The following is a 101,819-nucleotide window of genomic DNA, read 5'->3' as shown; positions in this document are numbered from 1 at the left end:
ACTCTTTACCTGGCATTAAATGCCAAAAATGTAGTACTGAATTACTTGCAGCTCCTGCTCTGCTGCATCACATCACATCTCCATGCCTTTGTTTATAGTCTTCCCTCTGTCTGGAATGCTGTTTTCTCTTATTCTTCTCTCCTTTTTGTGCCTCTTTGAGTCCCATCCTAGATTTGGCTCAGCTGCCACCTCTTTGAGGAAGCTTGTCATGACTCAAATACACCCCAGTTCAAGGATCATTTAGTCCAATCTCTAGCCCAGTTCAGGAAGTCTATCTAAGCCATCCAGGCAGAAGATCATCAAAGGAAAAGCTCTTGCTCCACAAGGCAACTGGCTTTGGACTGTGTCCATGGTCACCTAAACCAATCAGAGCCACATCTTATTGTTTCTTGGAGGAGTGGATCATTTCCTGTGTCCCCAGCTTTTGTATGTGTGTTGGTGGGGGGTGGTTAAAATAGTGTCCACCTGAAGCTTTAAGAGGAGAATTAGAAGTTCAGAGCCTAACTGAGAATTTCTCTTGGCAGGTCCTATAGAGGTGATGTCTGATTTTGAATGGTCAGATCTTGTGGGGGAAGCAGGAAATGGAGCTGCGGGCAGGGCAAGAGGTGGAAATGAGGAAGGGCAGAGCTTGCCAACAAATCCTTGGTCTTTTCCTTCTAGTTGTATTTCTGGCTTTTCATGTCTGAACCCCCTACCCATGACCCACAAATGTTTCAAGAGACCTTCAGAATGCCTGTGGACCTCAAAAAGGGGAAGGCATGGTTGGAGGGAAGGTGGAGGCATGGTAAACCACTAGGTAAAAATCTAGGGTTAGAATTCACAGTGACTGCAATTACTAAGATTCCAAATGTTTCCTTAGTGCTTTTGGGTAAATCTCTGTTTCTCCAAGACTGAAAAGTTGCATCTCTACCTAAATACATAGATGGAAGATACCTGGTGGGGAAGAAAAGAGAGTAAATTAAGACTGACATAGAGACACTACACTTACTGAGATTGTAGGATGGGACACATGATAAACACAAGCTTACTTTATCCACATTCTAGGACAGGCCTATTATTTCCAATTTTCAAGAGGCACTGCCTGTTTCTGTATATCTTAGAGGGTTCAGTATGTTGAGTAAACACTGGGACATCATCAAGCAGTTTCAGCCAACAGTTTGTTTTGGGGAAGCACAAGAAGGAATTATAATACATATGAACAAATCACAAAAATAGATATAAATCAGTTTTGTTTACAGTGCAATATCGGAAATGAAAACACCAGTAAAAATTGTACTGGCTGTTAAGAATCATTAGATTATCTCACCAGCCGTTATTACTCTATACAAACAGCATACAATTACGATTTTTATCTGGCACATGAAAATAGAGTGATGAAAGGAAATTCCACTAGATTTTTAAATTTTTTTAAAGACTTCATTTTTCTAGAGAGGTCTTAGGTTTACTGAGAGGGAGGTACAGATATTCCCCATATATCCCCATGCCTACCTATGCAGATCCTCCCCCATTATCAACATCACTCAACAAATTGGTATACTTTTTTCCCAAAGATGAACCTACACTGATACATCATAACCATCCAAAGTTCATACTTTACCTTAGGATTCATTCATGGTGCTGTAGCATCCTTGAGTTTAGACAAATGGGTAATGACATATATCCATCACTGTAATATCATACAGAGTATTTTCACTGCCTTAGAGACATTAGATTTTTTAAATATATTTTAAAGCTACACTAATGAAAACAGTTGGTAAATTATTGAAATAGACTGATCAATGGAAAAACAGACAGTCCAGAAATGGACCCAAGTATAAACAAAATAAGTTTATGATAAAAGGAGTATTCCATATCAGTAGGAAAAATATTTAATAAATGGTGTTGGGGATCTTTGGTTAGGCTATTAGAAAAAAATAAATGTAGAACTGTATTTTTCTCTGCATATCACAAATAAATCCCAGGTGGACAAAAGACTTAAATAAAAAAATGAAATCATAAAAGTACTAGAATAAAACAAGGAATTCTGTATAATCTTGTCATGGAGAAGGCTTTTTCTAAGTTTGACATAAAATCCAGAAGTCAAAGAAAAGATGAATGAATATGATTACTTAGAAATGGAATCTTCTGAATAAAAAAACACAAAGGAGACAAACAACAATATGAGCAAAAAATAATTAACACATATGATATCGGTACTAATTCCCTTTTATTGCATGTGGAGCTTTTAGAAATCTATAAGAAAAAGAGAAACCACCCATGGAAGGACAAAGAACATGACCCGGTAGTTCATATGAAAAGGAACATAAATGCCCCTCTCCGCACACACAGGAAGAATACCCAACCTCAGTGCTAATTCGATAAGGGCAAATTAGTCAAGTTTACAAAGCTTTAATAGTTTGATAATAAAACATGTTGTCTCACAAGCGGGGTAAAAACACACACTGGTGGAACTATATATCTCACAACCCTTTTGGAGGAAAACTTGACAATATCTACCAAAATTCAAGTGTGTGTATACTTAATCTAGAGGTTTTTCTTTCAGGAATCCGTCCTACTGATAAATTCACACAAGAACAGAAAGATGTTCCATCAAAGTTATGGATTTCTGTATTGTTTAACTAATACAAATAAAAAGTGATCAAGAAGTAAATTCTGAAAGAAAGGGAAACAACACTGAAGGAAGGAGAGAGTTCCACAACAGAGATATGGAGTAACACCCTACATATTGTTAATTGAAAAAATGTACAACAGTGTGGGTAACATAATACCATTGGTATAGAAGTGCAAGGGAGATGCCTGTACTCCCACAGAGCATAGAAAATTTCTGGAAGGATATACAGTCATTGACTCTGGAGAGTGGGTCAGAGAGATGGGTAGAGGTTTTACATTTTTACCTTTCAATATTCTTTACTGTTTGAGTTTTACCTTGGGCACATATTGCTTTTGAAATAAAAAGCTACTTTTCTCTACTTTTACAAATGAAAAAGAGAAATTCTATCTGGTTGAGAAAAGTTACTGTAGAGAACATTGAGCTTTCTTTTCTTTTAAAACCTTCCTTAATTTATTTTCAAGTCCATTGAATAAATGGAGATTCTAAATTCAGTTTATCTATCATCCCTTCTATCTGCCCATCCATCAGTTCTTGGCAATGCTTGTTATAGGCAGGGCATGGGGAAATGAAGGGCACAGAGAATTTTAGTCTGTCCTCTACATATCCATTGTAGGTATCACTCACCTTGCTAAATGGACCATAGTTCAGCATAGTTGAAATAAGAGAGTGAATTCCATTTCTTACTGACATTGTAAAACTTACTGTCCTTTCCCAGAGATATTACAATACATTGAGTTAAAGTTCTGGGTGGTAGAAGGGTTAAGATCATTTCTGCTCCATATTGGACGGTGTCATGTCGTTGCAGTGCATACCTATAGAGACATCCCACCAGTTCCTTTGTCACTTGTTGCTTGTATGTGGCAGAAAGAACCTGGAAGGGAAGGAAATCAGGAGGCTTGGCCTGTGGTCCTGCTAGTATGACCACCATCTGACTGCAGGTGAGGGACTTAGTCAGAGTCTTCATTATGATATTCAGATATTCCACAAGAACTTAATATATGTCAGGCCCTTATACTATAAATTTCCATATATCTTACCATCATACAATATATATTACAGTGTGACAGCATAATAAAATATCAAAAATAACATAAAAGGTACTGAGGAGCTACCAACTGCCTCTGGAAGAGCCAATGTAATTGTCACTCAGGTGTAACTGTTACTGTCTTGCTTAAAACTCTCAGTGGCTCCCATATACCTTCAAATTAAGCCCCCACTAAACTTGACATTCAACCTGCTTCATCATCTCTCTCCTGTCTATTTCTTTGACCCTAGCTCTTGACACTACTCTTCAATTTCCTGAGATACCCAAACCAAATTATTTGCAGTTCCCCATTATTTCACACCAATTCACCTTTGCAAATGTTTTTTTTTTTTTTCCTGTTTGAAAAACTTGTACTTATCCTTTGAGGCCTGGCTCAGAATCAGCCCTTAGGGAAAGACATCTCCTAGATCCGCTATTTTATGTATGCTTTCATTATCACGCTTAACACACTATCCTGCAGTTATTTGCTTAGATACTTTGGGGAGTATGCAAATGATCCCCCATTAGTATGTGAGCTCCTTGAGGACAGAGAAGCTGTCTCAGTAATCTCTGTGCCCAGTGTACAGCACAATGCCTGGTGGGAATGCTGGATTAAAGCAATCAATCAATCATACTCCAGCTGAAGGATTTTTTGTAGCATGACATTACTTAATATAATGACACATCAGGTGAAACTTACATCTCACTTGGATTCCACTTTATCTCTACCTCAGTTCTGGTGCAGCAGGCACTACCCACAGCATTATGGGGAGGTTCTGGTAACAATTACTGGAATGTCAGTTGTACTGTTGGCGTGGTTTTGCATGGGGAAAGATTAACTTAAAAACATACCAAGTCACCAAGTAGATACCATTTTAGTCTTGACAGTCTAATTCTAAGCAGATGGCTGAGTTTTTCTTCCTGCACATAGCTAGCATCTCTCCAAACAAGCTTAGATAGCAACCTGCTTTCTTTGGCAAATTGATTAATGGGGACATTACTCATTGCCTGGTTGTATGACATGTTCAATAACATTGTCATTTTGTTTATGGGGTGTTGGGTAAAAATATCCAGGAATTTACTACCAGTAGAGTGACCACCTGTTCTTGGGAAACACTAAAGAAGGAAGTCTGGGGAGGCTTCTCCTTTGAAGAATGCTGAAGGGGATCTAATTCCATGACCAGCCTCCCCCGCCACAGACTGCCTCCCAAGCTTAGCAATAGCACCTGTGGAAAAAGAGACCAGCCATGCTGAGTACCCTAGCACTTGGGCTGGGCACCGAGCTGCCCTGCAGACACCTGGACACACTGCAGCAGTAGCTCTTCCCAAGCCTAAGGGGTGGCTGACCCAGGGAGGTGTTAGGCGCTGCATTGGTGGCTATGAGAGAAGTAGATCTTGATTTAGGAGTAAAAACAGGGAGAAAAGAAGTGTGAATGAGAGAAGGGATAGGAAATGGGGAGGAAGCACAGCTGTAAGAGTAGTAAGGGGCAAGAGTAGCTAGTACTACTTCAGATCCGTACCCCTCGGATCCTAGACAGCAGTGAGGAGGGGCAGGAGGATAGGAGTTACCATGAAAAGGAGGCACAATCTTTTCTTCTGAAGCTATGACTTCAGGCAGGAAGGGAGCCAACATGTATTTGGGCCTCACCTGCAGTGCTGCAACAGAGGCGATCAACTGAACAGAGGAGATCAACAAATTCCGTGCTGGGTGAGAAAGCAGGCTTTCTAAGGGAAACACACCAGAAAGTCTGAAGCTTCCCAAGATAGAACAAACTGGAGGAAAGCCTACAGGATTAGAGAAAGGATAATCCTTCCAGAACCTGCTGTCTGAAAACACAAAGCGACCAAAACAACAGAGCACCACTCAAGAACTGGGTGAAAAAAGGGAAAGGGCGAGGCGCAGGGGAGAGGTAAGCGAGTCCAGGCTGGTGACCAAGGAGCCAAGCACTGCAGCGAAGGATCAACACTTATTGCACAATCCCTAATGGCAGGTGCGTCAGCTGCACGGGGCCATCTTGAACTGTCAACAGTACAACTCAAGCTTATGTGAGGAAGGCAGCAGGACTTAAGACAAAATGAGTTTTCTATTCTTATTTAGAAAAAAGATTTAGAGCCCAGAGCTTAAATGTACGTCAGTCTCTGAATTTGCAATGACATGTATGCGCTCCTGCAAAAAGTGGAAGGAGGGTGTTGCTCCTTTTGTGTTTTGAATCTCATAATCATGAGGGCAATAAGAGTGTCAGGAGAGGTTGCAGGGCCAAACTCTTAAGACTTTTACTTTCCTGCACTGCATTAGAAAATGAGTCTTGTAACAGAATAGCTAGTTAAAGAAACTCTCAGTTCTGATAATACTATATATTGCTGGAGAAACAAGGTGGCTGTCTAAAGATCTAACCTAAAGAGGGAAAAAAATGAAAGGAACATGGGAACTTGATATTTGTGGGGAAAATATGTATAGAACCGATAAGTTGTTACAGATCACTGTGGTTTATGGTTTCATGCCCCAAAAGTTCTAGTAGAAGTCCCTGTAAAATGTTAGGCAGCACCATGTCCAGAACAGAAATGAAAATAGAATAGTTAATCCACCCAAATTAAAACACAAATAAGCAGAACTATGCTTTGTCCACACATTTCTACACACCTGGGAGATGTTACTGAGGCAGTTCTGGTGATTGCCCCTGGAAAGAGAGGTGACGGTGTCAGAAACTGCTCAAAAAAGGCCACTGCAAAACTTAACAGTGTCAGGCATGAGGACAGACTTTCTAAACCTGCCAGTTTCATCTTGGATAATGCTGAGAAATATCATTGTATGAATCTGTGAACACCATAAACAGTGAGGGCAGACAACATAGCCTCATTTACAAGATAAGGATCAAGGGGTGACCTTTGAAATTTAGAATACCTATTGTTAAAGGACTCTTTCACATAGCAAGCAGAAAAAAATCTTCAAATGATTTGGACTATTTATGAATGACAGAGACAGGAATGGCTATTCAGCAGAACTATGCTATCTAACTCTGAAGGTTAACATTAGCCAGAACAACCATGCCATTCTACCAAAGGACTGTTGTTAGAGACAGAAATGCCGTTAGCATGAGTGGTCAGATTCCATGTGGCAATAACTTTATTCCTACGAGATAATATTCATATAAACTTTTGGAAATTGTCAAGTGGTATTACTACAACTAGTATTATATACTACATATAATATTATGTATATTATATATATTGTGCCACTATACAGCACAAAATATTAGGTGCTATAATGTTCAGGTAACATTGTATTTACCAAAGATCAACATTAGACACCTTCAGGCTTTGATGTTTTTGGAAACAATTCTATGTCTAAACAAAGGGGTTTAAAGATATATTCTGGAATGGAAATATTCTTATGTAAATGAGGGAAGTCTGAAAGGCCAAAGGAATTGAAAATATGCTCAAAAAATTCTTAACCTAAAAATGTAAATGAGTCAGAAAATAAATGAAGATGTGATACCGAAGAGAAGAATCCGAAGATCCATGATATTAAAAAATAATGCCAGAAAGAAAGAATCGAAGATATTTACATCTAGCAACAGAAGACACCTAACTAGAGGCAGGAAATATTATTAACACTTAAATTCTCAAAAATATTGTTTGTGGCTTTTTAAAAAATACCTTCAGGGTAATATATAGGTCTGATAGGGTCCTATAGTAAATTTTAGGTTACATTTTTTTTCTTAGAAATCAAGAAGACTGAAGTAAAATTTGGAGGCATTAAGAATATTCCTAAAATAAGAAATGGCTCCCCTGCTGCTCTCCTGAAGTCTTCAGGAAAAACCGCTTTCTCCTGGATAACCCAGATTCTAGTTGTTCCTTAAAACTCAAGATCCAGGAGAGGAGTCTTGGGAGAGTTCCATTTAGCAAATGACCCTGAGTTTACCAAAACCTTATACTGGAAACAACAACCTTAAAAGTGAACTCTGATGGAAGGAAGCTGTTTTTTCTTTTAAAAAAGGTTTCTGAGTTGTATATGCAGGCTGAGTTTTTTTACTTACTCTATAACATGTGTCACGGTACGTTTAAACTTCAGGTCTGAGTCAATAGAATATGATGTGCCTGTCTTGTGTGTGTGTGTTGGGTAAACCCTCAGAAGAATTGTGAAAGAAGGTACCTGGTCACTTGTTAGTTCTTCATCTCTCTCCTATCTCCCCTGCCCTAACCCTCACAGATATCCAGTGGCCACTTGCTGCTCTTTAAATACCCCAAAACCCACCACAGTGACCAGATATATCCAGATCTCTTCCCCTCTTACAACACCTATTCTTCAAAACCATGTATTCTTTGCTCCCACACTTAAAGCCCATATTAAACTAATCTTTAGATAGCAAATCAGAGAAAAAAAAGACATTCATACTAAAGTGTAAATGACTAATAGTGATGCTTAGCAAGCCATCTCTTACAAAGGGTAGTTCAGTTTTAAACAGTTGCTTACTAGCCAATTAAATACATTTCCTATTATTTCATCAAAAAAAAGGGCACACTTTTTTCTTCCCTCCTGGGTGAGGTACATATAAAGCTTAGGAATAGCAGCAATATTTTAAGTAGAGATGGCAGTTAGGACATTATTAAGAAAAGCTGGTGCTGATTTTGAGAAACTCTCAGTATTTTGGTGAAGGGGACAAAGGAATGTTTGAACGTGGAAGGTTTTGGTTCCTTGAGCTTCATTTTCTCTTCCTTATTTTTATGCTGATTGGGTCTCTTTTCCCTTCTTTGTCAACAGACTGTTTCAGTCTTTCTTGGCATTATTTATTTATTTGTTTATTTTGCTCCTGCTGATAAGCTGGAGGCTGAATTATGTGCTCACTCCTTTAGGCTCTTGCCTCTGAACTTTCTATCAAAGGCAGAGAGTAAAACGTACTGTGCTATATGCAAATGTAGGCATATTTGTCCGTGTGGGCCAAAGAAGGGGAGGCATTTTGCAAAATGCCTTTAGAACAGAAACAAACTTTTGAGATGGAATATTTTATAGCCTCATGAAAATAAGCTAGACTTTTTGGAAACAAAAGTACAGAGGAATACTTATCTATAAAATAAATTGGAAAAAAAACACACAAAACAAAACATGACTAATACTTCAGCAGTGAGTTCACCTCAAGCATTTCATGAATTTCACATGACCCACCCACTTTTTCTCTGTACCTCTAAAGATTACCATATCAGCAGCAATAATACTCCATTGTTCGAGTGCCAAATTTACATATCAACGTAGCCATGGCATTCCTGAATATAGAATATTGTACTGTTCCCCTTGTTTGTGGTCTCTATAAGAAGGTTAATTTTTGTTCCTTTACCCTTCTCACTTAATTTCATGCCACCCCCTACCTCTCTTCAATCAGTGGTTTGTTTTTTTGTTTGAATAGTTTTCTTCCTTTCTCAGTCTCTGTGCCATAATTTGAAATATCCACAAACTCACTGTACAATCACGCTGCATTTGACAATCTTTATGACTAAGCCACAGATGATCAGTTCTTCAAAAAGATAAGCCAGGGACAGAAAAGTAATGACTGGTAAGTTCTGTGATGACTCTGGACATTTTCATCACCAAATGTATGGTGTGTGTTATGTGGGTCAGCAGTTACCATGGTAGATTTCATGGCCACCTTTCTTTCTTTCTTGTGTAGGCTTCGTTTTTAATTATTGCTATTTCTAGACTGGAGATGGGTCTAGCAAAAATTTTCATGCCAGAATTGAATCAAACAATTTTCATTTCCAATGAAAGTTTGGAAAGGGCTGGATAATTTTTAAATTCTTAGACTCCTATGTGTCATACTTAGGGGAAAGCCAGCTGGAGCCTACCAAGCTATTTTAATGAGCTTCCTTTCTCTCTGATGTTCCCAAGGGATGTGTGCCAAGCAGACCCATGTGGCCCAGGGAGTAACATGATCATCTTGGCTCTGTTTAGACACCTGTGCTCCTTTAGCCTAGCGGTAAGGGGAATAGGAGAGAGGGAGATGAGGGCATGGGAGGCATGCAGACCTAGTGGGAGTGGGTGTGTGCCGTACTGCTTAGAAATTCCCTACAAGAAACTCCATACCAGCAGCAGAGGCTTGATGCATCACAGGCCAATAGTGTCTCTATGTGGGGTGTAGAGAGTATATGAAATGTGTTTGTGTGTGTGTTTGCAGGGGGCAGGATGGGGAAGGTAGGGAAGAGAAAATTATGTGTCTTTTTAAAAGGAATTGCATGCCTTGGAGTTTCCTTTTGAGAAGGCAATATAGTCAGAAAAGATTGAAAGCCCTAGATATATCTTAAGTATGCTGAGGACCCTGAGAGCATATTCTTATAAAGTTCCTGCCCCTCCTCTAAAAAGAAAATATGTTTGTGTTCACTTTTCCTTTCTCAGCAATCAGTCTAATGCTTGGCTCTTCCTACCCATTCTGAGCAAGTTAGCACATAGATTAATAAATTTGATCTGTATTATTTTCCACCAGATGCCTTGCTTAGTAATTGTTCATAGTCTCCTGTATGTGAATGTCTCCTTCCTGGATTACGAAGTCCTTTAAGATTTATACTTAATAGAAGTCAACAGTCCTTTTTATTCTTCCTCACCTCCTTGTTACTAAGTCTGGGTACTTCTCAGCAAAAGCTTAGTCTATGACCACATAATACTTCTTCATAAGATTTTCTCCCCTTTGCAAAGTCTTATTTTATGATGCAATTAGTGTTTATTTTTCTAAATTAAATTTTAAAAATAAAGTATTTCCATGCTTTCTAGCATAAGTGTGCTTATAGTTATTTAAATTCCAATTTTGTGTAATATTTTAAATGTACAGAAATACAAAGAAAATAATACACTCCATCACCAGATTTAACCTATTTGCTTCACCTCTTTAAAAGTTAAATATACACATGCCTCTCAACACTCAAAAAGCAAACAACCAGATTAAAAAATGGGCGGAGGATATGAACAGATGCTTCTCCAAAGAAGAAACTCAGATGGCCAACAGACACATGAAAAGATGCTCCACGTTGCTAATTATCAGGGAAATGAAAATTAAAACCACAATGAGATAATCACCTCACACCAGTTAGGATGGCCAACATCTAAAAGACAAGGAACAACAAATGCTGGCAAGGATGTGGAGAAAGGGAAACCCTCCTACACTGCTGGGAATGTAAATTAGTTCAACTATTGTGGAAAGCAATATGGAGGTTCATCAAAAAACTGAAAATAGAAATACCATTTGACCCAGGAATTCCACTGCTAGGAATTTACCCAAAGAAAACAAGATCCCTGATTCAAAAAGACATATGCACCCCTGTTTATCGCATCATTATTTACAATAGCCAAGATATGGAAGCAACCTAAGTGTCCATCGGTAGATGAATGGATAAAGAAGAGGTGGTACATATACACATGGAATATTATTCAGCTATAAGAAGAAAACAAATCCTACCATTTGCAACAACATGGATGGAGCTAGAGGGTATTATGCTCCGTGAAATAAGCCAGGTGGAGATAGACAAATACCAAATGATTTCCCTCATTTGTGGAGTATAACAACAAACCAAAACTGAAGGAACAAAACAGCAGCAGACTCACAGACTCCAAGAAGGGACTAGTGGTTAGCAAAGGGAAGAGGTTGGGGAGGGTGGGTTGAGAGGGATGGAGAAGGGGACTAAGGGACATTATGATTAGCACACATAATATAGGTAGGTCATAGGGGAAGCAGTATAACACGAAGAAGACAAGTAATGACTCTACAGCATCTTATTACACTCATGGACAGTGACTGCAATGGGGTATGGGGGGACTTGATAATACGGGTGGATATTGTAACCACAATGTTGCTCATGTGAAACCTTCATAAGATTGTTTATCAATGATACCTTTAAAAAAAAAGGTTAAATATACAGTTAACAGCCCAAGACCCTTCCCATCCCATTCCCATTCCTCCCTAGAGAAAATTACTTCCCTGAATCTGGTGTACATACCTCCCTGAATGTTTTTAGATTTTCACTACATGTTTCAAAAGGTCTTAGTTCTGCTTCCTGAGAGGCTGGTGATTGGGCTGGTGATCAGCCAAGCATAGCCATCCGTGCAGACACGGCAGGTAAGTGCCATTTCAGAGGGCAGGGTGCACTTTTGTCAGCTGGGATGCAGGAAGAGAGAGTGGCAGGAGACTAACACAGGGGTAAGGCAGATCCACCCCAAACAAGGTGGCTTACCAGAAGCAAGGGCAAGGCTAGAGATGCAGAACTGAGGCCATGTAGGCACAGGACTAGGAAGCTAAAAGCAGCTTGTGGAGGTGTTGAAAAAAAGGGCTATTAGGCGAGGAAAAGGAAAAGACCCTGCAGAGCACAGACTTTTGCTTTCCTAATTGTCAAAGAGCATGTGGCTAGCTGTCTCCCAGACCGCAAGGGATGCAGCTGGGGGCTGTGCACTCCTAGCTGGGCCTAACTGCTGAAACCTTGGTATGCCAGACCTCTAAGCGACCCATGTGAATTCCACAGGGTTTATCTGAATGGAAGACGTAGGCTGAGGACACCAAAAAGAACAATAGTAACAAAATGTGTCCAGTTTGTTTTAGAGCCAATAGGAATTTAGGAAGCTGTGAAAAGTTGCAACTGTGCCTGGAACCAGGTTAAACTGTGCTTGGAGACCTGCCAAGAAAATTCCAGAAGACCTCAAGTCTCCTTTCCTCATTACCATACTAAAATCTCTTCCTCTGGGTAGAGTTTACCTGACACTTTTAGAACATACAATGTATGCAGTAGCATGATAGCATGTTCCCTGTGCATGCTACTCAGGAGAAAAGTCCTGCCCCAACTCTGTTAATTTCCTGTTAATTTCACCAACCCCTGCTAAATATGCATAAGCCCTTCTGAATATGTATAAACTTTCTGCATATATTCTGCACTGCCTCTGAGTTCACAGAGACAGATTTGAGTCCTGCCTTCTGTTTCCTTGCTGGTCACCCTCACCATAAAGCTTTCTCCTTTTGCAAAAGGTGGTGTCCAGTGTTTGGCTTATGGAGCATCAGGCAGTGGACCCTTGTCTGGTAACACTGGGTAGGCAGCATTTACTTGGAGGAACTGACCTGCTTTAGTTACATAGGTGAGAGAGAGATGACTCCACTTACCTATTATTACAATGCCTCAATATGGAGTTGTCAGATAAAATAGAAGACACCCAGTTAAATTTGATCTTCAGATAAACAACAAATACCTGTTTTAGTCACAGTGTCTCTCCAATGTTTGGAACATACTTACACTAAAAAGGTACTTACCTGACATTAAAATTTGAGTGTCCTGTATATGTATTGCTAAATCTGGGAACTATACCTTAACAGAATTTTGGAAGGGCTTAGCAAAGGGTTTTAGGAGCCTTTCAAGAGGAGGATAACATTAATGAACACACAATCTTTGTCAAGCTCTCAATGACCTAACACAAGCAAAAACAACAAGCTCACTGACTATTAAATCAGGAGGGCAGAAAGACACTCATATTTTAATGGCTCTTCTGAGATATAATTCACATGCCATAAAATTCATTCATATGAAAGGTAGGCTTCCTGATTTTTAGTATATTCAGAGAGTTGTACAGCCATCACCAAATCAATTTTAGAATATTTTCAACAGCTCAAAAAGAAACCCCGGTACTCATTAACAATCACTCTGCATTCCCAGCCTCCTCTCTCTCCCTGCTATTCCTCAACCCTAGTCCATTTTTATTTCTTTAAAGGTACTTATTGTGGACATTTCCTTATAAATGGAATCTACAATATGTGCCCTTTTGTGCCTGGAATCTACAATATGTGCCTGGCTTCTTTCACTTAGCATATTTTCAAGGCTCATCCACATTGTAGCTTGTATCAGTACTTCACTCCCCCCCCCTTTTTTTTTAGTATCATTAATATACAATTACATGAGCAACATTGTGGTTACTAGATTTCTCCCATTATCAAGACCCCACCACATACAGTCACTGTCCATCAGTGTAGTAAGATGCTAGAGAGTCACTACTTATCTTCTCTGTGCTATACTGCCTTCCCCGTGCCCCACCTACATTATGTGTGTTAATCATATGCCCCTTATTCCCCTTCTCCCTCCCTCCCTTCCCACCCACCCTCATACCAGTCACTTTCCCTTTGGCAACTGTTAGTCCATTCTTGGGTTCTGTGAGTCTGCTGCTATTTTGTTCCTTCAGTTTTTGCTTTGTTCTTATGCTCCACAGATGAGTGAAATTATTCAACACCTGTCCCCCCCACGGCCCAGCCCACCTCACTGAGCACAACACCCTCCAGCTCCAACCATGCTGCTGCAAATGGTAGGATTTGTTTTCTTCTTATGGCTGAATAATACTCCATTGTGTATATGTACCACATCTTCTTTATCCATTCATCTACTGATGGACACTTAGGTTGCTTCCATTTCTTGGCTGTTGTAAATAGTGAGGCGATAAACATAGGGGTGCATATGTCTTTTTGAGACTGTGAAACTGCATTCTTAGGGTAAATTCCTAGGAGTGGAATTCCTGGGTCAAATGAGTTTCTATTTTGAGTTTTTTGAGGAACCTCCATACTGCTTTCCACAATGGTTGAACTAGTTCACATTACCACCAGCATTGTAGGGGGATTCCTCTTTCTCTGCATCCTCACCAGCATTTGTTGTCCCTATTCTTTTCTATGTTGGCCATCCTAACTGGCGTGAGGTGATATCTCATTATGGTTTTAATTTGCATTTCCCCAAGTATTTCACTCCTTTTTATGGTTGAATAATATATATATATAACGACTGGCCTATCCATTCATCCATTGATGGACATTTGGGTTTTTCCCGCTTTTCAACTATATGAATAATTCTTCCAGGACAGAACATTCTCACATAAGTTTTCCTGCAGGCCTATGTTTCCATTTCCATTTCTGGTGGAATTGTTAGCCATATGGTGAACTATGTCTGATATTGTTACTGCACCATTTCACACTCTAATTTACTAAACTGAACACCTTGAAGGTTTCCTCCGTGTCTCTCAGGATTGCCTCGCCACGCCCCAGGTCTCTCTTCACCGGCCCAGGCCCCGGAACCCAGGGGCCACACCTGCAAACGCAGCGCATTGTGGGAAAGGCGGTGTGGCCTCCCGCCTGGCCCCACCTCCGCAGAGCTTACCGGCCTGAGGGGAAACAGACGCCCCACCGAGGCTATGTGGACATTGTAGTCTTCTCTCTAATCAGCCGCGCAGAGACTGTGGTAAGGAAAACTACAATTCCCAGAATGCCGCAGTGCTACGGCGGCTGGAGGGGCCATTCCACGCGCAGGACTCCCCCCGCCTCCGGTCGGGCCTCTCTCCTGGGCGTGGGTAAACACACCCAGAGCCTGTCATGGAGCGGGAGGCAGCGGCGGCGGCGGCGAAGGGCGGCGTTCTTGGCCGCCTCCAGGGTCCGCTCTGCCATTCCTGAACTGGTCCCTGGCCCCCGGCCCCTGTGACTGTGGCATCAGGGAAGCCAACTGTTAGGCAAGAGGAGGCAGCAGTCAGAACCATATCCCCTTCTTCCCCCGGGGCGGGGGCCTGGCCGGGTCAGGCCGGCTGAGCCGGGGCAGGGCAGCGGGCGGGAGCGCCCGGCCAGCCGGCCTGTCTGCGAGATGGATGACAGTAAGGTAAGTCCTGTGGTTTGCACGCGCAGTTGCCGCCGCCGCCGCTGTCTGCTTACCGCTGAGTCCGGCCGCTGAGCCTCCGCTCTGTAGTCCCTGCCAACACCCAAGAAACACCTGCCTTAGACATCCTTGCGCGTCCAGTTCTTACCCTATGGTACCAGCCAGCAGTTCAGGGAGCTGCGGGGCTGCGTTTTCCAGAAAGGGCCTTCTCCTCTGGAAAGTTTTCAGTCCCAGGGCAAGCCTGTCTGTCAGCTTTTCCAGGTGGTGCAGACCCCACTCCTTGACTTGCCTCCCGAGATAAGTGAAGAAACCACTATGCTTTTTCGTTTTGCTTCCCTTTGCCACCTCCTAGCCTTCCACCAGGTTTGAGACCTTAACTAGGGCATCCTGAGCCACCCGTATTCCCCTTGACTGTTCCCCTTTCTTCCCTCAGGTTCCCTTACTCAATGCCCCATTCATATAATCAGTTCACTCCCCCTCTGAGCTATTTTCCTGTGGTTGGTTGGAACACTCTCTCCTGTTGCTATTCATCCAGAGCCTGGAATCTAACCTCCTCTAGGAAGTCTTCTCCAAGAAAAGTAGTGAATTCCTTCTTGTTAATCTATGTTAATATTCCATCACCATCCCGCGTTCCCAATCCAAAGCGCTTATCCCTTTGTAAGAAAACAACGTTCATTATACTTTTTTCATGTAGTTTATCTATGTATAACGTTTCTGTTTTTATAGCTGTCCAAATTAGTGTTTTCTAGTTTTATTTCATGAAGATAGGGACAGTCAGCTTATTGATCATCAATTTATTATGTTTTAAAATTAAGGAAATTATGTTTCCTTAGGAAATTATTATGTTTAGGAAATTAAGTTGTTTTTTTTAAGGGATCAGACTTCTAGAATTTGCCAGGTTTTGAAGAAGACATCACTCCTTCCCTATGCTTTCCAGAAGTCTTACCTTTCACAGCCTCTGGCATTCTGCACATGGTAGCTGTTTAGTTGCCTGTTTACCCTCCACCTAACCAGTAACACTTAGCTGCTGTCAAGTTTTTTAGTCGTCCTTAGATTGAAAAAATTTACAGCTGCTCCAAGCTGCCTGTGTTACTCTTCATGATCCTTCAATACCCCATTCCTGTTGCTGCAGAACGGCCTGAGCAAAGTGATAGACAGATGGGAAAGTCCACCTCAGTACTCTGGGATTGGGACTCACCCCCAGAGGAACAGTTTGCCTGTGATAACAGCAAATGCCTCCTAATAGGAAGTTGCATTTCCAAGAAGAAAGGGGGGTGGGCTTCTGAAACTTTTTCAGAAAATCATTCTCTGTAAAGGTCTTTGCTAGCTTGATCTTTCAGTGTTAATTTTGAAATTCTGAATACGGTATCCATTATCTTTTCCAGAAAACATTGCTTTGGCTGTTTAAAGATGCTAAAATACTGCTCTTTAATGTCACTAATTTGAAGTTCTCACAATATATTGTACATCATTTTCAGTTGTTTTCTCTCACATGTTTGAAATACTCAGTAATTTTCTCGGTTTTCAATAATGAGTCCAAGAAAAATGCATAGGATTTTGAGTTACTTACCTATAAAATTACATAAAAGTTATTTATAAAACTGATAAACTGTAGTGGGGATGTAAAAACTTAGTGTTTTTGCCTAAATGAGTGACATTACATTTGGAGTGGGGAGAATCCATAACATTTCCTGTAGGATTCACAGGTCAGCAAATTTAATTCAGTTCTCCTTCTTTATGTATTCATTTTTTATATGAGTATTTGGAAGCCAGCAGTTTCTTAAATTTTTAATGATTATGGAAAAGAAAATCCAATTCAGATGTCTCTGGTTGGACAGTGCCTCTGTGAATACATTACTTTCATTCTGAATACATGTCACAGTTGTGGATGAGTAATCTTTAAACGCCACCTACAGCAAGACTGAACTGCTCTTTCAGCAGTCAGGCAGTGTGAAAAGTCAGTCCTGCCTTTCTCTGTGCTCTTGTCTGTCAGTTCTGCAAAATTGTCCTTCTACATACATCCTCACATAAAATACAGTTTTCCCTTACCGTGGTGTGGGTGATAGGTTCTGTTTTCCCTGTAATAGGGAAGGTGGGGGTTGAGGTTTGGAAGTATGGCAGCTGTGCCAGTGAGAGCATAAAGGATGACAAACTGGCAGACAGCAAGACCAGTGCAACAGGAAGAGCGTGACATGGGCAGGAGCAACAGTTCCAGAGAGGCAGTATTTGAGTTAGCAGGTTAGGAAACGTGGTGTGAGGACTCCCTTTATAAAAATTCCATATTCTGAGTTGTTTTTGTCAGCAGTGATGAATGAGTTTGCCAAGAGTCTCCACATTCTGCCATCTAGCTTCCTAGAGTAGGAGCAGGACAGCTTTTAATGGAGGTGCTGCTTTGCTTTCCAAGCATCAGGCAATGTGCCTAATACAGCATAGAGTACCAGGTAATAGTGATTGAACTGAACTAGAGCATAGTGGTGGGCTTTATTAATCTGTGTGTTCCACTAAGCCAACAGCCAGAGTATGCAGACCATAACAAGTAGGAAAAATAAAGTATGATATAGATTGAGCATCTAAAAGTGGGGGCATGGGAAAGTGCTCAGTAGCAGAGCTCAAATACCGACTGAGTAGATCTCTGTTAGGCTAGTTGAGAAGGAAAAAAATCCTAGCTAAGTTATTTCACCTTTCTGAGCTTCCATTTTATTTATTAAGTGGTCAATACCTTCTTCACAGGCTTTGTTGAGGATTGAGGTAATGCATTATTATAAAGCATCACGTTCAGAATCTAACACATAGCGGGCACTTAAAAAAAGCTTGTCATTATTATATTACCTAGCAGTGATTTCTTTGGCCCTCAGCACAGTGCAGGAAGCACCTGGGATGCTCATTTAGTAGTTGGTGAGTGTGCACTGTTGCATAACATTAGCAGCCCTGTTGACACCTGTACTACCCTTTGCTGCTAACTATGCCTCAAATGGGAAGGGGCTAGTGGGATGGGACATGAACCTAAGCTGTCAGACTGTGTGAAAAAGATATTCACCCCAGCCCACCTGGAGAGAATAAAATAAAGTGCTTGTTTGATGAAAGCCTCTTCTCTTTGACCTGCTGCATTCAGTTACAAAGAGAATTGAAATGTGTTTCTTTAGAGGCTTTGATCATAGACAGAAGGTTCTTATTTAAATTTGACATTTAGGTTTATTGAGTGAATGAATGAGTAAATTGAAATATCCTAGACCAGATGTGTTCCTGCCACAGACTGTAAGCTGGTAAAAGACTGCAATACTGTATTGCCCAGTCTGACAGTTTAGGGTATTACGTTACAGTTGAGGTTCTGATGAGAAAATGGGCCAGTCACTGGCCACAATGTGCTAATATGCCATTGTCCTCTACACTTCCTTTCCACCTGTACTATACATGATTTTCTGAAATCCTTACTGCTTACATATAAAGACAAGGTCTTCTGTTCCATTCAGTTCTTCTGAGTAGTGCTGGTTCTTGCAAAACTTTCTACATAGCAAAAAAAATCTGTTTGACATTTCCAGACCTGTCCTTCCACCCCTGAAGTCCCTCCTGTTGGCCCCTTTCCCATCCTTTGCTACAGTTGGAGCTACCCTCCTTGGGCAGTGACACAAAGTTCAGACATTTTTTGCTTTTTCTTCATCCTACTCCATCAGTGCTTTCCACGAGAACAAAACAAGAGCCAGCTCAACTACTAAACAAATCTCTGACAGTTGATATTAATGTTTCAGTGTGCTTTCCTTTCCTGTCTAGGTTATATGCACATTTTAACAGGGTACCTGTAAAGGTAGTTTAAGGAGTAATTTCATTAGTATAGAAACCAGTTGAACTAAGTTTAAATAACCTTTTCAAAATGTTTTGCTCTTTAAGGTTTTCAGAAAAGTTCGGTTTACTTATTCATTAATTCATCAGACATTCATTGGGTACTTAATGTCTACCAGACATTGTGCTAGATAGTAGAGATACAGAAATGAATAAGATTTTGTAATATTCTTGGAAGCTTACATTTCAATGGACTAGGGACACATACAGAAAAATAATGACAATACAGTGAGGGAGAAAAGAGGACAATAGAGGCAAGGTGCTATTGGGGCACTGCGAATGGATGGATGCCTCACTGGATATGTCAGACATGGGTTCACACAGTAGAAATCTATCTGTAAGAAGGAATAGGAGTGTCCCAGAAAATGGAAGTGGGGCCTACCCTGTACTAAAGCATATTGCACTGGAAAATAAGTATTTGGTACAAGCTAGAGTAGAAATTGGCAATTTTTCTGTAAAGGACCAGATAGTAAATATTTGCAGGCTATGTGACCTCTGTTGCAGTTACTCAACCCTGCCATTGCAGCACCAGTGCAACCAGAGGCGGAATGTAACAAATAAGTGTGGCTGTTTTCCAATAAAACTTCATTTACCAAATCAGGTAACTGACTAGCTTTGGCTTGCTAGCAGGGCTGTAGTTTGCTGACTGCTGAGCTAGAGCATAAGGCACAAGTAAAGGTGTGGGCAGAAATACCGATAGAGAAGAGGGGGCCAGATCATGATATGCCTAGCAAGTTAAATTAAGAAGCTTGGGTCAGTAATTTTCAAAATGTGGAATAAAGGAGACACCTGCTGAATCAGAATCTTTGGGAATGGGGACCAGGAATTTGAATTTTAATAGGCTCCCCAGTTGAGTGGCTCATATGCTTACTGAAGTTTGAAAACCAAGGCTGTAGACACTGGGGAGCCATTGAAGGATTGTAAAGCAACAGTGACACAAATGTTTGTGTTTTTGAAGAAAAAAATGCTAATTGCTATATGAAGAATGGATTAGGGTAAAGATGTAGGAACTTGGACAAGACTAGAGGCAAATGGTCCAGAAGACATGGATTTTGGCATATAATTAGAGTTCAAATCTCATTTCCACCGCTTTCAAGTGATTACAGTTTTGGACAGATTATTTATTGTCTTTAGAACTGAATTTCTTCACTTATAAATTGGGTGTATTGGTAAAATTTTATTGAATTATTGTGAGAATTAAATGTCATATATATAAGCCTATATCAAAAGAACTTAGTACATAATGGGTACTCAGTAAATGCTGATTCTTTCTGGCTCTTCACCAGCTTTGTTAGATTGCTCAGGAGAAAGACCTGAATTGCAGACCACGTTAGAGAATATATGACACTATAGGTTGTGGTTGATGCAGCATGCATACGATTCTTCAAAGATGAAGAACATGGGCAAGAGAGAGCAAAAGAGACAGCACCTTGGGAAACTAAAATGAACAGAAGAAGCTGAGGTATAAGACTCAGCAAAATAAACTGAAAGGAGAGACTAGTGATATGGGAGAACCAGAAAAAAGGACACTTAAATCTAAGGTAAGAGAGAACTTTAGAGAGGAGACTTAGTTTGCAATGTGAGATGCTACAAAAATGTCAACTAAAGTAAGTAATGAAGAACTATCAGTTGGATTTGGGAAATAAAGAGATTGTTTATAAATGTAGAAAGAGAAATATCCATAGGGCACAAGCCAAAATGTTGCTATTGAAGAAGAGGTGGTAGAAAAGAAGGAAAGAGTTAAGTATAGACCACTCAGTATACAGGAGTCAGTTTTGTAAGTTTCAGGTATTGCTAAAATATATGTAGCATTACATTTAGCTTTAAGCAGTAATAGCTGGGCAAGGTCAGGAGGCATAGGGATTGGCAGAGGAGAGGCTGGAGTTACCTCTTATTTCAGAGATGCCTACTTCTTCCTGCTTTGACTAGAAAAATTGACATTATCAGCAGGAAGATGTGTTTAGACTTTCTCTCTTTCTGAAAATCTGGTAATAAAAGAAGAGCAAAAGCCTAACCCACAGCTGTGAAGGAAGTTATGGGAGCCTTAACACCAAATGAAAATGCAGCCGCTTCTGTTTTCTTTAAAGTGGTAAAGAACAGTGGCTGGGCACATTCTTATCTATCTTGTTTTTCTTTAATCAGTTGTAGGTAACTTTTCATTTTATGTTTTTAAAAGTAAAGTGAAACAAGCCCTCTGGTTATTTTCCTTTTTAGCTGGGGCTGATGCCAACACTTCATGTAAATGCAGTAATTTTCTTAGACTTAACAACTTGAAACTTTGATGAGTTGCCTTAAGACTTAAAGCATTAGAAGGTAAATAAGTACAAAAAAAGTGGTAAAATAATAAAAGTTCTTAATTGGTTTTTCAGATTTTATATCCCTTATGAAGGAGCACTTTTTAAACACAGTTTATAAGTTGGTGGTGGTAGTGACATCATTTTAAATCAATTTCAGAATATTGCTACTTTTTTTGCTTTTATTCATTCAGTTGTCGCCTATTAATAATTGCCTCTTAAATGCCTGGCTCTGGGCTGGATACGATGGAGGATGCAGAAGAAGTAGAAAACACAGCTTCTAAGGAGCTCACACAACTTGGAAGAGATAGAACTTAAATCTGTGAGGCCACTAAAAAAACATTATGACATAGATTCAGTGTGATATCAACTGCAGAGATTTGGAAAAGAAAAATGTATGAGCAGAGGGTGATTGTCAGAAAGAGCTTCAGAGAAAGAGGGCTAGAGCTGATGCAAAGAACACATAGTATTTGTCATTTTGGTTGGTAGGGGGATGGAAACGGAACTGGAAACGGAACGTTCAGAGAAATGATGAGTATAGGTAGGGATGCTGGGGATGCGGGGAGGTCCCTAAGGGGACTGGCATGATATGATACAGAGGGTGTTTTTAGGGAATGATGAAAGAGAAGATTGACCTGGTGAGCAGGAGATTGGATGTATTGAGTTGAATGGGTGGCCTTTAAAAACACATATCCAAGTCCTAATCCCTGGATCCTGTGAATATTACCTTATATGGCAAAAAAAATGTGGTTAAGATAAGGATTTTCAGAGGAAGAGTTTATCCTGGATTATCCAGGTGGGTCCTAATCCAATAACAAGTGTCCTCATAAGAGTGAGGCAGAGGGAGATTTGACAGACAAATGTGGAGGCAGTGTGACCACAGAGGCAGAGATTGGGTGGACACAGCCAGGAATCAAGGAATGCTGACAGCCACCAGAAGCTGGAAGAGGCAAAGGATGGATCTCCCCTAGGACATCTAGGGAGAGTGCAGCCCTGCCAAACGTCTGGCCTCCAGCACAGAAGGAATGAATTTTGCCTGTTTTAAGCCACCAAGTTTGAGGTAATTGTTACAGCAGCCACAGGAAACTAATATACTGGATATGGTGACTGAGTAAGCACTTCTCAGCCAGATCTCTTCTCTTGGGCTGGAGAATGACATGGCCAAAAGGCTGTTAATGTTTATTCTTTCTATAAAGATCAGGTATTACTTTTTTACTATGAAGAAAAATACACTAAAGTTATTTTATTTTATTTTATTTTATTTGTAATAGTTTTTTAAATTAGTTTTACACAAATAAGTAAAAAACAATTTTAAGTAAGTGGTGGTCCAAGAGATGAGGAATTCAGCCTGACTCATGTCAGTTCAGTATTTATAACAGCAAATACAGAGGATTTGTTAAAGAAAGAAACATACTTAATATCCATAAAGTATCTATGATAGTGTCTGGCCTTAATAAATATTATCTATATGATAGACAGCAATAGTCTTATTTGTGTTGGTAAAAAAATGCCTCAGGAAGAAGATAAAAGAAAAGAAAAAAATCCAACACATTACACTTCTCAGCCTGATATTCTTCAATATCACGCCTCCTGCTTAAGGATTTTGATGTTGCTCCATCAGGCCACCTCCCATAGTTCAGATTCAGGCTCATGACAGTTGCATCATGACAAGATTTGGAATATTGTTATGCAGCTACAGTAGTCCTGTTGTTTCTTGTAGTTCCTGATCTTCTTATTCCAATGATGACATTTTGCTTCTGGAGCTTTTCATAATTCTAGTCTCAGGTAGCAGATGCCAGTCATATGTTGCTGGTTTTGTTTTGTTTTGCTTTATTTTTTTCCAAAACACCCCACTTGCTCTCCAGCCTCAGACTTCAAGAAGGCAATCTGAGTTACCTCCAAAGATTTTTAAGTGAATATATACTCAAAAAAAATCTTTCAAAGTTTTTTTCACAGTTGTTGTACCAGTTTACAATTCTACAATAAATGTAAGAGTTCCAGTTGATTTGCATTTTTATATGGACAATTTAAATTTTTTTTTTTGAGAGGGCATCTCATTTATCAATCAAATGGTTGTTAACAACAATAAAATTCTGTATAGGGGGGTCAATGCCGAATGCACAATCATTAATCCATCTCAAGCCTTATTCTCATCAGTCTCCAATCTTCTGAAGCATAACGAACAAGTTCTTACATGGTGAACGAATTCTTACATAGTGAGTAAGTTCTTACATGGTGAACAGTACAAAGGGCAGTCATCACAGAAACTTTCGGTTTTGATCACGCATTATGAACTATAAACAATCAGGTCAAATATGAATATTCGTTTGATTTTTATACTTGATTTATATGTGGATCCCACATTTCTCCCTTTATTATTATTATTATTTTTATTTTTAATAAAATGCTGAAGTGGTAGGTAGATGCAAGATAAAGTTAGAAAACATAGTTTAGTGTTGTAAGAGAGCAATTGTAGATGATCAGGTGTGTGCTTGTAGACTATGTGCTGGTCTGAGCTAGACAAGGGCAATAAAACATCCACGGATGCAGAAGATTTCTCTCAAAACAGGGGGGGGGTGAGGTTCTAAGCTTCACCACTGTTGTTCCCCGATTTCTCATTTCTCACCTGATGGCCCCCCTGCGACTGTGCCTGTCTTAGGTTGTTCCTCCCTTGAGGAATCTTACCCGTCTCTGACTAACCAGTCATCTTCCGGGGCCATACAGGGAAATGTAAAGTTGGTAAGTGAGAGAGAAGCCATATTGTTTGAAAAGGTTAGCTTTTTACTTCTTTGCATATTTATGCCCTGTGGCTTCTATGCCCAGCATTTGTCTTGAGGTGTCTTTACCGCCTGGAGGAATTATGATACTCGGTAAATTCGATATGAGGCACGAATTCTATTTAAGGGTTGTAATTAGGAAGGAAGAAGAAAAGCTATAGAGGTAACATATGGAAGAAAACATGGTAGGATTGATTATTTCTTTGACATATCTTCTTGTAGAGTACCTTAAGCATGTATAGGTTTTAAACTACTAACTAACTTGTGCACACATATTAACATAATAGGAATACGGTGACATAAACAAAGCAAATCTATAATTACCAGCCATCTCCAGTGAAGCCAAGAAAACCATTTAGGCACCCTAGGCATTTGTGAAAATTTGTCTATGATATGATGGATATTGTCCAACTGTACTTGAACAGTCTGAGAGAAATCAGACAAATTAAAGCAACCCATTTCTGGGATCTGTTCACATCCCATATGTTCTTTTAACCATAGATAGTCTATAGTCATAAGATTTTGGAGTGCTACAACTTGCACCCCTCCCAACTCCTGGTTGAGTTCCAACAGTACAGATCCAGTCAAATTCGTTGTCTCACTGTATGCACATGCCAGCCTAGACATTTCCCTCCTCATTCCAATGGCAAGTCCAGGAAACGGTGGGGTGGACGCAGCCACAGCCGCAGCATCACCCCTGTGGAGGCTTTTTGATGATCATCCCCCAGCACGAGTCCTCCAAAGTACACTAAAGTTATTTTAACAAGCTGAAAAGAAAGGTTAGTTGACAGCTCTTTGCAGGATGAATTAACTAGGGAAGTGGGAGTAGAAAAGCACAGGTGGTAGGGAGACCCATTGTGATCCAGTTGTAATTGTGAGTAGGGCCCTGACTAAAGTATGTAGTAGGAATAGAGAGAAAAAGGTAAATCAGAGATTATATAAAGGAAAAAATTGGTATGACAAATGGGTAGACATGGAGAGTCGCAATAGTAGAGTGAAATTGCGAGGAAGCATAAGGTGAAAAGGTTTGCTAACCTCACCAGCGCCCTGCATCAAGTGCCTAATGTCATAGTGAGTTGGATTAAATGAATAACTATATAGCATTAATATAGCAGTACATATAAAGTACCCGCCAGTTTTAGAGCCTTTTTAGGGAATTACAGTTGATCTTGCACAACTCAGGGGTTGAGGCTGCCCCCCTGCACAAAAATTATGTGTATAACTTTTGACTCCCCCCAAAACTTGACTACTAATAGCCTACTGTTGCCTGGAAAACTTATGGATGATATAAACAGTCGATTAACATAGATTTTATGTGTTAAATGTATTATATACCATATTGATGTAAATGGAGTCATATAGTATGTGGCCTGCTGTGTTTAGAGTAATGTTTTCAATGTTCATCCATATCAGTACTTCATTCCTTTCTGTGCCCCTCAGTAATGTCCCTTGTTACACATACAGCACACTTGTTAACCATTCACCAGTTGATGGACATTTGGGTTATTTTCCCTTTTCAGCTATCATGAATAATAGTGTTATGGACGTTTGTATACAAGTTCTTATGTAGACACATGTTTTCATTTCTTTTTAAGATATACTTAGGAGTAGAATTGCTGGGTCATATGGTAATTGTACGTTTAGTATTTTGGGGGAACTGCCAGACTGCTTTCCAAAGCAGCCACTATTTTATATTCCTACTCTGTGTGAGGGTTCCATATCTCCACATCTATACCAACATTTGTTACTAGCTTTCTTTTTTATTATATAGTCATCCTAGTGGATATAGAGTGGTATCTCATGGTTTTGAGCCACATTTTGCTAATGATGCTGAGCACTTTTTCATACGCATATTGGTTATTTATCTTCCTTAGAGAAATGTCTGTTCAAATACTTGTCTTCATTTTAATTAGATTTATTTGCCTTTTTATCATTAAATTGTAAGAGTTGTTTATATGTTCTGGATATAAGTCCCTTATGTGTATGGTTTATCAATATTTTCTCCCTATTCTGTGGGTTGTCCTTCACTTTGATAGTGTCCTTTGAAGCACAAAATTCTTTTGTGAAATCCAATTTATTTTTTCTTTTGTTGCTTATGTTTCTGGTGTCATACCTAAAATACCATTGCCTAATCCAAGGTCACAAAGATTTATTCCTGTTTCCCTCTAATAGTTTTATAGTTGTAGCTCTTAGATTTAGGCCTTTGTTCTATTCTGAGTTAATTTTTGTATATGGTATGTTGTAGGAGTCCAGCTTAATTCTTTTGCTGTGGGTAGCCAGTTGTCCCAGCACCATTTATTGAAAAGGCAACTCTTTCCTCATTTCTGTATTGTTTTGGCACGTTGTTGAAAATGAATTGACCATAACGTAAGGGTTTATTTCTGGATTCTCAATTCTTCTCATTGATCTGTATGTCTGTCCTTGTGCCAGTACCACACTATACCACACTATATTGATTACTATTGCTTTCTAATAAGTTTTGAAATCAGAAAGTGTGATCCCTCCACCTATGTTCTTTTTCAAGATTGTTTTGGCTATTCTGGGTCCCTTGTATTCCCATAGGAATTTGGGATTATCTTCTCAGTTTCTGCAAAAAGGCATCTGGGATTTTGATGGGATTGCATTGAATCTGTAGATCAATTTGGGGAGTATTGTCATCTTGAAAATATTAATTCTTCCAATCCATAACATGGAATGTCTATCTTTTCATTAGATCCTCTTTAATTTCTTACAATGATGTATTGTGGTTTTCAATGTATAAATCTTGCACTTTTGTTAAATTTATTCCTAAGTATTTTATTCTTTTTGATGCTATTCTAAATGGAATGTTTTCATAATTTCATTTGCAGAGAGCTTATTATATATAGAAACACAACTGATTTTTGTATATTGATCTTGTGTCTTGCAATCTTGGTCAACTCATTTATAAGCTCTAATCGTTTTTTTTGTGGATTCCTTAGGATTTTCTGTCTATAAGATAGTATCATCCTCAAATAGAAATAGTTTTACTTTTTCCTTCCCACTCTAAATGCCTTTTCATTCTTTTTCCTGCTAATTGCTGTGGCTAGAACCTCCAGTACAATGTTGAATAGAAGTGATGAGAGAAGACAAGATCCTTGTTTTTTTGTTGTATTTCCTGATCTTCCATTTTTCATCTTTAAGTATGATATTAACTGTAGGTTTTTCATAGATGCCCTTTATCAGGTTAAGGATGTTCCCTTCTATTCCTAGTTTGTCAAATAGTTTTTTTTGTCATGTAAGGGTGTTGGATTTTGTCAGGTGCTTTTCCCAAATGTATTGAGGATGAACATGTCATTTTTTGTCCTTTTTTCCTATTGATGTGGTATATTATAATAATTGATACTCAGTTGTTAAACCAACCTTTATTCCTGGGACAAACTGCATGTAGTCATGGTGTGTAATTCTCTTTTATGTTGTTAGGTTCTGTCTGCTGGTATTTTATTGAGGATTTTTGCATCTATATTCACAAGACACATTTTTCTATAGTCTTATATCTTTGGTTTTGGTATCAGCCTAATATTGCCTCATAGAAGAATTGGGAAAAGTTCTTTACTCTTCTGTTGTTTTGCAAGAGTTTGTAGAAAATCAGTGTTAAGTCTTTAACTATTTGGGAGAACTCACTGGTGAAGTTACCTGGACCTGGCTTTTCTTTGTGGGAAAATATTTAATTACTAATTCAATCTTTTTGTTATAGGCTCTTCAGATTTTCTATTTCTTCTCCAGTCAGTTTTGCTATTTTGTGTCTTTCTAGGAGTTTGTCCATTTCATCTAGATTTTGGCATACAATTTTTTCATAGTATTCCTGTGCAACAACTTTTATTTCTGTAAATTTCATAGAGATATCCTGAACTAAAATTAAAATTCAGTCTTGATTTTGGTATTTTGAATGCTTTTTCTTGGCCAGTCTAGCTAGTGGTTTGTGAATTTTGTTGAACTTTTTAAAGAACCAACTTTAGGTTTCATTGATTTTTCTCTGTTGTTTTTCTCCATTTTATTTATCTCTGCTCTGATATTATTTTCTTCCATCTGCTTGCTGTGGGTTTCATTGTTCTTTTTCTGATTTCTTAAGGAGAAAATTAGGTTATTATTTTAAAAGCCTTTTTCTTGTTTAGTGTAGGTGTTTACAGCTCCCTCTGAGCACCACTTTAGTGGCATCTCATAAAGTTTGGGTGTGTTTTCCTTTTAATTGATTTCAAAGTATTTTTCTAATTTTCTTTGTGATCTCTTCTTTGACCTATTGGTTACTTAGGAATGTCTTTTGTTTTTTATCTGTCATATTTATTAAGTACTTACTACTGTATACTAAGATAGGATTATGTGATGAAGTCCCTGCTGCTTACTTTCTAAAAATCATGACATCTAATTTTAGCTGCTCTCAAAGAAGAAAGTGTTAAAAACAAGTAGTTAACAGAAAAGAAGGACCTTCATTCTTATAAGCAGACTTTAACATTTAATAACATATAATAAAGATAGACCTGGTATTGCAGAGGCCCTACTGAAGTCTAATCTAATATCCTACTTCTGTGAAATAAGCTCTCTGTGGAAAGTAAGAAAAAATCCAGTGGCTAGCAGGTTTCTTTTCTTAGTGCTGGTGGGTAGGAAGACAGGTCTTCCGAGTGTTTCCCTTACAGCCTTCTATCCTCAGCTCACAAATGTGTTTTGGGCAGGAAATAGGGGTAAAATGGATAATGGATAAAGAGGTACACTGTTGTAAAAGAGAGCCAGTTAAGTTTTCATGTGGGTCTATGTCAGTGGAAATAAAATTAGAACAGAAAAAAAGGTAAATATTTGGGTTATTTTCATAGTTTTTTTGGAATTTGTGTTGGTCGTAGAAATCAGTACTTTTATTTAGCCACATTAATGTGCTTCCTCATAGAAGAAATAGAAGAGAGCAGTGACAACATAATTATCATTCAGTTTGTGAAAACTTAATGAAATATTGGTAAGAATGATTTTTGGCCCAGAGATATTTAAGGAATTTGCGAGGTTGATGTCAGTTTTAGTTTCTGGTTCCTTATTTCTAATTAACTTCCCCTATCTGTCCACTGATCTTTATGGCTTATGAAACATGTGAAGCTCAGTTGTTAAGGTAAGTAATATACTAACCTACATTTGTATAAATACCTCTTTCATTACAAAGTGCTCTTATACATCATTATCCTTAAGATTCACAGTAATCCTATGATGTACTTGATTCATTTGAAAACTGATACACTAGTCAGATTTTAGCTGGCACGAAAAGCTAAAATTTCACTCTACCACTGAGGAAAAATTAAACTAAAGAAGTGGTGGTTATGTGGTTTTAAATGTAACTTCACAAGAGATAACCTAAAATACAGGAACCCTGGATTTGTTTACTGTGCCTTTCTAGTAAAAAAAAAAAAGAATAGTTCCAATTTATATTGCTACCATGAAAACTAAACAAAGGTTTATAACTTCTGTTTGATTTTTATGACTGTGCTAGATTTGTTTCAAAAGTCAGTGAAGTCTGTGGAATACATTGTGTCCTCTTGCTGGCTTCTCAAAGGCAGCCACTCCTAAATTAATTAAAAACAAGAATATATGAGGTATTAGATTATAGTGTTATGTGATTGATGACTCATTTTACTAAAGAATAGATGGGATTACCATTTCACTTATAGGTGTGAATTTATGCTATAAATATATTGCTTTTTAAGAAGTATAGTAATAACAAATGTACTTTGTTTTAAATGTAGGGTGATTTCAAAATATTTTATTAAAATTGTATAATTGATGTGATAACAAGCATAATTTAAAATTTGACCCATAGTAATATTTGGTTCAACTAGTTATCCTCCAATTGCTAATAAAATATTTGACTCTGAAGAAAAGTTTCCTGAGGTATATATTATATAAAAAGATGATGAAAAGCTTTAAAAGACCAGTTTTGGGTAAGTTGTAATTAATTTGGGAGTAGTACTGAAGCAGCGAGCTTTTAAGATGGTGATGAAAAGGAAAGGTTTTTTTTCTCCTAGAGCCTTGGAGTATTCAGTCTCATTTCAGAGGCACCCTGTAAAATGCTAGATGCAATGGTTAGCCATCATGTTATGACAAAAGGTCTGGTAAATGTGGCTGATTTCACAAAGTTTGGTTTTGCTGACTTAACCATTATACTTAGTAATCATCTTATCTTATATGCTCCTGGGCATTGTTGGTATGTGACTAATAGTGATCTCAAACAAACTGAGTTTTTATATCCAAATGAATATTGATCCTTTGAGTTTTGTTACCTAGAAAGACTGCTATATTTATTCCAGTGATCTGTGAGTGTTTGAGTCTTGCATCCTCTCTTTTAGAATTGCTTTTAAAGTCTCAGAAATAATATTCTTTCAGAATGCTCAAGTCACATTTTTATTCTCTGAGGGTAATTTTCAGAAAGAATTAGACATCGTTCAGAACCTCATTCAGATAATCAAATTAGGAATTTAAATAATAACATATAAAGTAATGAGGCATACTGTGTTGTGGCTTGTAACAAACTAGCTCCAAAAGCCAAAACAAGTTTGTTCATTAAAATAAATGTACCCCCCTGCAAGGTGACTGCCTAAAAGAAAATGTATTTGATGTATAAGTTGAAGTTCATGTATTTAAGGGTGTATCATCTTTACCTAATAGTTATATCTGGTGTAAGAACTTGGGGTGGTTCCAAAGCTAAACAATGAAGAAGATTGAATTACTTTGATAGTCACCAAACAATTGTGCCTATGCAGGTAAAGGAATAACAGGGATATTCAGAGGATGTCTTATGACCCCAGGAGCAAGGCAATCTCCTGAGACCTTCTAGGGTTATAATTACAGGCTTCTAAAAGCAGGAGAGAATCATCCTGAAGATTTCAGGGACTTCCTGTGTGTTTCTTTGGGCTCAAATATTTGAAGAGAGAATTATTAGCCAATTGCTTAGGATACATATTTATGTATAGACACACACTGAATCCCCCCCCCTTTTTTTAGGGTATTCTTGATATACACTCTTATGAAGTTTTCACATGAAAAAACAATGTAGTTACTACATTCATCCATATTACTGTGTCCCCCCACCCATATTCCATTGCAGCCACTGCCCATCAGTATAGTAAGATGCCACAGATTCGCTGTTTGCCTTCTCTGTGCTACACTGTCTTCCCCATGATCCCCCGCACAATGTATGCCAATCATAATACCTCTCAATCCCCTTCTCCCTCCCTCTCCACCCGCCCTCTCCCACCCCTCCCTTTTGGTAACTGCTTGTCCCTTCTTGGAGTCTGTGAGTCTGCTGCTGTATTGTTCCTTCAGTTTTGCTTTGTTGTTATACTCCACAAATGAGGGAAATCATTTGGTACTGGTCTTTCTCTGCTGGGCTTATTTCATTGAGCAAAATATCCTCCAGCTCCGTCCATGTTGTTGCAAATGGTAGAATTTGTTTCTTTCTTATGGCTGAATAGTATTCCATTGTGTATATATACCACATCTACTTTATCCATTCATCTACTGATGGACACTTAGGTTGCTTCCTTATCTTGGCTATTGTAAATGGTGCTGCAATAAACATAGGGGTGCATATGTCACTTTGAAACTTGGATCCTGCATTCTTAGGGTAAATTCCTAAGAGTGGAATTCCTGGGTCAAATGGTATTTCTATTTTTAGTTTTTTTGTGGAACCTCCATATTGCTTTCCATAATGGTTGAACTAGCTTACACTCCCACCAGCAGTGTAGGAGGGTTCCCCTTTCTCACATCCTCACCAGCAATTGTTCTTAGTCTTTTCAATACTGGCCATCCTAACTGGTGTGAGGTGATACCTCATTGTGGTTTTTATTTGCATTTCCCTGATAATTAGTGACGTGGAGCATCTTTTCATGTGCCTGTTGACCATCTGAATTTCTTCTTTGGAGAATTGTTTGTTCATATCCTCTGCCCATTTTTTAACAGGGTTATTTGCTTTTTGGTTGCTGAAGCATGTGAGTTCTTTATATATATTGGATGTTAACCCCTTGTTGAATATGTCATTTACAAATATATTCTCCCATACTGTACGATGCCTTCTTGTTCTGTTGATGGTGTTCTTTGCCATACAGAAACTTTTTAGTTTGATGTATTCCCATGTGTTAATTTTTGCTTTTGTTTCTGTTGCTTGGGGAGATGTATTCAGGAAAAAGTTGCTCATGTTTATATTCAGGAGATTTTTGCCTGTTATCTTATAAGAGTTTTATGGTTTCATGACTTACATTCACATCTTTTGATCCATTTTGAGTTTACTTCTGTGTATGGGGATAGACAATAATACAATTTCATTCTCTTGCATGTAGCTGTCCAGTTTTGCCAACACCAGTTGTTGAAGAGGCTGTCATTTCCCCATTGTATGTCCATGGCTCCTTTATCATATATTAATTGACCATATATGCTTGGGTTTATGTCTGGACTCTCTATTCTGTTCCATTGGTCTATGGGTCTGTTTTTGTGCCAGTACCAAATTGTCTTGATTACTCACACGCAGAATTTTATATACATATTTTGTGTTTTTTCTAATTGTAAACATTTAAAAATATTTCATTTTTAAATTAAATAAAGGCAAAAAAGTTCAGATAAGGAAAAAAACCATTTATGTCACACCTATCAGAGAAATCCTCATTGACCTTTTGCTAACATTCTTTCTTCTCTGTGTTAATAATGTTGAGATCATACTGAACTTGCAATTCTGAATTTTTTTTTTACTTATTCTCAAGTCAATAAAAATTCTTTGTGAAAACAATATTTAGTGTCAGTCCTTTGGTTTTTTATTATCTATCTACATATGGGACATGAAGTTTACTGTTAAGCCAAAGTTTATTATTGAAGAAATAATAAAAGCTTAATATTATTTCATCTCTCACATTCATGGTATCAAAAGTATCAGAAGAAAAATTTATGAAACGAAGATTCATAAAGCATTTGATGGGCTTATGCTTTCTTAGTCCCCTAGGCTTCATTTATTTATTATTTGTAAGTGTTTTTCCTTGCTAGTATGTAGCCAGAGTAACTAAGAGAAAAAAAACATATTTCTTCTCTCTCCTGTTGAAGGTGGTTGGAGGCAAAGTAAAGAAGCCCGGCAAACGTGGTCGGAAGCCTGCGAAAATTGACTTGAAGGCAAAACTTGAGAGGAGCCGGCAGAGTGCAAGGGAATGCCGGGCCAGAAAAAAACTGAGATACCAGTATTTGGAAGAGTTGGTATCCAGTCGGGAAAGAGCCATATGTGCCCTCAGAGAGGAACTGGAAATGGTAAGAAAGTCTGTTGCATGACACAATCCACCTAAGCTTAGTAGTCAAGTATACATTCAAACACAAAGATACCTATTTTCACCTATTTTCATACACTGATGGTAGGAACAGAATGTACATGACTATTTCATTGAGGGATTGTTTGTGATAGAAAAAAATGGAAAATAACCCAAATGTACAACAGAGGATTGGTTAATTATATATTAGTTTTACTGATGTAGAAAGATGTTTACAGTATTATTGCTAAGTGGAAAAAGTAATATAATAGTATGTAACAACATACACAGCATGATACCATTTGTGTTTAAACATATTTATTTGGCATGTTTTATTCATTCAGACCCCCTTTGGGTAATGCCTATAGAAATGTAACAAAACAGGTGAAAGTATGGAAACCTCACTACTGTAGCTTAGGGGAAGACGTGGCAGGTTGGAGAAAAGGGAGAGAGTGCTACCATGGGCATTACAAAACTGAGACAACCTACCGCAGTTTTTTTAGAAGCTAAAAAGTAGGTTGGAGCACAGAGTCCAGACATACACTACTCAGTAGATTTTTTTTTGTGTAATTAATATACAGTCACATGAGCAACATTGTGGTTACTAGATTCCCCCCATTATCAAGTCCCCATCACATACCCCATTACAGTCACTGTCCATCAGCGTAGTAAGATGCTATAGAGTCACTACTTGTCTTCTCTGTGCTATACTGCCTGCCCTGTGCCCCTCTACATTATATGTGCTAATCATAATGCCCCTTAATCCCCTTATCCCTCCCTTCCCACCCATCCTCCTCAGTCCCTTTCCCTTTGGCAACTGTTAGTCCATTCTTGGGTTCTGTGAGTCTGCTGCTGCTTTGTTCCTTCATTTTTTGCTTTGTTCTTATGCTCCACAGATGAGTGAAATCATTGGTACTTGTCTTTCTCTGTCTGAGCATAATACCCTGTAGCTCCATCCATGTTGCTGCAAATGGTAGGATTTGTTTTCTTCTTATGGCTGTGTAATATTCCATTGTATATATGTACCACATCTTCTTTATTCATTCATCTACTGATGGACAGACACTTAGATTGCTTCCATTTCTTGGCTATTGTAAACAGTGCTGTGATAAACATAAGGGGTACATATGTCTTTTTGAAACTTGGATCCTGCATTCTTAGGGTAAATTCCTAGGAGATGAATTCCTGGGTCAAATGGTATTTCTATTTTTAGTTTTTTGAGGAACCTCTGTAGTGCTTTCCACAATGGTTAAACTAGCTTACCTTCCCACCAGCAGTGTAGGAGGATTCCCCTTTCTCCATATCCTAGCCAGCACTTGTTGTTCCTTGTCTTTTGGATGTTGGCCATACTAACAGGTGTGAGGTGATATCTCATTGTGGTTTTAATTTGCATTTCCCTGATAAGTAGCAATGTGGAGCATATTTTCATGTGCCTGTTGGCCATCTGAATTTCTTGTTTGGAGAAATGTCTGTTCATATCCTCTGCCCATTTTTTAATAGGGTTATTTGCTTTTTGGGTGTTAAGGCTTGTAAGTTCTTTATATATTTTGGATATTAACCGCTTGTTGAATATGTCATTTACAGATTTATTCTCCCATACTGTAAAATGCCTTTTTGTTCTGCTGATAGTGTCCTTTGCTGTACAGAAGCTTTTTAACGTGATGTAGTCCCATATGTTTATTTTTTATTTTGTTTCCCTTGCTCAAGGAGATGCATTCAGGAAAAAGTTGCTCATGTTTATATTCAAGAGATTTTTGCCTATGTTTTCTTCTAAGAATTTTATGGTCTCATGACTTACATTCATGTCTTTGATCCATTCTGAATTTACTTTTGTGTATGGGGTTAGACAATAATCCAGTTTCATTCTCTTGCATGTAGCTGTCCGGTTTTGCCACCACCAGTTGTTGCAGAGACTGTCATTTCCCCACTGTATATCCATGGCTCCTTTATTGTATATTAATTGACCATATATGCTTGGGTTTATATGTGGGCTCTCTATTCTGTGCTATTGGTCTATGGGTCTGTTCTTGTGCCATTACCAAATTGTCTTGATTACTGTGGCTTTGTAGTAGAACTCGAAGTCAGGGAGCATAATGCCCCCTGCTTTATTCTTCCTTCTCTGGATTGCTTTGGCTATTCAGGGTCTTTTGTGGCTCCATATGAATTTTAGAACTATTTGCTCTTGTTCATTGAAGAATGCTGTTGATATTTTGATAGGGATTGCATTGAATCTGTAGATTGCTTTAGGCAAGATGACCATTTTGACAATATTAGTTCTTCCTATCCATGAGCATGGGATGTGTTTCCATTTATTGGTATCTTTTTTAATTTCTCTCATGGTGTCTTGTAGTTTTCAGAAATAGGTCTTTCACTTCCTTGGTTAGGTTTATTCCTAGGTATTTTATTCTTTTTGATGCAATTGTGAATGGAATTGTTTTCCTGATTTCTCTTTCTGCTAGTTCATGGTTAGTGTATAGGAATGCAACAGATTTCTGTGTATTAATTTTGTATCCCTCAACTTTGCTGAATTCAGATATTAGATCTAGTAGTTTTGGAGTGAATTCTTTAGGGTTTTTTATGTACAATATCATGTCATCTGCAAACAGGGACAGTATAACTTCTTCTTTGCCAATCTGGATGCCTTTTACTTCTTTGTGTTATCTGATTGCTGTGGCTAGGACCTCCAGTACTATGTTGAATAAAAGTGGGGAGATTGGGCATCCTTGTCTTGTTCCCAATCTTAATGGAAAAGCTTTTAGCTTCTCACTGTTAAGTATGATGTTAGCTGTGGGTTTGTCATATATGGCCTATATTATGTTGATGTACCTGCCCTCTATACCCATTTTGTTGAGAGTTTTTGTCATGAATGGATGTAGAATTTTGTTAAATGCTTTTCGGCATCTATGTAGATGATCATGTGGTTTTTGTCCTTCTTATTATTGATGTGGTGGTTGATGTTGATGGATTTTCAAATGTTGTACCATCCTTGCATCCCTGGAATAAATCCTACTTGATCACAGTGTATGATCTTTTTGATGTATTTTTTTATTCAGTTTGCTAATATTTTGTTGAGTATTTTTGCATGTATGTTCATCAGTGATATTGGTCTGTAATTTCCTTTTTTTGTGGTGTCTTTGCCTGGTTTTGGTATTAGAATGATTCTGGCCTCATAGAATGAGTTCGGAAGTATTCCCTCCTCTTCTACTTCTTGAAAGACTTTAATGAGGATGCATATTAGGTCTTCACTAAATGTTTGATAAAATTCAGCAGTGAAACCATCTGGTCCAGGGATTTTGGTCTTAGGTAGTTTTTTGATTACCAGTTCAATTTTGTTGCTGGTAATTGGTCTGTTCAGATTTTCTGTTTCTTACTGGGTCAGCCTTGGAAGGTTGTATTTTTCTATAAAGTTGTCCATTTCTTATAGGTTATCCAGTTTGTTATCATATAATTTTTCTTAGTGTTCTCTCATAATTCTTTGTATTTCTGTGGTATCCATAATGATTTTTCCATTCTCATTTCTGATTCTATTTATGTGTGTAGACTCTCTTTTTTTTCTTGATAAGTCTGGCTAGGGGTTTATCTATTTTGTTTATTTTCTTGAAGAACCAGCTCCTGCTTTCATTGATTCCTTCTATTGTTTTATTCTTCTTGATATTATTTATTTCTGCTCTAATCTTAATTATATCCCTCCTTCTACTGACTTTGGGCCTCATTTGTTCTTCTTTTTCTAGTTTTGTTAATTGTGAGTTTAGACTGTTCATTTGGGATTGTTCTTCTTTCCTGAGGTATGCCTGTATTGTGGTATACTTTTCTCTTAGCATGGCCTTTGCTGTGTCCCACAGATTTTGCAGTGTTGAATTATTGTTGTCATTTGTCTTCATATATTGCTTGATCTCTTTTTATTTGGTCAGTGATCCATTAATTATTTAGGAGCATGTTATTAGGCCTCCATGTGTTTGTGGGCTTTTTTGTTTGTGTAATTTATTTCTAGTTTCTTACTTTGTGATCTGAGAACCTGGTTGGTACAATTTCAATCTTTCCAAATTTACTGAGGCTCTTTTTGTGGCCTAGTATATGATCTATTCTTGAAAATGTTTCATTTGCACTTGAGAAGAATGTGTATCCTGTTGCTTTTGGATGGAGTGTTCTGAAAAAGTCTGGTAGGTCCATCTGTTCTAATACATTGTTCAGTGGCTCTGTCTCCTTACTTATTTCTGTCTGGTTGATCTGTCCTTTGGAGTGAGTGGTGTGTTGAAGTCTCCTGAAATGAATGCATTGCATTGTTTCCCCCTTTAATTCTGGTAGTATTTGTTTCACATATGTAGGTGATCCTGTGTTGGGTGCATAGGTAATTATAATAGTTACATCCTCTTGTTGGACTGAACCTTTTATCAATGTAATGTCCTTCTTTGTCTCTTGTTACTTTCTTTGTTTTGAAGTCTGTTTTGTCTGATACCAGTACTGCAACTCCTGCTTTTTTTCTCCCTATTAGTTGCATGAAATATCTTTTTCCAAGGATATCCAGGGACTGGATTCCTTCAGTCTGTTTAAGTCTTTGGATTTGAAGTGAGTCTCTTGTAGGCAGCATATAGAGAGATCTTGTTTTTTTATCCATTCAGTGACTATATATCTTTTGATTCATACATTCAGACTATTTACATTTAGGGTGATTATCGATAGGTATGTGCTTATTGCCATTGCAGGCTTTAGATTCATGTTTACCAAAGGTTCAAGATTAATTCCCTTACTATCTAACAGTCTAATTTAACTCACTTAGTATGCTATTACAAACACAACCTGAAGGTTCTTTTTTTTCCTCTTTTTTCTTCCTCCTCCATTCTTTATAAACTAGATATCATATTCTGTACTCTTGTCCCTTGATTGACTTTGGGGGTAGTTGATTTGATTTTACATCTGCTTAGTAATTAATTGTTTTACTTTGCTGGGGTTTTATTTCCCTTGGTGACAGCTATTTAGCCTTAGGAATACTTTCATCTATAGCAGCCCCTTGAAAATGCTCTGTAGAGGTGGTTTGTGGAAGGGAGATTCCCTCAGTTTTTGCTTATCTGAAAATTGTTTAATCCCACCTTCAAATTTAAATGATAATCCTGCCAGGTAGAGTATTCTTGGTTCAAGGCCCTTCTGTTTCATTGCATTGGATATATCATGCCATTCCCTTCTGGCCTGTAAAGTTTCTGTTGAGAAGTCCGATGATAGCCTCATGGGTTTCCTTTGTATGTGATCTTTCTTCTCATTTTAGCTGCTTTTAAAAGTATGTCCTTATCCTTGATCTTTGCCATTTTAATTATTATTAGTCTCAGTGTTGTCTTCCTTGGATTCCTTGTGCTTGGAGATGTGTGGACTTCCATGGCCTGAGAGACTATTTTCTTCCCCAGATTGGGGAAGTTTTCAGCAATTATTTCTTTAAAGACACTTTCTATCCCTTTTTCTCTCTCTTCTTCTGGTACCCCTGTAATATGAATATTGTTCTGTTCGGATTGGTCACACAGTTCTCTCAATATTATTTCATTCTTAGGGATCCTTTTTTCTCTCTGTGCCTCAGCTTCTTTGTATTCCTCTTCTCTAATTTCTATTCCATTTACCATCTCTTCTACTACATCTAATCTGCTTTTAAATCCCTCCATTGTATGTTTCATTTCAGATAAGGAATTTCTTAATGATTGAATCTCCATCCTAAATTCATCCCTGAGTTCTTGAATATTTTTCTGTACCTCTGTGAGCATGTTCTTGATTTTTATTTCAAAGTCTCTTTCAGGAATATTGGTTATTTCAGTCGCATTTGGCTCTTTTCCTGGTGTTTGCGAGATTTTTGTTTGAACCAGGTTCCTTTGATGTTTCATATTTGTATGTGGCACCCTCTAGTGACCAAAAGCTCTAGTCTCTGGAGCTGTTTAGCCCCTGGAGTGATGTCGCGGGTAGCAGGAGAGCAGCACTGGTGCCTTGGGGAGGAGGAAAGAGCTGTTTCCTGCTTCCTGGCTGCAGTGCCTGTCTCCACTGTCAGAACCAGTGGGCCAGTACACAGGTGTAAGCCTCTGTGCTTTGTGTCTGTAGCTACCGTAGGTGGGGCCTCCCTCTCGCTGGCCTGATGCCAGGGTAGGGACTGCTGGTTTGCAAGCTGGTGCTGGCGGGCCAGGTAAAAGGCGCAACAGGCTGCATATCACAGTGGGAGTCCGCAGAGCTGAGTAGCCAGCAGGGTAATGGAGTGCCTGAAGCTCCTGAAAGTTCCCAACCTGCTGGGCAGAGTGTACCCAGACAACCTTGTCCACCTATCCTTCTCCTGCGCAGCAAGCTCCACACAAACCCCACCCCTTCAGCAGCCCTCTCTTTGCTAGGAAGCCACTCAGACTGCCCACCTTTCCTTTGTCCCAGAGCAGCTAGATGTGGATCCCTGTCCTCTGCAAATGGCTGGAATCTCAAGTGTCTCCAAATATTCTGCCTGTCTTAGCTTTCCAACCCGTTAATCTCCAGAGCATCATGCAATGTAGGTTTGTGCTCCCAAAGCAGATCTCCGGGGCTGGGTGTTCAGCAGTTCTAGGCTTTCACCCACTCCCTGCTCCATTTCTCTTCCTCCTGCCAGTGAGCTGGGGTGAGGAAAGGGCTTGGGTCCCACTGGATGAAGCCTTTGGTATGTTACCCTGTCTCATGAGGTCTGCTCTGTTCTTCAGGTGTATGCAGCCTTCTTTCCTGTTACTCTTTTAGGATTAGTTCTATTAACTATATTTCTGTAACATATGTCGTTTTGGGAGGAGTTCTCTCTCTCACCTCTCACTCTGCCATCTTGAATCTCTACTCAGTAGATTTTTAAGATGTATACTAAATTTGACTTATGCTATAAATTATTTCTTACTTTCTGCATTGTAAGCCACTTGAGGTCATAATCTTCAGACTGATCAATCTTTGTGTGCCCCAAAGTCCTTAGTACACACTCTGGTAGAAAGAAGATGTTTAATGAATGTTTATGAAAGAAAGGAAATTACAAAATTCTTTATTTTAGGAGTAGAAATAATGTGACAAGTACCAAAAAACATATGAATTCTAATTACTGCCATATTGTGAGGAGATGTTCTTTTAACCAGAGGGACCTTTTCAATCTGAGCAGTACTCCAGGATATCATAAGAAGATTGAGCAGAAGTTTTTTGCCCTCTTCCAAAAGATGGCAGGCCTTATACATGTCTTAGGTTATAAAGAGCAGATACAATGGAGAGTGGGATTCCCAGCAATCAATGCAGTGCATCTGGGTATGGGAGTTCTTGTGTATAGGATTTCTACTAGTGGTTCCTGAACTCTGACTAGTAGAATTTCACTTCAGTATATTTTACATATTTCAGTACAAGCAGTGGTGTATGGCGATGGACCAAGGAAAAATCCCTTCTGAAATCAAGGCCCTACTCACTGGAGAAGAGCAGAGCAAATTTCAGCAGAACTCAAGCAGGCACATGAAAGCTGGGAAGACAGACGCTAATAGCAATTCCTGTGCGTACAATACATGGGAGAGTTTGTAGTACTTTCCTTACTGTGTCTTTGAATAAAATGTTGCTGTTATTTGTAGTTCACTAAGCAAGTGAAGTGGTGTTAGATTCTAAATGTTGAAATGTGTTTTACGTGGGGTCTGTAAAGAGCAACCAATACATTTTTATGAAATTCTTGTATTAAGTTGCTTAGTTCATAAATGGAAGTATACCATCCTAGTTATTGTTAATAATATCTTTTATTTATATTTTGATTTATAGCTTAGAAAGTACTTTCATATATTTGTCTTATGTATTTCCTGTAATAATCGTATTAAGGAATTACCCTTGTTGTTTTATAGGTGAAGGAATAAGGAATAGAGGGCTGGGTAGGGTGCCCAGGATTACACAGCTATAATTGTAGAACCTCTCCTTACTCAGTCCAGGCTCTGTCTAATATAGTAGCCTATCACTGGAAGGATTTTTTTTAAAAAGATAAAATTCACATAACATAAAATCAACCACTTTAAAGTAATAATTCAGATTCGTTTAGACATTCACAGTATTGGTCAACCACCACCCTGGTCTACTTGCAAAATATTTCAGCATCCCAAAGAAAACCGCCAACTCAGTTAGCAGTTACTTGTTATTACCCTCTCCCTCCAGCCCCTGGCAGCCATGAATCTGCTATCTGTCTGTGGATTTACCTATTCTGGGTATTTAATATAAATGGAATCATACAGTATATGACTTTTTGTGACTGCCTGTCTCACCTAACAATGTTTTTAAGGTTTGTCCATGTTGTAGAATGTATGAATACTTCATTTTATGGCTGCATAATATTCCATTATATATGTATACTGCAACTTGTTTATCCATTGTCCATTGATGGATATTTGTTTCTACCTTTTGGCTATTGTGAACAGTGCTGCAATGAAAATGTATGGACAAGTATGTGTTTTAGTACCTGTTTTCAGTTATTTTAGGTATATGCCTAGAAGTGGAATTGCTGGGTCATTATGGTAATTCTTTATTTTAGAGGAAACACAAACTTTTCCACCGTGGCTGAAATAATTTACATTCCCCCAGCAATAAATGAAGATTCCCATTTCTCTACATCTTGCCAACACTTTTTATTTCCTTTTTTTTAAAAAATGTAGTCTTCCTATGGGTATGTAATGGTATCTGACTGTGATTTTGATTTTCATTTCCCCTTATGACTAATGATGTTGAACATCTTTTCTTGTGCTTATTGGCCATTTGTATATCTTCTTTGAAGGAATATCTAAGCTCATCACCCCTGTTTATTTTTTAATATTTTTGAGTTTTTTAATTGAAGCATACTTGACATACAATACTATATTAGTTTCAGGTGTACAACATAGTGATTCAGCAATTTTATACATTATGAAATGCCTACCATGATAAGTGTAGTTACCATCTTACTACAAGCTTACTACAGTATTCTTGACTATATTCCCTATGCTGTACATTTCATCCCCATGACTTACTTTATAATTGGAAGTTTGTACCTTTTATCCCCTTCACCTGTTTCATGCATTCCCCCTTTTGCCTGCCCATGTTTTAACTGAGTTGTTTTCATTTTGTTGTTGAGTTATAAGAGCCCTTTATATATTCTGGATTCTAGACCTTTATTAGATAATGTGTTTTACAGATATCCCATTCTGTAGGTTGTCTTTTCACTTTCTTGATAGTGTTCATTGGTACACAAAAGATTTTAATTTTTATGAAGTCCAGTTTATCTAATTTTTCTTTTGTTTTTCATATTTTGGGTGTCATGTCTAACAATCCACTCTCAAACCCAAGGTCATGAAGATTTACTCTTATGTTTTCTTCTAAGAATTTTATTGTTTTAACTCATATATTTAGGTCATTGATCCATTTGTGTTAATTTTTCTATGTTGAGTGAGGTAAGGATCCAGCTTAATTCCTTTAGATCTAAATATCCAATTGTCTGAGCACCATTTGTTGAAGAGACTATAAAGATTTTACAATGAAAATGTCATGTGTTAATTTATTCATCATTGTGATTGCTTTGGGAACACTTGAAATAGTTATAGGGAAATGTTATAAATTTCTTGTTTTAGAACACTTTTTTAATAAAAATTGAAGGATTGGCTTTTGGATAACTTACTAGATAAGGTAATATTTGCCTTAATCTAAATTAATGAAAATAACCCAAATCAGCTCAGTTCTTTTTTTTTTCCAGTCTGTTTAAAAACAGCCTTCTTATAAATAAACAAATTCATGCATTATAAAACAGATTAACCAAACTTCATTGACTTTAAAAACATTCTTACATTGGTAACTTTGATTTGTTTTTCAGGGTGAAGAGCATATAAATGATGAGTCAGTGACTGAAGCCAATATTCTTATTCCTATGGAGGATGAATGGGCAAGATTATACTTCTTGGTTCCGTTAACTACCTACTGCTCAGTAGTCATCTCTGTAAATCTGTAGTTTCTACTGAAATGTGTGATCATAGATCTCAAAGGATTTTGCTTTAACTTTCAACACTTAGAAAATTTATAAAATTCAGACCTGTTCTGGTTAGTATTGCCACCCATGGAATTTAACTGTTACAGTGCTTAAGAACACAGAAATAGAAATGGGTGAAGAATGTATTTTTGCACCTTAACTCCACATTGCTTTATTGTTTAATTTATATTCTCTCCATGTAATTCATGTAAATGTATGTATATGTATGTATAGGTATCACCTCCTTTCATGTGCTTGATTGTCCTACAAAAAGAAACCAAATGGACTGATTACTAAGTTCTCAGTCTTTATGGACCTAACCTTATTTCATTATATTTACTTGAGTAACATATATTTTCTGCATGAACCATGATTTCTCCTGTGAGCCATTCCAGCATAAGCTGTGAATATGTATTAACAAATATATATATATACATTTCTATTTTTATAATCCATGGTGGTATGCCTGTTTTAAATAATGTACATGTTAACAAAATCTGTCAGGAAAGCCCACAAGACAGCCTCTATTTGAAACTTTTGTGGCTGTCTTTTCAAACTGTATTTACAGAACTTTTCTAGGGCCTAATCCATATTTGGAGAATAATTAGTCATATTTTATTAAGCGGGAGGTAACCTTTTAGGCATTTCAGCAGAATACATCATTTTGGCAACCTAGAGTGTATGTGTATGTGTTTCTCTTGTATGTCTATATATGTATGTGGGGACGGTAGGAGTGAATGTTCACACACATTTCCTTGTGTCGTTAACTAACTTGGAGAATTTTTCTAAAGAAAATAGGATGAAATTAGCTGCTGAGGTTGAGTTCCTGCCTCAAGAGATCTGGAACAAAATGAGGGATGAACTGCTAGTACATCTAATGGCTGTAGCCATAACCAGAACACTTAGTTTCTTCCCTGACGCAAGTTTCCTTATGAGTGTTCTAAGCCAAAAACAAACACACCAGGGGTGCGTGTCTGGTTCAGCCCCGGCCGTGCCTCCACTCTGGAGTGAAGCCCTGGAGCCGAGAGTTGTGCACAGCACCACAGCTCAGGGGCTTGGTAGGAGGTGCAGGAAGCCAGGTGGTTCTCTCCGGTTCCCATCACAGCCACATTTACTTTCTTCCTGCCTACCAGGTGGAGTGATGGTTGGGGAATTAAACACATAATATGATACACTCAGATAGACCTAGGAATCTTTTAATTTCCCCAAAGAGACACTTCATCACTCTTTCTCCTCTTTCCCATAGTTAAATCAGGAGTCATGCTCTCTGTTGCTGCTAAATTATAATTGCTCTTTGGTCTTATGAAACAAATATTTGGCTTTCAATTAAAACATGTTATGAAAATGGCAGTTTAAGAGGAAGCATTATAGTCTAGGTTGTCTGTGAGGTGGAACATGAGATGGACCACATAGTTTCAGAATACAGGGAACTGCCCTCCTTCTCTTAGGAATGTGTTTGAATAAAGTGCCTCCCCTTAGCCTGAGTTCCTAAAGGTCTCTTGTGCTTAGGTTGCAAACTCAGATCTCTAGTCTAGTCCTGTGTGACTACTGATAAACCACTAGCCCAGCCTGTTGGGTCTCTGTTTTGGAGGACTGGGGGTTTAAGAGTATATAATGTCTTCTTAGGATCACAAATATAAATAGACTAAGGATTGTTAATATTCCAGTGTTCAGAATTTAAGTGTTTTAAATATAGTGTTCTGATTCTAATGGGTGTATTTTTGTCATCTGGTCTACTCAAATATATATTTCTATTCCGCAAAATGACCCAAGACTTCTTGGTTCAGTACCCTTTGAATTGCCCAAAAGAGTTGTCTTCAAAACAAACATTCCAGAATGAATGTGGCTCTTCAATGGAATTGCCTGCATTGTGCTTGAAGTATTTCTTCTCTGGTTGTACCTCTAATTTACAGTCATTTGAGCTACCCCATCCCCCATGGGATCTTTACAAGAGCAGTGACTTCATCCCCAGGTAAAGGATGTGTAATTCGGGGTGAAAATAAATTGCAATTTATTTGAGTTTATTCCTAAACCTGTTTGCTATTTTGGCGTAGATCAAAGCAGGAGAAAGTTCCTTGTTCTTAAAAAGGAATGTTTTGGTTACTCTGGGTTGTGCCAGCTGCGCACTTTGGCCACTTGAAGCATGTTAATAAATGTCACTGACTGAAACAGCTGGAACATTCTTTCCCCAGTCCAGTCACAGAGCAGCCTACCGAATCCTAGTATCTCTCACTACCTGTAATGGCAGCACACAGGCCGGGAGAGCACAGAGGAGGGTGAGAGCCCGGTGAGCTCTGTCCCCTGAAACAGTGCTGTTCTCCTTGCTTCCTGAGTACACAGTAATGTTTCCTTTTTCTTTTTTTCCCCCCCAAAGAAAGGAAGATAAAGGGAAAAATAAATTTGTGTATTTAAACCAGTGATATTCTGTCATTAATTTAGCATAGATTTGCCATATATTAAAGCAATGGAATATAATATGGAGTAAATTTGACCAGGTCAAGTTTTAGGATATAGTTGAAGTTCTTAAAATTTTTTTTCTATTTTACCTAAAGTCTTTCTGTTAAATCAGAATTAGAATCTTACTGCAGCAAATTCATATCACTGTTTACCAGCTAATTGACAGTATTTATCAGCATTCCTGTTTAGCATTTTATCATCTTTGAACTAAGATAAACTTGATTTGGCTCATTAAAGAAGTTTAGGTTTAAACTGAACTTACCTTTAGTTAAACGCAAAGAAAATTTAAAAATGTAAATGCTATATTTCACAAGAAATCTGTTGCATATTATTAATTACATATTTAGTGTTTAAAGAGAAGATTATTATTAAGCCACAAGGTATTTTGGGCATTGAAGGACTTTTTCTTTCTCTGAAGAGCATTGTACAATAATATTTTTATGAAAAATAAAATACCTTCACCAGAAATATCTCAAGTTGTCTGATTCACAGTGCTGAATATGTCTGTGTAAGCAAAGTGTAGTAAAAAGAGTGTGAGATTCAGGCAGAAGAACAGGTCTTGGATCCATTTTCTGAGTCACCTTGAATTATTGATAATCTCTCAGCCTGTTGCTCATCTCTAAACAAGGGAGAGGATAATGTTCACAGGGAAATTCTGAGAAACTGCTTCTTAAGTAGTAAAGAAAAGTACTACATTAAATTTAAAATGTTTCCCTGTGTCTGACTATTATTAGGATTTTTATCACTAAGGATAATTATATTTAATGAGCTAGAATCTAAACACGTAGCATTGCAGGTATCACATTTCTGACGTCTTTTCAGCTATATCGTTATGTCTGTCCATGGAATGGTATAGTTGGAAGCTCTTTTTAGCAATAATAACCTATTAATTAGACTAATTTGAAGAATAATGTTCCCACTGGCAGTAATCCTGTAATCTGCATAAAGCAGGTTTTCAGGCTGATAGGTAACATGGTTTTCTTTTCTCTTTTTTCAGCCATCTTACTTAACTACAGAGTAGTCATGAATCATAGCTAGGACTGCCTCATAAGGCTGTGCTGATTGTGCACTGCACAAAGGCACCCAGTTGAGAACGTGCATGGGCCTGAATAATCAAGCCCATGTTCCCCTCAACAAGCCATATGTGAAAAAAGGGCACATACAACACTGGCTGCCCAAAGAGATGCCTTGTTCTAATTTACCCAAAGGGGCTGTGTTTCCTAATTCCTCCACCCAGAGAGTCCATTTTTTTTAATGTGCAAAGCAATCTCTTCCTAACAAGTGACATCAGGTTGGCAGCTTTTTATCAGTAACAATTGAAGTATTTACATCATAGAAATCAGTAAGTGCTACAAATCAGGGTCCCCCTCCCCCCAAAACTGCTGCCCAGAGTTGGTTTCCAACACACCGTGAGGAAGGCCTAGTAGAGGCCAGAATGGTTCTGACCAGAGCAGGCACATTTGAGGCCCAAAAATACATAATTGGAGGACACATGGAGCTGGAAGGGCTCTGGGTCGGTAGGCAGCTTGGAGATGTCCATATCGAATTCAGATGACTTCACAAGACAGATGATAGTTGTGGCTCAGAAACTCTTACGGGGTGCAGAGAAACACTCAGCCCAACTCTAGAGATGACTAGGAAGTAAAACAGTTAATTCTTAAAGCAAGCCCTGGGGTGAGAGTGGATACAACCAATTCACGATTGTGCTGTGATCCAGTAACCCAACTGCCTGGTCTGGGGGTTGGGCCGAGTTGGAGAGTGGCCTGGTTCACAGACCATTTTGACTCTGCAGTAAGAGAAACATTTGAGCAGGAAAAATTGGCTGTGATCCAACAGAACCCAATCCAATCCTGCTAGGTCCCAGCGCTCCCTTCCTGAGAAGGAAACCAACGCTCGACAGCATTTTACAGCCTCAGAACAACATGGAAGCAAGTCTGCACGCTGGAGATGACAATTCTTTTGCCCACACTAGGGAAATTTGGGTAGCCCAGAACCAAACAGGCCTAAAGGCCACCCCAAGCCCATACTGAGTTTTGGATCTTACCATTTCAATGGAATGAGAGGATGCCAGCCCAGCACCACGCGAAAAGAACAGAGGATTTATGGCAAAAAAATAAATAAATGATGCCCCTCAAACCTCAGGCCAGCACAAATGCTGCATAAGAGAAGAAAAAGCATTGAAAAAATAAGGAAGAAAGCCAAAAATGGTGGCCAACCCTTCATCCAGAAGGAGGAATTCATGTGGAGTCAAATACAAAATGAAAGCTGGCAGGGCCTCCTCTGAGGGAGCAGACCCATCTTTCTACCACTCCAGACAAAGAAAGAAATACCCATGTTCCCATGAGCCTTTTCAGTGAGGTGAGGAACTCCACCTAGCAACAGCCAATGAAATGTCTTCAAAGCAGAACTAGTCACACCACTCCTTCCTGGGATGGGAAGAAGGGAGCCTTGAGTGCGGATCGGAAGCTCACCAACTAGGGTAACACAACATATTTGGGCTCAGGAGATGGTGACTCATTTAGTTGATAAAGGAGACCCAAACAGACATACGAGAAGTATGAAATAGGAGGTTTAAATGCACTTCAAATGCAAAGATTCATCATGGAGTTCCTTTGAATTACCACTCCAGTAAAATGTAATGTTTTATAGGTCATTATCCACATCATTATGTCCCTGGGGGGTAACAGAAAAACATCAAGCTGACATGTGCTTATTCATTTCTTACCAAATAAAATGAAAATAGAATATCTCTACAAGTATAATATGTACCCAGGGCATTTGGAATTAAGCATGACTTTTCAGGACTATTTTTGTTGAGAAAAGGAAGTAGCCACTTGTGTGCTGGAAGGTGTTTAGCAGCTGACTCTTGGTTGGGGGAGGTCTGGTGTATAGTATTTGCCAATTTTTGGGGTGGAAATATTCCCACCATGGTTGATTTCATGCTACTGAGTTGTCAACCAGCAACCAAAACGTTTGACAATTTAAAAATTGGTTCTTGCAACATGTATGAGGCAACTTCAAGCCACTGGATACCCTACATAGAATGAGGATAGGATCAATTAGGAGGCTTTCAAAGGAAGTCAGCAAACAACGGCCACTGCAACAAGCAGGTGTGGTTTCCATCCATGGAATACACCAAGAGATGATCAATGAACAAATGACTGAGCTTTTGGGGAGAACTCCCCAAATTACAATCAAGGTGACTTTGGTAAAATCCCAAGAAAGCAAACATGAATGTTATATAATTTATTAAGTACAAACCAATTCTGCCCTCTTTTGGACATAGAACTAGACAGAGGATGATCCAAGCAGACACAATGGTGGCCCAAAGAATCAAGGTGGCAGTTTACGCAGCATTCTTTAGGAGAAAGAGAATTTGAATACGGTGGACAAAAATCCAGCCAGAGAAGTTTACACAAACATGGAGCAGGATGGTTTGTTAGGTCCTCCCAACGCCGCATGAGATTGTATTTCAAAATACTTCAGTACTAGAGAGGCTGATTCTAAAGGTTATATGGAAACATCGATTTGTAAGAAGAGCCATAAAAATTCTATAAAAGAAAAATGAGGAATGAAGACCCTACCAAGTATTAAAACACTCTACACCTACAGTAAGTAAAAGGAGTTAAGTACTAGTACATGAATAGATGGATCAATGAAACAAAATAGAGTCCACAAATTGGTGTAAATGCACTCAGAAATTTAATATATGATTAAGGTTGCATTATAAACTAGTGTAGGAAAAAAATGTATTTTTAAAAAAACTGCCATTAAGACAACTGGCTAGCCTTATGGAAAAGATTAGCTCTCCCATTTTTAATAAAATACTTCTTTCAGACTTTGACAAAATTCTAGATGACCAAAGATTGAAACATTCTGCAAAGAAACTGTAAAATACCGGAAGAAAATATGGGAAGTAAAAAAATAAAATAAGAATGGGGTGGGGGTGAGCAAGACTCACAAGACTAATAGCTGACTTCACAAAATAACAATGTTTGAAAAAAATACCATAACAAAGCTTTAAAAGGCAAATAATGGAAAATATCTGCTCACAACCACAAATTATTTCCTTAAATAATAAGAACACACTGTGTTTTGCAAGAAAGAGTAGTTGGCTTAGGGAGGGGAACATGACCCTCGTCAAGCCAATCAGAATCAAGGAGACTCCGTTCTGCAGCTTTTGTGAGCGATCTGGGAAGCAAATATGCCCTTTCCTGCTGGACTTGAAATATAAAAAGCTGGAAGAGCTAGTGCTGCTCCTCCCATTTTCTTCCACTAAAGGTAAGCTGGGCGGAGCACCACAGAGTGAACTCTCATTACACTGAGTCTGAATCCACCATGCCTGGTTACAGGAGCCAGTTCGTTTGGGTCTGTTCCTTAAGATCAAACATGATCAAACTGATACACGACTCACCACTAAAACAGGTAAAGGACATGAAATAAGAATTGCTTTTCTACATAAGAAAAGTTATTCAACCCCATTCATAAGTAATGTATATCAAAGTGATGGGATACCTTATATCTATCTGGCAAAGATCAAGTTAATAAAGGTTGAATTGTTTGTTAGGGGGAACAGCTATGCTCATATGTTATTGGGTAGGGGTTTGAATCCAGCTGCCCTGCTGGAGTGCAACATTTTGGAAGTTAATTTGAATAACATCTATCAAAATACAAATGCACATACATTTTGACCCCTAACTGCACTTTTACAGAGTTAGCCATCAGATATGTTATGTGCCAAGATATATTTGTAGGATGGTTATGGCAATATTATCTGTAACAGCAAAAGACTGGAAACAACGCAAATGGCCACTAATAAGGGACTGATTAAATAAGTGATGGTATATTCTTATAATGGAATACCATGCACTTACTGAAAAGAATAGTCTGATATGGAATGATTTGTAAGATACATGAAGTGAACAAAGCACCAAATAGTTTGTGTAATATGTCTGTCCTTGTATTTTTTAAAGGGTGTGTTATACAGATTCATGTATTGCTAGATTATTTTTGGATTTAAAAGGATTTATTTAAAAAAATAAACAAAATACCCCTTACCTCTGGAGAAAGGCACTAGGAGACAAGAGATTTAATGTGAGAGATCTACTTTTTTTTATGTCATATTGTGGTGGAAGGCAACTTCTAAAATGGACCCCAATGATCCCTGTCTGGAGTAATTCTCAGTGCTTGACCATGGTATTCACATCCTCGTGTGATCCTTTCCCCTTGAGTGAGGGCAGGATTTGTAACTTCCTTCTGCCCAGTAAAAGTGATGGTATGTTACACCCATAATTAGGTTACTTAAGATCCTCAACGGCTTTATGAGGCAAGCCGCCATACTGGAGAGGTCTATATGGCGAGGCACTGAGGCTGGCCCCCAGCCAACAGCCAGCAAGGAACTGGAACCCTCAGTGCAAAAGCCCTTGGTGACTGAATTCTGACAACCACCATAAAAGCCTGGGAACAGATCGAACTTCAGCTTTACCTTCAGATGAGACCCTAGCCCCGGCTGATGCCTTGATGGCAGCCTTGTGAATTTGAGGACCCAGTGAAGCTGTGTCCAGATTCCTGTCCCATAGAAATTATGAGATTAAAAATGTGTGCTGAGTGCTGCCAAATTTTGGGGTAACTTGTTATGCAGTAATAACTAATATAAGTGATTTCATTTTTTTCCTTAAGTATAAATTTCATATTCAGTTTATAAAAATAACTAGTTTAAAAGAACTTCCAAGATAACAATACCAAAAGCAATACTGACTCACATTCGTTTTTTTTAGGTTTCTTGTTCACAAAACAACTTCCAGATTATACATCTAGGTTCCCAGTTATTCTAAAAGTAGTAAGAATGGGCCCTGAATAAGTCAGTTAAGCATTCAGGTCATTGGGAAGAAATATTCCCCATGTAAGTCAATATGTATGCAGCCCTCTGGTTAATTTACTTCAATCACTAGGGAAAGGAAAGTTGGTCTATGGGATCAGCTCTGGGACAGGTGAGGCCAGTTTGGGACGATCCCACTGAGATCAGCAGCAGCTCCCTGAGGCCGGGGATGAAGGCGCGCTGACTTACCCAGCAAACCTCAGCCACCGCGGGGCTGGGTCCCACTCTCACCTTCCACAAACCATAACAGCTTATGTGAGCCTAAAAGCAGAAACAGGTGCTATTACAGATCTTTACCTGGCCTATTAAAATACATTGAGTTGTACTGTGTGGCCTTTTCTAGTTGAGGGTTTCTTTAAACCAGAAAAATGATAATCTTCTTAAATATAAGCAGTGGTTTCAAACCCTCTTGTCCTCCAAACAGTATATTAAATATGCCTTCTCTTACAAAAAAGCCATACACCATTCTGCTAGTTTAAATTTTTCTTTAGAATAAACTTAAAGGTTCTGCACAATATTTGGGTTCTGCACAATATTTGGTTTCTTGACTTTTCATTGTATTTCTTTCCCCTTCCTCTCCAATTACCAAATAAATTTTTTAAAAACACCCTGACTTCAGTTTCCCTTGATTTCACTTAGATTTGCTTCTAGTTATAGTATAATTCACTTATGGTTTAACTGAAAATATACAGTTATTACAGTACTTGTTTTTAGCTACACAGTTGCCTACAATTAACTGTAGCAACTTAGTTGCTAGCAACCAGGAGCAACTTAGTCCCATTTCATTGGTTTTCCATATTCTACTACGATGAATAGTTTAACAGTTGAAACAGATACTACCCCCATCAGCTCTCTCTATTGTGTAAGTGGAAATCTCAAGAAGACTGATGATAAAGTCTACATTCTCAAATGTTTTGTGTATCTGTGGATAAAGTGAAGGCTCCCATGGCCAGGATTCTCACTGGCCCTGATCGGCTTGCTCACCACACACATGTAGGCAATATGTTGCTATGGACTCTGTATAAAGAGCTCCACCCAGTGCTCTGGGTGACACAGGGCATGGCCGCAGGGCTGCTGCACAGCTGCAGGAGAGCAGAGACTGGAGTGGTGGTGGCACCGAGGACAGAGAGAGAGAGACGGCTGCAGGGGCAGAGAGGCCATAGGCAGAGACCAGCTTGCTGCATGCAGACTTGCTCTGGGTGGACGGGATTCAAGTGAGTGACCTGCCACTGTGGAAATAAAGGGTATATATAAACTCTTTCACCCCAAGAAGGAGGGGTGGAGGCCCTGCCGGTGCCGGAGGCATCAGCCCCTCCTCGGTTGAAACCCCACCTGGCTGACAGCTGGTGGAGAGCCCGAAAGAAAGACTCAGCAACCGCGGGTCCATCCGGGAGGGGTGCACCCGGCTCCCCAGGCCATAGAGCACTGCATGCTCCACTCCTATCCTCAGGCTCATGCAATGAAGTTACAAAAGGAAATACTGTCTGCTATTCAAAGGAAGAATTTAAAGGGACCTGTGAAGGTCATGAGGACCCAGATGTGGGTTGGTTTGATAAAGGCAGGAGCAGACAGAAAAACTGATGGCAAGTCAAACTGACTCTTACTGGAGCTGTGGCAACATTTGAAACCAGAGCAGTGGTTCAGGCCGCTGAGGACAAAGCAGAAGCCAGAGACAAAGCAGATCGGCCTGTGTATCTGCTGGAGAGGCTGGAGAAGGTGGGTGTTGTAAGGCCCACCCATGGTCCTTTTGGTCAACTCATTTGAGTGGAACCGGTTTGAATACAGCCAGGATGACCACTTGGTGGCAATGGATCTCCTCAGACTTGAGGGTTATTATAATTTGTTGTAATTTTTGTTATTTGTCATAGCCTCTGTTGTTAATTATGTTATTATGGAATTTGGTTACAATGTTTCAGCTTTCTTCCACAGGGGCCATTGCAGAAGACTGAGGGCACATAGATTGAGAGGAGAGAATCCTGAAGGGGTGGAATGTGGATAAAGTGAAGGTTCCTGTGGCCAGGATTCTCACCTGGCCCTGGTTGGCCAGCTCACTACATACGTGTGGGCAATACAGTGTTGTTGACTCTATAACGAGCCCTGCCCAGTGCTCTGGGCAACATGGTGGCAGGGCTGCAAGGCTGCTAGAGAGCAGAGATGAGCCTGGAGTGGTGGCAGCACCGAGGACAGAGACTGAGACGGCTGGGGCGGGCAGAGAGGCCCAGAGGCTGAGACCGGCTTGCTGCACGCAGACTTGCTCTGAGTGGACAGGATTCCAGTGATTGATCTGCCACCATGGGAATAAAGTTGGGTATAAATCCTTTCACCCCAAGAACATTCCATTGTCATTTTTCAGTCTAATTGAATCCACAGTGAACTTGTCTGGGGCTGAAACCCATTGCCAAGACAGTATCCTGATTTTAGACCGTTCCTTGTCAAGAAGTATGTCAAGGGGGAAGAAAACTCCCTCTGGGGTGAGTGGTAAGAAGCAGCTCTACCACTTCTCTCCCTTCCAGTCAGATTTCCGCACTCAGTTTGTCCTTCCTTCCACCTGGAGTTTGCAAAATCTCAGCAGAACTAAAAACAAAAAACAAAAAACCCGCAAGATTAAAGGAAGAAAACTGCCACAATTTGAAAGCCGTATCAAAAACCTGTTTCTAGAGTTACCCCATGGCAATAGGTGCTAAGTAACTTGAAAGATGGAAAAATTCATGGGGTTAGCAATGACTAACATACAACAATAAGTAACCTTATTGAGGGCTTTCTGTGTATGCACTGAATGATTTACATGGATTTGGGCTCATTTTATTGCTACAACAATCCTTAAGGCGGTTTGATGGTTAGTCTACATGTCAGCTTAGCTAGGCTGTAGTACCCAGTGACCTAAACACTAATCTAGGTGTTGCTGTGAAGGTATTTTCTACATGGTTAGCATCTGTCATCAACTGACTTTAAGTAAAGGAGATTATCCTTGGTGATATGGGTGGGCCTTATTCAGTCGGTTAAGAGGCTTAAAGAGCAGAAATGAGGCTTCCTGGAGGAGAAATCCTGCCACAAGATTGCAGCATCCAATCCTACCTTCTGGAAAGTCCTATAGATTTCAAACTCAATCTGGAGTTTGAACATCACTACCATGAGTTGCCAGCCTCCTGGCCTGCCCAACAGATTTCAAGCTTGCCAGTCCCCTCAATCTCATGAGCCAATTCCTTAACATATTTTCATTTGTCCACCGTCATCTATGTCCTATTGGATTTGTTTTTCTGGAGAATCCTAACACAGGTGGGCTCTGTTATTTTCCCATTTCAAAAATGGAGAAGCTTGGAGTTTGAGAATAATTGTCTGGGCTAAATAGGTGGTGAGGAGAGCCTTCACTGCAACAAGGAAGTGGTCTCCAGAGCCGCTGAATGCAGCTATCATATTCTTTTGTGATAAAGGGAAATTGCTGGCTGGATAGATCACTGGAGTTTTGTGCCAAATTTTTACTGATTTTGCATCATTCAAGTACAGCACCTCTGCCAGCAGACAGCCCAGAAGTCCAAAGGACCCTACACTGATGAACAGAGTATATATCCACTTTTCTCAGCTACTGTGCCACCATTCATCTCTACCACACAACTCTTCTTATCTCCTTTTTTGCAGTCCAGGTATATGTGCCATGGTCTCGTGTTTCTAGCACATTCAGGGGCCTAGGAGTAGAACACTGTCTTCTTAATGAGATGGTTCTTTGGAAGTTATAACAGGGAAGCAGATTAGAGAGGATTCATTCAAAATTCCCTCAAAGGAGTTTGAATCTCCTGTATCTAGCTGTTATGGGCAAACAGCCAGACTTTACTGACTGCCCACTGAAAGTCAGGTTATGTTCTCGAGCTTCCAGACCTACATCATAATCCTAAAGCCAGACACACACGCACCTACGGGTGCAGAGCCAGCACTGGTTGGGGATGGTCTTCCTGCAGTATAAAAATTGCACATTCTTCACATTATAGGCGAATCCTATTTGTATAATTCTAATCATGTAACTCAATTAGGGTTGATGGAGAGTTTTGAAAGCAGTGCTTTTAAAGAGGTTTCTGTTGAGAAACAATACAGAGCTTTTGAATAGAAGCGTTCAGTTGAGCAAAAAGTTCAGAATGGCCCAAATTGTAGGGGCTCAAACATTTAAAGAGAGTCTGAGGGAAGTGTGACAAGCCTAAAAATAAATTTATATTTATATTTATTTACCAAGAGCACAGGACCTTTTGCTTTTAGGGAGAATCTAAATCACATTGCTATGAAAAAGTCTGGGAATTCTCAAATGATAAAAGGAGCAGAAAAGAGAGAAAGTAGGTGTGGGTGGCCCTGCTGCCAGTTCTGTGGTCTGTTGGGGTTTTTTGGAAAATGATGGCACTTGTAAAACGGGTTTAAAGTAATATTTTGACTAGTGATGTCAGGTCTGTAAAGGGTATTCTTTTGAAATTTCCTCCCATGTTTAGATGCTTTGTGTTTTGAACACACTGATTGATGAGTTAATCTACAGCGGCTTCTGGATGCTCAGCAATTTTCCCTGTCTCGTTGCTACGAGACCGAGACCGCTCTGAAGTCCCCCCAAGGGACAGACCCCAGGAAGGGGCGGCTCTGCCGGCTAGCCACAGTGCCATCAAGCGGCCATTCTGCAAAACAGGTTTGTTTCCACTGGTCGCTACTGACGGCGCTCAGGCGCTCCTTCTTCCAGGTGAACTAGCAGGCTCGGGAACAGTGGGGAATTGTTTCTGCTCTTCATAGCCTTCTGCACACAGTGAGGATTTTCCCCTCCAATAAGTGAATCAAGCAGGATGGCGAAATTAAAAGAATGTTGGAATGGTTGGCCGAAGGCCTTTTAATTCACCCCCGATTTGACCTCTTTTGGTCTTAGTTTCCTCTTCTAAACAATGAAGGGCTTGGGCAAGCTCTCCCAATGTCCCTTCTACTCTCAGAATCTCTAATTCTCTCCTTCTTTTATAGGTGGTTCTCATGGAGGAGCGTAACCTCAGAGCCGATCCTGGTCAAGTAGCTCCCCTAGATCTTGCCTTGGCCTCACGGGGAGTCCCAGCAGGCGGCACTGAGACTGGGGGTGGGGGTGGGGGGAATGGAAGGGGCTCTGCCCACCACGAGAGTCAAAATCGCTGGCCGTACCGGTGAAGGACCCTGCTCCCCCATCGCTGGTGGATGTCCCCTGGGTAAAACTGTCCTCCCCAGAGAGAACTCTGGCCCAGAGAGCCAGTTCCAGGTGTCTTGGGCACCCCTGTGCCAGGAAGGCCACAGGGAAGCACATCTGGGCAGCAAGTGCTTCTTGACTTTCCCGCAGCAGGCCTTTTGGGCTAATGTTTTCACTGAAGATTAGAAAAAAAGGGAGAAATTCAAATTCCACCTAAAGGAAGCATCTCTGGCTCTTCCTCTGATGTCTGTGAGAACTTGGGGCCAGGTAGGTGAATTGTCTCTACTCTGAACATCCCCGTTGCCATCTTTCTTGAACTCCTGTTTGGAGGTTACAGGAACCCAGATTCATGGTGCCCCTCACCATGGGCCTGGTGAGGAGTGACTCTCCCTGACAGCCCGCCTGGGACTTAACTCTCCTTGCCAGGTCAGTGTGAGTTACAGTGAATATTTTTGTATTGCTGGGATTGTGCAAATCTGCACCCATCTGTGCATTATATCCAGTTTTCTCCAATTTCAGGATCAAGTGAGACAACCAGAGTCCTGAATATTAAACTGTAAAACACTGAATTATCAGCATGCTGAAAGAATACAGCTGAATTACCATGGGTTGTGAAACTTGGGGGCTCTGTCGATTATGATTTAACCCTCTTAGTTTGCCTTTACTTGGGGACTTATTTAAAAGCTACTTTCTCTAAAAAGAGTCTGTATGAGATTGTCTCACTGAAATGTCCACCTACTGGGGTAAACGCACAGAACATGAGAGAACGGAGCATGGCAAGCATCTAGTTGCTTTTAGTTTAAACTGAGATGTAAAATATACATAAAAATAAAATTGCAATGAATTAAATTTAACTTTTTACAGTCTAGTTTTAAAAAATAATATTCCATTTAAAAAGGTAAAAATCAAAGCTACTGCAGGGGTCTTTTCAGTTTTTGAGTAAGTCTGAACCATAAAATTCAAGGGCAAGTGAGATAAACATCTGGCTCATTTTGTCATTTTGGAGTGCCATTTGCTGCCAGGATAAGTAAGAGCATGAGAAGGAGAAAGAAAGGGGAGAAAACATGAGATACTCTTTTTATCTTTTGAAATTTTTGAAGGAAGCACCTCCACTTAAACACATCAGCTTTGCAGATGTTTTGTAGAAGAAATGTTTTACTGTTGATGCTCCATGCCCCAAATATCGAACCCAATCTTGTTCCCCTGTGTTTTTGAGGTGGGAATATCCAGGCTTCTTTCTATACCTCATTCAGCACCACAAGTCCAAGAACCTATCCATGGCCAAGGAAAAGCTGAGGACCAGCTCACTGAATTTCATCTAGAGTCTCCTTTTAAGAATGACCAGATTCTCTTAGACCTTAGACTTCCACCAAGCCAGCAGCCAGGACGGCCACTGAGGCCTGGATGGGTTTGGCCACTCATGTGTTCTCTGGAAGAAACATCTGTACGGCCCGGGAACGAGCATCAGGCCTGCAGTTAGAGGACCTGAGCGTAGACACCAGCTTCATCACACTCCGACTGGGGCACGTCACACAACTTTGAGCTCCAGTTTCTTCACTGATAAAATAGGGATGATAGTAGTACATCACAGAATTCTCAAAAGGTTAAAATGAGACAATGCAAGTAAAATCGCTGAGCAACTAGAATCATTTGCAGCGCCTGTTAACCAGGGTGTGAAAATGCACACCAGTCTTGACTGTAAGCCCTTTATTGTTTAAATAAGGACATTTATTAAATGTGCTGGTCCTAGATTTGAAATAATGGAGACGTGCAACCAGAGAAGAAAATCTCACATTACCACAGGCAAAGAGGAACGTGAGCCTGGTGAGGGTGTGACGATGTATTCTGGAGAGAGATGAGGGGAGGAGGCACTGGCTGGAGAAACGGCCTCCTGGGAGTTCCTAAGAAGGTGGTCCTTGTCCTTGCTTCCTTAGTGCACACGGGCGGGGCTGGGCAGCCGAAGGTCTCTGCCCGAATTGCAGAGCACGGAGAAATACCACCTGTCATTTCTCCCTTTGGCATTTTCTGGGCTTGCCTTAGTAGGGGCAGCTACTCATTTGCTTGAGTTTAACTCCAAGAACAGAACTGAACATCCTTGCCATGGCCTGGATGCGTCACAGATGTGGGAAAAAATCATGCTGACTTCGAATTTGCAAGGCATGATCAGCTGCTTAGGTTAATAAAAATGAGAGAAATAGAGGGAACAAAAGAGACGTGTGGGTGGGAGAATTAAGCAACTGGACAGCTTTTCTTCCCCTTAAGAATTCTGATTAAAATTCCATCACAGAAGACTGCTCAGCATTTCTGGTATATTCCAATACATGGAGTGCTTTCCATAGATCTGGACAGCGATTACTTGGAAGAAGGGAATGTAAAAACATCTACAATATTCACACATCCTAAATATTGCCTAGTAGAGAAATACAAGCCTCTGAAAAGTGTGACATAGATTTCATCTGGAACAGAAGCCCAGAGTTATAAAATTTCAGGAAGGAGGGAAAAAAGAAACAGAATAAAACTAGGTTAAATCATTAATCAAAGACTGCTGTATATAGTTTATGCTTTTTGGATCTAATAGCAAGTAAAAAGTAGGAGAGCATTCTCTTTTTTAATGCATGTAACTAATACAGTAAAAGGACTTGACTACAGTTCAAGGTGAATGTGTCCCCAAAACAAAAAGCAGCTAAAGTAAAAACAGCAAAAAGTAGAAACACTAAGTGGATGCATTTGACCAAAATAACACATTTCCCTCATAAAGTTGATTGAAAAAATAAATAAACAGCTTCTGTTTTGATAGTTAAAGCTTTTTAATCTCGGGTGCATAACAACAATTGAAAGAATTCTGAGAAATTAGACAAAAGTATTTGGTGCATTTGAATTAATGGGCCAAGCAAGCTTTTTTTCCTTGGCTTCTCTGTCAAACGAATCATAGATTGAGTCTTTGGTGATAGTTTTGGCCGTGGGAGGGATTTCTGAAATGCCAACATAGTTTTTTTTGGCCATTCTGGAACTAGTGGTGATAGCATAGGCATTGCTTCGGTAACATTTCATTGAGGACATGCAAAACGTCTCCTTCATTCCTCGCCTGAAATTAGCATTATAAATTGAATACAGAGTAGGTTTAGAGGCTGAAGAGCTAAAGGCTATCCATGTGATGGCTGTGAAAACAAGGGAACTTTTCTTATCGTCTCTTTCATGGGGGTGCCACAGCTGAGCTACGTGAAAAGGCAGCCAGGAGAGCAGAAACAATAGATTTAAAATGAGGAACATTTTGATAGTTTTCACTTTTGTCCTTGGGACAATGTTCATCGTCCTCCTCACTGTTCGGCCATCAGTACCTATCCTCCAAATGTACTTTATGACCTTCTGGTAAAACAAGATTATGAGGACGGATGGGATCACGAAGCTCACCAAGAAATGGAGGACTGTATAGGCAGTCCCTTCCCAAGAGGGAGGGAGGAAACGGTTACAACGATTGTCCCAGGTGGAGCCATAGAAAAAGAACACGGGGGTCACAAAGGCCGCCTCCAAGCCCCACGCGGCTGCAATCATCTTCTTAGCCTTTTCCCGGGACACCTTGAAGCTCAGAGGATAGACAATGGTGTAGAACCGGTCCATGCAGATGGAGAGCAGGACATAGATCTGGACGCCTGGGGTGAGATACTGGAAATACCGCACGACCTTGCACATGGCATTGCCAAGTGTCCACCTCCCGGTGGAGAACTGAAGCAGGACAAAAGGCGTGCTGGCCACGCTGATGAGAAGATCAGCACACGCCATGGAGACCACAAAGTAGTTGGTGGTGGACTGAGTCCTCCTACTCCTGTGGATGACCAGACAAACCAGGGAATTGCCCAAGAGAGAAAACAACCACAGGGTCCCAAAGAAAATGCTGGCGGCGGCCACTTCCCCGGCCCTCGGTCCCTGCCGCAGGTCTGTGCTGTTGCTCCTCCAGCCGCGCTCCTCGGACATCAGGTCACGGCTGGGCAGGAGGGTCACTGTCCCAGAGCAGCTGTGGTTTTGAAGGGGCACCAGAAGTGTAGGGGTCACCAAGGGCGGCTTGCTGTTATCCATTCTGTGAGCAAAAACCATATTCAGTGTTTGTCTCTTAGTTCTGGATGAGAAAAGAAGAGCGAGTCCTCCTGTTAAAAAAGCGTGACAGTCTGATCCCTAAGGCTGTCTTATTTGCTCCTCAGCTTGGTTGTCATCTGTTAATGAGTAGGACTTGAGCCTCGGCAGGGAAAGTGGGCTCTATCCAGCAAAAGCTCTGGCCCCATTTTCCTTTAATTTTAGGAGCCGCTTTAGCTGATTCCAGCTCAGGCTCTCTCTGGCCTCCCCCTCTCTTGACCTTAAAAGCGTGGTAGAACTCATACCAAGCCCCACTCCTAAACATATCCATGTTCCCTTCCCTCCTGGGAGATCGCAGAGGGTTAGGGAGCTCACATCTGGCTCACGGTCAGGGCGCTACTCTGCGGGAACTGTTGGAATTCTGGGCAAGTATGTACGAAATTCCTGACTGCCCTAATACCAGTGCACTGAGGCTGCAGGTGGGGATCCCTTGGGCAGAAGGAAACCCACAGATGTCAGCCATGGAAACAGCTATCGGGAATCTGTGAATACAAATGGGCTGGCTCCTAGGAAGGACCCTGTCCTTACTTACGGCAGAATTTCCACATCAGAAGCCTCATGGCATCATATGAAACAACCATAACACTGTACATGAGCCAGAATTAGCAGCTGATTCAGTCACATCTGAAAATAGCTTGCTTTTTCCAAAAGATGATGTGGTTTATGTAACAAGAGCTTGCTACCTATCAATGACACATTTTGACTCTGTTCTGTTATTGTTTCATACAGTAACATATTGCCTAAGGAACATACAGGATGTCCTCTCAAGAATGTAACGAGGTTACTAGAAACCTTCTGGTGTTTGTTCATGTACTTCAAAACAACCAACTATAACTGTTTCTCAGCAACTTTTTAAAAGCTTATGATCCTCAGATATAAAAGAATATTATGAAGTTTAGCCTTTTTCAAAACTTTTTTGGTACTATTCAGTGAGGGGAAAAAAGTTACACTTCTTAAGAGGTAAAAAGACTGCATAATTGTGGGCCATTCAATTAAAATTGAGGGGACTTGGACTGCAGTCAGATTATAATAGCTTAATTTGGTCTGAATCTATTAAGCGGGAGAAAGCATAGCAATTGAATCCATAATAACCAGAGCAATTCCATCTGGTCTGTGGCACAAGGGGAGGGCATTCCAGCAACATATTCCAGCAGGGCCTCGAGTCCCTCTTGGTGGGCTCCTGGCAACACCTCACAAAGAAACATTTCTGATGTTTTGGAGGTGGCATTAAAGAACAGTTCTTATGGGAAGAGCAGTTCTTATTGACCCATTTTTCCTTGAAGGATTTTTGCACTCATCTGTGCTAGGGAGAAGAGTATTAACACGTATCGTTCTCATTAATGAACCACATTCAACAAGTCTGCACCTCAGGACAATGTACTAAATGTTGTTTTGTTAGAACTTGTTACCTTTAAGCTCCTTCATCCATGAGGCAGCCCCACTCAATTTCTCAAAGAGAAATGTAAGACATTTTGACTCCTGAAAGACTGTTAAGCATGGCTGAAGGGCAATCATACTTCCCATATAAAAAAAAAACAGAAATCGCAGTCTGAAAACAGAACATAAAAACTAAATTAGCACTATCTTAGAAACTCTGTTTTGCATGACTGTGGGTAAAATTGTAATATTTCCAGAATATCTCTCCTGGCTTTAGTGCATCTGCATATCAACAGGTGTTTCTCAGGGGTGGAGATGGTAGTTCATCTCCATATCAATGGGTAATTACCTGGTTGACCCAGGGCTTATCTGAACCTGAGAGGTTAGAGGGAGGTATTGCTCGCTTTTGCCAAAGCAGGAAAAAGATGGCCCTGGACCACAGTTTGTAAGCAATAAATGGGTTTTAAACTTTCTCCCTTTGACTGATTTTGGTTTTAGAGGTATTTTGTCCCAAGACTTCCTCTCCCTGTAGTTACAATGACCCTAGCACTTGTAAAATTGCAGTTATCTTTTCACCTTCATATGAGTAAAAACCTACAAAAAGCCAAAACAACAATTTAAAAAAATATTTAAAGTTTAAAAATAAAAAACAGACAAGCAATTTTCCCAGGCAGAAAGAGCTGTTCTAAACTACTTGGAGATGCCTGTGGCCTAAATAAAATAGGAGTTGTGGCACAGGCAGTTTTTCCGTAGTCAGTACACATGCTTTATTTAAGAAAAAAAGTTTTTTTAGATACATACAAGAAAACGCAGAAATCTTAGTGCACAGTTGGATGTATATTGACATATGTATACACTAATGTAACCATCACCTAGCTCAACATACCAAACATTCTAACATTTTCTCCCTCCACCTATTTCACCAATTTAATTCAAGCACAGTTGACACATAATATTATATTAATTTCAAGTATACAACACAGTGATCCATGACATATGTATATGAAATGCTCTCTACGACTACGTGTAGTTACCGTTTGTCACTGTACAAAGTTAATGCACAGACTTTAAACCTGTGAACTTCTTGTTTCTCTCCTCCTCTCATAGAAAAACCCTGCAGATGAAACTCAAGCTCACCACAGCCAAAGGGCTGCCAGGACTTCCTCCATCACTTCCTCCAGCTACTCTACATCAGTGGGTGTAGACACTGATTTCTGCAGCCCCACCCCTTGGAAGCACAGAATCCCAAAGCTCAGAAATGGGACAGAGACAATGATATTGAAAAGTTCCTGAACCTCGGTCTCTCCTGATGCTGGCATGCCTTTTCTGACTACCTAAAACTGCTGCAGCCCAGATTATTCATTCAGTAAGCCAAGCAACGTGCTAGGTACAAGGGCAGCAAAGGTAAGTAAGGCCCATAAAGAGGATCAAGGTATAAATAAACTATCTGCCATACTATAACTAAATTCTAGGATACTTATGATTAACTGCTAAAAACAGACAGGGAGTAAGGGGAGAGAAAAATAGGGACCTGATTTTGCTTGGGATGGGGAAGGAAAGGCTTCACGAGGGAGCTGAGGTTTGAGCTGCGGACCGGGAGAATGAAGAGGCGGACTTCTTCAGGAAGACAAGGGAGTAAAAACAAATTCCCAGGGGGAGAGAGCTCATGTGGGATGACTCTGGGGGGCCATCTTTCTGGGTTGATCTTTTCTGGGCCTTTGCCCTTCAGAGGCATAGTTTCCTACAAACCCTGACTCCCAGAGTACACAGTTTCTAGCTGCTCTACAATCAAACAGACCTACATTTTTCACATGGTTACAATGAGAGGCTACATTTTCCGCATCCAGGGGCTGCAGTGCAGTCGGACACTGGATAAGAGTATTAACATCCAGCATGAGGTGGTGGCCTTGTTCCTATGCCACTTTGTTAGTCCTTTACTGAAGCATTTTCCAAGTTTGTTCTGCTTTAGAGCAATGATTCCCTGGCTGAGCAACACATTGAATTCTCTCAGGGAGCTTTATAGGATACTGATGCCTGGGTCCTACCCCCAGGGATTCAATCTGGAGTGCAGGCTGGGCATCGGGATGTGTCAAAGTTCCCCAGGTGATCCTAATGTGCAGCCAAGATTAAAAATCGCTGCTTCACAACCCCAGTCAGAGACTCAGGATCACCAACCCCGTGGCTGGCCGGAGCCCTCGTCCACAGGCAGGCTACACAGTCGGGCCTGTCTCTGGGTGACCACCGCCCCTTCCTAAGGACCCCTGAGAAGCGTGTGGGCGCACACAGCTTAGTCTGGGGACATGTGCCACTGAAACCCAGACCACCACTGGGCTGAGCAGCAGACAGCATGGCTGTGGTGTGCCTGGACTTGTGTTCCCAGGATTCCATAAACAGTGGCTGGGAACATGTTCACGTGACACCCACAGTGACCAACACGAGGAGGGAGAGAGCCTCAGACGAGGGAGATGCCGGGACCCTGGTGGACAGCAGTGGAAATCCCTAAAGCAGAAGAAAATGTACAATCAAGAGAACAGGCCTCAGCTGGAACGTGGCCCAGCACCTCTGCCCTGACTGGCCCTCACACACAGAGAGGGACCTGGTCTGGCCCTGTGTTGTCACCCAGGTTGGCTGCAGGGCCAGGTAGGGAGAGCAGTGCTCTAGGACCTGGTTGGCCTCCCCTCCCCCACCTAACTGACCTGCCATATTATTAGGGCACCTGTTGCCCTTAGCGACGGAACTCTGCAGGGTTCTGAGTGGTCCCCTCTGCCCACAGACACTGGCACTCAGAGGCAGAGTTGTGGAGCCCCCGCAGCCATGGAGGGCCTGCTGCCTGCCGCCGGACTCATGTGCCAGCTGATCCTGGAGCGCCTGTGGGGGGCCCTCCTGGCGATCGCTGAGAGCTGGGGATGCTTATCAGGACTCCTTGGAGTCCCCTGGGGCATCCTGGCAGGTTGTGTGCAGATGCTCTGTGGAGTCCTGTGGGGGAACCTGGCAGATTTTGTGAAGATGCTTTTCATGGTAAGGAAGGAATGGAATTCACGATGTACTGAGGCTCAAGACAGAAGCTGTCTGCCCACCAAGAAGTACCTGGAAACCGTGCTGACACTGCAGAATGAACGACTCCGGCTGATGACACCAGCAGGCTACCTATGGGGGAGGCCAGTCCTCCCACCCTACAAAGCCTGAGCTTGGCAGAGGTGACCACACACCTGAGGCTGTCCCTTCAGGACACTCTGGGTCTTCTGGCAAAGGGATGGGGGAGCCAGCCTCCTACCCTTCCCGAGGCCACTGATGAGAAACCTACTCTCCGGGCATCACAGAAGGATGGAGAACAACTTGAGAAGAAAATGCTGGATGATTGGAAAGGAAACACTGCTTTTCCAGAAAGGGCAGAAGTCCTTGCCCAGGACATCACAGGATGCAGGCAGAGGCTGAAGGAAAAGGAGGAGGGGAAGGAAGGACTGTTGGGGTCGAACGCATGTGCAGAGCAGGACCTGAAAGAGGGAGTCAGCCGCCTGCTGTCAGTGGCTGAGACCCTGCTCCACGCCAGTCTGCACTTGCACCCCCGAGACATCTCCTGGGTGGTGGGAGCCTGGCAGTCAAGCAAAACTGCAAACAGCCGATCCCCGGGTCAGAAGTGGCACTGAGGGCTGACGTGCATGCTGCTGACTCCCCTGTGTCCCCTCAGAGTCCTGAGAGAGCCAGATCATTGAGGGAACGAAAGCAAGTGAATGAAGAGCTGAGAAAACAAACAGCCTCCCTTCAGGCAGAGGAATCATCTCTGAGGTGTGAAATCCTACAGCTGGAAAGTCAACTACTTCAGCTGAAGCTCCAGAGTCCACTTGAACTACACCAAGAACGCACCGTGCAACTTGAGAGCCAAATCACTAAGGAGGAAAAGAGATGTGCAGAAATTGCGAAGAAACTGATCAACTGGTGCAGAAACCAGAACTCCAAATTTCAGATTCTCCAGCTGTGCAAGAAGATAGTTGAAGACATGGGCAAAGAACTGGAAAGAACCAGGTCCTTCTACCAAAGGGAGTTCCTCTTGTACGAGAAAAGAGCTCAGCAAAGCTGGGAGGCAGCCGTGCACACTGAGAGAGACCTCCTGAAGCTAAGAGAAGGCAACCGCATCAGACAAATGCTGGCCGACGCCCAGGCCCACCTGCAGCCTTTCCCAAGTGGCCCTTCTCCTGTTGCTCCACCTGCAGCCCACGGAGGCCACAAGCTGTCCCTGGATCCCCTGAATCCTCAGGTGCCCCCAAGAAGAAGGAAGGTGTCACTGTGAGGGCCCAGGGGGGCAGGGGTGACATGCAGGTGTGATCAGCTCATGGCAGCCGGGTCCTGACCACCCACTGCCATGGCACAGCTCTGCAGGTGTTTCTATCTTTGAGCTAATTATGATCTTAAGAGTATTTTTCAAATAAAGTTTCACTTAATATTATATTAAAAAAAAAAAGAATTGCTGCTTCAGAATTATGTCCATGTCTCTGTCTTCTCCCACTAAACTATGGGCTCCTGGGAGGAGAGTGTTCTTCTTTATCCATGCTTTCTCTGAAAGTTATTTACATTCGATTAGTAACTACTTATTATGTTATGTATTACTGAATTGTTCTGCTAGAATTGAACACAGAGAGAGGAAATCACTGTATTCTCACGAAGCTGAAATATTGGTAACCATGGAGATGGGGGAAAACACGACTCCTGATAAGAACAGAGTAGGTGAAGTTGAAGTCACCAGGTCAACTGCTACATGAAACAGAATTCTCATTTAAGGGACAGTGAAGGTACCTCAGGTGTCCTCAGATGGACTCCTTCACCCCACCTCCCAGAAAAAATAGTCTGACATAGCTAAATTCTAGGGCTCCAAAGTAAAAATTTAGAAAGGTCTTCTCTGCTCCATTAATTTGGAAAAAAATACATCTTTAAGGAAGTGTGTCTGGAATACAAGGGTTGCTTAATTATGTCTGGGTCATCCATATGCTGTAATTTTAGCAGTGACAGGAAAGATTTCTTCACCTCTTTCCAGCTCAATGTCCCTCTTCCTACCAGTTCTCAGACTTCCATATGACATACTATTGGGCTGAGTACTAAAGTCCCTTATTAAAATACATCTCTACTGATACATTATTTAAGAAAGGAATCATTCACCTACTGGGCTCTAAGAGATGTGTTTTAACACAGAGGTGGAGAAAATGGGAATGGGTTGACATGGTACAGAGCTAGGCACTGGGTGGACCTCTGTAATGGTGGGGGCCGGGGGAATATGCCTATCACTTTATATTGTAATTATTTTGAATGTTTGTCTCCCTGTTAGGTTATGAGTTCCTGAAGGAGAGAGACTGTGTCTGTATTTCTGCATCCCTGGGGAATGTGTATGCTTGTTGAATAAATATATGGATAGATCTGTTAATAACAATTATCCCATATTTGACAATAAGACAAAGAGAGTATAGCATATCTTCTTAATATAGCATGAGAACATTGTTAAATAGGCTTCCCCAAGAATTATTTAATTCTCTGGGAGTATCTATATGTGCTTGATTTTGCTATTTAATACATGACTAGAGTTCAGACACCATGAAGTTACATGTTAACATGCATATTTATGTCTGGCAGAAAAAAATAACCCCAGTGGTTATGGACTTATTTATTGCCCTGTAGTACATTAACCTGTTTGTGTTTATCTAGCACCTTATGCTTATATTCTTTAAAAAAAACAAACAACAACAAAAGCCCTATAAATACCTATTTATTCAAATGCTCTTGGGACCAGCCTTAGTAGCTCACTGGTTCCTTCAGTAATAAGTTAATACATCTTTGACATATGTTCATCCTGTATTTGCAGGGGTTATGATTTTACCTGTTTGAAAATCACACTTTGAAGGATGGATGAATATATGAATGATTAGAAACTAATGAAATGACCACAAAGAGGAGCAGAGGGGCCCAGATGACATGCTGTTTGCCTCACAGCTCTGCTGGGGGCTATTCCTGGCTACCCACATCAACCGCTGGTTAGGTTTCTTCTAGTCTCAAAAAGCCCTAACAATGAATTACTTTTTCCTTCTTGCAATTATAAAGAATATAGGAAGACCATTTTTATTTCTGACAGTTGCTCAAAAATTTCATGTCAAACTAGAATTCTTACCATGTTGAATTTTAAGTGACGTGGTTGAAAAATAAATTGAAACATTTTCTGTAGAATGGGGAGTATCTTCTGGACATAGACAGATACAGAAGGCTGTTTGCGAGTGAGCAGCCAGATTCATTATAATGACCGTGGCTACAATCTTTATACCACAAAGGGTTGATACCGTGCGCTTACTGTGGGTGAGGTATTTCATATGGTTCACCCTTCAGGTTGGTAATATCATTAGCCCTGGTTTACACATGAAAAGAGCCAAAGTTCTTCCCCAGGGTCATACAGTTGGAAAGCGGTCACCCCACCATCACCTCATGCCAAAGCCCGTGATCTTAGCCGCCAATGAGACTTCATGGCCAGCGAGCCACAGAGGGCAAGGTCTGCATTCAGAGAGACAAACTGGCTGTTTGTGGATAGGTCTTTCTTGACTCCTCAACCAAACATAGGAATATAAAATTATCCCCCCACAGCCTCTTGCCTACCTACAGATACATCTGTTCAATATGTTAGTTCAGAAATATGTGGCATAGGGAACATTTGGGGGAAAAAAATCACTCCCACCATATACTGCATGCAGGCTTAGCAGCAAAAGTGCAGTAGATGTGTTGATCTGGAAATACAGCCTTTCTCCGGAATAAAGAATATGAGAGGAAATTCATTGTGACAGATCATTAGCTGTTGCCCTTCAATGCAGAGTGAAAGCAGAACTTGAGACTTCAGATCTCGCGAGGAAAAAGTTTGATCAGCGGTATCATCCCACGTAGGAAATTGTCTCTTTTAAATTTTAATCGTTCTAATTCAGAAAAAACCAAGGAAGCAGATATTTTTCTGTTAAACCTTTCCCGGTTATGTAGGCTTGATATGCCTATGTATGAAAATAAGAAATGCCCAGAACAGTGGTGGACTGGGACTGGCTTTTATGAGCTCCCCAGAGGCAGTTGTGTACACTTCTTCCCAACTCCAGGTTCAGTGGTATCTTGCTGGTATCATGAATCAACCATGGTAGGAATGTTCACACCATGGAGAGTGACAAACACAACAAATTGTTTTTTTTTTTTCCCCTGCAGAGCCTGTTGTTAACCATTTACCAGCTCACCACTTCCAGCGGGGCAGGGTTTATGGGGCAACCTGTCCTGAAGTCCTGAACTTACACAACTCTAAACTTACAAATGGCTGAGGCCACAGAGGCTCTCCAGAAGCTTCCTGAGTGGCTATCTTGCTTTCCAGCCCTGAGCTATGCCTCTAGTGCACACTGAGCTAAGTTCTTTGTAGAACTAACTTCATAAGGCCCAGGTAGCCATCAGCATGACTGGGCTGGGAATGGGGACAGCAAAACCAGCAAGGGTAAGCCACGTTCCCCTAATGTGCCACCCAGAGAGGGTTGCCACCTGAAATACAGGAGACCCGGTTGTGTGAATTTCAGATAAATAAGTTTTTAGTATAAGTATGTTCCACGTGATATCCCATGCAATACTTAACTTTATCCTGTATTTGTATTAGCTAAACCTGACAAACATATCTATAACATAATCTTCTGCTGAAAAACATCTACTTTTCATCTTTCAATACAGGAATATGGCAAAGTGGTTATATATGCAGGCTTTAAAGTCAGCTGAAGCGTGAATCCCGCCTCTGTCACTAACTAGTCATGTGATACCCAGGACAATTATCTAACCCTCTTGAGCTCCAGTTTTCTTATGTGTCAAATGAGGAAAATTAGTTCCTATCTCATTTGATTATTATAAAGATAAACTGAGATAATATATGCACAGGAATTAAGTGAGCTAATACAAGTCAATCTGCCTGGTATAAGGAAATACTAAGTGTTATCCTTATATAGTTCTAAAAAACAGATGACTCAGTGTCTGGCATATAACACGAGCTTAAAAAATTAGCAATTTTGCTACTGTCAGCCCATAAAAGTCTTATAAGCTATATGACAAGCACATTTTAGTGACCACATCACACATACTATAATGACAGTACATCAGTTACATAGTTTAGCTTTGTTAAGGGTAAACAGCTCTTGTGAAGGGCCCTGAGTACCTAATCATTGTCCATAACATTGTTTTTAAGGGGAAAACCACTGACGTCCAAATAAATAAACAAACACAACTTTTCTCCAAGTTGGGGATGATTTTCTAGTGACATACTAGCCAGATAAAGCTTTTTTCTATACTCTAAGCCCAAATATGTAATATTAACAGGATTGAGTATGTCTTTCTCAAAAGCATACAGGAATCCATTCTGCTTAAATTATTTCCATTAGGTAATTTTGAGTAATTGCAAAGGAACCTCACACTTCCAATGAAAACAGAGTTGATTCTTCACCATCTGAGGCCCCTCGTATCCTTGTAAGTGTGAAATTTCCCCTAATACCCTTTTCCCTTTCCTCCTATTATATATGTAAAAATTTTCCTCCATAATATTTCCAGCTCTGTGCCTTTCAGCCTGTTTCCCAACTGGGATCAAGCAGTTGCCTGAGATGAGGCTGGGCACTTTCTTTATGTTTGCCTATTGGTTATGTTTTCAAGGGGTGCATGACTTTTCGAACAGAAAGGGGTTTTCAGCCTCTTCTAACTTCACAAAATAACCCATAACAGGCAATCATGTTTCTGGTGAGAAATTCTAGGTATTTAAGGAACTATTACTTCTCTATCTCTTTTACCTTTCTTTGTCCTTCACATGAGTTCTAAAATACCAGAAATAAACAGTATTCTTGGTGTGACATCCAGAAACCAGGAAGGCTTATATGCCCCTGACTTCTCTCACCATTAGAACATCATTCTTAAAAAGCCAAGGTCCCTATTGAAATGTAAGTGCCCTCTTACTATGCTGATGGACAGTGACTGCAATGGGGTGTGTCAGGGGGACTTGATAATATGGGTGAATGGTGTAACCACAATGTTGCCCATGTGAAACCTTCATAAGATTGTACATCAATGATACTTAAAAAAAAATGTAAATGCTTCCTAAAGAGTAAATACTTGTACATATTACCAGTACAGTAGTGGTCTCTGAGATTCCTTCTGTCTCGGAGACCTATGATCTTAGTGAAAAGGGCAACGGAAGAGATGCTAAAAACAAAAGTCATGAGGACAGCCAGCATCTGAGAGAGCGAAGGCGGGGAGCCCTTAAGGGCTGGGGTAGGTGAAGGGCTGACGGGGAAGCAGATAAACCTCACCTACTTGACAGTTCTGGGCAGGGAAGGCTAGCATGGGAGTTAAAAATCCTTCTCAAAGGCACATAACCGAGGAGCCTGAGCGTTACCACACGTGAAGGTTTATGTTGACCACGAGCTGCAGTCGTCCCAAAATTATTCACAAACTATGTTGCAGGAAACAAAGGTAGGTCATATTGGCACCTCTTTGGGGATGTATAACGGACACATTCCAGCTGCCACTTAGCCAAGTTCTGTACAGAAGGGATGCAGCTCCAGGTTTAATAATACCGGACTTCCCTGTCTCTTTACTGTTCACCCAGAATCTGTAAGGTCAGATAAAACAAGAAGGAAAATGAGAAATAAATACCAAGAAACTTTACCCTAAGAAATGACTATTTTGATATGGTGGACACTCAAAATAGCCTTCAATCATACATTCATCCATATTTTTTATTGTTTAGCATGAGCCAGGATTGTGTTAATTGCTAGAGACACAGAAGTTAACTAGACAGACAAGGTCCCTGGTTTTTTTTTTTTTGGGGGGTATTTTTTTTATTAAGGTATCATTCATATACAATTTTAAAAAGGCTTCACATGAGCAACATTGTGGTTGCAACATTCAACCATACTATCAAGTCCAACCCAACACACTCCATTGAAGTCACTGTCCATCAGGGTAGTAAGATGCTATAGAGTCACTACACTACTTGTCTTCTCTGTGCTATACTGCCTTCTCTGGGAAGGTCCCTGCTTTTATGGTGCTTCCCTCTAGTAGAGGAAACAAGTAATAAACAGCCAAACAAATACATAAATAATAAAGAAATTATTAGTGCTTTGGAGAAAAACTAAGCAGAATGAAGAACCAAGAATCAGTGGGAAGTGGAATGGCAGATGGTTACCCAGTGGCCATTCCCAACTCCTCCCTGCCTTCTTCTCTCAAAAGGCTGGAAAGGCAAGATAAGTGCTTCCCACCATCCCCTGCAGCTGGGTGGTCACCAGCATCATCTGCTTCTGGCCACTAGACGAGAGAAAGGCTCCTGGCAGGGTGTTGGAAGCTCTGTTGGATAATGTTTCTTTCTTGGTAAGAGGAAAGGGGCATGTGGGACATGTTCTCTCAAGGGCCTGGCTGCCCCTTACTTCTTGCCTTTATAAACTGTCACATGAAAGATGTCAGGGCACTGGGTAGTATCTTATGAGGTCAAAGGGAAATCCTGAGAGTCACAAAGATACCACCCAGGGTCCTGAAATCGTGGTGCTGCTAAAACACCCACCTCCTGACTACTTATTGAATAATCAGTAAGTTCCTTTACGGCTTAAGCATCTTTGAGCTTTCTGTTACTTGCCTCTAAAAGCATCTTGCCTGATACAGGGTGTTACTTCAGATGGGGTGGTCAGAGAAGGATTCTTTGAAGTTCTTTGGTGCTAGAGCTGAAGCCAGTGATGGGAAGCCAGCCAAGTGAAAATTAGAATTGCATTCTAGGTGAAGGAAGAGTGAATGCAAAGACCCTGAGGCAGGAGTGAGCTTGTTATGAGGTTAGAGCACATGAAAGTAGAAGAAATTGGTAACTGATATGATCAGAAAGGTAGACAGGGATCAGATCACATATGGCATTGTAGGGCACAGATGTTTTTCTTATTGCAGTGAAAGCCATTGCAGGTTTTCAGCAAAGGAGTGATATGAGTATGACCTGATTTATGTTTTAAAAATATAACTTTAAAAAAAGCAGTTCCTGTGTGGTGATCTCCAATAAGTTCTTCACAATGGTATAAAGGGCATATCAAAGTGTGGGCAAAGGGTTTGTTTGTGTTTATACAGAGGATCAAAGCCTAATTTGGCTACCCAGAAAAACTAATTAAGATACGATATGAAGAAGAACTTCCAACATCAACATTCTCTGGAAGAGTCATTCCAGAAGATGATCATCAAAAAACTTCAACAAAGATCCTGGCGCTGTTGCAGTTGTAGCTGCATTCATCCCACCAGTTCCTGGACTTGCCATTGGAATGAAGAAGGAGATATTTAAGCTGGCCTGTGCATACAGTAAAACAACAAATTTGACTCGATCTGTACTGTCGGAACTCAACCAAAAATTAGGAGAAGTGCAAGTTGCAGCGCTCCAAAATCTTGCGACTATAGACTATCTACTGTTAAAAGAACACATGGATGTGAACAGTTCCCAGGAATGTGTTGTTTTAATTTGTCTGATTTTTCTCAAACTCTTCAAATTCAGTTAGACAATATCCATCATATCATTGATAAGTTTTCACAAATGCCTAGGGTGCCTAACTGGTTTTCTTGGTTTCACTGGACATAGCTGGTAATTGTAGGTCTGCTTTGGTTATGTAGCTGTATTCCTATTATGTTAATGTGTGTATGCAATTTAATTAGTAGTTTAAAACCTATACATGCTTACGTTACTCTACAAGAACATATGTCAAAGAAATAATCAATCTGCCCATGTTTTTTTCCATCTGCTACTTCTATAGCTTTTCTTCTTCCTTCCTAACTACAACCCTTAAGTAGAATTCATGCCTCATATCAAAATTACCAAGTATCATAATTCTTCCAAGTGGTAAAGATACCTCAAGACAAATGCTGGGCATAGAAGCCACAGGGCATAAATATGCAAAGAAGTAAAAAGCTAACCTTTTCAAACAATATTGCTTCTCTCTCACTTACCAACTTTACATTTCCCTGTATGGCCCTGGAAGAGGACTGGTTAGACAGAGACGGGTAAGATTCCTCAAGGGAGGAACAACCTAAGATAGGCACAGTCGCAGGGGGGCCATCAGGTGAGAAATTGGGGATCAACAGAGGTGAGGCTTAGAACCTCACACCCCCTGTTTTGAAAGAAATATTCTGCATCCGTGGATGTTTTGTTGCCCTTGTCTAGCTTGGATTAATACTTAGTCTACAGGCACACACCTGATCATCTACATTTGCTCTCTTACAACACTAAACTATGTTTTCTACCTTTATCTTGCATCTACCTACCACTTCAGCATTTTATTAATAATAATAATAATAATAATAATAAGGGAGAAATGTGGGATTCACATATAAATCAAGTATAAAAATCAAATGAATATTCATATTTGACCTGATTGTTTATAGTTTATAATGCGTGATCAAAACCAAAAGTTTCTGTGATGACTGCCCTTGTACTGTTCACCATGTAAGAACTTATTTACTATGTAGGAATTTGTTCACCATGTAAGAACTTGTTCGTTATGCTTCAGAAGATTGGAGACTGTTGGGAATTAGGTTTGGGGTTGATTAATGATTGTGCACTGAGTCCCCTATACAGAATTTTATTGTTGTTAACAACCATTTGATCAATAAATATGAGAAATGCCCTCTCAAAAAAAATATATATATACATAACTTTAGTTTGCTGTGTAGGTGGCTAAGAGTAGAAGTGGGGAAACCAGTTAAGAAGCTATTACAATAACCTAGCTAAGTAATGATGGTGGCTTATACCAGGGTAGTAGCAGTGTAGGTGGAGAAAAATAGATGGATACTGAAAATATTTTGAAGACAGAGCCAATAAGATTTGCTGATGCGTGATGGGGTTTAGGCAATGGGGATGGCTCCTAGGCTTAAGGGTCTGAGACGGGGTGGGGTGAAGGCTGGGGAGCTGGAAATCAAAAATTTTACTTTGGATGAGTTAAATTCCTTAGAGATCCAAGTAGAGATACCCAGTTGGCAGCTGAATATGTAAGTTTGAAGAAATGTCTTTTCAATTCTTGTGCACATTGTCACTGATTCATTTATCATTCTATAAGTATACTTTAAGATCATACCACGTGCCAGAATGTACTGTGCTAAGAACTGGATATATGGGGGCAGACAAAACTGTGTCCCTACCTTCATGGAGATCACAGTCTGATTAGTTGGGGAGGGGTGGAGTGAAGAATAATAAATAAGCGCAAGTGAAGATGGTAAGTTGTAATGAGTTCTATGGCAGAAGACAGCAAACTGTTATGAGAGCATGGTACGGGGACCCCCTCTTGGGCTGGGTGGTTGGGGAAACAGTGGGAGCGATAGAGGCACAGAGAGAGAAGAGCAGGGTCATTGACAGTAGATTGTCCAGGGCTCCTGCTGCACAGGTGACATGACAAGAAAATCTAGTCACCAAGCACCTTGGCTCCCCAGCCGCCTTCCAGATCCTGAACGTTTTAGGTTCCTTGAGGTCTGGCCTTGGGATGGCCTTGTGCTAGGCTGTTGTCCTTAAGACAACTCAGCATTCTTTACAGTCAAAAGAACCTATATAGAGGGCAGGGTAGAGAGAATAGGGCTTAGTGGGGCCTGGAGGACAAAGCACCTTTGAGAACTTCCTTTCACTCTTAGGCCATGGATGGGGTTCTGTATTCTCACATCCCACCCCACATCTGTCCTCACTGGGTCATTTGAGCTGGGAGCAAAGAATACCTCTGTTTTTGCTTAGAGGAGGCAGGAAGCAGGGGCAGGGGAGCAGGTCTGACTCAGCCACCTGCAGGTCCCTGCTCCAGGGAGCCAGGCTGCCCGCTGGTAACTGCGCCTGGAAGGCCCCGCAGCATCGTCCGCAGGCAGGGTAATTCCTGAGCTGCTGATGTGCCCTGTGCTCCTTGCTGGGACTCCTTTCCTATCCCCTTCGGAGAACGAACCATGCCTAAGTGCTGCCAGGTCTTAGAGGAGAGTTGTATCTCTGGGCCTGAGACAAACCAGTTTCCTTGGCTTTGGGTTTCTGGAAGCTGAGTTCTGAGGGGATTTCCATAGACGGAAGGAAGGAGAAACAAGGACCTCTGACCCAGGAATGTGGCCGTGTCTCCTGAAGCCGTGCAAAAGGTGGCCTGGCTGGACACAAGGGAGCTTTCTGGGATGATGAGACTGCTCTGAATTTGGATTAGGCTGATGGTTGAACAGATCTGTATATGTAACAAAATCACTGAACTGCACAGTTTAAATAAGTGAATTTTATGGTGTGTGAATAACTATTTGTAAAAAAAGGTAGGTCTGGGACCCTTGCCTCCCTTCCTCACTGTGCTCAGGTAAGTGACAGGTGGTAATGGAGGAGGGCAGCTGGGAGGCTGGTCCACGCACAGAGTTCCCTGGCTGGGAAGGGAGTCCACTGCTCCAGCGGTGGTCCCAACGCAGCAGTTCCACCACCCTTTAAGGAGTTAGTGACAGGGAGACACATCAGCTCACACCACAGTTATATCTGCTATCATCAGAGGAGATCTAAGGCTAGAGGAACCTCTTGATATATTTTGCTCTGCATAAGAATCCCAGGATCTAGAAGGAGGAAAAGAAAGACAGTTTCAATAATGTTTGTCACTGGCTTTCCCATTGGCCTAGTAGAATGGAGCATGGCCATTATTTAAAGGAAATAATGTGTGTATTAGGCAGAATGGCCCCCTCAAGAATGTCCACCCCCTAATCCCTAGAACCTGTGAATATGTCACGTTATATAGAGCACAAGGGACTCTGCATGTATAATTAAGGTCATGGAGCTTTACATGGGAAGTAAAAACAGAGAGTTTTCTCTGGTTGGTAGCAGAGAAATGCAGCAGAAGTCAGAGAGAGAGAGCCCAGCCTTGAGAAGGAATTAACATGCGGTTGCTGGCTCTGAGATGCTGGGGCCCAAATGTGAGAACCAGGGAGGGGCGTGTAGGAGTAATGGGTGACCCCCAACTGACAGTCATCAAGGAGTTGTGACCTTAGTCCTACAACTGCAAGGCACTGGATTTAGCCAAGCAGCAAAATGAACTTGGAAGGGAAATCACCCCCAGAGCCTTTGAAAGGGAACACAGTCCTGCCAACACCTTGATTTTAGCCTTGTGAGACTCAAATCAGAGAAACCAGCCTAACCTGCCTCGACTTTGGACCTGCAGAACTACGACATAACAAATGACTGAAACCTTAAGCCACTAAATTTGTGATTTGTTACAGCAGCAATAGGAACTAATTCAATAGAGCATTTCTTATATAATTGAGTGTAAAGACTAAATTCGTATTAGCCATTCCATTGCTTTCCACTACCCCACCACCAGCATCCAGAATATTAAAACCCCTGAAAGCTTAGAGTATAGTGCTTTCTACTTCACCTCAAACGTTGGACTGGGGACTAAGAAACCTGAGTCCTGCTTCTGATTATATACACTGAACATCAAGTCAAGAGACCCAAGGATGCAGAGGAAAGAATTTTACTTGTGATACAGTGGAAAGAGCATATTTAGAAAGACTGAATTCATATCCTGGCCCTGTTTGCCGTGTGTGACTTCAGGCAGATTAAATGTCTCTGTGCTTCAGTTTCCTGATGAGAAATTGGTGCTAAAAATGCATACCTCAGAGTTTCTACCAGGATTAAACAAGGCAGACATCCAGTACCTAAGAAAGTCTGCTGAATGAGAGGCTCCAGATGACCGCTTTAAAGTTTAGCCCAAGGAAAATGACTCTACAAACAGGGAAATAAATCCATGGTGGAAACCCACCTTGCTTTTCAAACTGTTCTCTTGGAGAGGCCGCCTGCCGTATCATCCCACTTTTTGCCTTGGTTCATGAAGGAGGAATTGCACCCACATGGTGGTTCTTCTCTCCGTTCCTTCCCCTCGCTACATAGGTATCCTAGAAAAGGATTTGCTGATTGGGCTGGCAGGGCCCGACTCATTTGACAGGGTTTGCAAGCAGTGGGCGAGTTACCGGGACTGAGAGGCAGTACCCAGGTGTCACTTCCTCAGGGCCTTCGCCCACGCTCACTGTCCCCCTTCTTATTCCCTCGTTCCTGTCTAACCTCACAGCTGAAAGCATGCTTGGCAAGGCCTCTCCTCAAGGGGAAGCCTCCCCACTTTCTCCCTCTGTTCCATCTTCTCCTGTTCAGCTGGCTGAGTGGATCGTCCCCTTTTAGATTTGCGCAGGAGGAGTAGGCAGCGCAGGGAAGCTTCCAGATCCAAGCCTCCTGCTCCGGGAAGCCCGCGTCCGTGTGGTGGGTGGTGCAGCACCAGGCCCACTGAACGGAGCTTCCCGCACTCAGGGCTCTTTCTTTTGCTCACTCAGCAGGTGACACTGGAGGTGAGGAGGATGAGAGCAGGGGGTCCAGGACGCTCACCTCATCACAGACCCACCTCTTCCTCTCCATAATGACTTGATTAGATGGAAACACAATATAACAGGACATATTTGTGTATATTATCAGGAGGGGTGACTATTTCAAGACTAGTTAGCCTGCTTGTTTGAAGTCAAATCCTAAGCAAACTTTCAAGATGCACTAAGCAATCTTTTGCACTTGCGTCCTAACTGCCACCACCTAGGAAAGGCGGTCTGGCTCCAGCCCATTCAGACACTGAAGACCCCAGGGATCTCTAGGGAGTAGTCCTACAGTCCTGGAGCTCTCCTTCTGGGGACTGGGACCCACACTGATTAGGATGGCAGGAATTAACCTTCTCAAGACAACCCCTCTCAACCCAAGATGAACTATTTTAACAGTGGGAGATGGTGCCAAGCAAAACATCAGAGGAAAATGAGGCTGTTAGGGGGACCCTCATCTGGATGACAAAGAAGTGTTGACAGAATTTCATTCTAAATATAAATAAACTGTCAGGACTGGTAATCCCCAGGGAAGAATTTATGTATACTTCTTCAACTCAAGTTTGCTATTGATCCAGGGTCAGTTTGATTAGCATATATAAAATTTCGGGCAGAATTCTGACTGTTGTCAAGTTCTCTCCCGCTTTACATTTACCACCTCATGATCTTCCCTTAAACACATGCAAAGCAAAATGGGCATGCGACCCCAGACTGGCTCCAGCAGAATGTTGTCAGAATCTTGACTCTTTCCAGTTTTCATTTGAGCTTACCATAAACCAGATCTGGTGCTAAATACAAAGATATAAGGATATGGTCCCTTTTCTCAAAAGCTCACTTCAGATGACTACAATAGTGTACAAGTGTTACTTGTCCCAGAGAAATGTAGATTTCAGCAGGAATCAAAAGTTTAATCCAAAGGACTAAAGTTCAGTATTGCGGGAGACACAATTACTCTTCAAAGTATTCTTCAATGAAACACTGGACGGAAATACCTCATTTAGTGAAGAATTTCATAAATTTTAGATTCCTATCCCTTTTCTTCCTTTTTGTATCTTTGACCTAGTAACTTCTCTTAATTTTCCCACAGCATGTGAGAATGAAAGCAGTCATCTTTTATTGTTAAGAGCCAGAAAGGGAACTCCACAGACCAACAGGAGGGAATCTTTATATCTCAGAAATCTCTAGAATGTTTTTAAAAACTGCCTCTTTTTCCCTTAAAAACCTAAAATAGCTTTCAAGGAGAGAGATATATTCCCTTGTTTTAAAGTATATTATTTTAAAGGTAGTCACTTTGATATCATTGTTTATGTTCATAATTTAAAAGTTTTAAATTTATTACTTTTCAAAACCAGGTAAGTGCTTTTTAAGATAATATGCTTAGGCTGGTCTTATTACTAGGTTCTGAGTATGGAAGACTGTTTCTAGATTTAATTTAAAAAAAATCAACCGTGATGTAATTCTAGATTTCTTTTTTTCCTTTAGTCATCATTTGGTAACCATAGCAACACAATGTTTTACTACCAGATATCTACATAGCACAAGGGGAAGAAGAACAGGCAATTACTTACTGAGTTATTTGGGTGTACAGAATGTGACTATTGGGATAATTCATGATTAAATATAGACTTCACTGGGATTCATCTTAGCCAGGCAAGATGATTCAGTCTTCTAGAAACATCAGCTAAACAAAACTCTGTAGCTAAATCAACTGTCGACATCATTTAAAATAACAGGAACAGGGAGGAAGTGAAGTTCAGTGGTTAAGATCATGGACTGTACAGTCAAGTTTCTTGGGTCCAAATGCTATTTCTATTTGCTAGCTGTGTGAACTTGGGAAAGTTCCCTAACTTCTCTGTGTTTTAGTTTCTTTATTTCCAAAATGTGAGTATGAAAAATACCTCCCTCAGAGGGTTATTATAAGGGCTAAATGACTGATTATTTGTGCTTTGAATGACATCTTGCACAAAGCAAGAACTTTATAAATGTTTGTTAAAGATGACATAGAATTTAAATTGGCTAGCGTTCCTCTTTGTGCTGGGGTAGAAATGGACAAAGATACCCAGGTTTGAGTGAAAGGCAGATTATTTTAGCCAGTAACTTTAGAAAATTCCTTTGAGAACTTCTGCGGGGACCTTCTTGGTAGCTATTCTCTAGGATTTGGAATGCAGTGGCAATCTCCTGTCCTAAACCAGAGCTGGAAACAATCACGAGCGCTCCTGTTAACAGGAACATGAGAAAGAAGACAAACTGCACGGCCAAAGCAACAGCCTGCCTGCCCATTGAGCCTCCCTAAGCCACTGCAGCCACCTCTGGGAACATGGGCACAGAATAAGCAGGGTTTCACTGCAGTGACAAGGAAATCTAGATGGTTTCAGTAATATCATTCTTTCATCTTTCCAGGCTTCATAGGAAAAAAAAATATCCTTTTTACCTATCAGTGCTTTGTTTTATTAACTATCACTATGCACAATCTCCATCTAATTGTTCTTCAACAGGCACTTACTCTGGTGAATTACTCATTTTATAGAACTACCTAGGTATCTTTTCTGGACCTGCAACAAATCAGAAGCCCCTAACCAGCATCTAAGCCAGGACAAAAATCTTCAAATTGCCTGGAAAAAAAAAGAAGGTATTATGTCCTCTGAGCCAAATTTCAGGCTTGATACCCGAGCGATCCCTAGTACATACCTTCATCTGGACTTGATTTCAGAGACGGTCTCCTTGGGTTTTCTTGATCAGGAATAGCCCTTGCATAGGAGTTTGGAGAATGCCATAAACCACCAGGAAAGCGTGGAAACGCACTCATAGCTGTCCTCTGCCTTCCCCTTGGCTCCCAGCCTGCTTCCTGGTAGGAAGACAAGATGACGCTGTACAGGGCTGACAGTTAAACTATCTTACCACCCCCAGCCCCACACTTTTGGTGCCCCTCCCTTCTTTCCAAGGCTCTGGAATGTGTCACATGGGAAATAGATCATGTGGCTCAGGGGGAGACTGTAGCCATCTTCTCTCCCTTCCCCCACGTTTTCTTCCAGGAGCAAAGCAACAGAAATCTCTGACCTGATTGGCTCTGACCAAAAATCTCCATATGAAAAGGGGAAGAGTCAGTCATCCAAACCTCCAGCTTCTCCACTTTCTTTTTTGTTTTATTTTTTATTGGAACATTTTATCCTGGGCATTCAGAGTTGCCTGGTGGGGGGGAAATGATGCTTTCTCTCCAGCGCCTCTCTTTCTTTCTTATCATCAGTATCTTAACATGGCAAGGTGTTCCCTAACCTCCCTGTGAAGACCCTTGGGCACATCTGAGACGATCGAATGTTCAGCACCATGGACAGCTGAACATCTTACACGTCACCCCCCACCCCCACCCCCACCCCCACTTAGTGCTCATCAAAAACAAATGTTTATTTCACTTTCAGGTAAATTAAAATATTTTAAAAATATTTTCCCCAAGTCTTCTGTTTAAATATAAATCAGACCATATATTAGGGCTCTGACTTTCCCTACTATCAGCTTACTGTTACCTTATAAATAATTTTTACATATCTTTAAACCGAAACACCCTCCCATGCTCGCCTCCCGGTCTCCATTGCATCACCCATCCCCACCCTTTAAATATGCTCCTTGTTCTTTGGGGGAGGGGAAATTCTCATAGCGTAGTTTACTTTATGCCCATATATCTATGTTCATGGGCAAAACCACAGAAACAAGTGTGGTTTCTTGAGTGTGCATTTTTTTAGATGTCTTTATCTCCATCCCTAGGCCTCAAGGCAGTTGCTGAATTACAGAGGCTGGGAGGGAGCCGGGTAGGAGCTGTTCTGTACAGGGTCTCTCCTGCTTTGCTGACGTCCCTGTTGCCATGGTGCTAGGTAACTGCTGCAGGGGATGATTTCTTTCAGAACCAGTCACCGTGGGACCCTACAGTTAAAGAAAGGAAAAGGGAAAAGGGCTGAATTGATGAGGAGGACTTTCAATTAGCATTTTCAGAGCCAAATTTACCTAATGGCCCTTTCCTTAGTGAATTGTTGCCACCCTAAATCTTGAAAAGATTCTAGGAATTAGTATGGACACTGTGATGGTAACTTCCTCCATCCTCCACTGCTTTTTTTTTTTCCTTAAAAAATTCTATTTAGGTGCAACTGAATGAAAACACCAGCTTCATAAAACGACCGTGGAGCGCCATCACAGAGTAGAGGGAGGAGCAGGGGAAACATGCTTCTCTCCCTGGGTTTCTGACTTTTATACAGTACCGCTCACTGAAGTCCAACAGGCTCAACTGGGAGATACTTTAGAACCACAGGGAATTGCTGACACTAGGAACAATTTGCAAATGCTTTACAATTTTATGGGAGAAAAGATAAATATTTTTGAATGCGAGTTGCTAAATTATCTTAAAAATAAATTTGATTAGTAACATTAATCCCTTGGGTAGCATTTAGACTACCCCAAATTAGGGAGTTAAGTTAGCTATACATTTGTCTCATTAGCCTGACATATAACTGATTATTTCTAACTCAGAATCCTCATCATGGCAATTCTGAATATTTATTTTTTGGGGGAGAAATGCTGACTTTCAATGTGCAGGAATGCAAACTCTGTAAGAAAAGAGGTAGCATAGGGGACCCGGACTGTGATTTCAAGAAGCTGAAACTCCTACCTGACTCAAACAATCACAGCTTAAGATATATTTTACTTCTTTCATTTCAAGAGAAGAGTCAGGGTAATTCTAGTTTTTCCTGTATAAAACTCAGAGAAACTCAACTTTCATAAATCTAACACTTGCCACTTTAAGGAAATTCATTTATCAGGAATGTTGGATATGTTTTTGAAAAAAATTCTGACAGCCAGCAGGATGGTGATATATGTATCATCTCTTAGTCAATACCAACAACAACAGCTAATATTTAACATATGCCAGGTATTTAGTACATGATGTCATTTCATCCTCCCATCAAACCAGGAGATGGGTACTATTATTAACATTTCTGTTTTATAGATGAGGAAATTGAGGCTTAGAGAGGATAAGTAATGTGCCCAAAACTGCACAGCTAATTAGTGTGGGAGCTAGATCTGGTACTATTTAATCTGACCCCAGAGTAGGCACACTATACTATACTACTTTGCATCATGAATAATGAACTAGACTAAAACAACTTGTCAATTTAATATGATGTGATTCACAACTATAGGTCTTTGACAAGAGAAATAAAAAAGATTGCTTTCAACTGAGACCAACAAAATGACCAAATTATTCATTCCTTTTAGGATGGTTGCATATGTACATCATACCTTCATGATAAAGTAATAAAAATAATTTTATAAGGAACCATAATCCAGAGTATTATTAAGGATGGCTATAAAACATGCTATCTAATATACTTATTCTGTTAAAAAACATTAAATATGTAATCACTAAACTTATTCCTGGCCATTTGGAAGAAAAAAGAGACAGTTGTTTTCCATCCAAACCCATCAAACCCAATAATACTTGAATAGTTGTGATAATATTTTGAAAATAATTTATGTGATTTTTTTTTCTCCTCTGCCTGGGGAAACAATTTGCCTTGGGGATAGGGAGTGTGGCACTGTTTAGAAGTTACAAGATGAATGTAAAGAAAGAAGGAATCAATATTCAGCTCCTGAAATTAAAATAGGAGTATGCAGCAGGACCAGAGGAGTGAAATCCAGCCTACAATTTTTAAAGCCATCCTCAAGATTCCTTTAATTCTGCCTTTACTTGTCCTCAAAAACATGGAAGACTTTGCTCAGTATTTTGGTAGGGTAGAGCAGGTCTTCAGACTGGCACAGACAAAGACTTTCCCAAGGGTCCCATCTTCTGGTTTATTATAGGACTTCTTAAAGCACGCAGACAGTTTTATGGGAACTAATTTGGAGATCCTCATTTCCCCAAGCATGCTTTCTAAAGCTGATCTTCCTGAGAATTGGTGCAGTCAAGATGTCATGTGGCTCTTGGTTTCCACCTACTAGTTTTTCTTCCATTTTACCATGGAAGGGTGAGTTCTCACCCACCTTTACTTCAAATCCTACAATGGTGCATTGCTTGGATTTAAAAAGCTCCTGGGAACCAAACAAAGGAACAGCTGGAAATATTGGGAAGGCTATTGAGATATTAGTGAGCAGCTCCAATAATTGAGTAACAAGTCCTTTTAAAAATCAAGAACTTTTCCCACTGCCTTAAACAGAATTGAAAACAAATGACTGTCAAATTTTCCACTGAGAGAGTCATTAAAATAGTTTCCCTAAAAGAAAGCTTTTTTTCAATACATTCATTTTAGGAGACTTCAACACACCACTCACTCCAAAGGACAGATCCACCAGACAGAAAATAATTAAGGACACAGAGGCACTGAACAACACACTAGAACAGATGGACCTAACAGACATCTAAAGAACTCTACACCCAAAAGCAGCAGGATACACATTCTTCTCAAGTGTACATGGAACGTTTTCCAGAATAGACCACATACTAGGCCACAAAAAGAGCCTCAGTAAATTCAAAAAGATCGAAATTCTACCAACTAACTTCTCAGATCACAAAGGTATTAAACTAGAAATAAATTGTACAAAGAAAACAAAAAGGCTCACAAACACATGGAGGCTTAACAACATGTTCCTAAATAACCAATGAATCAATGACCAAATTAAAACAGAGATCAATGCCCCAACTTCTGTGGGATGCAGCAAAGGCATTTCTAAGAGGAAAGTATATAGCAATCCAGGCCTACTTAAAGAAGGAAGAACAATCCCAGATGAATAGGGATTGAGGACCTGCTCTACCCTACCAAAACACTGAGCAAAGTCTTCCATGTTTTTGAGGACAAGTAAAGGCAGAATTAAAGGAATTTCGGACCAGATGGATTCACCACTGAATTTTATCAGACATTTTAAGCAAGACATAATACCCATTCTCCCTAAAGTTTTCCAAAAAATAGAAGAGGAGTGAATACTTCCAAACTCATTCTATGAAGCCAGCATCACACTAATACCAAAACCAGACAAAGACACCACAAAAAAAGAAAACTACAGACCAATATCCCTGATGAACATAGATGCAAAAATGCTCAACAAAATATTAGCAAACTGAATTCAAAAATACATCAAGAGGATCATACACCATGATCAAGTGGAATTCATCTCAGAGATTCAAGGATGGTACAACATTTGAAAATCCATCAACAAAAAGGACAAAAACCACATGATCATCTCTATAGATGCTAAAAAGCATTCGACAAAATTCAAAATCCATTCATGATAAAAACTCTCAAGAAAATGGATATAGAAGGCAAGTACCTCAACATAATGAAGGTCATATATGACAGACTCACAGCCAACATCATACTTAACAGCGAGAAACTGAAAGTTTTTCCCCTAAGATCAGGAACAAGACAAGGATGCCCACTCTCTCCATTGTTATTCAACATAGTACAGGAGGTCCTAGCCACTGCAACCAGACAACACAAAGAGATAAAAGGAATCCAGATTGGTAAGGAAGTCAGACTATCAGATGAAAAGTTGTTAGGAACAGCTGGTTTGTAGGTTATTTACAAATCACAAAGGGAAATGTGTCCTTTTTCAATGGTGAGACTGGGAGGGGAGTCACCATCTTAACCAAGTAGCCAATTTAGCATCACTAATAGTGAGACAACCTGAATTTATGTGGGTAATGTGAAACAATGTGACTTAATGTTACTAGTGAAGTTTAACATTACTAGTGAAACATTCTAAAAATGTTTAACTTGACTCTAATCAAACCTCTACTCATAATGTCTAGTTAAAAAAAAAGGACTCAGGGGTGAGAGAAACAAGTTATAAGGCATTACGAGGAAATAACCAGCCAAATTGAGAATACAGAATATTCTAGAAGAGAACTAGTCTGGACTTATTAAAAAGTCAATGTCATGAAATTAGAAGGTATGCAGTTTGAAGGGTGCACTGTTACCATTTCACATTTAAAAAGACCAAATTGCAGCAAAGCATGTAATTTATTGAAATGCTGACTGGAGCTATAAAATATTTCGGAGATTGTATACCTGAAATATATACAATCTTATTTGTCAGTTATATTTCAATAATATGACTCAGTCTCCCAATATTTTGATTTAAATTCTTAGAGTCTGTTTGGCTCAGCTTAAGTCAGCCAGCCAGATCCAATCAGCTGTAGGCACTGGGATGGAGAAGTCCAGTACCACCCTCTCAGCACTCTAACAAATTGACAAATTTTGTAAAAGGGAAGGGCGAGGAGAGAGAGGAAATGACTGTCGTCTTAGGGTGTGTGTGTATGTTTTTTAAATTCCATTAACTCCCTGCTGGTGAGCCTGCCAGTAGCTACATGATAACCTCATAATCCCTATGGCCTCCCCCTCACCCCCACTTTAATCACCTGGATATGCGCCCTGCAACTGCTCATAGTTCTCCCACATACACACCATGCTGTTTCATGCCTCCACAACTGAGACCTGACACAGTTTCCTCTGCCTTCTCCACCTTGAGAACATCTACTCTTCTCTCAAATCTTTCTGGGTCCCATCTTCTCTTTGGTTCTAAACTCTTACCCTCACTCCCTCCAAAACAAGTTACTTACATCTTCCTGTTTATTATAGATTTCTTAAATTTTCATACCTATAACTCCTATTATTGCATGTATTATATTGCATTACATCTACAGATTTTTTAATCCATTTATTTTTATTAAGGTATCATTGATATTCACTCATTAGAAGGTTTCACATGAAAAACACGGTGGTTACTACATTCACCCATATTATCAAGTTCCCCCCATACCCCATTGAAGTCACTGTTCATTAGTGTAGTAAGATGTCACAGAGTCACTACTTGTCTTCTCTGTGCTACACTGTCTTCCCCGTGATCCCCCTCACACCATGTACCAATCAATACCCCTTGATCTACTTCTCCCTCCCTCCCCACCCATGCTCCCCTACCCCTCCCCTTTGGTAACCACTAGTCCCTTCTTGGAGTCTGTGAGTCTGCTGCTGTTTTGTTCCTTCAATTTTTTTTTATTAAGGTATTATTGATATACACTCTTATGAATGTTTCACATGAAAAACATTGTGGTTACTACATTCATCCATATTGTCAAGTCCCCAAACCACACCCCATTGTAGTCACTGTCCATTAGTATAGTAAGATGCCACAGATTCACTATTTGCCTTCTCTGTGTACACTGTTTTCCCGATGACCCCGCACACCATGTGTACTAAACATAACACCCCTCATTCCCCTTCTCCCTCCCTCTCCATCCACCCTCCTACACGCCTCCCCTTTGGTAACTGCTTGTCCCTTCTTGGAGTCTGTGAGTCTGTTGCTGCTTTGTTCCTTCAGTTTTGCTTCATTGTTATACTCCACAAATGAGGGAAATCCTTTGGCACTTGTCTTTCTCTGCCTGGCTTATTCCATTGAGCATAATTTCCTCCAACTCCATCCATGTTGTTGCAAATGGTAGGATTTGTTTCTTTCTTATGGCTGAATAATACTCCATTGTGTATATGCACCACATCTTCTTATCCATTCATCTACTGATGGACACTTAGGTTGTAAATAGTGCTGCAATAAACATATGTCTTTTTGAATCTAAGAACTTGTATTCTTTGGGTAAATTCCTAGGAGTGGGATTCCCGGGTCAAATGGTATTTCTATTTTTAGTTTTTTGAGGAACCTCCATATTGCTTTCCACAATGGTTGAACTACATTCCCACCATCAGTGTAAGAGGGTTCCCCTCTCTCTGCATCCTCGCCAGCATTTGTTGTTCTTGGTGTTTTCGATGTTGGCCATCCTAAGTGGTGTAGTTCACAAATTCTTGTAAGGAGGAATGTCATCCAATTCATCTGTACATCTTTGAATATAAAAAACAAAGTAGGTGCTTAAACAAGTGTTCCAGCACCTAGAAGAAGCATGATTTTGGGACTAACTTAAAGCGACTTAATTTTTATCTTCCACTGCACCTATGGAAACACTCTGTAGGGGCTGATTCTTCTTCTAAATAAAAACTTGGCCACTCCAATTCCTTTTTCTGGTCACTTTTAGTTAAGAAAAGTTAGTAATCAAATATTCAGTTCTATGTAATAGTCAAAATTTGCCACCTAACTTAAAGTTAAGGCTTTCTCTCCGTTTGTGCCTGCTTAGAGAGGAAGCTTACATTTCAGGAAAGAGTACAGCCACTCCTCTTTCTCTGATTTGTTTGCCCAACAGCACACCAATAACTCCATTCAAATATCCTCTTTAAAATCCCTTACCCAGTCTTCACCTTGACTCCTGTATGCCCTTGCTATGGGTGAGGCTTTAAGAATAGCCTAACAACCTGCCTAGATTTTGTGAAAGTCCTAGAGAGTGGCCTATCTCTGGGATTTCTCATCATAGGATCTCAGGCAGCATTCCTATTTAACATACTTTTATAACAGTATAACGAAATTGTTACCACTTGGGATTTTGCCATTTCTAACTTTCAACATGCTTCCTTCCTCACCCTGTGTCCCCTGTTCTTCTCCCCCATTCCTCCCTTCACTTCTGCATGATCTGCTATCCACCAGTTCATAACCTCTGGACTATTGCCCCCTGCATAGTCTCAGAATCCCCTGTCTCCTTACTGAGCCAGCAGTGTTTAGCCATTTCACAAATGCTCTTGCTAGGGACTAGACGCATTTCTATGCTTCTCAAGAAAATGGTCCCAATTAAAGACCGGTTAGCTCATGTGGCAGAAGATATTCCTGACCATGATGGCTAAAGTCTTGGCATCCAATGACTGAAGTCGTATGCTGTGAAGTCGTATGCTGGCTTCAGCTTCTGAATTACTTACATCCCTAGAAATCAGAGTTGTCCTACTGGAAAGTGCCGGTTTCTCTCAGAAGCTCAAATTCCTGCCCAGACATGCCATCCTTCCTATTCCAAGTGATTTTCTATTCACTCGAAGGCTATAAACAGGCTTGAACCTCACCTTCTTCATCTGTTAGTACTGAGAGAACCACTCGGGTAGTCAGCGCAGCTACATTAACGCGACAGGAGGCTATGGGAAGCAGCCTCATTATCAGTCGCCTGAACATGCTTTCCCGCACGGGCCTTCCCACTGGAGAAGAATACCCACATACATACACTTCAAAGATGCCTCCCAACCAATGGAGCAGAGCTGGTTGTAAAAGGCGGTGGCACCCCACTACTGCCATCAGCCCTGCTGATGGCCCAAGATTCACCGCATGGTAAAGCAATAAAGACATCATCACCTGTGTTGTCTGTGCTAGATCAAAGGCCAACTTCGGAGGCTGAGGGTCCTCCTTCTCTACAACAGATCCTGTATATTCCTGGGGCCTATTAATGACCTTTCCCAAATGAGGATGCTTGCCACATTCTTTCCTGAATATGGCTCACTACGCCCTACTTATCTGCCCATCTCGAGCTCTAGCCTTTACTCCTCTAGAAATTTCTTGAATATATAGCTATTCAGAGAGGTGATCTTAAATCACAGGTCTAATTTTTTTCTCTTTCTTCTAGAGGAAACTCTTAAAGTAGTTGTTCTCTACCTTATTAGCAAAATGAAGAGCTTTAAAAAATACTGATGTCCAGGATCCACTCCCAAAGATTGTTATTTAATTGGTCTAGGGTGAAGCTTGGGCATTAGGATTTTTTTAAAGCTCCCCAGGTGATTCTGATGTGCAGGCAAGGTGGAGAACCTGTCTTAAGGCTCTCTAATTACAGATGGACCTATGCAACATAGAGCATCTGCAATTTTATGGGTAGACAAAATGCACAGATGTAGTGAGAGGCTCAGGGAAGAAATTCTCATTTGTTGATCATATACATCAAGTTCTGTGCTAATTACCCATGCAGTCTTTCCAACAGGACCTTACTTCATCTTTACAGTCATCCTATGTGGTAGGCACTATTTTCCAAACAGGGAAACTGAGGCTTAGAGAGGTCATACATAGAGTAACTGGCATACCTAAGAGTTAAAGCCCAGGTCTGATTTTCAATGCCACATACTTTCTGTGACACCATACTGAGATGCCATGCCTCTCACAGCTAGATAATCCCACTCCCTAAAACAAGATACCGTGGCTCCAACCCAGAAATCCTATTCTATTGGCATCCATGCATTTTCCTCAAACATTTTCCCAGGAACTCCACACATACAGCCCAACTACTAGGATATACTTTAGGTTTTCCAAAATGCTCCAGGCAGAACTTCTTGATAGCTACCTTGAGTCTTCACTGAAGTACTTCGATTCTATATATTAACACCTGGATCCTTCTTCATCACTGCTAACACAAATCCTGTAGTGTCCTATATTTCTCTACAGATGAAGCTATGTTGCTTACCTTCAAGCCATTCTTTTCCTGGTGTAGTAAAATAATATACTCAATCATTCGTCTGCCTTGAACTCCATACAGCAAACAAAGAATCAAAATATACTGGCTAAGCTCTTGTGTAAGACTGTTGCCAATATCAAGATGGACTCTCTACCAAGTGAATGGGAAAGCTAGAGGCTAGAAGGATGTACTTTGGTAATGTGCCAGTGGTACACCTAAGTAACTGGATAGCTAAAGTCCACCTTTTCATTCCTTGCAGTCCATACTTCATTCTGGCTGAGGTTGGTGGGGTTGGTGGGAGGCAGTAGGGACTAGGGGTTTCACTGGGGGGAGAACATGTCAGGTGTCAGGTGGTACCTTTAACATGTTGCAGGACAAAATCCAATGCGTGTGCAGTTGTCTCATGCATCCTGGGAGAGAGAGAAGTCAGATTAGTCAATTCTCTCAAGACAGTTCCCAAATTCCTGACGCCTTTTACCATTAACTGTTCTGCCTAATCCCAGCCTCAGCCCTAGCTCAGAACTATGGTTTAGAATCCTTGTTCCACTCACTTAGGGACTTCCCAGTTTCCACATTGCACATCATGGGCTAAATGTGTGGCGTTTCTGCCTTTTTGTTGATGAACATGAGTAAGTTCACACTATTTTACGAAAACTTCTTTTACTGCCAACAGTTCTTTCTAGTCTCACCTACCCCCTGTGCTGTATAGTTAACTGCCTTCATTTACCTCTCAAATTCCCTATTTCCTTCCCACTGCAGTACCTTAGTTCACATTCATCCTCTCTTGGACTCCAATAAAAAACAAACCAAAAAAAAAAAAAATGTTGTGGCCCCTCAGACTTATTATGTCGCTCCCAGTTATCTTTCCAAACAGGTAAAACTCATCATTCTTATTTTAAATCCTTGATCAGCTCTCCCAGGCCCACTCCTTTCCTGCTTGATTCGCCGAAACTAGTTACACAGAGTTCACGGCTAATAAATGACAAACGGAAAGAAGGGAGAACCATACATGCATGTGGAGTAGTGACTGCAACGTCTCGAAGAATGTAGTGTTGTGTGCTTGAATTCATCGAATTAACGTGAATCATCGGATCACCGGACCTTTCTCGAGAGTCAAATTCCATTCACCAGTACTGCGGGTGAAACTTTTTCGCGCCAGAAATGATTAGTGGGGCGCATACGCACACGTACTCGCCCAGGCAGATCTCGCGTTGGTTGGGGAAGCACGGACGCGAGAAGTGAGGGTTGGGAGGGCGGGGTGTATGTGCGCGCGCGTTGTGCGGCCTTATATTTCCCTTTTTTCTCCAGCCCTTGTGGATTAGTGCTATGTTGTAGTCACATAAAAAAGATCAAGACTCCGTGGCAAGAACGCATGAGGCTAGCGTAACGAGCTGACAGACTAGCAGCGGTTCTCTGAGGCCGAGGAGTTCCATGGGCGTCTCTGCGAGGGACAAAAGCCAGAAATATGTAAAAATAGAAAAAGGCAACCAGTTTATCACCTTAAGACGCGGTGTTCTGGGATTTCCCCCCCCACCCCCCACTTTTCACTCTACGAAAAATCCCCTCGGCTCCCCGCAGCCAGGGTAGCCTCCGGCTGCCTCTGCGCCTGCGCGAGGGTTTGTTTACTACCGCTCAGTTCTGCGTGCAGAGCGCGGGCACTTTCTGTCGTGGTATGTAATTAATTCATAACGAAACTCCTGCTTTTATCCGGGAACGCGGGTGGCCGGACAGTTTACTTGTAAGTCTGAAACCAGTGAAAATATGAACGGCAGTGAAAACTGAATCCTCTGAAGTCGGTGCCTGTCGTGGAAGATCTTTGTAATGAATGTGATAGCACCACCATGCTAGTCATGACGACTAAGAAGTGGTAAGCAGCGACAGTACACCCCAAAGCATAGGAAGTCCTTAGGTTAACTATTTAAAATAAAGACTTTGTTACGGAAAAGATGCAAATAAGCCTAACTTCAAGGCTATCTTGCTGGAACAAACCTCGAGCAATAACCTGCATTAGGCTGACTCGAAGCAACGTCAAAAAGGCAGCCATGCAAATTTTGAAACTAAAAAGAGGGCTGACTCTAGAAGCAATAGCCAGAAAAAGCGCAAGCCAAGAAACAAATTTTTTAAAGTGATTTTTAAGTTCCCTTAAAAGACAGTTTCAGAGGCTTAGAAGGCTATATTTATAAAATGGGAAGATCTGGGAAATTTTGTGTTACAAATGCGACTGGATCCGTTTGAGAACAAAAAGGATGGCAAGCTGAATTTTTAAAAAAACCTTTATGGAAAAATTTCCAATGAGGCATTTTAGCATGTTCAAAAACAACCTGAAATAACTGGTAGATTCAACTAAGCCTGGATCTTTACCTTAGAGTTGGTTGAAGGCATAGATGTTAACAATTTGGTAATTTTATTGGACTCTTAAAATGATAAATCTTAAGACTTTTGCAATGGAAGAAAATTTCAACAAAGGAAGGTGAGATTTTTAGGTAGCATGAAATTAAGGAGAGAAAAATGAATGGACGTGTGCAGATGGGGCTAAATTTTGAAGGATCCAGATGCTTCTATCATGGTTCACAGAGAGCTTTCAGCTTTAAAAATTAGCCTCTGGGTTTTTCTTACTATGTTTAATATGATAGTAAAATTTTAGCAATCCATCTGTTTGGTTACTTAACTTTTTAGGGCAAATTTCTACCAAAGTTGAAAGGGACTTTAAAATCCTCTCTTGTCTACAGGTACACTTCAGTAAGGTGATAAACCAGTTTTCTAAGCCAGGATTGAATTGACATTTTCTTCATGAAGGAAAAAAATGTAATAAGGTGAATTGATTCCTTGTTCATTCCACTGACTCATAAAGATGGATTACTTGGTCATGGCAGTCAACAAACTGAATACTTTTATTGCACTTGATGAGTTGGCTCTAATGAAAATTAAGTATGGGAATTGAGTAAAGAGTTGATAAAGAACTGAATCCTTTGAGACTCCCAGTTCATTTACATGTGGTGAAAACGTTAATGTGAGACTGGTAAGTAGTCAAATAAAACTTCGTCTTTGTTCACTGGGGAAAAAAATCCTTAGATGAGTAAAAGAAACAAAAGAATTGGTCTGGCCACCCATTCAGTTTATCATATGGCTCAGGAAGTACACTTACCAAAATTTCCACACTTAGTAGTTAAAAAAGTCACCCATACCATTTCTTTAGCAGCATTAGGGGCACACTGTGCTGTGATTACCCTAACATTGGAAAGCAGTAAAAAAACTGCTTCCATTTGTAGCCATATATTAATATGAATATGGATTTTTGAAACATTGTGAGCCCAAGACAAATTTCTGAACAATGAGTTTTCTATGCATTTCCAATTAACCCAAATTGGTTTAATCAGCACAATATATTCTTTCTAAGTGAGTGAAAGAACTTTTTTCACAATAGGTACCATTAAACATTTTTTAAAGTATTAAACATATGTTATGGCCAGATTGCACTGTTTGTGCATGAACCTTAATGAACAGAGGACTGTTTGGCTGCTGCTTCTAGCTTTATACTCTCTTCAGTGTTGGGAGTAATGTCAGCACTCTTGTCATAACTAAAGAAAGAATGGTCCAGTCAGGTGGAATCATTAGCGAGGGGGTGGGTGAAAAATGGGAGGAAAGAAAGGGTAAATTTTGCTGTGAATATTAAGCATTGCCCATCGGGGACGGTTTCTCTGCCAAACTGTTCTTCCTTCTGCTAAGGAACTCTGGCCCTGCCTCCCTCCCACTCCCGTATTTGCTTGGCTGGCTTCTTGGGTGCAGTTACTTCTTTGATAAAGAAAGATGCCTTTCTGTCCTACCATCCTCAAGTATTAAAGAACCTTCTGTCATAGTCACAAGGTGGCTGCCATAGTGCCCAGCATCATGTTCTCATATGAAATATTTCAGACAGAAAGGGAGCGATATGAGGGGGAAGAAGCCTTCTCCTGGTGGCCTGTCTTCTTATTAGGGAAAAAAAATCGTTCCCATATGACTAGCATACTTTCCTTTACAATTCATTGCTCAGGACTGTATCATATGACTACCCCTAGCTGAGAGGAAGGCTAGGAAAGAATGTACAAAAATACAAGTATGTTCCTTAAAATGATGCACTAAAAATAACTTCTTTATTTTTACTGCATTAGTAAACATTTAGTAAATAACTGCTTACAGGAAATACAGACTTGGGAGCAGAGCACTCAAAACCTATGCAACTTTGTTACTTGCTATTCTGATGAAAAATGCTAACACGATTCCATCTTCACTGGCATTGATGTTCAACAGCCCAGTCACCCTGTAGAGCTATGCTGTCTGGTATGGTGGCCACTCGCAGTGTGTGGCTCTTGAGCATTTACATGTGCTAATCCCAAGTGTGAAGTGTTGTTAAAATATATAACAGACTTCAAAGTGTGAAATAAGAACGTAAAATATCTCAATAGTTTTTATATTGATTACATATTGAAATATGTCACCAGTTTCTTTTTACTTTCTTTTTTTTTTTTAATGTGGCCACTAGAAAACTTAAAATCACCTACATGTCTCATGTTTCTCCTGGACGGCACTGCTTCAGAGCTTTACCCTGCAATGTGTGCTTCCTCCTTGGACATAGAGGTCCTTGGGGGCATTCGATTCCAGTTGAAAGAAGTTCCAAGCAAAATTAAAAATCTGATTTAGCATTTAGCCTTCTTGATTTTCACTCCCTCACCCCCACCCCACTCCACCACCAATACACACACACACACACACACACTGGGAAAATGATTTCACATCTTCATTACACCATGTAGCTTCATCATCTAACTTAATGGTGTGAAAAGCTTAAAGGTTCCTGAAGCCTCCAGACAAGACTCTATTTGCACTAAAGACAGGCATTCCTGAATAATTTCCTGCTTTTTTCCTTAAAGTCTTTATATTGCTAAGTCTAAATATTGCTTTATGTTTAGTTGTGAGAAGGCTTGCCCCTGTTCAGTTCAAAATGTAAGTGTGCTGGGAAAGATAATGAATGAACCTATGTGATTTCTGAATTATATTTACATTTGCCAATTGCATGTAAGCTAATAATGACTATTCCTGCATGTACAGCTTTTATTGTGGGAGATAGGACTGCCAGTAAGCAAAAGGGAGAGAGAATTCCAATCCTGTATTTTTAAAGTGTTGGTATACAATAATGGGCTATTCTGGACAGTGTCAGTGAACAGTAATAGAGAATAATGTGACTTGGCTAGTTACCAAATTAACATTTAGTAAATTGTCCCACTTAATTAACAAATTTACTCACCTCTCCCAATTAAAATCAGACTCATTTCAAACACAACATCTGAAGCCTTCCTTGAGCTCCCCTCTAGAACCTTCATAGCACTGTGCTTGTACCATCTTTTTAAAGCACACATATTTGGCATAGTATTAATGTTGTCTCTTTGTTTAATTTTTATATACAGAATAAAGCTCCTCCCACTGAGGACAGTGATTGTATTTTATTCACTTTCAAAATTCTTCTACTGACTGGCATTATGGCTCAGACAAATTAGTCACAGTTAAGTATTTGTTAAATATCATTGTGCTGTATTTATCCTAAAATGATTTAAATAGGAAACTATTTCTAAAATTTAAAGTAAGAGCCGGTATCTGACTCACATCTCAAGTGCTTAAAAAAAAAATACAACAGAACTCTCTGTATAGATTAGTATTAGAAAACCAAACTAAACATATTCGAGTACTTACTGGTGGATTATGACTAAATCTATAGTAAATACAGACTTATGACAGATCTAGATCCATATAGTGATGACTCATGTTTTAAAGGACTGGTTTTCTCAATCTGCTTCCTCCCTTTTCTCAGTCCTTTTAAGCTCTTTATGTTCTCTTAACTTCTCTGTCTTGATAATCACCCAAAACAAGGAATCAGTTAAGGGATGTCTAACTTTTTAAGTCTAAACCACATTTAAAATCCTGAGAAGCTGGCATTCATGTTAGGTAGCAGTCATGATGAACTTGGTAATTGTTAACCCTGTCCATCTAATTGCACCCTTTTACACCCCAGTGATCAAGGCATTCAAGAATGATAATGTAATTCTGTTCTGGTTTTTTCACTTGTGTATACAGTATGCTGACACAAATCCTGTGCTGACACAAATCGTGTGTTGACTGGACTTTGATGGAAGAGTTCTATTAGAATGACTTACAAACAAAAGAGAATTTACCATTTAGGAAATCAGTATATAATTTTTCTAAATTTTCTGTAATTTGTTTCAGTTCTTGTATGATGTTTCTATGCCTTTGTCACTGAGCTGGGAGACCCTCAAATGCAGAGAGCTTGTCTTATCTGTCTCTGTTGCTTATTTGTCTTTATAACTCCAGCACTCACATAGCGGCTGGCACACAATTGGTGATCTGTAAGTACATAATGAGGGAATGAAGTACAGCTTTGACCAAACTATCATATATTTCATGTGAGTTTGGTTGGGGCTGTGTACTTACCAATAGTTATGGAAAGTATCTCTGGGTGGTGGTTGGGTAAGGTCTTTTGGTTGTAAAGAACAGTCACATTTGTTAACACAAAGTGATGTGTGACATGTGTGTTCACATGTGTGACAGAAATCTTAACCATACTGCCAAGTCCTTAGAATGTGGAAAGCCAACCTATGGGGCCTTGAAAGGGCACATGGAAGCATGAATCAAAAGTTCACTTGGAATATGAGGAGTTCCAAATGCCTTTGCCATGGAAGTCCATGGCCTGTTACTCTAACCCATAGTGACGCTGTCAGTGCCTTTATGTCTTTTCTGTGCATCTGTCTGTCCTTTTTGCTGTGGCCTTCTCGTTCTTCCTATACTTCCCAGTTCTAACTCTTGCGTAGGAGTGTAAGATTGGATTAACTAATAACCGTCTTGCTTCTCTTGGGTACAGCAGTCTCTACTAGGCCACATTATAAACCGTGGCTCTCGGTCAGGGGGCTGGGAGTGGGGCACCTCCTCCTGGAAGGGGCTCTAGACTTAGTAGGTTCCACATCTAGGATCCCTGGTAGAATGCAATGGGGCTCTCTCTCTGACCTATCCAGGAACCAAGAATATTTGAAAATAATCTATTGGGTGCTACCTACTTTGCATTTACTTTGTTTCAAGGATCAGTGAAAGGTAAAAAAATATTAAAGACTATAGATTTATATCTGAAGTCAAGGTGAGTATGGCATGGAGGCAGTGTATGTATCTGTGTGTTTGGGGCAGGGGTGCCTTTCTGAAAGAGCTTGGTTTAGTGGAAAACGGTCAAGTTTTAGGTTATCTTGACTTTGCACCTAATTGTGTATAACCACAGACAAGTCACCTTTTACCTTTATTTCTACTTCCTCACTTGTTAAGGGATATAATATTTGCCTTGACTGCACAGACAATTACAGTCTGCTGTGATAAAATAAATGTTAATTTCAGATTATTAAGTGGGACTATATGAAAATAACCTGAAAATAAATGTTTAATAGGTAGAATCTATGCAGATTTAGAGTTCAATTAAATTTGGTAGGATTCAAGTTCTTGTGATGCTTTTAGAAAAGTAGATTATAAATATGGTAGTGGTTTGGCATATTTCTAAGATTAGGGCTGACATTTCTGGCCTTGTGCTGCCCTCCTGTGCTGTTTAAATAGCTCAGCAGGCAAGTTACATTTGTGAATACTCTGTGGGGGAATTCTACCTTATTACTTACCCTCTTCTGTCCTCCTGTGGCCACAGAGGGCCTGACTCTTCTGGATATTTCTGTTTCTTCAGTAAAGGAAGAGATGGAAAACTGCTCTGCAACATTCTAGGTCAGAAAATCCTAATCCCGAGTTAAGGAAAAGGGCAACAAATTACAAATTGCATTTGACCCTGGAGATTAAAATTGGTTCACTGATTGAGGAAGATCATAAGCAGATTATTGGGGTTTGTAGAAGAATGCCATTATGACAGCATCAGGAAAGGCTTTTGGTCAAGAATAACTAGGAATGCAACTCATTGCCCTTTTAACATGCTATGAGTTTATAATATAGCCTATTATTAATATTGTTTATTTGGTAAATATGACAGGCTATACTAGGGTGGGAACAGAAGATGCTGTTCAACATGATTTCCTAAGCAACATTAGCCAGTGGAAATGTGAGACTCATAAGAAAAACTCATTTTGTGCTGATTCTCTTAGTACATTCTCCAAAAGTGATTCCTTCCAGAGGTTTAAGATTATTTCTTGGCATGGCAGTTTTTAAGAAAGTTAAGAAAAGCTACTGAAAGAAGCATTGTGAAACCATACAATTAAACAGGTAGAGAGGTTAGTCAGTGGGTGGCACTTTTTTAATGGACTTACTCCCTCATCTGCCGGTGCTGAGACCTCTCGCTTGGCCTGCTTCCAGATGTGTTTCCTGATCCTAGAACCTAGCTACTCTCTACTTAGACTAGGTATGTGTGTGCATATAGTACTCGTGTGGGTATTCAGCGTGCATGACTTTCTCTCTTTTTTAGTGGATTCCAATCAGGCTTTCATATCCTCCACTCTACCGAAACGACTCTTAGCAAGATCACCAGTGACCTCCATGCCAAATCCAATGGGCAGTTTTCAGTCCTCGTCTTATTTATGAGCAGTATTTAAACTGTTCGATCTCTGTCTGTCTCCTCAAAACCCTTTCTTTCACTTGGTCTCAGGGCTGCCTCTCTCTCGGCTCTCTGCAACTCTGTCAGGCCTCCTTTCAGCCTTCTTTGCCTAGATCCTTCCCATCTTCTTGATTTCTAGAAAACTATAATACTCCAAGGCTTATGCCCAGGCCTCTACCCTGTCTAATCTCATTCCTTTGGTGATCTTATCTAGTCCCATAGCTTTAATATCATCTAAATGCTGAATATTTACAAATTTCTGTCTCCAGCACAAACCTCTCTCTCCTATATACACAATTGCTTACCCATATCCCCACTTGGATGTCCTTGGATATCTCAAAGTCAACAGATTCAAAGCAAAATTTGTTCATCCCTCAGTTCACCCTATTCCAGGAAATGACCAACCTCTCTTCAATTCCTTGGGCCCAAAAGCTCTGGAGTCTCAATGGACTCCTCTCTCTCATGCACACACTCTAATTCCAGTCTTTCAGCAAATCCTGTTGGCTGTATCTTTAAAAACACATCGGTCAACTGTACCCTTTCACTACTTAACCCTGTTACCGCCCTAGTCTGAGCCAGCATGACCTCTTTTTGGATCACTGCAGTGGTTTGCTAACTGGTCCTCTCCACTTCTGTTGCTTCTTTGAAGTATCTCCCACTCAGCAAAGTAATCCAAGTTAGCCAAAGTCAGATCAAAACTCTCTGCTCACTTTGATTGGAATAAAACCCAAGCGCTTAACATGGCTTTTAGAGTATATATGATCTGGGCCCCTACTTTCTCTCTGATTTCATCTCTTACCTCTTCACCCCTACTTTATTTTGGACTTACTAGTTCCCTTATTTTTCAGCCATCCCAAGCACATTCCTACCTTAGGGCCCTTGAAGTTAGTATTTCCTCTGCCTGGAACACAGAAAATTACATAGTCCATGCCCTCATTTCAGTCAAGCTTCTATTCAGGTGTCACTTCATTGAAGAGTTTTTCCCCATTATTGGAGCATTTGCCTTCATTACTTTCTGTACCTTTAAGTGGTTTATTTTTAGTTTTAGGACTTATAAACAACATGACATACTATGCTTATTTATTTGTGCATTGTCTGCCTTCCGTCCTTGAATGTAAGCCCATTTGATGAAAGTAGGACTTTGACTATTTTTGTTTCTGCTGCGTCTCCAGAGAGTCTGGCATCTGGTAAGGGCTCATTAAAAATTTAATGAATGAAGGAATAAACAAATGTTCATGTGAACTGTTATTGAGAATGTGGTCAGGAGCATAAAATGAGCACTTTCCAGGGTTTTTTTTAGGTGTAAGTTTGCATAAACTGAAGATGGAGATCATAATCAAGGGAGGTTTTCTCCATGTCTTCTCAGTGAAAAGAATAGAAGGTTAGCTGAAGTTGGTGAGTTGGTGGCGGCGAATATGTTTATTGTTCTAAACTCCATATTCTAATCTAAGAAGTTGCCCCCTTATGTTTCAGTCATGGAAATTATATCATGTATGTGGTCATGAGTCCAGGTTCTGCTATTTATGTCCCATTCTTATGAAATCAGCAATACTAGTAAACCTGTATATACTTACTATCATTTGCTTGGAAATGAAGATTTTAATGCAAGTAAAAATGCCTGATGTATTTTTCCTTTAAAGTCTGACCCCACCAGGTAGGTTCTAAACCATTTCCGGAATCCAGTTTCTTTCAAAAATGCTATTTTTATTTCCAGGAATTGAGTCTCACTTTCCCCAGAACCTTGTTTTTATGAATAGCTCATTGTAGGTAAATTAAGCCAGTGAAGCCTCAGTGATAAAGTTTGCAACCTACCACCTCACTGTACTTTCTATGAGAGGAGTCACAAAAGACTCCAGCCTCCATGTCACAGACACCCTAGTTCTAGTGCCTTCTCAGATATCTTCTGTGGCTTTGAAACACGCAGCCTCCTCCATCTCAAGGTCTCATCCACAAGAGAGGATAATAACAGATGTCTTGCAAGTTGTGGTTTTTTGACGGTCAAATGTGATGACACCAGAGAAACTGCTTTCAAATATGTAAAGTATTCTGTTCATCAGGGTTGAAC

General features: G+C 40.4%; 2 protein-coding genes and 1 long non-coding RNA gene across 4 annotated transcripts; 1 reads left to right on the top strand and 2 right to left on the bottom strand.

Annotated features, from left to right (window-relative positions):
* Positions 1 to 14,946: 14,946 nt before the first annotated feature.
* Positions 14,947 to 46,347, top strand: CREBL2 (cAMP responsive element binding protein like 2). Its single transcript, XM_017651281.3, has 4 exons — positions 14,947 to 15,275; positions 33,259 to 33,456; positions 40,803 to 40,947; positions 43,270 to 46,347. The coding sequence occupies exons 1-4, from the start codon at positions 15,261 to 15,263 to the stop codon at positions 43,272 to 43,274; spliced, it is 363 nt and encodes a 120-aa protein (XP_017506770.1). The 5' UTR covers positions 14,947 to 15,260; the 3' UTR covers positions 43,275 to 46,347.
* A 13,378-nt stretch (positions 46,348 to 59,725) lies between these two features.
* Positions 59,726 to 81,808, bottom strand: GPR19 (G protein-coupled receptor 19). 2 transcript variants are annotated; one of them, XM_017651274.3, is made up of 2 exons: positions 81,495 to 81,808; positions 59,726 to 61,041 (listed from the first exon to the last, which is right to left on the bottom strand). In XM_017651274.3, exon 2 carries the CDS (start codon positions 61,017 to 61,019, stop codon positions 59,778 to 59,780), a length of 1,242 nt encoding a protein of 413 aa, XP_017506763.2. In that variant the 5' UTR covers positions 61,020 to 61,041; positions 81,495 to 81,808; the 3' UTR covers positions 59,726 to 59,777. The 2 variants fall into 2 exon arrangements, with proteins under 2 accessions (XP_017506763.2, XP_017506765.2); XM_017651276.3 differs by having other exon boundaries at positions 59,726 to 61,002.
* A 5,968-nt stretch (positions 81,809 to 87,776) lies between these two features.
* On the bottom strand, positions 87,777 to 92,360 carry LOC108391613 (uncharacterized). Its single transcript, XR_001851807.3, has 3 exons — positions 92,150 to 92,360; positions 91,498 to 91,550; positions 87,777 to 88,675 (listed from the first exon to the last, which is right to left on the bottom strand). It is a non-coding gene; the product is annotated as an uncharacterized lncRNA (long non-coding RNA).
* Between the last annotated feature and the right edge of the window lie 9,459 nt (positions 92,361 to 101,819).

The sequence above is a fragment of the Manis javanica genome, chromosome 15 (genome assembly GCF_040802235.1).
Source record: "Manis javanica isolate MJ-LG chromosome 15, MJ_LKY, whole genome shotgun sequence".
NCBI classification, from domain to species: domain Eukaryota; kingdom Metazoa; phylum Chordata; class Mammalia; order Pholidota; family Manidae; genus Manis; species Manis javanica.
This window is presented reverse-complemented; position numbering and strand designations above follow the sequence as displayed.

Coding starts and splice junctions, on each gene's coding strand:
- GPR19 (XM_017651274.3), bottom strand. CDS start 61,019: ATGGTTTTTGCTCACAGAATGGATAACAGCAAGCCGCCCTTGGTGACC.
- CREBL2 (XM_017651281.3), top strand. Junction 33,457..40,802: donor TCAGAGAGGAACTGGAAATG/GTAAGAAAGTCT, acceptor TACATATTTCAG/TACAAGCAGTGGTGTATGGC.